Genomic DNA, 121346 nt, shown 5'->3' with positions numbered 1-121346 from the left:
GATATTTTGGTATGACTTTGTTCTCCCTCCTGACCTTGCAGAGTACTTATTAGCTACATGACTGGTTTGTTTATGTGAACAGAGAGTGTAATAGAAAAGATCTGTTCATTGGTTAGATCTTGATAGGTTGCTTATTCCTAAGAAGAAGACTTCTCTTTTTCTCCAATGGTGGAATAAATTAAGATAAAGTGGAGACTGCCCACAGAAAGCAGGGGACATGGACATTTTTACTGATGTGTACCACCAGCATCATTTCACATACTGTTCTGGGCACATACATTTGTGTGAAGGAGAAACATTTTGGTACAGGGGAGGTTGTAGGGGAATGGGAATAAGTGAATTCGCCATCTTTTTCTGTCAATAGAGTCATCCCTTTTGCAAGGAAATGAAAATAGGCTTGATATGATCCAGTGCTCAACCTTATACACAAGATTTTGTTAAGGTTTTAGCATCAACCTCTACATTTTAGCATCAAATCTACCACTCACACAAAACACTGCACAAGAACTATTTATTTATTATTTATTTATTTTATTTATTCAATTTATATCCCGCCTATCTAGTCGTTTAAGACCACTCTATGACCATGTGGGCTCTTTCTTTTGAAGTGTTTATTTATTGCACATATGCACATCTATAATTACAATAAAGGAAGATGTAAACAAAAAGAAAGCTGGTATGGGCAATTCCTGCTTCAGAATTAATTTTAGAAATAATCCTAATCAGACTAGGATCCAGAGTATCAGAATAAACTCATCCCAGAGTCCATTCCATGGAATGGAATTGACCGGTCTCTGAACTCACACAAATCAACACTCACGGTTTCACACAAATCATTAATTACCCAGTTTTGTTTTGTTTCCTTTAATGTTGCTATATGAATTATGTAATCCCAAAACAGCATCCCAATTCCATTTTAGATCATTATTATCACTATCAATAATCAATTTCTTTTATGTACGTATTAGGTGCCATTAAGATGTTTCCAATTCATGGCAACTATACAAATTGATGGCTTTCCGAAGGCCCTGTTCAAGTCTTACGAACTGAAAGTTCATTCTTTCTTTACGGAGATAACCCACCTTATTTTTAGCTTTCTTCTTGTTCTACTGCCTCCATCTTTTCTAGGATCATTGCTTTCTTCAATGAGTTTTTTCTCTCTGTATGTCATGACCAAAGAAAATAGTTTCAGTTGTGTCATATTAGCTATTTCATCTCTGTGATACATGATACATGCTATGTTCTAACGAAAGAAATGTTTTGCTATCTATAGCTTTTCCAGATGTTTGAGGAGGGTTTATAACAGTAACAGAGATGCATCTGGTGTCTTCACTCACAAGGTTCCATCTGTAAGTCCTTGAACACCCTACACTGAATGAGATGTGAAAGTAGCTTCTACATGTATTTACACGAAGCCTTTGACACATCTGTAATACTGATTTGTCAGAATGCCCCATGACACAGATGCTGGTATCCACTTTCACTAGAAACTCCCCTCAGACCTTCCTCTCCATTATGGGAAGGTAGTGAACTGAGCTGATGGAGATGGGATGCATAGGGATGGTATTGACAAGATCAAGAAAGATAGTTTCATGGTTAACTGTTCTCACAATTTATGTTTCATTGAATGGGAAGTATAGAGATATTTTACAGGTTATGCTGCAATTAAGCAATTGAAATTAAAGTGCAATGTGAAACCATCCGGCACAAGTTTATGGTCATCATTCTAAAGCACAAGACCAAGAACAGAGAACATATGTCCACCCAGATGTTGATAAGCAATTAATAACTTCATTCTTCCCCACCAACTGTGATGGTTAAGGGACTACATTCAACAGTATCTAAAAGGCTGTGTAACCCTGCACTAGACTTCACCAGTTATTATACAACAAATGTACCTGATTTTAAATCACAAAAAGGACATAAGAGGGAAAAGTTTATCAGAAATTTTCAGAGAGGCAGCTGTGTTAGCCAGCTTGACAAGCAGAAAAAAATAAAATAAGATCAAAGCAAAACTATTGTGACATATTTGAGTCTAAAAAATTATTTTGTCCTGAACTTTTGAGGACACAATCCACTGTCTCTGAAAAAATGAATTGTATCTAAGGAAGCTCATACTAGAATAAACTTGTTAATCTGAAACGTGGCACAATTTTCTTGTTGGTGCTTTGTTTTTCCTCTTTTTTAAAATTAGGCTAATTCCAATGTCACAAAATACTTTGCAACTTTTTGAGTTACCCAGATCTCTTCAGCAAAGCAGATGGTAGACAAAGAAACAGAATAGAGAGAAAGAACAGAACAAGATGGTACTGAAGCCAAGGAGTCTAAATTCTGTCAAAATCTGAAAATGAAATATAAGAGGAGAGAGCAGATTTTCATTTAGGCTCTCATAAGTGCTAGGATGCTTTCAGGTTCCATCTTGGGTCGTCGTTAGGACTCCTGGGATGAAGATACAAACAATAGCAGATCTTACATTTTGCTGGTTTGAGAAGTCTCTATCCATCCCCAAGTAAAACACAATAATTTCCCCCAAGATACAGTATATACTCTCATCATGGTGCCATCTGTCTTTCCTGAGGAGATATAAGTCGCCTGTATTTTATCTTTCCTACTCAAGCAAAATATATGTACAAGGTTGTGGAAAACAGGGAACCAGGAATTTACCTTGTATCTCCAAGTAGAAGGATTTTTTTGGTCGCTGTCTTCATCTGCCTCTGAATACACACAATGGCATTAAATGGATTTCTTCTACTGATTGTATCCTTAGCTCCTTGTCACCTATCTTGGGACTAGGCCTGAAAATTACTACATTTTTCCCAAGGGTTGTAACCTCAAAAGAGATTCTTCTTCCTCTATTCTTAGTCATATACTGTTTTGTTTACCTTTTTTTGCAATTGCCTACTGAGCACAGCGGTTACAGCCCTGTGCTATTGAGGAAAAGGGGAACTTTAAGGTGGGCCATAGTGGCGTAACGGGATGTGGTGGTGCTGTGGGCTAAACCGCAGAAGCCTGTGCTGCAGGGTCAGAAGACCAGCAGTCGTAAGATCGAATCCATGCGATGGAGTGAGCTCCTGTCTCTTTGTCCCAGCTCCTCACCAACCTAGCAGTTTGAAAGCATGTAAATGCGAGTAGATAAATAAGTACCACCTTGGTGGGAAGGTAAAACAGTGCTCCCTAGTCATGCTGGCCACGTGACAATGGAAACTGTCTTCGGACAAGCGCTGGCTCTATGGCTTGAAAAATGCCATGAGCACCGCCCCCTAGAGTTGGACACGACTGGACTAAAAATGTCAAGGGGAACCTTTACCTTTACCTAGAAAAGAGAGCACTAATTCCAATCAACTTGCTCGTCATTTCACTCTAGCTGGTACCACAATAGCAGTTCATTCATTCATTCATTCATTCATTCATTCATTCATTCACTCACTCACTCATTTCCGTTATATAATGCTCCATTGGTAAAATTTAGGAACATTTAAAGCAATAGCTCTCAGGGGTTCCAGGTGGGGTTTTATTTTTCATCCCAGTTAGGAAATCCCTGGTATGATCTAGTGGTTTCCCATTGAAGTAAGAACCAAACCCTCTCCTTAGACTTTGAAATCAAGATGATGCAACATTCCTATCCATAAAATTAAGTACTGCACATTAGATTTATGTGACTGAGTTGTGGTTATCAAGCTTAAGCAGTTGTTTAAATGAAAACTCTGGATGATGTAGCTGATGAAGACTCACCCCATCTTCATGATATCTCCCCAGGTCTCTGTGATACCCACTGTGTTACCCTTCTCACAGTTGAGGGATTTTTTTTCAAAAAACCAATCTCACACACTGACAACACTGAAAGTCCTGTTGTGTAGTTGGAGAATTTCTTCACCTAACAAAGACAACATAATAACTGCTGTGGAAGTTACCTCCAAATGTTCTATGAGTTTAGCCTCTCCCATCTCCATTGAACTATTTTTTGTTTCTTTTCTTCAATAGAGTACAGTGGTGCCTCGCATTACGACGTTAATTCGTTCCAGCGAAATCACTGTAGAATGAAAACGTCGTAAAGCGATTTTAAAAAGCCCATAGAAATGCATTAAAACCAGGTTAATGTGTTCCTATGGGCTGGAAACTCACCATCCAGCAAAGATCCTCCATAGCACAGCCATTTTCGCTGCCTGTGCAGCGAGGAATCCGTCCCAGAAAACAGCGGGCGGCCATTTTGTTTACCCGGTGGCCATTTTGAAAACGCAGATCAGCTGTTAAAAAATCATTGCTTTGTGAGAATCGGTTCCCGAAGCAGGGAACCAATCATCACAAAGCGAAATTCCCCCATAGGGAACATCATTTTGCGATCGCTTTTACGATCGTGAAAACATTGATGTGAAGCGATTTCGTCGTTAAACGGAGCGCCCGTCTTGCGGGGCACCACTGTATATTTATCCATATCCACACTTTTAGGAACCAAATTCTTTTCAGATGAAAAACTATTCACTTTTTAAAAATACATGTAGTCTGCCTTTCTCCTCAAGAGGACCAAAAGTACCTTAAACAAAAAGATAGAATAAGAAGAAATAGAGGTAGAAAAATATTATTATTTCTATATGAAGCAGATTGAACAGAAATTGTATCTAATGGGTTCTCTACAAGTTTTTTTCCCTGTGAGGTAGATGAGTCCCCCAACTAGGATTAATGTGGTTTACCGTAAAGTGTGTTAAACACATCTCCCTCCACCCACTTTTTCTTTTTAAATTACTTTGTAAAAGAGAGGTGGAAAAGCTTTAGACAGACTTTGAGCTGAGTTAGGAAGCTCCTGGGGACCAAGCCTTCATGCCATGTCATCATATTTACATGGATTTGTTAAGCTACGTCAATGCTGGGCCACATCCAGGTTTCAAGAAACTGAGGCACACCTGCTGGTTAAATTCAGTATGTTACTGAAACAATAAAAGATTGGATTAAGAACATCCAGCTGGTTTGAAATCACTAAAGCTGATTGTTTAATATCTTTACTGCAATCTGCATCTTACATTCCTTTATCTACTGTGATCTTTGTTTCTCGTTTTTCTTATTGAACTCTATTGGGAAGGCTCAAATATATCCTTTGACTTTTCAAATGTTAACATCGTTATGAGCTGTGAGTATCTAAATTTCTGTTTCACTAATTGGATGTCTTTTATCCATGTGGTTGTAGTTGTATTTTTCTTTGTTTGGTTTGGTTTTGCTTTTTTGCAAGGTATGTTTTTTTCCCCACCTATTTGTATGCTTTAGTTATTTGGTCTGAACCTGGATATATGGTTAAATTGGCAAAGCTCACTAATTTCTGTAAAAGGAAAAAAGAGATCTATTTCTATTAAATGATATTCCATGGTGTAAAATATATGTCTGTTTTTCTTTCTCTATTTATATGCTACAGTTATTTGTCTGAACCAGGATATATTCAATTAGTAAAGTTCACACATTTCATTTATAAGGAAAGAATAAGATCAATTTCTATTAAATGATCTTTTGTTGTATTTTGGGTTCAGAGGCATAATTTGGGTGAATCTGGAATTTATTTATTTATATACTTTTAGTTATTTTGTAGTGAATGAGTTAGGTCTCCATTACTGGTAACTGCTATTTTTACTACGGTTCTGTCCTGCAGCTGTTTTAATTTTAATTTGTGGGCATCTATTTTGTATTTTATAAGATTCTTACTTTTGTTTGTTTGTTTTAAGCTCAATTGGTCTATTAGTACAATTCCTCAAAGTCTGAGAGTACAAAAGTTTCTTAGGGCAAAAATTACACAGGTACAATGGATATGGTTACAAAGAAACACAAGAGAGATTACATTACACCCAGGAAAAAAAGATATATTTGCTGTATTAGTGTAGCCAAATCTTTCTTCAAGGTGATCAGAATTTCATTTTAACCATAGGATAAACTAAATTATGCAGATAGACAGTGGTCTGCCTGAGGCAGCTCAATGATCTGCACTTAATTTCATTCATGAGAAAATATTTGATCCTGTTTTTTTTTTCCAAAGTTCCAAAGTCTACAGCTCAGCCATTCTCAGCCTTTTTTTTCCCCCCACAGCCCTAAGCACAATATGAAAGAAATGTAGGTTAAATCAGGATTATATAAATCACAAAATGAACATTATAAGGTAGAGTGTTAATAATTGTTTCCAGTCTGTGGCCCCTTTCTAAAGTGCCAGGGCACCCTAGGTGGCCAAATGGCCACCAGTGAGAATGACTGTTTTGGGAAAGTTGCACATAAGAAAAGATCAACAATTCTACTGACTCAAATAAATAAATAAATAAATACGGTAAATAAAAATCTTATTCTGCCCTTCAGCAAGATCTTCAACGTCAAGTGTCTGAATGTGCTGACCACAAATCATATTCCATGCACATCACATCCTCCTGCATGTGGTAGTGTTGTGTTCTCTCTCTTTTTTTTTTCCTTTTTTTGCTAAGTGTTCCACTCATTCTCTAAATTGTAATGTACAGTAATTGTTGTTTCTTCTTAGCCTTGCAGGCCTTTGGATCAGGCACGGAGCTGGAAAACCAGACTAGCGTCCAGGACTTCATCCTCTTGGGTTTCCCCACAGTCAAGGAACTTCAGATATTGCTCTTTGTAATATTTCTTATTATCTATGTGATAACCCTCCTAGAACACATTGTGATCATCACCCTGATCAGGACAAACAGCCAACTCCAAAAACCCATGTACTTTTTCCTCAGTCACTTGTCTTTTCTGGAGACCTGGTACATTTCTGTAACTGTTCCCAAGCTCCTGGTTAACTTTCTAGCAAAGAACAAGAGCATTTCCTATGAAGGCTGCATGGCCCAGCTCTTCTTCTTTATATCTCTAGTTTGTGCAGAGTGTGTCCTTTTGTCTGTCATGGCTTATGATCGTTGTGTTGCCATTTGCAACCCACTGCGCTACTCAGTTGTAATGAGTTCCCAGTTTTGTTTACAGCTAGCTGTGGCATCTTGGTTTATTGGTTTCCTAATTTCTATGATCAAGGTCTTTTTTATCTCCCGATTGAGCTTCTGTGGACCAAACATCATCAACCATTTCTTCTGTGATATCTCACCATTGCTCAATCTCTCTTGCACAGACCGAACAGTGGCGGAGATGGTAGACTTTGTATTTGCTCTGATAATCCTTATAATTCCACTGTCTCTCACTATTGGCTTCTATGTATGCATAATAGGAACTATTTTACGCATTCCCACAGCCCAGGGAAAAAGAAAAGCCTTTTCCACTTGTGCCTCACATCTTACTGTGGTTGTTATCTTCTATTCAGCAACCCTTTTCATGTATGCTCGGCCAAGGAGCATCCATTCTTTTGATCTCAATAAGCTTGTGTCAGTAGCCTACACTATTGTAACCCCCACATTGAATCCCTGCATTTATTGTCTAAGGAATCGAGAAGTCCAGGAAGCCCTAAGGAAAATTCTGGGCAGAAATGATACCATAGTCATGCCTAGTGACCATTAGAGTCCTACAACAAAAATCCTGACATTCACCTAAACAAGACTATGAAACAGCCCATAAAATCTTTGATTGCCTGTTTTTTTTGGGGGGGGTCCTAATGTTTAATTCTTTTCAACCATTTGTGCTTTTTCAAAGTCTCATTCCTAGATCATGCCATTTCAATGTTTGTAACTTTGGACCAGATCCAAAGGCTTGCTGAAAATACAAGCAGAGAGCAATAGACGTTGATACATTTAGAAGTTCATCACATTAAAGGTGAACTGTGACTGCATATGTGTGCATATATGTTGATATTTTGAAAAAAAACACAGCTGTGAAAAAAGTTAAAATGTTCATATCATTTGAGGTTATATCTGATGTTTATTTATTTATTTGTTTGTTTGTTTATTTGATTTGTACCCCGCCCATCTGGTCTGTAAGACAACTCTAGGTGGTTTAAAGTTCTTAATAGACTTTGAAGTTAAGTAGAAAGATCAAATAATAATGAAATAAAATGTGCCTCCTTGGATACAGGACAAATTTTCTGTGACTGGAGAAATTCAAGCAATATAGCACATATATTAATGCACTTTATTTCCTATCACATGGACTAAAGAAGATCCAGCAACTGGCTAAGATAACACTATTGAAGTAGCCTGTTTCTGGTCAAAATGGTCTAATTAATTAACATTCTAATTTGTTTTTAATTTTACCTATATTTCATATATATATCCTTTATTTTAAGTTATGCAACACTCTGATATGACTTAAGAAGGAAGAAAGAAGAGATCTGAAATTCTGTCAAATCCTTAATGAAAACAAAATAATTGCGTACTCCATAAGGAAAAATGAAACACAGAGTTGTGTAACAGAGTTATTGAGATCTCTAAAATAATACAATGGGACAAAGGTGATGTGGGCTTTTGAATTCTCTAGTATCTTTCATCAGATATAATGACAGAAAATGTATCAGAAGAGGAATACACAGAGGGTTCAAAAGTACCAGAATGGCATATTATATTGCCCAAGGACTTAGATTCTGACTAGTATTTTCTGAAGCCATGGGCTCCTGGCTTGACTTACAGCTGAGGTCAATATTCTTAACATTTAGCCATCAGTTATGGAATTCTAGCCATGCAATTAAAGTTAAAATAGAGAGGGACCGAGGCAGTTTCCATAAGATGCAGAATGAAATTTGTAACATAAACGTAAAATTAGTTTTGAGAATGCACATTACCCCCTTACCCCGGAATAAAAATGCAAGACAGTCATTATGGAATAAACATGGCTCACACTTTATTAAATATTCATTAATGCCCTCAATAAAAGGGGGATTCTGCAGTAGTGCCTAACCAATATAATGGGCAAGTCCTGAGCCCCAAGTTCTCGCAGTTGTGAAGACCGCAAGAACCTGGAGGCCTAAATTTCACCAGCCCCAAACCTCCAGCCCCCTACTCATTGTTGACTGTTGGTCCAGGAACGGCCCCAGTAGATCTCCCCGCCCCAAGCACTACAATTGCACGATCCGCAACGCTGGGAGATCAGATGAGCTATACGTTACCTGTGGTTGCTAGGGGACTCAATGAAACCTGTTCTATCCATGCTACCCGCCACAGCATAGAGACTAGCAAAGCTAAGTCCCATGCCCACCATCCAGCTTCTCCAGCTCCGAAAGCAGCCCCCCCCCCAGGTATACCAGAAATATCTGCAAGCCCATGTCTGAGACGTGCACTCCATCTTGCCGAAAAAGCTCAGGCCTATTAGCACGGATCTCCCAGTGACCAATCACTGATCCAAAGCCATTGTATACCGCTCTGCACACTTCCCTGTTAACATTCCTCCATGCAGTGTTAACTTGCTGCACCTGGCGTTCATCCTACACTAGCCGAGGGATGACTGTAAACCAAATAAGACTCAGAGTGGGATACGTCACCCTCAGCCATCTGAGGTCACGAATGACAGAGCCTCGCCACCATGCCTGGCCAGATCATTACCTCTGAAATGTATGAGCAATACATCAGGGGGTTGTGCGCCCAATGCAGACGCTCTGCAAAATTGGTGCCACAGCATCCTGCTGATCCCTTTCCATATGATTTGGGCTTTAGCTCCAAGTCCCAAGTTGCTCCCCCACACAGATTTAGCTGCATAATTTCCAGCCCAGAAAACATAGCTCTAGCCAAGTATCATGACCTGCTGACATCTCCCCAACAATACTGGACCTGCAAAGACACAAAGACCAGGCGCCTGGTCTTCTTCTTGTGACTGTGGACATGGATTTGACCTGTGAAAGCTTTCATTAAATGTAACATTTAGTCTTTAAGATGCCATAACTTTTTAATTATTTTTTTTTCTTTTTGTTTTTCCTGAAGTGATCCTTCCATTTATTGGGGAGTTGCTCCAAGCCAAGAGTCCTAGGCCTACAGCTGGACCAAAAAAAAAGTCCAACTTGGTCACAGAGCTGGGTTGAGCTGGAGTGCAATGTCTCACACATCATGTGACCAGTGTAAAACACTATAGATCACACCGGGCCATTGCACATGTGGCCCAAAATGTGACCTATTTCCCCCATGTGATCATACACACAGTAGGGTTTTATTTTCATTAATAATGCGGTCTAGACATTTAGGCCATCTAGTGGCATGAATGAGCACCATGTGTCATGACTGAAACTCAGGTAAAACCCATCCCACTGAGCAGTACGGCAGCTATATTTAACTCTTTCTCTCTCTCATAATTGTCTTGTTCCACCTTCCATTTTCCAACGCTCACTTGTATCCTCAGTCCTCCTCCATGACATAAGCAGTAGGAGAAATTCTCGTTTTCTTGTCATTGTTAGGTCCAACTATTTATTTATTTATTTATTTATTTATTTATTTATTTATTTATTTATTTATTTATTTATTTATTTATTTATTTATTTATTTATTTATTTATTAGATTTCTACCCCACCCACCCCTAGACAGCGTATACTCAGGGCGGCTACTGGGTTGATTCTTCTTCTAGGGTCCCACCTGACACCTTCTGAAACCATTTGGATCCAACTCTAAGGCTTCTTACTGTTGAAGTGATCCTCACTCTTCAGGAGCTAGGCATATGCCACCTAGTGTCCCAAAATGACACTGTTTGTTAGTGATTGATTTTCACTAATCAAAATGTATGAAGTTGGTTTTAAATAAAATAACCCCAAGACACCATTTCAAGTATCTAATATTCATGGTCTTGCAGCTATGGTGGATATTTTCTTTGCTCCCCCAGGCCCCGAAATGAAGACGCAAGACAACAATTCTTTGGATTTAAATATGGGCCACACTTTATTAAACCAAATTAAATGCCACCAAATAAACCAATTCCAAAATTGAGGGGGCCTGCGGTAGTGTGGGGAAATAACGCCAAATAATTCCATATCAGTCAATGGGCGAGTCCCAGGCCCCAGGTTCCAACTGTCGAACGACCGGAGGAACCTGGAAGGCCTCAATTAAACACCCTGGATCTTTAGCCATCGTATTTGATGACCTTTGGTCCGCAAGTGGTCCAGCGCATCAGCCGCCTTCGGCCCTGTAATCGCACGATCCGCAGAACCGTCAGAACTGACGTGCTGTTGGCTTTATGCTAATTACAAAAGGGGCAAACCGTGACAACCAGTTATTCCCGCACTACCCGCCAGTGTGACCGATTATAAAAAACCACCATCAAATGCCAACAAACACTTTTCCAGTGTGGGATAGGCGAAAAATCCCCCCATCCAATAGCAATTAGGATAGAGGTCAAAAATTCCTATCCGGCCCCACAACAGGCGACCCCAAAAGACACACTAGAAAGAGGGTGGGCGGGTGAGTGCCAAAATTGAAAGAGGACCTGTGCTTCCTTAAATAGCACCAGTTCGCGCCCAAAAGGTCATGTGGCCCGGGTTGCTTACCTCTCCCGGGGCCGGGGAAGCAAAAAACACTGCGCATATCGATGGCTCGTTGGCGCCTCTCCTGTGCATGCACACTTCTATTTCATTATTACAGATGTGTTTAAATAAATTACATACATGCTACTTTTGAGAACAGATATCCCCACAATATTAACTTCTAAAACGTTTTATCTAGTTCCTAGTTTTATTAAGTGGGCATGGCCCTAAGATCTGTAAGTGGATGCAAGCTTTAGGAAATTGTGTGTAGCTCTAGAGCAATGGTTCTCAAACTTGGGTCTCCAGATGGACTTGGATGTCATAGAAATCTTGGCCAGCACAGTGAGTGGTGAGGACTTCTGGGAACTGCAGTCCAAGAACATCTGGGGACCTCAGTTTGAGAACCATTACTCTAGTATGTGTACAAACACAATTATATGAAGCATTCCAATAATAAAGCATAATTCTGAATATGATCTTGCCAGTTGAGTTTGCAAGGACATTTTGCCAGCAAATCCCTGAATACTTGAAGCAAACTTCTGGCCCCCTTGATAATTTTCTGAGTAGGACTCCTTCATCTCTTATACAGATTGTACAATTCAGGCAGATGCACTGTTCTTCCTTCCCACTCTGGTATATGAAGACAAGGCTTAGACAAGGGCTTATCATTCTAGCTCCTCATTGAAATACATTCCTTAGTGGAACAATTTTCTATTAGATACAAGTCTTACTTCAGTAATTCCTGATATATTCCTGATTCCATAAAAGCTGATTTAATTTCAACATTTTTAGACACCTCACAGGCATTTGATTTGTTAAAAAGTTAACCCAGTATTGTCTGGCAGATCATATAAAATGTTTGTTGGAAGTTGGCCTGAAACCCAGGTAAGAGATGCAATAGATTCTGTGTATTCATTTGCTTTTCTGAAATGTGTTTGCAAAGTTTAGAAATGTAATGTATATGTTTATTTTTATGGTAGATATTAAAGACATGACCAAATGAGACATTTGCAGACAACTCTGTTTGAGATTGCTAACAATAAGGTAAGAGTTATTGGTTGTAGAGTGAAGCTTTTACACAGTTTCTTCCAAATACCAAGTACTATTACATGTCATCCAACACAGAGGCTTTCAAAAATCAGTGAAATGCAATTTTATATGTATAGCTTGCATAATGTAATTGTAAACCTCCCAGACAGTGATTCAAGTGCTATAGAGTAGGATAAAAACAGCACACTATTTGCAGTTTATATACCTGTGCTCCAAATTAGACCTTAATGAGTTTAATGGGACTTATTTCCAGAGAAGTGTGCATAAAAGCTGCAATGTGTAATACTGTTATTTGGGAGAAATGTGACCTGATCTTTCAGTTACAGTCTCCAGGTAAAGAGCTATGCTTGATCAGATCTTCTCAAATCAAGTGCAATGTCTTGCCTTATTGTAGGGCACTGCAGAAGTCCTGGTCTACAGTTTAGAAAAATTACCTAGCCTGTCTCCTTGTTTTCTGCTATGAGGTTAACTGACAATGTTGTTAGAAAATATGGCAAGTTATGGGAGCACAGATGTTGGTATGCAGTCTGGCTGAGGATAGAGCAAATGGAGCCTCAGTAAATGGTTATTGTTCAGATGATTTTTTTTTTTTTGCTCTTTCTTCCATGGTTTAATTTTTGCATGTTTAAATTTAGTTTCCCCAATATTGACAGTTTGATCCTATATTTCTGAAAATTATTATTTGACCTGCCAGAGATGTGACAGTGTAGGGATGGATATTTAAATTGTAAGGCATGTGAACTGAGATGAAGTATGGTGTAGTTTCTTCAAATTTAGGTAACTGAGTGTTTTTTCATAAAATGAACCCAGGTATAGTTGGAAGCTAGTAACTCTCATATGGATGATTTTTCTGTTCACAAAATTTAATACAAAATATTTAATAGAGATAACTCATTTCATCTGTAGAAGTGATCTGCATGCCAGTATTAAAATAAAGGAAACACAAGGTGGCCAACATAGGAACACCAACTTGCAATGAAGCCATTAGATTATAATTTATCTAAAGAGAATTTAGAAATTTTGAAGATACGCCTTAAGGTAAATTGTTCTGGCAGGATATGGGGATTATTGCCAAAACCAACTCCTCACAATGACATCCTCTTAATTTCAGATAGGTCATCATCATCAAAGAAATGTTCGAGATCTTATTAACCATTCTCTATACAAGGACTTTTCAAAGTCTTTGGAGAGCAGATGCAAATGTTTATGTTTGCAGACAACCAGAAGAACAATGAATCATTTTTGTGTGTGTATTATGCTGTTCTTTGTCCAAGACTTTGTTATCTTTATTTAATCAAACTTCAAACATGTTTTATGGTACAATAGAGACCAAATTCGAATATCCTGTCACCTAAACATGGAATGAAAGAGAAGTCAGAAATTGCTTAAGCATCCCTTTAGTTGGAGGAAGATGCTTTTCAGTCTGTGTCTCTTCTCCCACTGGTTACAAAACTGGTCACCATCTCGTCATGCAATAGTGACGCTGCTAGAGCTGGTGAGATGCTTACATGTTTTTCCTTCTGCTTCATGTTTAGGCAATAGAGTACTGGAGCAGAGAATAACTTTATGTAAATTGGTCTGATATTTAGTAATTTTTCTCTTCATTCTTGTTCTATGTAATTTTGGTATATGCTTCTTTATTTAAAAATCAGGTTGTGATTTTGGAGTGAAGAGGGCAGGAAAAGACCAATTACATTGACTGACAAAATGCATTTTCACCAAATAAGCCCAGTGGTTGATAACATATACACTTTATAGTTTGCAATCCCAAGATCCCGGGTTCAGTCCCCATCATATTAAGGTAGGGTTGGGAAAATCTTAGCCACTGTAAGTCAGTACTGACAATACAAGGTTAGCTGGACAAAGCACCAGACATAGTAAATTTTCTGTGCTTCCTAGATCATAATCAAGAAAGAGATGAGTGAAACACTTTATACTAGGTGTAGTTTTTGAAGAAGTAGCTGTTTATGTCTGTGAAAGTGTAAAGACAAAAACAACAATGAAGCAAAAGAGAAGGAGGGAGGGAGGGAGAAAAAGGCATGAGGCATCTTGAAGACTAACTACTTTATTTTAATGTAAACTTTCGTGGATCAAATCCACTTACTCAGAGTGAGATTGTATGTGTTGACATATACTCACACATGGGCCCATGACCAGATGGGGATACAGATAATGAACAAAGTGACCATGGCTCATTAGTAAAATAACAGGCGATCAGACTGAAAATAATGTCAATGTCAATCTCTTTTGCATCTCTCTTGGCTTTTTTTGTCTGCTACACACTGGTTTTCTGTTTCTTCCAGACAGAATCCATGAAATTGAAGGCAGCTAAAAATGCAGTGGCCAATATCCAGTTGAATTTTTATGTAAGCATAATGTAATTTGTTTAACTTTTATTTGTAAATGGCCATACATTAAAAAATCAGGGTAGGTGTTTGCTCTGTAGGTGTAGGTGTTTGCTCTGATACACCAAGTTGCATGACTTGGCAGGTAATAGCGAATGCCTGTACTAACTTCTTAACTTGGGACAGCTCACCAACAAGAGTTATGCTAATTGCATTATGCCAGAGGGTGAAATCCATAGATTGGGACAGTGGTTTTCTTTTTTTTAGAATAAAAGCATAAATGTGCTGGGTAACCCAAATCTTGAAAGACTGACTTTAAATAAAGCTAAAAATCTTGAGACTGGAACACAGACATTTTGATTGAATGAAATAAGCATAATACTTCAGCTCTCTGAACTTCAAAGGCAGAAGATGCTAGAACTTGCACTTTGCATATTGCAAGATATCAATGTTCTATGTCAGTGTTCTGATCTTTTCCACTTAAAAATCACTTTTTTCTCATATGGCCTTTTGACACTAATGTATTTGCTTCATAGCCACCCAATTCGTATTCTCATGCCTCTTTCCCCCATTGTTATAGATCTATGGACCACAGAAACAGGACTAGCATCCGGGAATTTATCTTACTTGGATTTCCAACCTCCAAGGAACTGCAAGTGCTTTTGTTCGTGATATTCCTTGTGGCCTACATCTTGACCCTTCTAGAGAACATGGTCATCATCATTGTGATCAGAACCAATCCTCAGCTTAACAAACCCATGTATTTCTTCCTCAGCAACCTCTCCTTCCTGGAGATGTGGTACATTTGTGTTATTGTTCCAAGGCTACTTATCAACTTCCTAGTGAAAGACAAGACTATCTCATTTGAAGGGTGTATGACTCAGCTCTACTTTTTCAGCTCCCTCATATGTACAGAATGTGTCCTTCTGGCAGTTATGGCGTATGATCGATATGTGGCCATCTGCAACCCACTGCGCTATCCCACCATCATGACCCAACATCTCTGCATGCAGTTAGCAGTGGGTTCATGGGTAACTGGTTTCATTGCTTCAATGCTAAAGGTTGCCTTTATTTCCCAACTGCCCTTCTGTGGACCTAACACCATCAACCACTATTTCTGTGACATTTCACCCTTGCTAAATAGGGCATGTGAGGATATGACTGTAGCTGAAATAGTAGATTTTGTCTTGGCCTTGCTAATTCTGTTGGTTCCTCTCTTAATTATCACAGTTTCCTATATCTGTATTATTGGCACCATTTTGCATATTCCTACTTCCCAGGGCCAGAAGAAGGCTTTTTCCACTTGTAGTGCTCACCTCACTGTAGTTTCCATTTTCTTCTCAGCCACTCTTTTCATGTATGCACGACCAAAGAGGATCCACCCTTTTGAGCTTAACAAACTGGTTTCTGTTATCTACACCATTGTCACTCCAGTGCTGAACCCTTTTATCTACTGTCTGCGAAACCAAGAAGTCAAAGCAGCACTAAAGAAAGCTTTATGTAACAGTAGTTCCTACCCCATAAACTCAAAGCAGCTTAATCATGTTGAACAGGTCAGGTAATTTCTCCTGAAAAATTCCCTTGGAATTTTCCATCTTCCCCTTTACGTTGCTGAAAAGCAGGTTTCTGTGCATATTGTGAGCATTTCCAGGGTCAATTTCAACTACATGAGGCATCAACTTTGCATTTAGAAGCTAAATGTAAGAGAGGGTTGTTTTCTTCAGGCCCTATTTGGCACATCCCTAGATTTCTCCTGCCCCAATATCAGAAATGTCTAAGTTCTGTGGAAATCAATGGGACTTTAACTGAAGACCTGGGCCAAAAATTATTTGTGCAATCTATCATCCTAATATGTGGTACATAAAATTGGGTCACTATGTTCAGGAAGTTTGAGTGAGGTGGGAAAATTAATTTCGAAGATCCAAGTGGAGGAGCAGGAAATGCTTTGCTTACCAAAAAACCACTGTAGCATTCACCCTTATTATGTTAAGTAGTTATGAATATTCATGTTGCAGGCTAATGTTGCTAGGAGGCGGAGCCGAGAGAAATGTAATAAAGAGGCGGAGTCAGAGAGTGGAGTCAGCCAGTCAGAGTCAGTGAGACTCAGAGTGAGAGAGTGGAGAAGGAGATAGTGTGTGGTATTTGGGAGATCTGAGGTGTTATTAGAGTGAAAAGTGAATAAGATTAAGAGTGGTCTTAATCGACTAGATAGGCGGGATACAAATTAAATAAATAAATAAATAAACAAACAAACTGTAATAACAAATAGAAGGTTGAGATTGAGGATAATAGAAGTTACCTATGATTAATATTCAGAGATATGTAATCAATAAAATTGTTCTATTTAAAAGACAGTGAAGTTTGGACCTGCATCGTTATCCTTCCATAATTAATGTTGATTTAGTGATCAACTGGTGGCAGCGGGGTAAAAAGGAGTATTGGTTTGCCTTCGTGTGCTCTGTGTTTGGAGGGTCAGGCAAGGGGCACGAGGGCGAACACCACAACCACTGTTGTTCCTTCCTTCCTTCCTTCCTTCCTTCCTTCCTTCCTTCCTTCCTTCCTTCCTTCCTTCCTTCCTTCCTTCCTTCCTTCCTTCCTTCCTTCCTTCCTTCCTTCCTTCCTTCCTTCCTTCCTTCCTTCCTTCCTTCCAATGATTTCACCCAGAATGACCAAAGAATGATGAAAATGACAGAAATGACATTTCAAAGAAATGACATTTCAAAGGTAATTCTACAGAAAACATAGAGTTCTGTGGTATCTGATACACTAAATACACCTAATTCACACCTCCTGAATGAAGGTGCAAATCATAATACAATTATGCTTCAGTTTTCATACTTCTCTAAACTGGCATGACAGTCTCAGTGTTTATTGTCTTCATGAACTAACTAGAAATTCAAATCTTTTTTTAAAAAAATTCTGATTTATGAAAGTGGGATGTTGTGTTTCTGCACTCATTATTCAAAACACCAGGAAATTGCTCCATATTGTTGCACAAAATTGTGCCCACTTTGCCAGCAGGAAAAAGGATGGCAAACTTTACATAGTAAAGGGTGTCCTGAATGTTGACAACACCAAGAGCAGCAGTCAAGGTGGTCAACGGTGGCTCATATCCTTGAGCCCTCAGATGGTTTTGGATGACAGCTCTCAGAAATCCTGGCCAGCACAGCTGGTGGTGAAGGCTTCTGGGGAGTTTTAGTCCAAAAAACATCTGGGAACCCAAGGTTGAGAACCACTGGTCTACAAAATACCCTCTGGTGCTCACTACCATTTAGAAAAAGAAACAAATAAGGGGAAAATGCCAGAACCTGACTCCTCTTTTAAAATCAGTTAACCACTTCTCATCCAAACACAAAGCAATTTTCAGGAATGTTTTTCAACAAGTTCAACACGTTTTCAAAGTTGTAATTTTTTTGTTGTTTGGGCTGCCCTTGTGTTTATCGTTGCCTTGTAGAATGTTGATTTGCTCTGCTGCACAATACAATTCTCTACCTGGGAAATTCTGAAAAGGGTAGCCATTAAGTCAGAATTGACTCAAAGACACATGATGATCATTATAGATATGGAGGGATGGAAAAAGTAAGAGAGAGAGAGATTGTTCTTAAGATATAACTTGCACTTCAAACAAGCCTGTTCTTGATGCTAGAAAGATGCTATTCACCACTTAAAACATATATTTAGTAGAGTGACTACCCAAAAAGAGTATAAAAATCTTACACATGCATGTATACAAGAATGTAGAAATGTTATACATACATACAAGTGTGTGTGTGTGTGTGCGCGCGCACATACCCCTAATCTGGATTTATAGACATGGCATCTTAGGGCCTTGTGTTGTGAACCTAGATATTGTCTATCCTCTTTAGAATACAGTGGTGCCTCGATTTATGATTGCCCCGTTTAACGACAAAACCGCATTACGATGAACTTTTTGCGATCGCAAAACGTTGTTTCCTATGGAGGAATTTCGCTTTGCGATGATTGGTTCCCTGCTTCGGTAACCGATTCTTCACAAAACGACAATTTTCCAACAGCTGATTGGCGGTTTCAAAATGACCACTAGGTAAACAAAATAGCCCCCCACTGTTTTCTGGGATGGATTCCTTGCTGCACAGGCACCGAAAACGGCTGCCCTATGGAAGATCTTCGCTGGACAGTGAGTTCACAGCCCATTGGAATGCATTAAATGGGTTTTAATGCGTTTTGATGGGTTTTTTCTTTTCACATTACGACGTTTTTGTTCTACAGTGATTTTGCTGGAACGAATTAATGTCGTAATGTGAGGCACCACTGTATTTTGTCCTTTGAGTTCTATAACTGCCACCTTGAAAACAGAACTGTTTTTATCCAGAGCAATTGAATGAGGGGAAATTTTTTTTGCATAACTTTTTATTTTGTTAGTTTGGTTAGTCACTCTATTCTGTGTGAGTGAGTGAGTGAGAATATAAATATATACATTGCCCAGGGAGTCAGGTACATACATTTTCAATGGGACACTTCACTCCACTGTTTCCTTTCTGGTGCTATCCTGATACCTAGAGCCACATATTTTCCATAAGGTTTCTACTTTAAAAAGGGATGCACAATATATTTAATTAAAGCCCATTTTTAACAAAACCTTACAATGCATTTCTTTTTCCTTGCAAAATCAATAAACGTCTTGTTTTCTATGACAGCATCCAAGTTTTTTTTTATTACTATAATTACTGGTTCTTAGTGCCCGACAGGTGGCAGCAAATGAAAGAGAATAAATATAGGAAATTTGTTTCCTTATTAAATGGTATAGTAAAGGCTTTTTGGGGGAAAGAAATATGAAAGCTACATGAATTGCAAATATAATCAACATAAAAGTCTTAGAAGTTCTATGCTGAATAGGACAGGAGCACACCTTCTCAGCTACATTTTGATTGTAAGACAAGGGAATCATTAATTTTTGTTAGGCTAAGAAGGTGCAATTCAGCTATTTACGTGGAGGATTGGTCTAACAGTGATTTCAAACACTGTATAAGAGCATAGGCAACTGTCCCACCAGTTCATACAATTGGTTTACCACAGTATCTTCTACACCAATTATTACATACATATACTTCAATTTAGATTTTAATGTTATTTATATTAATTTGTAATCATTGGTTGAATTATATGTTCACACTGTTTATACTGTTTATGTTGTACATCACCCAAAGTGACCATTGGTCAGATGGGCGGTTTAGAAATTTAATAAATAGATAGAGAAATAAATAAATAAAAATACTTCAGGCATTTAGAATCCGGTGTCTTGAGTCATAAGCTTTCTTTTTGCATAAGCCATGATCGCCTCAGAGAAGGGCCTGAACAAACTTCCCACAGGGCTAGTGGGGAGCCTTTCACAAGCAAAGGGTCTTAATGGAAATGGCAAAAAAACCCACTGCATTTGCAAGGCCCATTTTGTCATCTGCCCAGCTGCTATTGCCATGTTACTTGGTGTCGCGTTCTCCCAGTGTCCCCTGTGTGTGTTCCCTCAAACACAGGTCCACCTTCGGACACAATGTACTATTTTCTCCCTTTTTCACTCTGCCACCAGTGGATACCAAATAAGGTTCTTAGACCCAGGTTGCCAAATATAACAGGTTCATTTATTATTTGATTGGTAAATCACAGGAGTAAAGTCATAGATGTTCTTTTATTGTTCAGTCATTAAACTTGGATAGGATTACACGTTTGCTTGTTTGTATTCATTCACATTAACCACTGTTACAATATCTTATGATTATCTATTGTCTATTACTTTTATCTCTTATCTATTTTCTAACACACACCAACTTTCCAATCTCTGTCTTAACCCTTCAGAGCCTCTTTCTCTCTAACTCTCCTCAGTCTCCAACTGTACTCCTGACTCCGCCCTCCTGTCCTGCCATAGGCTCCTGCTCTAGAGCTCCTTATGACGGACAGGCGCCCACCACGGATGGGCATTCCACCACACTTGGGTAGTTGGGTTTACCCAACTTTAGGACCCTCCAATCAATTTACTCAGAAGGAGTTCTTCATCCCTGCCTTGGCCCTATGATACTAAAAGGGTTCGGCCTGGATATCACAAAGACCATCAGGGAATCTGATGATCCTGGCCTGGCAATTCTAAATATGTCACTATGGCCCAATAGCTCTAGGAATCTGGGTAAAACCCATGTAATCAATTAAAATGCACATACTACTAAAGCCAGTGTACTCTGTCCAGTCACAGAACAAAGAAAGAACCACTTTTGGTGCCTGAAAAGCTGCTGCAGCTGCTGCCATTTCCACATAAGTTATGTTTCCTATGACACTTCGGGAGTAGTTGGATATCTTTAGAAATGGCCACACAGCACACTAACTTTAATTGTGCAAACACACTCTTTGGCTACAAGCTATAGACTTGGAGAGGTGCAGTGCCTTGCAGATAACTGCGGGAGTGAGCCTGTCTTGGACTTTGCAAACTGGGACTTGGCAATAGAGACTCAGATCATGCCTCGAAAGCCCAATGACTGATGGGGGTGGATAACCCAAGCTGATATTGTATTATAAATGTTCTGTTTGTAAATGAGATTAAAAATTGAATATCCATGGACAGAGACGTGAAGAATGATACCAGGACTTTTATTATATACTGAAATGGACTTTGATTCACAGTTTAATTATTTATGTAAACATTTCCTGATTGCAAATTCTGTAAGATTGTTCATGTTAATGAAAAACTAATAATAAAGTCTAAATGATAAGGTAAAGTATATTACTGAATATTAGTAAAATGTTTAGAGCAGGGGTGTCCAACCTTTCACCTTCCCTGGGCCACATTAGAAGATGAAAATTTGGTTTGGGCCGCACATAAATTTGGTTTGGGCTGCATGGGGGGGCAGCCCTAGCCGTCCTCCGCAGCCCCGCTCCAAGTACGCTTACCGACAGCTGCGAGCTCACACAACAGAGGCTGCCAGCTTCGACTCGGGCAGCATTATGGGGCTAGGAGGGGGTCCACCTTTTGATGCGGATGGCGCAATGCAGTCACACAGCCCCCCTCTCCCCTCCCCTCCCCTCCCGCTCCTTCCTTCCTTCCCTCCCCCCCCCCATTTCGTTTTAGGGAAAAGGAATAAAAAGGATTGATCCAGCTACACCTACCCACCCACCGTGCCTGAGATGCAAGCCTCCCAAGTCCTAAACTAAACTTTTGAAAACTGATTGAATAAGGTAGTCATACCAGCTAAACATGCACACACATACAAGTCACACCAACAAATCCCCCCACCCACTGTGCCTCAGATGAAAGCCTCCACTTGCCTGAAGATGACACAAGCCTCCAGAAGAAAAAAGTTTGAAAAAAGCCCAAGTAGCCTAAGTTACCTTTGGGCAGCACTATTGGCTGCCGGACATGCCAATCCATGATCTCTGTCCTGATTCGTCAAAGCTTCTAATTGGCAATAGCAAGCTCAGAGAGACCCCAAAAAAGTAACGAATATATACAAATATTAACTGATCAATGGATCGATGAATAAAACTGAGGAAGTATTCATCCAGCCATATTAGTCTAGATTTACATTTTATGAAAACGGATCAACGAATATTTGACAAATCAGCTATATTCATTAAAAAAATCCGTTTTTATATTGTCCCCATCTCTAGTTGCTACCCAAGCAGCAAATCCCCCCTCTCCACATCACTGAAATAGTCCAATGGAAAGGCAAGAGCCAATACAACTGGTTCCAGCAATGTCGCAGGAGTTGCCAGAACGACGCAAGCTGCCTCCAGGACTCCTCTGGATTTTGCCTCGAGGTTAACTCCTGAAGCCTTTTCCATCAGTGGATATAGCCACAAGTCAGTGAAGGTTTGAAATCTGAGTTTTCCTTCTTCTAGATGGGCTGCCTTCCAAGGTTGATGAGCCCACCTACCCGAGCTGCTCCCTAATAGTGTGAAGATTAGAAACACAGGCCTCCAGGTGCCGGATCTTGCTTTCCAAGAAACCACCAATTTACACCAACTTACACTTAGAGCATTTGTACCCAGGCACCTCATTTGACGATGACGACGACGACGACGACTACTACTACTACTACTACTACTAGTAGTAGTAGTAGTAGTAGTAGTAAGCAACTGGCCTATCAGCTGGCTGGAGGGCCTCTGTGCATGTCCCTGCCTCCCAGCTGAGACGTGGGGACATGCGCAGAGGCTGCCCGGCCAAGTGACAATAATGATCCAGTAACTCTGGACATTTAAATCTAGACATGCATTGCAGAGCTGTGGGACCCAGCTGCATCTCATGATAGTGGCAGCGGCAGCAGAGGAGGAAGAGGCAGTGGAAGGAAAAGGTAGGGAAGGATCTCCAATGCAGATTATATCAAACACTATCAACCAGAAACCGAGCCTTTTCAGTAGTGGCCGCTTCAATTTGGAACTCTCTTCCTATGAAGGTATGGCTGGCCCCTACCCTCCTGAGCTTTTTAATATTTTTAGATCATGGATAAGTGAATCAGTGGATACTGATCCTATGGATAAGGAGGTCCTACTGTATTACATTTCTTCTCATCCTACACTCATGGACAAGACAGTAAAGAATCCTGTTTCATAGTTCAGTGTGCACAATGGGAATGGTGTCATCGTCAGTAATAAATGGTTGTTGATTAAAGGCTTCCTTCGGTGATTTTGGAGTGCATGCAATTTTATTGCGTGATGAACAAGCTGCATGCACCTTGAAATCACCAAAGCAAGCCATTTAATCAACTGCCATGTGCCATTGATGATGATGTTATTCCAGTTTTCTTAGATTTAACTTCTGGAGATCCAGACTACGTTGATGACTCTATGTTAAATATTTGCATAAAGCAGCATATACAAAGGTATGCCAAATATCTATGGTTGGGGCAATAGAATTAAGTACAATGTTTTCTCAGTAAAGGTGACAGGAAACTGGGAGTAGGCCAGCACATTTTACAATGTGGTTCAGCATGCAGATGAAGTCAGTAGAAATTTTGCTGGTGAATGGAAGCAATTCCCTTGGTGTTAACTACCTGGTGTTTCTCATTAAAGTATCACTGATTTTCCCCAGATCTCACTCATCTCATTCATAATTTCTAGTCTTCTTTTTCAAACACAGCTCAGTAACCAACATCCTGGCCCTCCCTTTCCAAGCCAAGCCTCTCCAGGGAACTTTATACAATTAGAAATTATCCTGGCTAACAAGCACTTCACATATAGTCATTAGGAGCACAGCTAATTAAAAAAGTTTCACCTGAAGCAATTACAGAGATGAACATTAGCAGTTTTCTCCCCCAGGGAAAGGAGAGTTGAATCAGTTTCTCTGCGGGCTGCAAGGAACACTAAAGCCTTAATTATAACTCAACAAGGCTCCGAAGTTTAGTTGATGAGGGAACAAAGGCAACGGTACCAATTTTTGCGGCTGAACTCCTGATAATGGTCCCTAAAGAGCAGTTAGCAAACCTTGAGTGACAGCTGAACGGGAGAAGGTGAAAAGGACAGTTTACGCCAAAGGATTTTTTAAATGTACAAAACAAAAGGCCACAGCCTACAGCTTTTGCTCACTTAGTTATTGAGCCTGGAAATATTTCTAAATTATAACAGCACAATATTGTAAAATATTGAGAATTAGTTTCTTGGACAATTGCCTGTGGGCTAGACATACATTTTGCCAGATGCCTTCATTGGTGATCAGGCTTTATAATAAAGTATATACAAATATAAGGGTTTCACAGCTGTAGCACATACGTAGATATGTCCACAGGGTCATAAGTATGTTATATACAAAGCAAAATCAAGAGAAAGATGTAACATGGAAGTCTATGCAACATTCTTCAGACATTATAGAACTAAATAAATAACCAGGTTTAATCAGATTTTCCCCCTTTTCTTTTCTCTTCTCCCTCCCACATGAAATGCAACAACAAGAACAAAAGCTTCAAATAAAATACACAGACGATGACTCAGATTCAGCACAATGCCAATGGAGCAAAAAGCTCCAGTAGGATTTTTGCTGTAGTGGCATCCATTGTACAAGCAGTAGCAAAATCAATGACATTAACATGCCATCCCTTGTCCTGTTTGTTGTGCCATGGAAAGGTGCACAGGATTCTGTCATTGTGCTAAGCCATATGGAGACAGCAGGTCAAATCCAGTTGCATAGTGTAGTAAGTCACAACTGGCCCACTGAATCAGTGGGGATTTCATGAGTCAACTCCTTTGTAAGTTCTATTGATTAATGAGCCTACCTTAGCTGTGGCCTACTATGCTAAGCAACTAGATTTCAGACATTGTGTTACACTTCTGTCTGCAACAACAGTTCCAAAGAGTGATATTGGAGAATTTCTGTGATGCCAATCTCCTTTATGTTCATTCCATGTTAGAAAATAACCTGTTCCCCCCAAAATAAGACCTAACCTGAAAATAAGCCCTAATGTGAGTTTTTTCAGGATTCTAGTAATTTATTTATTTATTTTATTTATACCCTGCCTATCTGGTCCTACCTATGCAACATCTGTGGGCCTGATCCTCCAAACTGTGCTGAACCACCAAACCACAGTATGAGCCCATCTCTATTCAACACTTATCAATGAAAACTGATATCTTTCTAATAACTCATGTTATTAGATTTGTTTTTCTTTTGTTTTTGGCTAATGTTTCTCTTAATGTTAGTAAACGTTCCTAAGTGTTTTCACTCTCCTGAAGGAACAAAAGAAAACAAAACAAAACGTCATAGCAATCGACAAATTTTCACTGTGATGTCATTCATTCATTCATTCATTCATTCATTCATTCATTCATTCAGTTAATTTATATGCCACCCACACTACCCAAAGGTCTCTGGGCGGCTTACAACATTTAAAATACAATAAAAAGGCAAAATAATTAAAATGCAATTAAGAATATATACTTTAAAAATTGCCATTGGACCCCCAGCTGATATTATTTCAATTAAAAGCCTTCTGGAACAGGAAGGTTTTGACCTGGCTCTGAAATGTCATCAGCATCAGCACCAGACGAATCTCAGCCGGGAGGGCATTCCATAGTCTGGGGGCAGCTGCCGAAAAGGCCCTTTCTCTACAAGCCATCCCTCTTACCTCCTTGAGGGACGTCGCTTTCAAAAGGGCCCCCTGGCTAGATCTTAATTGCCAGGTATCCAGGGCCCAAGCCATTTAGGGCTTTATATGTCAAAACAAGCACTTTGAATTGGGCCCTGGTAGCAACTGGTAGCCAATGTAACTTAAACAGAATTGGCTTGATATGTTCCCTAGTGGCCCCACCACTCACCAGCCATGCAGCTCGATTCTGGACCAGCTGCAGTCGCCAGACCATCTTCAAAGGCAGCCCAACGTAGAGCACATTGCAGTAATCAATACGAGATGTTACCAGTGCATGTGTAACTGTCATGAGACTCCGTTCGTCCAGGTAGGGCCGTAGCTGGTATAATTTCTGCAGCTGAAGGAAGGCGCCTCTGGCCACCGAGTCCATCTGGGCTTCCAGTGTTAGACTGGGGTCCAGGAGCACCCCAAAGCTGCGGACCCTGTCCCTTAGGGGGAGTGTAACCCCACTCAGGGCAGGGAAATGGCCCTCCAGCCTGTCCGACGAAGCACCCACTAACAGCACTTCCATCTTGTCTGGATTGAGTTTCAATTTATTAACCCTCATCCAGTCCATTATCAGATCCAGACACAAATTCTGTAAGAAACTGCCTCACCTGGATTGGTGGGAAATGAGAGGTAGAGCTGAGTATCGTTAGCATATTGCTGATTCCTCAGCCCAAACCTCCTGATGGCCTCTCCCAGCAGTTTCATGTAGATGTTAAACAGCATGGGGGACAGTATCGAGCCCTGAGGAACCCCATCACATAAATGCCATGGGGCAGAGCAACTGTCCCCCAGCACCGCCCTCTGGACGCGGTCAGCCAGGAAAGAGCGGAACCACCATAAAGCGGTGCCACCAACTCCCAACCCAGCCAGCCTATCCAGAAGAACATCATGGTTGATGGTGTTGAAAGCCACAGAGAGGTCACACTCTCCCTGCCTCTCTCCCTGCGAAGGTTATTGTTGAAGAAGACTTGATTTAAAAATATTCATCATACCCTTATTAGTGAGACCAGAATGATGGCTGGCACCAAATAGTGTCCAGGAAAGTAAATCATGCTCTGAATCAATCTTACATTCCAAATGGCAAATTGCCCATCACCAGCTTTAGATGGATTATTTGCACATTTGCCGAGAATCATACTGGCAGTGTGTCTGGGCAGTGTGTCTGTGCGCTCAGGTTCAGCAAAGGGTAAGATCGTCATCGTCATCAGGTCCTCTGCAGAGCACAGGGGGCAGCAAGTGTTCTCTACTGAACTCAGTCATTCACAATATTTTCAGCATCATACCAAGGAATAGGAATGGTTTTGAGATCCTCCTTGAGTGTTTTAAGGGAAGTGGTGGCACTGCGAAGGGATGTGGTGGTGCTGCGGGTTAAACCGCAGAAGCCTCTGTGCTGTAAAGGTCTGTAGATCTTCAGCTGTAAGATCGAATCCACGTGACGGAGTGAGCGCCCGTCACTTGTCCCAGCTCCCACCAACCTAGCACTTCAAAAGCATAAATAGGGACCACCTCGGTGGGAGGGTAACAGTGTTCCATGTCTAAGTCGCACTGGCCATGTGACCACGGAAGATTGTCTTCGGACAAATGCTGGCTCTATGGCTTGGAAACCGGGATGAGCACCACCCCCTAGAGTTGAACATGACTGGACAAAATTTGTCAAGGGGAACCTTTACCTTTTACCTTGAGTGTTTTATGCCGGGTTTTTCAAGGGTGGCCTCGGTTTCTCTTTCCTCCAGGAGGTATCCACTGTAGTGCAGTTTTCAGGTGACAACCTTCAGACATGTGTACGACATGGCCGGCAAATTGCACCTGATGGTCATTCTCAGTTGTTGACAGATGGTAGAGGTATTTGGTATAAATTATGGAAAACTAGTTGGCTTGAGAGCTCAATAAGTTAGGAATTTGGCTGCAGAGCCAGAAGTTGGGAGGTGGAGCTCCAGGCTCCTCTTTTCATGCTTAGACTGTGTTACCACAAAATAGCTGCTCAACAAGGGAGAGTAGGCATATTTCCGAAATAATTCTTTTAAAAATTGATTAATGTATCGTAGGATTATAATTCCTGCATCATCACACTGTTGGCTGTCCCGAGTAGATGCTGTCTAGGGGGGCGGGGCAAAAATCTAATAAATAAATAAATAAATAAATAAATAAATAAATAAATAAATAAATAAATAAATAAATAAATAAATAAATGAATGAATAAATGAATGAATGAATGAATGAATGAATGAATGAATGAATAAATAAATAAAAAAATAAATAAATAAATAAATAAATAAATAAACAAGCAAGCAAGCAAGCAAGCAAGCAAGCTAGGAATATCGGAGTTACATGCCAGCATCTGAAGAGCTGCACACCGTTATCAATAGTTAAACAAAGCTCTGACCCCTGTTAACCCTTGTGTCTCTCTCCCCTCCCCCGGCTGGGCTCACAAATGGGACCCAAAAGTATGGAAGAGAATTGATGTGAGAGTATTTTCCTCTAAGACAGATTCTGAACAATATTGGAAAGCAAAATATCCAACATTGGGCAATACCACAGTGGCCTATTGAGTCCTGACTCCTGTACAGTTCTTATATTATTCACATGCCCTATTGTTGCCTTCCATAAGCTCACTCACTTTTGCAGAACAGTCCAGTGCATGTTTACTCAAAAGTCCTTCTGGGTTTGATTTCAAGGTACACGTTTACCGTATTGCAGAATTAGCATTTTCAAATTTCTGTTATTGAATAAGAATAGAATTCCACACACACCCCATCTTCTTAGGCCATTCCAGCTAAAGTAAAACATCAACGGCTAAGAACACTATTAGTGCAAGTGTGGCAGAGATCAATGCATTTTTGTAGACTTACTCCTGAATAGTTCTTAGTAATTTGGCTTGTGATATCTATCATTTTCTCCAAAAGTATCCATTTGTGTACTCCCTCTTCAGAACAGAGCAGCCAAAATTGTTTTTCTTTTTAAAAAATAAGTTAACTTTGTGCTAAGCAACTGTGGTCCTAATCAGACCCATAATTGAAAAAAAAGTAAAGGCCTCAGTTCTGTATATACCTAGCTTTAGCAAAATCTTACTGAATTTGGTGGAACATAATGTTTTTAGACAGCTGGCATCAGATTGTAAAAGCAGTGTATACTTCAAAACTATTTTTCCCTCAGAAATAATAAAAATTTAAAGTCTAAGGAAAAGGTTGTCCATGAAGAAGGCATGATGTTTTGATTTCATCAACTAAATTCCTAAAAATAACCTAAAGATAAAACTTCCTTCTGAAATTCTAACATTTGTTGATAGTTTTCTACTGAGACATCCTATTAGCTATGATGTGTGCAATCCATGATATCATAACATCTGGGGACTTGTTCCTTGCTTGTTTGCAGGATAAATGATGAACCAGGTGAGTTACCAACCATCAGCTATTTCACACATAATAGTAAAGAAGTCTGAGATGTCTTAACAAGAACCAATAAAAAGGAACATTTTAGATCTCAAGAGTCAGGAAGCATAACGGACCTGCTTTTCAACTCCAGAAGGTACAAACCATTATCCCATGCATTTAAACATGCGCTTCTGCTTAGAGATGTGTATGTCTTCCCATTTTGGCTCCTATTTTCCATATTGTACCATGTTCTACCTTGTTTCTGCATCTATTTATCATTTTATTGGGGGGGACTCAAGTGTATTTGAAATATAATTTTACCTAAGAGATGCAAAATATTTGCATGTAGTTTCTAGAATGTTTGTATACATTTTTCAGTAATGGACACATTTTTTCCTGTATCCCTTCGTTTAATATACACGTCCTTGTATCCATTCATTTTCAACAGAACTTTACTGCATGGAGAAATTCCAAGAAGACTGAAAGGCACAAAGCAGATGCATTCTTACTCACATATTGGTGCAGAACATTTGAGTTAGGTAAATACTTTTTAACAAAATGAGGACTGGATGAAATTTTCTCCATTCTCTGCTTCTGCTACAGAAAATGTGGGAAACGAATTCACCGCTTGGAAGTTATTTATTTCAAGGGGTACTAACAAAGCAATTATAGGTATAAATCACAGTCAGAATCTTCATTAACAGTGGCATTGTATAGTTAATACAAATGGCAGAGAATGTCCATAGCAACTTTCCAATCAAAAAGCTTTAAAAGTTATTGTTTTATTTGGATTTTGTGTATGTCCAATAGATATTAATTATGGTAGTGTTTGGTTTTCTTCCTCTGTTCCAGTCCACTTCTTGGTCCTATTCGGGACCAATGAATATCTTGGTCCCAAAAAACCATTTTCACTCAACAGTTTAAATATTGGTAGACAGTATGATCTTCACAGGCTATATGTAGAAAAAAGAGGTTTGTACCTGGATCATTTTGATTAGCCTGAAGCAGCATTCCATATTGGGAAGATTCTCATTCCATTATCTTTGCATGTGTGTTCGTGGATAGCTGAACAAATGGGCCAAATGTCCATTCTTTGTCTCCTGAAACGGTTACTTTGTGCTGTCAGAGCTGATGCTGATGATGACATGTGAAATGAATATCGCACAGAAAAGGAAAACTGTTGCAATGAAAGAAGGAAGCAAAGGAATTTTGTTTGCAGAAGCATATATCTAACTATATAAATCAACAGAATGAAGAAATATTCATAAACAGAGATGGGGGTATTCATATTCATCTACGAATACACATATATCCGCATAGGTGGTGTTAACGAGGGTTTGGCCCATGGCTCCATACAGTCCACTCACCAATCCATCATGGACATGGATGACACAATTCTACCAATGGCTCCACAGTGGGCGATCCGCTTGCCACTCCTGCCAGTAGGCGGGAGGACTAGCCTTGCTGCTAGGTCGAAGAGTGGCGAGTGGATCGTGTGCTGTGGAACCATTGATAGAATTGAGCTGTCCATGTCTGCATTGGATCAGTGAATGGACCGTCCGACCCCATGGGGCTGGACCCTCATTAACACCACCTGTGCGGGGATATTCGCATTCGTAGACGAATATGAACACCCCTATCTCTATTCATGAATAAGCCACAACAATCCCTCAAAAGCTTCTTGGTGACATTGGACTAGAACTAAAATCCCTCAGCCAGCATTGTCTTGCTGTCTAGTAGTAATAATCACCATGGGGAAAAAAATGCACTTTTCTGGTTTTACAGTGCAGTTTAAATGTAGCAGTATTATACGAAGTATAACTAAGTAAAAATACAGATAAACATTAAAGACATAGATATTGGATGCCACCTTCTATTCTTCAACTAAGGTAGGTAAATAAATAAACAAATAAATAAACAAATAAATAAATAAATAAATAAATAAATAAATATTTCCTATTTTTTTTCTTCTTATATGAAATAAATCTTTCAAGCTCAAAAAAATTCCCTAAAACAAGTAACCAGAGAATTAAATTGCCATTGTTCTTGCCATGTGCCCTCAAGTCTCCTGCAACTCATGGTGACTCAAGGAATGAGTGATCTCCAAAATGGCTTGTCCTCAGCTGCCCTGCTCAGCTCGTGCGGTTTCAAACTCATGGTGTCTTTAGGGAATCAGTCCATCTCATATTTCGTTTTCCTCTTTTCCCGCAGCCTTTCACCTTTCTTAACATTGTATTCTTGAAGGCTTTCAGCCTTCAACCTCAACAACCGTTTTTCAACATTGTTGTCTTTTCCAGAGAATCTTGCCCAAAGTAGGATCAGTCTCAATTTCAACATTTTTGCCTCCAGAGACAGTTCAGACTTAATTAGCATCCACGATTTTTCATCTGTGAATAAAACCATTCTTGTGAGTTATATTCATTTATACATTCAACTTAGAGATAAGTATTGGTGGAAATGGTGGACTTTGCAGCTGTAAAAAGTTGCACAAGCAGTTCCTAAATTAGAGGGACCACATGAGCCCATCAAAAGTTTCCTTGGATGATGTTGTGCAATGAATGCCAGTGCAGTGCTCTGCTGTACTATGCTCCATTGTCCGGTATATTCATCTCCTCTTCCATGTGTACATATGTACACTGAGCAGTTGTGAAGAGGATACTAACCTAGTATTTTTGTTTTTGTTTTTCCAAGCCATGGCTAGGGTAGCCAGCTTTTTATATGTCCATCACTGCAGTGCCTTTAACACTATCCCTATACAGGACATGTAATAATGGACTCAAACTACAGAAAGCTGAATATCACGAAAAACGTCTTAACTGTTAGAGCAGTACAAAAAATGGAATTAATTACCTCGGGATGTGGTGAGTGCTCCAGTGTTGGATGCACTGAAGAGACAATGAACAACCATCTGTCAGATCTGCTTTGATTCGGCTTTCTGCACTGAGCAGGGGGTTGGAATAGACGGCCTTATAGGCTCCTTCCAATGTAATCATTCTACAATTCTATGATTCTGTGTGATAATATTGGCAGGTAGTGGTGTTTATGCTGCTGCCATGAAGAGGACCAACTATTGATCTGTGTATCAAAACTCTGTTAAAGTCACCACTTCTTACCCCAAGCAGTTAGCTGTGGAATGGGAAGACTTTATGAGTATTTTTATGAATTCAATTAGATTCTAACTGTATTTATTTCTATGACGTTAATTCACAATTTCATAATGTTAACACCTATCCAGAATGTATTAAATTTGCTGCCTGTTTTCTGCTACCATAGGTTATTGATTATCTGTGATAATGGAGGCATGAGAAAGAGGTAACAAGTGAATGGAAGAACAAGCAAGAGAAAATCAAGCTCACGTCACTCAGTTTATCCTCCTTGGATTCCGAGATCTGAAGGATCTGCAGATCCTTCTTTTTCTTGTGTTCCTTGCTATCTACATTGCAACAATGGCAGGGAATCTCCTTATTGTTCTACTCGTGACGACTGACCAGCAGCTTCACATCCCCATGTACTTCTTCCTTGGCAACCTGTCCTGCCTGGAGATCTGCTATAGCTCAACTCTCATCCCCATCTTGTTGACGACTCTCTTGACAGATGGAACAGTAGTTTCATTCCACAGCTGCTTCTTGCAGTTATTTTTCTTTGGTTACTGTTTGGGTGCTGAATGTTACTTGCTGTCTGTGATGTCATTTGACAGGTATTTAGCAATATGTAAGCCATTGCACTACACAGTGATGATGAACCCAAGAAAATGTATCCAGCTAGCAGCTGTCTCCTGGACAAATGGCCTCACGGGCATTTCCGTTATAATGGCTGGAATGCTGCAGTTAACATACTGCGGCCCTAATGAAATTGATCATTACTTTTGTGATTCAGTTCCACTTAGAAAGCTTTCCTGTAGTGACACAGATGTGGTCGAACAAGTTAATTTAGTCTTGTTATTTATTTACACTCTGCCTCCTTTTCTAGTAACTCTAGCATCTTATATATACATTATAAGGACTGTTTTAAAAATCCCGTCCAAAACTGGGAGACAAAAGGTCTTCTCCACTTGTTCTTCTCATCTCACTGTTGTTTCAATTTATTATGGATCTGTGACGATTGTATATCTCCTGCCACCATCCTCTTCAATGAACAAAGCCTTTTCTCTCCTGTACACAATATTTCCACCTCTAGTGAATCCCATTGTATACAGTCTAAGAAACAAGGACATCAAGAGGGCCTTGAGGAAGATGAAAAATAGAGTAGAAACTTTCAGAATATTTCAAATTATGTTGGCAGATCTGGCTATCTTTAATGATAAGTAGAAGAGATGGAGTTTGGCAATGAGGGACCTAGGATGTACCCCCTCACCATGAATGAATTACTAGAATTTTTCAAAGCAGAGTCTCAGATTAAGATTTTTACTCTTGAGAAGTAAGAGTACTTCTGCAGGCCAACAAAAGTGCTCTTTCAATGGGTTGGCATTTCCATTATTGAAGGCAAGGATTCCAATATTTTACACAGTCTTCTGAATTCATACATACAGGCATTTGTTTTGTTGCAAATACAGTAACAGTTGATGTGGGATCAGTGTGCATGCACTGTAATAATGGGCTGCTGTGAATCTTCACATAAATAGTTCTTCAACTGCAATCTTGTGAACAAGGATCTTTCTTTACAATCACCAAAGTCCTGTTTATTAGGCTTGCTGGAATAACACAATTAATGTAACTTTTAAGCAGTGAATTGCCTCACATTAAGAAGTGCAGGCATTTCCTGTCACACACCAGATACGTGTCTCAGTGTATTATAGGAAACGCTTAATTTCTGAACATGCAGCAAATGGCCATTGAAAGTCACACAGATGGCAGGCAGAACTATTAGGATTTGAGCCAATGGGACTTGCTTCTCATAAAATATATGAAAGATTCCTCTGTTAATGTTTAGTCCATTTTGCATAGAATTGTGGTTGGTGAGATAGTGGTTATGTTCTATTATGACTAGAGATGGGGGGTATTCATATTCGTCTACAAATACAGATATCCCCACACAGGTGGCGTTAACGAGGGTCCAGTCCCAAGGGGTCAAATGGTCCACTCACCGCTCTGCCATGGACATGGACGGCACGATTCCACCAATGGTTCTGCAGCACACGATCCACTCACAACTATTCGACCTTGCAGCAAGGCTTGTCCTCCCACAATTAATTTTGAGTTGTCCAATTACATATAATTTCTGGTATTCATGTGCCTATGAAAAGCACTGCTATGTAAATGTGAAAACTGAATAAAATCTTAATGTGAGTAAAAAAAATTTATGTATAATACTATAAATATGATATATATGTATACATGTATATATTGTTGTTTAGTCATTAAGTCGTGTCTGACTCTTTTGTGACCCCCTGGACCAGAGCACGCCAGGCCCTCCTATCTTCCACTGCTTCCCGTAGTTGTATCAGTTTCATGTTGGTAGCTTCAATGACACTGTCCAACCATCTCGTCCTCTGTCATCCCCTTCTCCTCTTGCCTTCACACTTTCCTAACATCAGGGTCTTTTCCAGGGAGTCTTCTCATAAGATGGCCACAGTACTGGAGCCTCAGCTTCAGGATCTGTCCTTCCAGTGTGCACTCAGGGTTGATTTCCTTCAAAATGGATAAGTTGTATATATATGTGTGGATGTATACACATACATACATACATACATACATACATACATACATACATACATACATACATACATACATACATACATACATACATACATACATACATACATACATATACATATACATATACATATACATATACATATACATATACATATACATATACATATACATATACATATACAAATGCATATATGTACATACATACATACATACTTTATAATTTTCCAAAGGTGGAGAAAAGGGTAAAGAACACAAACAGTTCAGACAGTTATTTATATGTGAAGGGGGCAAGGTCACAGATGCTTCTGTCAGCATACCATCATGCTCTAATCAAGGATATGAGACCTTCACCCCAACTGCTGCCTGGACTACTATATCCACCTAGCTAACTGCAGAGAGTTTACAGAGTGCTGCTATCCTAGCCTTTTCCAGGAAACCAGGACTCAGTCATGGTCATCATGTTTCTCCTGGAAGTTGAGGGACAATCCCTAGGGAAGCAAAAGGAATTTATCTACTACTGGCGGATGATGGATATATAAGATGTCTTGCCACATGGGGAGGCAGAACCCCACCTGGAGGCAAAGAAGGAGGAGGTAGGCGGTCAGACAGAAAAGGTGCATGAACTCCAAGGGAGAGAAACAGTCACTTCAGAACCAATGGAGGAAACCCAAAGGTAGGGAACAGACACCCTGGCACAGGAGGGAAAATTTATGGGAATGAAAAGACATGAAGGGGAAGAAGGACCTTCAGGAGATGAAGACCCTAGAAGAGTGATGGGCATCTTTTGGGCCAAAGAGTCCTCTGGTATTGGCAATGCTTACAGTCAAAAAGGTTTAAGTCCACATAGCTTTGAATGGGGCATAAACAGTCTTTCCAGATAGTTTGAGAATACTTTAAGAACTTCACTGTGCAACTTCAATAACTCAGCTTAATTGCTGGAAACAGAAGGGAAACATTAAAAAAAGAACAGGGATCAGGATGTCATGTTCCTTAGAAATCCCCAGCCTTGTATATGGCCTTGTTCCTTAGAGGCATGTATACGCCATCAAAATTAGGCAATTCATCCTATCGATAAGGGGGGGCCTTGCATGACTTGAGAACAACAGGAGAAAGATGGAAGGAATATAATTTCTTTCCAGGAGGATTCACCTTCTTGGTGTTGCACTTCACCAGAACATAGGGTAGATAAAGACAAAAGCCCGCACTTCTATTTTAATAATTATTATTATCAGCTGTCAAGTTGATTCTAAGTTACGGTGACCCTTTCCAGGGTTTCCTAGGAATAAAGTACTCAGAAGTGACGTCCTTCCCTTCTTCTGAGGGTTCCCTCAGACTGTACAGCTTGCCCTGCTTCTCCTAGGAGTCAAAATTAGAACTGAACTCCCAGTCTAGCTTACTGAGCTATTCAGCCAGCTCTATCTTTAAATACCCCCTTTTTATTATTATTTTCATGTTATGTGGATCAAGAGCTACCTGGCTATGTAAGTTTGCTTTTCTTACAAGACTCTGATTTGTTTTCTTGAGAAATTTCACCTGAAGGCATCTCTATATTTGTGATCCTTTGCTTTCCTTATGCTGGTAAGTGAAACTTTTCACATATTCAACAGCAAAAGAACCCAAGCTCTTTATTCTACGGGGAGTCCTACTGACTTCATTTAAAATAGTACTTACATTTTATAGCATTTTGTTTGTAAACAATAGGTTTTCCATTCAACAGTGATTTTCCCTGCAACTATATGTTTTATATTTCGTTGAGGGTGGTTTTTTCTTATATATTTTCATACTTCATATATTTATATATTTGACATGGTTCTCATTTATATTTGTTGTCATTTATCTCATAATTTTAAAAAGTATGAGACAATAAGCCTGCCAGAGAGTTGCACTTTTAAGTCCCAGTGACATCAATGAAACAGCTAAATAGATACTTAAATCTCTCATTCACAGTAAGCTAGCATTTGCAGACATTACCGTCGTAGCATCGTGGCTGATTTAAAAAGGTCTATGCAGCTCTGTGGCTGAGAAGATAGGATATAACTGGAACTGAAGCATGAATCTGAGAGAAGTATATGATTGATGAAATGAAAATGCGATAAGTACACATTCAAAATGCTTATAAATAAGTACAATAAAAGTGCATTATGTTGAACATGCTTTCTTAATGATAAATTGGGATGAGTTAAAAACTGCTTTTGAAAGTTGTGGAGCATGTCACATGCAGTTATATTCGGATATCTTGATAAGTTCAGGTGGGCTTCACTGAGGAAGATGGATCATAGGATTGCAGCTGTCTTGAGGAAGAAATCCTGTGTAGACTAATTAGTCATTAATCCTATTTTTCAGTTACTGCTTGAAAGTGAAGAGGGTTGTAAGTTTGAGGAGCAATAGCAGCCAAAGTTCTCCTCCTCGCCGATATCAGTCAGACCTTCACAATTGACAAAGATCTGAACAGGAGCTAGTGTGCTTGATTGAATGTATTTGCAGTACTCCTGCAATCTGGAGCCATGTCTTAATGTCTTATCTGGAGCCATGTCTTATCATGTCTTATCACACTTTACATCATGTGGTATGTGCAAAGTTCTAAGTGATATACTGAAGGGGAGAATGTTTGGAGATGGACTTGCATATTTTCCTACCATGCTTACATTCTTTCCCATATTCAAATTATAATGCCTAGATAGGGCTAAGCCTTTGTATAAATCAGTGCTTAAGCTTGTTGTACTTTCACTAGAGATAGGATATTTGTATCTGTATTCCTGGAGATATGAATATAATGTGGAGAGAAAATTATAATGTGGAGAGAAATTAAGATCCAGTTCCTTGCCAGTTAAAACTTAATTCTCAAATTAACATGCCAATCTATACAAGTTAAATATGGTGGAGTATGGACTTCTGGTGCAAACATCAGCTTTCAGAATTAAGGAAATATGTATCAGGTGCATATTTTGCTTTTCTTGGGTTTTTAAAAACTCAGTTTATAGAGATGGATTTGCATAGAATAGAAAGATTGAACTGCACAAAGCAATCATTTTAAAATAATACCATCTAGACAAAGTTGAACTTTTTAGAATTCCCACTTCATCCTGACAGGACAGTGTGAAATCAACATTTTTGAAATGGTGCTTTGATCTGTTCCTTTAATTGCACATTTCTAAACTATAAAGTGTAAATGGATCTTATATGCTCCCAAGTAGTGTCCAAAAATCTGAACAGAAGGTCAGCTATAAAAAACTACTATTCCTGGAGTAAAGATCCAAATAAATGAAAAGGTCAAAAATCTTTTAGTTTACATTGGTGATTGATGGCTGGCTCTTTCTTCTTGACTTTTCTCCAGGTTCAAGTTTAGACAAATTCTAAATTTAAACAGCATCATGCTGATGTGGAAAGGTTCAGGAGATGTCCAAGACAAAAGCAGAGTTTGCCCTAATTGGTCCAAATTTGAACTGGAAATCTCCTGAAGATATATTAGCAATTTCAGTTTACAGAAAAAGAAATGCGTCTAAAGACTGACCTATTTCTGACAAATTCTTTATATAGAAAGAAAAATTAAGAAGTTGGGAGCAGGAAGAGAATGAAGAGGTGAATGTTTTATGACTAGTAAGCAGCTATTCATAATAAGTCACTTTGTGACAGCTGTCCCATGCCATTGCTTTGGAGAAAGAATGTCAAGATAATACATCAAAGGACTAATCCTGCATTCAGTGGTCTTTACAAGCTTTTTCATGTATAATCCAATCAAGAAATAAAACAAATTGTGAATAGCAGAAGCCCCCTAAATCTTTAAGTTGCTGTGTTTTTCACAGGCATATCATTTCCTTGGAAGGAAACATAGGATTTCTACTTTTGATTTCCACCCAGATGGAACTAGGACTGGCCACAATCAGGAACTTCAGTTTCAATTACAGAAAGCCTAGGAAACAGTTATCTCCTTAGAACATTTTTTTTCCTATTGAAACTGATTGGATTTGTCATGATTAACATCATATTGTGATTGTAGCTGGACCTAACTATGACTGTTTTATCCTGGATCAAGAATTTGGTTGGTTGCAGGAAAGAAAAATATGGAATTTCTTGCTACTTCATTGATTGGAGTGATTTTGTTCCATGAATCAGCACGAATTAAATTTCCTCTTATAGTGTCTTCTTTCTTTTCCTTTCCTCTCAGATGGAACAAAGATTTTCAACAAAGCCAGTGAATGTTACTGGAAGGACTGAATTTATTCTCTTGGGTTTAGCTGACCATCCAGACCTGCAAGTTCTGTTGTTCACTGTTTTTCTATCACTTTACATAATTACGCTGGTGGGAAACACGCTCATTTTCATCACAATCATGACAGATCCTTTACTTTGCACACCAATGTATTTCTTTCTCAAAGTTTTGTCTTTCCTGGATATTTGCTACTCTTCTGTCACCCTTCCTAAAATGCTAACAAATTCCTTATCAGAGGACAAGAGAATTTCCTACATTGGCTGTGCTACACAAATGTTCTTCTTGCTATTTTTAGGGGCTTCAGAATGCTTCCTCCTAGTGGCCATGGCTTATGACCGTTATGTGGCCAGATGCAAACCCCTGAGGTACAGGTCCATCATGAATGATACTGTTTGTCTTTCATTGACAGTCCTCTCATGGTTGATTGGCAACTCTGTGTCTTTGGTTCAGACAGCCTGGGTGTTCACCCTGCCATTCTGCGAGTCAAATGAGATTGATTATTTTTTCTGTGATATCCCACCACTAATTAAACTTTCATGCACTGAGACTTCTTCATATGAGAGGCAGCTCCTTACAGCTACCATCATGGTTATTTGCATCCCATTTTCTTTCATCTTTGGGTCATACTTCCTAATCATTTTCAACATCCTAAAAATGAAATCATCGGAGGGACGTCGGAAAGCCTTCTCCACCTGTTCTTCTCACCTCATGGTGGTTACTTTATTCTTTGGGAGTGGTACCTTGATTTATCTAAGGCCAAAATCTATTCAAGGGCAGGATAGTAACAAACTTTTAGCTTTAATATATACTGCCATCACACCTATGCTGAATCCTATTATCTACAGTCTAAGGAACAAGGAAATCAATGGAGCAATTAAGAGGATGGCTAGAGAGGCCATGAACAGAATATTTTTTCGGTAGAGATAATTTAAACGAATCAGACATTATTGATCCTAATGTTTGGGGACCAGACTGCAATAGTTTCAGTGTCTAATGCAGTGTGCAAAATGATTTCCATAGTTTGTGTATGATGGGATTGTATATGAATATTATGTTGGGAAAGCAATATCCTTAAACTGAACATAGTCATGCAGATATTTTAATATACCCAGAAACTGGGGACACATTAAAAATTGTTATCTCTTGATTTTTCAATAATGACAAATCACATAGGGAGGCATATGACTTTACAAAATGCTCTTGGACCTAACTAAACAGTAAGGAGTTTATACCAGAGGAAAGAAAACTGCAGCCAGCAGATAATACAACTCTCCCGAAATGTCCCTGAATCTTTCACCTCCAAATTTCTGTTCAGGAAAGGGAACCCTCACTGTCTCTCTTCCATTATCACCATCTCTAGCTGGACTGCACTTCCAACTCACACCCAGAGTGCCTAGGAGTACCTGAAAGTGTGATAGGAAATGTTTTCCTCCCTCACCTAACACAAGGCAGGGAATAAGAGATTGAACTTAGTTACCAGCCAAATTTCTGTGTGGAAAATTTTCTCTTGCTCTTAGTATGCTTCTCCCTTTCCTATGTCTTGGACCTGACTATGTCAAGGTGACCGAAAAGTCAGACAAAGCAATACCTGAATCACAGGACTGTCTTCTGCACAATAATATCAAATATTAGCTAGATTTCTATAATTCTTCTTTTTATTTATTTAAAAGATGTCCATATCACCTTTTAGACTTTTGCTTAGAGCTTCCTGAATGGTTGACAAAAATAAGGTGGAATCAGTGCAATTAATACACTGCCAAGAGTGGTAAATTATTGACTTACAGGGTTATAGGTTACCACCACTGCAAGGATTCTGAAACACACAGTTTGACTCTCGGTCTGCAGTTTCTGTCCTTCTCGCTGCAGTAAAGAGTTTCTGGAGATGACTGTAGTACATAGGCTGATAAGGGGGTAGAGAAGAATACAGAAACCTAAGCCTATTATGTTATGAAGCTCAACTCACAGACTTTCTAGGGAGGGTGGAGATTGGATGAGCAATTGAAATGTACGACAGTTACACCTGAAGGGAAGGAGGACTTACCTGTGTTTGAAAACAGAGGAACGGGAAAGTTCTTTGTTTTACTACACAAATGCAGGTGTCCTCACAATTTGAGTACTATTTATTTATTTATATCCTGCCTATCTGGTAACATGACCACTCTAGGCGGCTTCTGCAGGATTGAGATGTTATTAATATTTCACCACATTTTCCCATTTCCTGTCTTGGTATTTTGGATAGAAGTCACAGGTCACACAGGCCAATTCAGTTGTCTGAATTGGGCTTCTCTGAACGTTCTGTTTCTGTCTCCAATATGCATTGTCACTAACCATGGTGGAAAAGAAATACACTTTAATCAAGATTTTCCATTAATTCATCCAAATGTTATTTTGAGAGACTATTAGCAAAAGTCTGTATGTATCTTTTGGTTTACCATTATTGGGAAGAACGCAAAGTATTTTTCATTTTTCCCCAAACAGGAACCTATCAATTTCCCCCCTTTTAAATATATGAATTTATTTACAAATATGACTAAATGTATATATTTGGGGCTGGGGATAATGGCACAGACATGTCTTAGCCACTGTAGACACTTATTAAAAAGATACATAAGAAAAACGCATGGACTAAATCTATTATGAAATATCTATCTCAAAACAGCCACTTATTTCTAAGTTGCGAGGGAAACAAAGAGACCCTGCAACTTGGACAGGATGAGGATGTTGGTGGAAACTGCTGGATAGCTTAGTGATTTCGGCCTCTAGCTGATTACTCAATGTGTCTCTCTGACAGGGGCTAAATTTTATGATCCATAGAGTCCCTTCCAGCTCTACAGTTCTAAGATAATTATGATATGCTTCCTCCAAGCTCTGGATCTTAGATGTCCATGCTATGGTGAGTCTGCATACAGTTCCTAACAGTAGGCTTGAGTTATCCATTTGTAAGACAAAGTTGATCTTAAACATTAGTATACAACTCAAGAATTCTTTTGTATGTGAAATATTAACATTGTGTTTAATATAATCTGATGTGGTAAGAATTGTAAAGAGGGGAAACTGTGGCGTTCACCCTTATTATGTTAAATAAGTCATGCATTATTCATGTTTTATGGTTTTATGCTGATGTGGTTGAGAGGTGGGGCCACTGGAGATGTTAAAAGGCGGAGATAGAGAGGAGGAGTTTAGTTTACAGTCGGAGTCAGAGTTAGAGAGAGAGAGAGAGAGAGAGTGTTGGGAGATCTGAGGTGTGATTAGTCTGAGTAGTGAATAGTAACCTGTAAGATAATATAGATTTATTGATGCTTGATGAACCTGAAGAAGATACTTATGAATTATTAAAGAAACATCTGTAATCAATAAACCTATTTTATAAGATAGTGATGCATGGACCTTTGTCTTTCCTATGAAAAGTACGTCAATAAAGAAATCAACTGGTAGCAGCGTGTTTATTTTTCTGGTTCACCTTCGTGAGCTCTCTGTTTTGGGGAGACAAACAGGGGCCACAAAGGGGCAAACGTCACAAAAACATTAAAGAATTCAGCAAATATTTAATGTCAAAAGAACAAGTCCCACTTGTTAACATCAGATATGTAATTCCCATTCATTCAATGAGTCTGTTCCAGTTAGGAAATGATTTTAAAAATGAATATATAAATTTCAATGAAAAAAGTAACGCATCAAGTGTGCATTCACCTCTATGAGAAAACACATTTCATTCACCTATCTGTTTCTTCAAGGCTCTCTGTATTTCTTTGTTTCTTATACTATAGATTGCAGGGTTCAACATGGGTGTGATTGTTGTATATATCAGTGCAAGGATTTTGCTCGAATCCTTTGAGAAGATGGATTGGGGCTTTATGTAAATCAAGGTGCTGATCCCATAATACAATATCACCACCATGATATGTGAAGAGCAGGTGGAGAAGGTTTTCCACTTCCCTTCACCTGAAGTCACTGCTAAAATAGAACAGATTATTAAGCTATAGGAGACAAGGATAAGGATAAATGGAGTGAGTATAACCAGAACACTGGCTGTCAACAACTGAATCTCAAACATGGATGTATCAATGCATGAAAGCTTAAGCAGGGGTGGGATGTCACAAAAGAAATAATCAATCATATTGGAACTGCAAAAGGGCAAGGTGAACACCCAGATGGTCTGCACTGAAGAAACAAGACTTCCACTTAGCACTGAAAGTAAAGATAACGATAGGCAAACTCTTGGATTCATGTGGACCATGTAAACTAGAGGGTGGCATATGGCCATATAGCGATCATATGCCATGACTGCCAAGAGAACACATTCAGCAGCCCCTAAAGAAAGCAAGAAATACATCTGGGCAGCACAGCCAAGATAGGAAATGCTCTTGTCCTCTGTCAACAAGTTCAGTAAAATCTTGGGGATGGTAACTGAAGAATAGCAGATATCCAGAAATGATAGGATCCTAAGGAAGAAATACATAGGGGTATGAAGAGTTGGGTTTGCCACTGTAACAACAATGATGAGATAATTCCCAATTAGGGTGAATATATAAATTAAAAGGAAGGCACAGGAAATCAACATTTGCAATTCGAATCTGACAGGCAGCTGTAAGAAGACAAAAGTAGTCACTGTGGAGATGTTCTTCCTCAAATGTTCTTCCATGCTGGGTTTTTTTTTTCTCACCACCTTGGAAAAATCTTGTAGGCATGCAGAAATATGATCCTCTGAAAAGGAAAACAATATTTTTTGTCTCTGTTCTAAAAACAAATACAAATACAAAACCATATGTGGGATGCATATTTACTATTGAAAAGTTTGTTTAAGCCCTTTTACAACTTGATCCTGGTGGTTTCTCTTTTAGTGTCACATCTATGCATACTTTCTTCTCAGTGATCAGCAACATTAACACAACTTCCACCTCTTTAGTCCCTTGTCTCTTTCTTCTTTAAGTTATCTGTGTACTTCTCTAACCTTTTCCATTCTAATTCTCTACTCATAGTCAGCTTTCTTTATGATCCAGCTCTCACTTCCATACATCATTACTGGAAAAACCATAGCTTTGACTATGTGGACCTTTGTCGGCAAGGTGATGTCTCTGCTTTTTAAGATGCTGTCTAGGTTTGTCATTACTTTCCTCCCAAGAAGCAGGGGTCTTTTAATTTTGTGGCTGCTGTCACCATCTGCAGTGATCATGGAGCCCAAGAAAGTAAAATACGTCACTGCCTCCATATCTTCCCCTTCTATTTGCCAGGAGGTGATGGGGCCAGTGGCCATGATCTCAATTTCTTTTTAATGTTGATCTTCAGACCATTTTTTGCACTCTCCTCTTTCACCCTCATTAAGAGGTTCTTTAATTCCTCCTCACTTTCTGCCATCAGAGTGGTATTATCAGCATAGCTGAGGTTGATATTTCTTCCAGCAATCTTAATTCTGGCTTGGGCTTTCACGGGATGTATTCTGCGTATATGTTAAATAAGCAGGGAGACAATATACAGCCTTGTCATACTCCTTTCCCAATTTTGAACCAATCAGTTGTTCCCTATCCAGTTCTAACTGTTGCTTCCTGTCCCACATATAGGTTTCTCAGGAGACAGATAAAGTGGTCAGGCACCCCCATTTCTTTAAGTACTTGCCATAGTTTGTTGTAGTCCACACAGTCAAAGGCTTTTGCATAGTCAATGAAGCAGAAGTAGATGTTTTTCTGGAGCTCTCTGGCTTTCTCCATAATCCAGCACATGTTTGCACATTAGTGCCAGGTAAATTTTCCCCGAATGTAAATTTCAACCTACATTTCCCAGGCTCAGGCAATAAATTCTAAACACAGTACAAACTGACAATGATCATGATTCCTGTTCACATCCTTGCTGTGCACATAGCCAATAAAGGTGTCACAAGGAAAAATCTTGGTACAGATCTCAAGTTTCTACTTTGCATGTTTAAGTCTATGGGTTTGCCACTGTGTCAGGAGAAAATAACTGCATCTATTTATGTTCTTACCTCTAATTTCTTCATGCAGAATTTCTCATAAGATATGGAGGCAACTGTTTTTTCTGCTTAATTTTTATAGCCTTGCTTGAACCCTTGAGACAAACTTGAACATGCTACAATTTGAAGGAACAAAAAATTCCTTTGGGGCGTTTTTTTTTTTTTTTTAAGCATCTGAAGTAATTTTCAGTTGGCATTCATTTCAGTATTGCCTTTCTTTTACATTTTAAGGCTTCAAGACTCTCTTTCTGTGTGTGCATTTTCCGCTCCACCATGGTGCACTCCGGTCGTGGCGGGGACGCTTTGCCCTCCCGCCCGGAAAGTGGTGTCACACAGATGACGCCACTTTCTGAAGGGAGGGGAAACGGAGCTTTTTAAAAGGCTCCATTTCTCCGATGCAGTCTCTTTGCCAGTTGTGCCAGCAATCCCTCCCTCCCACCTTTAGATTAAGAGTGAGATTAACTGGTTGCTTCTGGAGCCGGATGGGAATTTTGGGACCACATCCTAATTGACCTAAGGTTATGGGTGCATTTTCACCCATCCCATTCTTAACTATAGGGTGTGGTATTATAAATGTGCATGTAAATATTGTTTAGTTAATGTCGTTACGGGTCACAGCCTCGGGTCGTGCAATGGAAATAGTAGGGGTGAGTTCATGTTGGCATGGGGTGCCAAAAATTAGGACATCTCGCTGGCAGGTTGAGCCTATCAGGTGAGAGGTGTCTTATATGGAAGGACCTCCCTGCCAACAGCCCATTTAGGGTCACAAGGCTCGATGGGAGCAGCTGGTTGGGGGGTACCATTTTTACAGAGCAACAGGAGGCGTGCTGTTCAATGGACAGCACGATTCAGTAATAGGAGGTCGCCCTGCTCTAGAAAGCATCTGGAGATCTAGGATTATCCAGACATAAAAGAAAATCGCACTACGGTAGCCCCCATTGTATTTTGGGGGATACAATTTAAATACTTAATAAAGCCAAAGTTTTAATCCAACATACTGTGTCTTGCCTCGTTATTTCTGGACTGGGGGGGGGAAATGTATGTCTCTATGTGTCTGATATACAGGTGTGTGGATATGCTCGTATATATATTGTGTGCATGAGGATATGACCTCCTAACCTATGATGTGGAAGTACCTGTAGTACCACTAGTCTCTCTTACCCCAGGAACAGGTATATTTCAAACATTTTGCAGTTAATCAGGATGATGTAAAGCAGAGCAAAATGTGGTCAACATTCTAATTTTCTGCCTCACTACATATTTTCCCATTTACTTACTAAATGAAATAATATGTACAGTGGACCCTCGACTTACAGACGGCTCGACTTACAGACTTTTCGAGTTACAGACTTCTCTGGCCGCAAAATTTAGGTTCGACATGCAGCCAGAGAATTGACCTACAGACCAGAAAAAAACCAAAATGGAACAAAAAATGGAACAAAACCAGCTGGTTACGGATTAATCGGTTTTCAATGCATTGTAGGTCAATGGACTTTTCGACCTGCAGCCATCATTCCAATACCGATTAATTTCGTAAGTAGAGGGTCCACTGTACATTAAAACTATGCAAATGTATACCTAATGCAACTCATGAGTTAATATTTGGCTTGGTTAATATTTCTGTGTCTCTAACCCACTGGCGTGCTCTGGTCCATGGGGTCACGAAGAGTCGGACACGACTAAACGACTAAATGAACGAACGAGCCCACTTCAGTTCAGCAATAAGTCAAGTTATGAGAACTGCAATAGAATTATTTACTTGTGTTTTGTTGTCTTTTTTTCAATTTATCACAACTTTATTATACACAAATACCAGTCACAACACCCCTGAAATAAAAATTTTAAAATAAAACCAGCATTTCTCCAATACTATTATGTTTACCAAATATGATGTATAAAATTCAAATAAGTGTCTGCTGTTTACAGAAATAAAATGTAATTCAAGTTTTAATCTCATCTCTGAATTAAATAAACATGATAATAGTATATGTAATACCCTCAGTACCAGACAGACATAATAATGTGTCAAAAATAATACTATAAAATCTTCTTCGTAGCAGTACATTGAATTGTGATAATGTTACTCCGTGCTTAATTTTGCCTCTTTAATCTCACAGTGAACTATTTAGATAAAGATGCCATGACGTTAATTGTATTGTCTTTCAGTGTTGTAAGCGGTCTTGGGTTCTTTTCAAGGAGAAAGATGGTGTAAAAACAAACAAACAAACAAATAAATAAATAATGTTTGAAGGGCAATGAAAGGTCACAGAAACAGCCAAAAGACAGATTTCTTTAAATAGTTAAAAAAACCAAAAACAACCAGATTTGCTTTAAAGACAGAACTGTAGTGACAGTTCTCCAAAAGGGGGCATTTCTCCAGAGAATTAGCATATAATTTTATAAGTCATATTCTAAGTATTTCTGCATTAAAGATGCACAGAACAGTCCTAAGTCCTTTTAGTATAGATTCGCTCAGGATTTTTAAGATCAGTCTCCTGACACAACTCTTCAAAGGGGAAGTGAGGTCTCGTTCTTGGGCCATCTGAACTTTTCACCCTGTCAGTCACAACTTTCAGGATGAGAACTTTTTAAGTCATTCATGGTCAAATAGCCATTTATGCTTACAAAGGGATTATGTGTCTGATGGTTGCCTGTGCCTGATTTGACTTGATTTGACTTGATTGAAATCCACTTTTCTATCCTTCTGGCTATCTGTGGTATCTATGAGGCTCTCCTCCAACACCACATTTCAAATGAGTTGATTTTTTTCCCTGTCTTTTTCCATTAATTTTCTTTAACACAGTGTGGATAATTTTGACCTTGGTTTCCAGTGAGTCTTTGATGATTCTCAATTCTCCCTTTATTTTTATTTATATATATATATTTCAAAAGGCAAGTGAACACTCCACATGTTCATAGATCTTTTGATCTGATATAGCTTTTATTTCTCAGTTTGTCTACTCCAAGGAAAAAGTCTGAAAACTGGAATATAGCTTTCCAGCCTGCACTCTACCGAGTGGGCATGACAACAGTAGTTTACTTAAAAGGTTAAACAGTGCATATGTTTCTCCATTTTATGTGTTGCACTCACTCTGATGTTTGGTTCACCGTATCATTAAGTCCAAAACAGCCCTTCTCAGCCATGACAGTTCCTTTGGGTTTGGATGAAAAGTAGTTAACCAATTTGAAAAAAGAAGTCAGCTTCTGGGATTTTCCCTTGCTTGGTGTCAATTGCTGAATGGTAATGAGCACAAGAGGGTACCCTGTAGCCCATCTTGACTGCTGCCATGGATGTTATCAACATTCAGGCTGCTCTTTGCTATGTAAAGCCTGGCATTGTTTTGCTTGCTCACAATGCAGGCACAACATCAGACCTTTTCATGGCATTTAGAACTGAGGATAAAGATACACAATATATTTTAAGAACTGAATACAAAGTAATTGCCTCTGTCTGAATAGCTGGGTGGAAGTTTCTAACTGCATGTTACCAGGGGTGGAACATTAAGTTACATAATTTTTCTACACATTCCACAAGATACTGGTTCATCTTTGAAGGGATCAGTTTTAATCCACAAAAACTCATGTTGATTGCTTGAGAAGCCCTCAAACATTCCATTAAAACAGTAACAATAAAATTATATGCAGTACTCAATAATCATCCCTTGGATTAACGACAGTGGCACTACATAAAGCTTATTGAGGAACATTTCATTTTTAATAAAAAAGAAAATGTAGTTCAAAGCAATACAAGCTACTACTGCATGACCTCTTTAAGAAGCCAGTGATTAATTAATATGTTGCTTGTTTGGGAATATACAACCTACTAGTTTTCTGGCCATGTTTATGATTATCTTATCTTCAATATAACTGAGAATTAAACTAGCCTCGCATAATTCTACTTGCTTTACTAAAGGCTTTTTTCAAAGACTCTCTCACCTCTTTGTTTCTCAAGCTGTATATGATGGGATTGGCTAGTGGTGTCAGGACCGTGTAAAACACAGAGAATATTTTGTTTAGTTTTCTCAAGGTGTCAGTTTTGGGTAAAACGTACACCATAATTAGGGTCCCATAAAAAATGGTCACTACAGTAAGATGAGAGGAGCAGGTGGAAAATGCTTTTTGCCTGCCTTTGTTGGATGGGATCCTCAAGATGGCAGAGACAATAAATATGTAAGATGTCAGGGTGAATAGAAGTGGAGGGAAAGTATCTATAAAAGCCATAATGAAGATCGTCAGTGAGACCCACCTGATGTCTGTACAGGAAAGATGAATCACAGGGTCCAGGTCACAGAAAAAGTGATCAATTTCATTGGGACCACAAAAGGTCAGTCCTGACAGTAATACTATGATCACAATAACAATGATAATGGGACATAACCAAGAGCTTGCTGCCAGCTGGATGGTAGTTTTGGCATTCATAACTTTTGCATAATGCAGTGGTTTGCATATAGCTAGGTATCGATCATAAGCCATCACAGCCAATAGATAACACTCTCCTGTTGCCAAGGAGCAAAAGCAATACAATTGCATGAGGCAGCTGTTGAACGACACTCTATTGTCTCTACTGAAGACACTGACCAGCATCCTAGGCAAAATAGTTGAGCTGTAGCAGATTTCCAGGCAGGATAAGTTCCCCAAGAAGAAGTACATAGGGCTCTGAAGATTTCTGTCCATTGCAATTAAGCAAACTATAGTAATGTTTCCCACCACAATCAAAATGTACACAAGAAGAAATAAAAGGAAGAGAGGAAGAATTTGCCACTCTTGAAGATTCCCCAATCCCAGAAGAATGAATTCTGTGATAGTTGTTTGGTTTTTCCATTTACTCTTCTCCATCCTGTCATTCTAGAAAGAAACATTACATGGTTAAATTCTGACAAACGAGCTGTAGCAATATAAAGCTGTGAAACATAGATTCAAGTAACAGCTCATAATCCACCTTAATGTTATTTTGCCTTATATAACTTAGGTATATATAGGTATGTTGTTTGAGGGTGGGAAGTTCTAAGGTATTCTATTCACTTGAATGACAGATAAGAAAGAAATCTTTGGATAGTGTGAACTGAGGAGGAGTGACTGGTGAGAGAGATCTATTACAAGGATATAATGCAAGGACATATTACATGGTCTGATAACTGTGTTAATTTAATACATCTCTCAGATGCCCTTGGTTTATTTACATTATTTTTTCTCTACAGAAAGGTATGGAGGATGTATTTACCCAACAACCTAGCACTTTAATCACCATAAAAACTGCTATAATGAATCTTCATACAATGACATATTGCCCATGTCAGCTGGAGGAGGCTTTAATCAGATTCCATTGCTTATCACGACTATGCTCATCTTATGTGATTTATTTTGTTTTGGAAATCTGTGAGGCACCAGAAATAACATGTAGTAACATGCAGAAGAAATGAGAATGGGTCTATGTTTTTTCTGTGTATGTGCACACATATATTTTTAAGTCTGTTTATGTTCATATGAGAGAGAGGTTTACCCCATTTTAGATGTAAACAATGAACCCAAGGGCAGGATTCATGTTCTGCTTTCTCACGGTCCAAAAGATGCGTCTTATGGCTTCCAGGAGAAGCACAGCCATGCAGAAGTCTTATTCACATGATGCCTTCAGCTCAGAGAATCATGTTAGCAGCCAGTCTGTATGATTAGAATGTTAAGGGCTCTTTCTTGCAGAGAGATGGAACACTTGATGTTCCTTTATTAAATGAAAGTCCAAGGTATAAATTGAGGTGCACATTTCAGTGTGATATTAAGTACTTAAACTTCTGTATGTGTGTCTGCATACACACATAGGTACACTCATATAAGCTGGAGGAATATCAAAACAAGAGAACATTTGGGTCTTCCCCAAGTGCTGACCCACTTACCACAAGGTCAAGCTGGTGACTGCAATATTGTTGACATCACTCCACATCTTATTTCTTCTTGAAAAACTCAAAACAGTCACTTCCAGATTCTTGGGACTCCAAACCACCTTTACTGGTTATCTCCATCAATTGTTGTAATGCAAATGATACAGCAAAGCTTCTTTCCTCCACATTGTATTGCACTTCACATGTTAGACTGAAGGGTGTAGTGAATGTAGATGAAGTTGTAGTGAGGATAAGACAAAAAGTAAGAGTGTCATAACATTGTTCCTATTTATGCTTTAAAATTGGGTTTATGTAGGTTTTATTTGGCTATTATGTGATGTCATTTTTCTCTTCCCAAAGAAGAGATGTGTCATCTATGCAAAACCCCAGAAGGCTAATTTAATGTTGCTAGTGCAATTCACCACAGGGAAAAGAATTATTGTCTGAAATAAAGCTTCTATATGTTGGGTCATTGTCATGCCTCAACCACTCATAACAGAAACTTAATGGCATGTGGGAAACTACAGGGATGCAATTTGGTCCAAAGTAAGGCCAACACATTCTGCCATACCTCTATCTAGCACTGAAAACTATAATTTACTCATTGTTCATTTGCAAGTTAGGCTCATGCTGGGAAACAGTTAATATCATGAGACAGTCAGTCACCCATGTCAGTGCTGCTGCTGTTGGTGATAACTCACAGGCTTTGAGGCTATGAAAGAAGCAAAGACACCTCTGTGAATTTAGGTTTTTGATTTGCACCTCTTAATAGCCTTCATTTATTTGTTAGTTTATCTAGAAAGGCCAACTGATAGATCAAGGAGGTGATATTAGGATGACTTACCAATTTCCATTCATAAGCAGTTTCTAATCTTGCTGCTGTGAACAAGAAAGCAGTTTGCATGATGCCCTTGCATGGTATCATTTCGAATGATAGTGATCAGAAGAGGGTACCCAGCACACCATTTTACTGCTGCCATTGGTGTTGTCAACATTCAGGCAACCCTTTGTTATATAAAGCTTGGCATCTTTTTTTCCTGCTGGCAATGTGGGCACAATATTGTGCAGATATACTAGGCCATTTCCTGGCTTTTTGAATTGTAGGTACAGAAGCACAAATTCTTACACTCATAAGCTAGAGTTGTTTTGAAATATTGAATACTGTGATGCTCTTGACCCTCTTAGGGACCGCAGGGCACTTGGTCAGAGAGTTCGTTGGTACTTATCTACCACCTTTACGGTGGATTGAGTCCCTAGACCCCAGCAGTGCATAGCATAAGCCCTTTAAACATGTCTGATCACAAAAGAACACTTTGCACTTACTTAAGAACTTAGTAAGTACAGGCACCTGGGCTTTGTGATTCCTTAGAATTCACAACAGCTCAGTGAGGTAGGACTCTTAAATGATAGCAATTCTGTGGCCCTCTTCACTACTGGAATTAGTCAGACCTTGCTGTTCAAGAGACCAATAAGGATTTTTAAAGATTAATTTTTATTAGAAAAGAGTTTCGAAAATCAGTTTAAATTGCAAAAGCAGTAGCATTTAAGAACATGTTCAAAGATTAATGCAGTTAAACAAAATAAATATTTCTCAGCTAAAATAATAAACTTCTAAAAGCTAACCTAGGGTAGGCTATAGAGGGCTACCCCCCTCTTTCTTTCTTCTTCACTCACATCCTCCCTCTCTCTCAAGCCACATGCTCATGCCATCATCAGAACAGAAATCTATCATCAGAAGTAACTGGAACACAAGTGAACAATAATGAACATGGAGCACATAACCCATCTTCCATATTCTGCTTTCCTAGCTCCTCCCTTCTTCATGGTCCATCTGGCTGTTAACCAATTAACTTTTTAGAGATTGTACCACCTGTCTCCACCCATTATTCCCGTGAGAGAGTCCATGTGTTGTTATATCTTCTCCAATTAGCTTGGAATGTTGAGTCTTCCAGGCCCCTTGGTTTGGCCTTCAAGATATCTTGTTCCAGTCTGTAACTGTCTGCAGAAAAAACATTCTCATGGTGCTAAGAAAACACATTCAAAAGTCCTTCAAATCATCTCTACACAGAACCATTCTGACTCCATTTTATATTTCTCTGACTACATATCCCATCATCATGACACACTTCTAACCACATATCCCATGATTATGACAAATACTACACCGTGTGTGATGTCACAGACACTGTTCCTGCTGCTAAGGAAGTATTTCCCACCACAATCACTTCTGCTGCCAGCATCTAGTGGGGCCGTCATAAAAATGTAGCAAAAAAGAATGGGTTGTGTACTCAGTGACTAACTGCATACTGGAATATGGTAGAACTTATCCAAACTCAGGAAGCTGGATAGAAAAATGTGTTAGGTATCTTGCTGCAGAGGTTGGGAGGTTTTTTCTTTCTTTTTTGAGCGACAAGACCCAGCCTGAGTAGCCTTCAGAAAGCTGAAGAATTCCTAAACATAAATCCACAATCCATCTGAATGATTGAATCAGGCATTGATCATTGGTGGTCAATGATCAGGAAGAAAGGTTCCTAATTCTGGTAGTCCACAATCAAGGTATCAAAATATTGCATTGTTCCAAAATTTTCTGCTTTAGCAATTCTACTATTTGTTTGTATGGTAATATTTTCCCAATGTCCAACTACATAGTATGCAAGTAGCTGTGGGTAAGAGTAAACAAAGGCAATGAGACATAGTGAATAAGAGTAAACAAAGGCAGTGAGTTATCCAATGGGAATTACTAATCAGTATGGGATTATGTTGGTCCATGGCCTCTGCGGATCAGCCCCTGGTAGTGCTTTTATATACTTCTAACTTTTAATCACTATTATACTCTACATAATTAATTTTTACTCAGGCAATTAAAATCTGAGAATGAAGTTGTATCAGTTTTCTCGATGGAGACAGACATTAGAAATAGAGAGCTCTAGATAATGAAACACAGGAAATTTGCATCAGAGCTGACTATAGAACAACTTTCCATTACTGCTTCAGGTAAGCTCTTAAACTTTCTCTCAGCTGCAAGTTTGGAAAATGGAGTTTCTGAAGCCAATTGGTGCAGGAAAACAAATATCATTTTCAACATGAACTACAAAGATAAAAACATGCAATTTATCGTATCTTTTAAAATTGTTATGTAAATGATAAAGAAAAAATGATATATTGCAGCTAATAATCATTTTCTTCATTACATTGAGCTAAGATCTAATATATTTGTGGCTCCTGAGTCTTAACGCATGAGCAAAGGTATATGTCCGGACTTTCTTTCAAAGCAGATCAAAGACAAGTGGCATTTATAATCATTTTAGAACAGTAGGGACGTGGTGGCGCTGCAGGCTAAACCGCAGAAACCTGTGCTGCAGGGTCAGAAGACCAAGCAGTCGTAAGATCAAATCCACGTGACAGAATGAGCTCCCATCGCTTGTCCCAGCTCCCGCCAACCTAGCGGTTCGAAAGCATGCAAATGCAAGTAGATAAATAGGGACCACCTCGGTGGGAAGGTAACAGCGTTCCGTGTCTAAGTCGCACTGGCCATGTGACCACGGAAGATTGTCTTCGGACAAAACGCTGGCTCTATGGCTTGGAAACGGGGATGAGCACCGCCCCCTAGAGTCGAACACGACTGGACAAAAATTGTCAAGGGGGACCTTTACCTTTACCTAGAACAGTAGAGCTGGAACGAACTCTGTGGCAAAATGACCTGCATCAAATCTGTTTCCATACCAGAGAGATATGCAAATATGTTATTATTGGACCAATATAACATTGAAAAGAGACGGGAAATCAATGAAAAAAGCAAGAAAGTGTCCAGAAAAGAGGCATCAGCAAAAGAATCTACAGTGAATGACTGTTTCGTCTTGGGGATCTCAGCAGGTTGCTTCCAACATCTTACAACTAATAAACCGAACTCTTAAGAGTATTGTGGAGTTAGAGTACATAACTGTAAAGGAGGGGTCAGCCATGTCATGTTGAACAATACAGATTTTTTTTAAGAACTAAGGTTTGAAATTATCACTGCAGCTGAGAACACTTTTTAAAAATATTTTTGTATTTAAAAAACATTGAGGAAAGCCATCCCTTCTCACTGCAGATGTAGCCAGTTCTATGCCTGGAGAGCAAATCAAGTTGCAGGCAGTTAAAATGTGTCTTTCCAAGAACAAAGTTGGTTAACTGGGAGCTAAGCGGTGTTCTGTCTACATTCACATACTGAATACATGGGAGCCCAACCTCTGTGAATTTAGGTTTTTGATTTGCACCTCTTAATATCCTTCATTTATTTGTTAGTTTGTCTAGAAAGGCCAACTGCTAGATCAAGGAGGTGATATCAGGATGACTTACCAATTTCCATTCAAAAGCAGTTTCTAACCTTGCTGTTGTGAACAAGAAAGCCGTTCTTTATTTTCGACAATGAATATAGATAGTCATAGCAAAGCCTTTTCCAAACTTTTTTTGTGTGCAATATCAAAGACAATTTCTATTACAGTGGTGCCTCACTAGACGATGATAATCCGTTCCACTGAAATCACTGTTTAGCGAAATCATTGTCTAGAGAAAAGCATTTCCCCATTGGAATGCATTGAAACCTGTTTAACGCGTTCCAATGGGGAAGAATCGTCGTCCAGCAAAGATCGGCCATAGGAAAGCCGCTGTGCGAACCACCAATCAGCTGTTTAAATCACTGTCTTGCGAAGCTTAGGTCCTGAAAACATCTGTTTGCAAGCATGGAGGGAGCTGTCAAAATCATCATCTAGCAAAAATCAGTTTGCGAAGCAGGGACCAAACATTGTCCAGCAAAATTCCCCTATAGGAATCACTGTTTTGCGAATTGCTATAGCGATAGCAAAAAGCCAATGTCTAGCAAAAAAATGTCATGCGGGGTAACTGTCTAGTGAGGCACCACTGTACTTCATTCCAAAAACTGGCTACTTTACAACATTGCATGCACATTTGTCATGTTGTTCCTCCCCCCCCCCTTTAGTCGCTCCAGCACTTCCTTGAAAGTCCCCATACATATTTGGCTCACTTCACAGGATATAGGTATCACTTAAGCACCACTTCAGGTAGGTTTTCTTTGAAGGACACTGCTCTAGTCATCCAAGCTGAGGAGAACCACTCTTAGTTGCAATCTGGGGTTGTAACCTCCATATGCAAATGAGTTTCCCAGGCCAATCTGATACCAATGGAGGAATTGTACATTGCCTTGATAATGTAAGACAGAATTTTGGATGGCTGATGACCATCCCTTGGCTGGCATGGAGGGATGTAATACATTTTTGCATGAAGTAGTGTTAGCAGGGTAGTCTGCAGAGCTGATTGCAGCAGCCTTGGATCGGTGATCAGAGGATCAATGACCAGAGGATCCACTTGGATAGGTCTGAGTTTTTTCGGAACAATGGTGTACATCTGTCTGAACGAGGTTTGGATGTCTCCCTTGAAGACATCAAGGGGGGCCTGCTGTTGGATCATGGAGAGCTCAATGGCGGGCATGGAACTTAGCTTGGCTAGTCCCGATGCATGGTGGGTAATGCGTATATAATAGGTTTGGTTGTTGAGTCCCATTGCAAAATCAGGTAAGCTATAGCCCATCTGACCTTCCCGTGCTGCGGATCGTGCAATTACAGTGCTTGGGGGGAAAGATGTGCTGCAGCCACACCTGGACCAACAGTCAACAAAGAGAAGGTGGCTTGAGGCCCAGGGATGGTCAAATTGAGGCCAGCCTGGTTCTTGCTGACTTTAAGACCACAAGAACTTCGGGCCAGGGACTCACCCATTTGTTGCTTAAGGGGTCCTTTGAGATCTCTGTGCTTAAACCTGATTCCGCACTGCGGCTGGACCCCTCTTTGCCAAAGGATGGCAATATGGATTATGTTTAATAAAGTGTGGCCCATGATTAACTCATAATTCTTTTCTTGGTATTCATTCCAGGGTTGGGAAGGCAATGAATTGATGAAAACAACCAATGATTTATTTACTGCTCATACTTCCACTGTTCAGTGGTGCCTCGCTTAACGGGTGCCTCTTTTAATGACGAATCCGCATAGCGACAAATTTTTTGCAATCGCAAAAGCGATCACATTGCGATGTTTTAAATGGTAAAAAATCACTTCACGATGATCGGTACGCTGTTTCGCATACCGATCATCACATAGCGATGATTTCCCAACAGCTGATTGGCGGTTCCAAAATGGCCACTGGGTAAAAAAAATGGTCGCCCGCTGTGTTTTTGCCCAGATTTCTCGCTTACCTGGCAGCGAAAATGGCCGCCGTATGGAGGATTAAATGTGAGTTTTTTGCCCACAGGTTTTAATGCATTCCTATGGGCTTTTTTATTTCACATAGCAATGAAATCGCTTTGCAGCGATTTTTGCTGCATGGATTATTGTCGCTATGCGGGGCACCACTGTACTTCTTTAAAATGATAACAGAATTCTTCTACCCAAAATTCTTCAGAAAGAGAAGACTTGCTCCTATTGTATCATTGATGCATTTGTTCATTGCTCCTAGATTAATTTGCAGATCCCCCCTTCTTCTCCACTAAATTAACAATTTTAAATAGATACCTTTCCATATGTTGTTTTCATTTTATTTGTATGAGCATATGGACCAAACTAAGGGTGCTATCAGATGGAGATATAGCTCTCATTTTGGACTGCTGGTGGCAAAGTCTGGTGCAAGTTATTCTCCAGTAGTCACACAACATGTAGGAGATGGTGAACCAGTGCAACCCTAATCTGTGTCCAGGCTGAACCTCTTTGGTCCTGCCACAGAAATACTCTCTCTTATTTTGGAGATAGGCTGTAGTGAATCCTGTATGGACAAAAGGGTCATTTTAAAGCAAATTGCTCCCAGGAAAGAAATGCTTTTTAGCACAATCAGCTTTATTGTGATATGATTGTGCCTTAACTGAAAGATGGAAATGGGGGGGGAGGAGTCTAGTGAAATGAAAAGGAACATAGGGCTGATTTTCAGAAAGTGACAAAAGAAAGGGAACACTATATTCTGTTCAAAATTTCTATCACTCTGTCATGTTTTTTCTCAGACAATTCCATCCCCCTCCATTCCACCCCACCCTTCACATTCTGTTTCCACCTTGAAAAGCCAGTACAGTGGTGCCCCGCATAATGAGTGATTTGTTTAACGACGAATCTGCACAGCAATGTGTTTTTTGCGATCGCATAACGATGTTTTATGATTGGTAAGCGTTTCGCTTACCGATTTTCGCATTGCAATGTTTTTTTAAACATCGGATCGGCGGTTCCAAAATAGCCACTGGGTTAAAAAATGGCCGCCCACTGTGTTTTTGCACCCTTTCCTCGCTTACCAGGCAGCGAAAATGGCAGCTGCATGGAGGATCTTCGCATAACGGTGAGTTTTTTTGCCCATAGGAACGCATTAAATGTGTTTTAATGCGTTCCTATGGGCTTTTCTGCCCGGCATAGCGACGAACCCATATAGTGACGATTTTTTGGAATGGATTATCGTTGCTATGCGGGGCACCACTGTATTCCATAGCTACCGAGCACACATTGTCTGCATTAGAGATGGGGTTATTTGTATTTGTATATGAATATGAATCCCCCCATACTGGTGGACATAACGAGGTTCCAGATGCCTGGGGCCAGACCATCTACTTACCTTCCGCTGTTGCTGCGGGTTCCATGCTCCCTTCCTATCACTCTGGAGCTCGCAGTTTGCAAGCCACTCTTTGACCTTGCAGCGAGGCTTGTCCTCCCACCTCCTGCCAGGAGTATCTCACAGACCACAAGCTCCGGAGAGATAGGAAGGGAGTGCGAAGCCCACAGCAACAATGTCCAGCTATGCAGGGTATTCATGTTCATATACAAATATGAATACCTCCATCTCTAGTCTGCATTTAATCCTCACCTGCTCTCAGTTCACCAATTCCATTAGGTCCTTTCAGTCCTTACTCCCACCCATAAAAATCCTTGCTGATATCTTGCAGGTACTTTCATGTTGTTCCTGGGCAATACCCTTTTAGCTCCATAAGGATCCCCAACTTAATAATGAGGTCACAATTAGCATATGGACTGGAAGAAACCCTCTCAGCTCTTATTTGTCTAAATGGTTTTGACCAAATTGTTATGACTTTCAGGTGTAGCATCCAGACTTCTGGTATTTCAGTCAAAAATGATTGACCTGCCATCCCTTCAGCTGCTTATATCTGGATGTGGGAAAATCATACACAATTCAATCAACCACTCTGGAACTGCTATAGTAAGTAAACTGAGATGTGGGCTCATCCAAATAAATTAAATGGCAGATTTGGTGATGGCATTCCACTGTGCAATTTAAGATATTTTTTTCACCTATTTTGTTTTCCAGGTGTTTTTGGCTACTTTGTTGCTCCTTATCAATAAAATGATAAAAGAGCATTACAAAATATCAATGAGGACAAAAACAAATTCTGCTTGACTCTTTCGAAGAATCAACGATCAATAATGGAGAATGTCGGATCCATCTGAAGGAGTCAAAGTAATTATAAGGAATGGGTTGGGCTCCCAAGAGGAATCTGGAATTCATAATATTTTGAGTCTATGTATCACTTTGTTTTATTTTCAATAGGCTCCAACTATGAGCAAGAACAATCAGACAATGGCCAATGAATTCATCCTTTTGTCCTTTTCCAACCTTAGCCAGCTCCAAATTCTTCTCTTTATTGGATTTCTTCTTTCCTATCTGACCGCTTTGCTGGGAAATTTCCTCATAATTTTCTTAACGAACATGGACAGCACCCTGCACAGTCCTATGTACTTTTTCCTCCAAACCCTATCCTTGGCAGAAGTTGGATTTATGTCAACTATCATCCCTAAGCTGCTTGTGAACCTTCTGTCCAAGAAAAAGACCATCTCCTTATTGGGATGCAGGGCACAGATACATTTTGTTTTTTTCTTTGGAAGCCTGGAATGTTTTATATTAATAGTCATGGCATATGATCGCTTTGTTGCCATATGCAACCCTCTCCACTATAAAGTCATAATGAACAAGAAGTTCTGCATGCTGCTGGTGGCAGCTGTATGGGCCGCAGGATTCCCTATTGCAACCATAGAGAGCACGTGGCTGCTCAGTTTTCCATTTTGTAAATCCAATGTAATTTCTCATTTCTTCTGCGATGTTCCACCAGTTCTCCAGTTGGCCTGTGCAGACACGTCCAGATTCGAGGTGTTTTCCCACATAAAAGATTTCATACTTTTCCTTTGCCCCTTCACACTTATCGTGATCTCCTATGTTCATATTATCAGCACCATCCTGAGAATGCCAACAGTCGAGGTGAGATGGAAAACTTTCTCCACCTGCTTTTCACATATTATTGTTGTCACTCTGTTTTACGGGTCAGCTGGTTTGTCTCACTTTCAGCCTAGAGCCTATCATTCAGGGAACAGACATTTGCTTTCCCTCTCTTATGTGGTCTTCACACCGATGTTAAACCCTTTCATTTATAGCCTACGGAACAAGGAAATGAGAGAAGCCTTAAGCAAGCTGAGCAGAAAAAAAATATGCTGCCACTCCTATGCCGTCTAAAATGGTGTGTGAATATCAGGAGAGCCATGCTGGGTCAGTTCAAGGGCATATCTATTTCAACATTCCTTTTCAAAAGTAAATATCAGCTTGCAAACTTTTTTAAGCAGTGGTATTTTTAAATAAAGAAGGGACGTGGCGGCTCTGTGGGCTAAACCGCAGAAGCCTGTGCTGCAGGGTCAGAAGACCAAGCAGTCGTAAGATCGAATCCATGTGACGGAGTGAGCTCCCGTTGCTTTGTCCCAGCTCCCGCCAACCTAGCGGTTCGAAAGCATGCAAATGCCAGTAGATAAATAGGGACCACCTCGGTGGGAAGGTAACAGCGTTCCCTGTCTAAGTTGCACTGGCCATGTGACCACGGAAGATTGTATTCAGACAAAACGCTGGCTCTATGGCTTGGAAACGGGGATCAGCACCGCCCCCTAGAGTCGAACACAACTGGACAAAAATTGTCAAGGGGAACCTTTACCTTTACCTTATTTTTAAATAAAGCACAGTAGCAACAATAGAGTAGACTGAAAGTCAGCATTACATAAGGTTGTTATATCTAGGGTGACCTTCAGAAATGCTTCTATCAATACTTACTAGGATGAGTGAAATGTCACTGGGAACATGTAAATATGAAAACTGGAGATGGGTACAAACCTCAGTTCAGAGGTTCATGCTGGTTTGCTGGCACAGCATCGCAGGTGCTGTGAGTTCCTTTCCCCCACCCACCTGGTTGACTCCCCCACTCATCAGCTGATGCATGTTGCTTTTCTCCTGCCCTTCAGGTGATTGTTGAGACTCAGCAAAAGCATGGACTTCCCTTCTTTGCCTCCCCCAGCAGCTGCCAACTCAAAGAGAGCAGTGCAGAAATCCCTGACCCTTTTCACGGTTTTCCAAACAGAGAATAGTCAGAAGTGCTTTACCATTCACTTATGCTGGAGCCATCCTGGGGATGTGCTGCTTGCCCAAGGCCACATAGGCTGGCTCTATTCACAGGACCTTAGCGGGGAATTGAACTCCCAACCTCTGGCTCCACAGTCAAATATCTAAATCACCAAGCTATCCAGCCAGCTACAATTGTGTCCTTTCAGGTAAAACATGCCCTCTTTTTTGGTGTTCCCTGTCTTCAATGTCCTCTTCTCTGGTGACACATGTTCTCCATTTTTGGCAATGGATCAGTGGCCACCTAGGCTTCAGATCTGCAGTAATTCAGCTCCACTCATTCTTTGCTTCTTTTAGGATTTTTCTGCTGTCTGATCTCAGCCAGCAAACAGTTTTACCAGCAAATGTAGTTGTACTGCCAGATCCAAAATCAGCCATTACAAGGACGGTTGGGCCAGGACAAGATGCTTCTTCTTAGTCTGAACTCCCTTTAGTGGGTGTATCTTTGAATTTAGATTGCACTGCTTCTCTGCTGACCTAGGTGATGAAGGAAATGATTTCCCCAGAGCACTGATTAGCAGAAGAATAGGTACGCTTCATGACCTCTCCTGATCAGGTCTCTGGAACCCCCCACAAAGGCACTGAATATATCTGTATAATGTATGCCATTTGGTGGGGCATGAAAACCTCCCAATCTCTTTATTACTGTGGTTCTTTGAATACTGCTTGTGTTTTCTCCTTATCATTTAGCAACAGACCTTTAAATAAATCAAAATATCCTTCATACCATTAACATTACTGCCTACCCAAACAGTAATAGATGTACAACATTTAACACTGAAAACTATCCATGTCTATTCAGCAGTAAGTGCTACTCAATAAAACCTCCTCCACCTAAATGTCAGGATGTTTAGCTTAATCTCTGTCACTTTCCTTCTCGTCTTCCAACCACAGTTCAAGTCACCTCCACAAAAATGATTAAGGAAGGAAGTTCTGTTCCCATCATCAAAGAAAGTCCATTTTTGAAAAGAGTTTTATTTAAACAGGGGTGGGGGGAGCAATAATGGATACGAGTGAAACACTGTAATGTTTTACATAACTGTACATTTTACAACATATTTACAGATGTAAATTATTTGCTATGGAATGCTTACTTGCTGTAACATGGTGCATGTGAAGCCCATATAAGAATGAATGCATCAGCCCTTCACTCCTAAGCAAACACAGGGCAAAGTGTGTTGCATATTATTCAGTTAGGCAGCTTGCCAGGTTGTGAGGAATTAACTTGAGCCAGCAACATTTTCCTTTGTATCTACAAGCCAAGTCAGACATGCTTTGATGAAATCAGATACCAGTCAAATTTGTTTATTTATTTATTTTATTTATTGAAATATTTTTACCCTGCCTTACTCCTTAAAAGGATCTAAGGTGGCTTCCATCATTGAAAGACAATATTATAAGCTAATAACAGTGATTATACAAATACTGAAAAGGATCAAACAAACAGCATACCAAAAAACATAAGCAACACCGAAACACATTCAAAACAGCATGGTAAAACAACCCATTTAAAACCCCCATTTAGGCAGCCACTTACTCAGGGAAAACGGTGCCTGAAGAGGAAGGTCTTCACCTACTTGCAGAAGGACAGTAAAGATGGGGAGCCTCTTGTGGGAGGGAGTTCCAAAGTCTGGGAGCAGCAACAGAAAAAGCCCTCTTCCTTGTCCCCAGCCAGCACACCTGTGAAGGTGGTGGAACAGAGAGAAAGGCCTCTCAAGAGCAGGCTCGAAAAGAGAGACACGGTCCTTGAGATAGCTTGGATCCAAGCCGTTTAGAGCAGTGGTCCCCAACCTTGGGCCTCCAGATGTTCTTGGACTACAACTCCCAGAAGCCTACACCAACCACCTCTTCTGGCCAGGATTTCTGGGAGTGGAAGTCCAAGAACATCTGGAGGCCCGAGGTTGGGGACCACTGGTTTAGAGTTTTATAGGTTAGAACCAGCACTTTGAATTCTGCCTAGAAGCAGTTCAGCAACCAGTGGAACTGCTGTAACAGGGAGGTTATGTGATTCCTCTACCCAGTCCCAGTTAGCAGTGTGTTTGGGACCCACTGAAATTTCCATAGACAGCTCCATGTGAAGCACATTACAGTAATTCCGTCAAGATGTAACTAAGACATGTGACACCAGGGCTAGATCAGATCTCTCAAGAAATGGGCACAGCTGGCGCTTTAGTTTTATCTGTGCAAAGGGACTCCTGGCTACTGCTGAAACCTGGGCATCCAAGCTCAGAGGCAAATCCAGGAGCACCCCAAAGCTGTAGACCTGTGTTTTTGAAAGGAGTGCAACCTCATCCAGCACAGGCTGCATCCCTATTCCTTGATTTGCCTTATGACTGACCAGGAGCTCCTCTGTCTTGTCTGGATTGAGTTTCAGTTTATTCACTCTCATCCATTCCATTCTGGACACCAGACACAGATCTAGAGCTGAAATAGGTTCCTCAGATTTAGATGGCCAGGAAAGTCACTTTTGAGTGTCACATCTATATGAATCTGGGCATCTTCTCATCCTTTCATATGTTTTTAATATTTAGGAACTGTAGTCTAGAAACTGCTCAATTTTCACTGACATTTATTACTAAAGTCTCCTTGATTTTCCTTTTTAATATTTTTTGGGTTTTGTTTTAATTTCTTTGAAAATCCATAGTAATCACAATGGTTGCCACAGTAGAAGGAGACATCTAGCTTGTCAAATGATATAATACTTATGGAAAGGAAAACTGAGAAAGGATGGTAAGAGATGTGTTAAATATTACAGTTAATTTTTAATTATATCATAGGAATCAGCAAGCATATCAATACGTTATGGAATGACAGGACAACAGTGTCAATTTCCTTGGAACAATTCCTTGAGCTCTCAGAAGGCGTTGTGAAGCATTTTTTGGATTGATTTCTTAAGGGCTACTTTGAACTCCCTATTTCTAAGAGTGTAGATCAATGGATTGATGAGCGGAGTTACAATGGTGTAGAAGACAGAAAATATTTTATTGAATTTTCTCAGTGTTTCAATCCTTGGCAATAAATAAACAACAGCAAGGGAACCATAGAACATACTAACCACTATGAGGTGAGATGAACATGTGGAAAAGGCTTTCTTCCTTCCCGTGGTAGAGGGGATTCTCAGCACAGCCAGGATGATAAAAACATAAGATATTGCAGTTAGTAGAAATGGGGGCAAGATTAGTGTGAATGCAATTGAGAAGAGAGCAAATTCCACCGCTTGTGTTTCTCCACAAGAAATGCTTAGGACGGGAGCAAGGTCACAGAAGAAGTGCTGTATCATATTGGAGCCACAGAAGGGTAATCTTGACATCAAATGGAGAACTATCAGCAGTACTGGAAAACCACTGAGCCAACACCCAGCTGCCCGTACGATGCAAACCCTGATATTCATAAGGGTGCCATAATGCAGTGGCTTGCATATCGCAAGGTACCGGTCATGAGACATCACGGCTAAGAGAGTGCATTCAGTAGCAGCCAGGGCAGCGAAGAAATAAAACTGCACAATACAACCCCAAAATGAAATAGCGCCATCCCCTGTTAGGAAGACAGTGATTAGCTTAGGCACAATGGTAGAGATGTAACAGATCTCTAAGCAAGCCAGATTTCCCAGGAAGAAGTACATAGGGGTGTGAAGATTGTTGTTTGTTATGATGAGTGCAATGATGAGAATGTTTCCCATTGTAGTAGAAAGGTAAATGGCTAGAAAGATGAAAGAGAACAGAATGTGGAACTCTTTGGTGTCTCCGAATCCTATAAGAATGAATTCTGTGGTGGTTGTTTGGTTCCTCCCTGCTGCCATGTCCAATTGTTTTGCCTGTGAACAAAAGCAAAGGATATATTATTTGGACACTCAAATCCACAGTGGTCCATTTTTTACATAGATACAGCTGGGGTAGTGCAAGACATTTTTCTCTAGAGAAGCAGAGACAATGGAACACAGGAAGATCAGGTCACTGCAAAGAAGACTTCGGATGCGAAGCTTTGGTCAATGATATCATGACCTTCAACATGCAAACTTTTTCAGATCAACAATGTTGCAGTCTTGTTGTACAAAATAACTGTGGGAAGAGAAGAATGTTAATTAGCAAAAGTCAAAACATGGAATGCAAATTAAAACCTTAAAACAGTCTGTGCTCTTTATGAGCTGGCACATGTGCTGTAACTTCCCTGCAAACTTAAGAAGTAACAGTTTACTTGAAATTCCTTCAGAGATTTTTTTTACTTTCAAAAATCAGAATCATACATTTGTTATGTAGTCTTTACTTTATTGGTTGATTGCTTAAAACCATAGGTCATCGCAATATATCAATGATAGCATCAAACATATGTGGCACTGTCATATCACAATTACACTTAAAAGGAAAGATTTAGGATTTTAAATGCTTGGCACGGATCTTCTTTGCTGCCAGAACAAATTTTGCTACTTGATGGGTAGCAAATACATCCCTTTCCACAAGCAGAATGCAGAGTTGAGTCATAAGAGAGCTGTCACACAAAGTTCTAAGTATGCCTGCAAGGAATTTGCTCCTGGGGTGATCATATAAACTTATAAAGGACATCTTAACAAATAATGAGAAACATCTTCAACTTCTCCTGATCCACATATACAAAGTCTTTGATCAAAAGGAACATTTCCATATCTTCTTACTAATATTGCAGTCTGCATACCCTGAAAGTGCAGAGCTGTAAACGCTTTTCTTAGAGGGGCTGAGGTTAAATTAGCAAAGTAGACCTCCAAAGAGAATGATGTTTGATACAAAGGGAACCAACAGTTATAGGACATTTCTGAGATGGCACAGAGATCCTGCCACTTAAAGACATTTTTTCTTTAACCAATTGCTTAGCTCTGTTTGAAACAAAGGTAGGAAGGGAGTCTGTGTCAATCCCATAGTTCTGCAAAATGGGTCTAACTAAATTCACCCGGGATTTTTGAGATGGATTCTGAAGCTGTTCTGTGTAGCACTTCCTAGGAAGGTGAGAATCATTCATACTGGCCAATTTCAGTCAATACATGGCCAGCACAATATGAGAGTGTATTTCAGTTGGAATCAATCCTACTTTGGCCCTTAGATATGCAGCGGGTATGTTGTGAGGGACAGTTAGAATCTTGTGGGGCACAGATCGAATAAAAGAATTTTGGATCACTTCTTCAGTGTGAGTATATATCCCCATATCTCTGCCCCATATGTTACTTGGGGTACTATTTTCTTGGCAAACACCTACATTTGTTATATAGTCATAAAACACTGAGCAGTGGCATTGAGAGAAATCCCCTTTCACTCTGTTTGCTACTCAAAGATCTGGTAGTTCTAAACAACTATATGGTGTCAGCATATCTGTCAAAGCTGTGAATTATTTTTTTAACATACTATTATATGTACCTACCACATGGAGCAAGCTTGGTCTTTAAGTGGAAAGGCAATTTTTTCATTAATGCAAAAAAATAAAAAAGCAAAACAAAGTAAAACATTTTTTTATTTTTTTAATAACTTGGGATAGGGCAGTGGTTCTTAACCTTTGTTACTCGGATGCTTTTGAACTGCAACTCCCAGAAACCCCAGCCAGCACAGTTGGTGGTGAAGGCTTCTGGGAGTTGCAGTCCACAACTCCTGAGTAACCCAAGGTTAAGAACCAGTGGGATAGGGTATGGGATACAAAAGGTAAGAGGGAAAAGGGATTGGGATTCTGGGGAAGGCGAGATACAAAAATATATTGACATTCGTTCTATTAAGATTATCATCCAACATTCCATTTCCGCTTTTCTACTCTTTTCTGCCTTCTAGCCTTAATCCACATTTTATTCTATCTTATTCAAACATTATCTGGTGATTCTAACCATTTGTAAAATACATCCCATCTTTCAGTTGCCTTTCGCACAGGACAGTCCTTCATTACTTCTGATAAGATATCCATTTCTGCCGTTTCTCTTATCTTTTCAATAAGGTCTTCTTGCTTCGGTGTCATCGGACTTTTCCAATTTTTAGCATACAAAATTTTAGCTGCAGTAGCTATATACGTAGCTATACCCTTCTTTGCTTTATCTATATTATCTGGTATCATAGGCAGTAAAAACAATTCTGGTGTTAATGGAACCTTACATACCAATATTTGTTGAAATACCAAATGGACTTCTTTCCAATATTTTTTCACTGCTCTGCAGGTCCACCACATATGGTAATAACTTCCCACATGTGCTTCACACTTCCAACAGGAATTTGATATATCTGAATACATTTTCGACAGTTTTTCTGGAGTCATGTGCCATCTATAAAACATCTTGTATATATTGAAATTAACCGATTTTGTAAGCTTTATATTCTTTTGCCATATTTGTAACCATTGATCAATATCAATATTATGACCTATGTTTTGTGCCCACTTAATCATATTCTCTTTAACCATTTCATCTTGCATTTTAGTTTCTAATAGGTAGTTATACATTTTCTTAATTATTTTTTTCTTTTGAACCTAGTAAGAGTTTATCGAATGTCGTTTATTCTAAATATAAACCTTCTGTTTTACCTTTTCTGAATCTAGATTCCAACTGTGCTCTGGACCACCAGTCTATGTGAATATTCTGTGTCTCTAACTCTTCTTTAGACCTTAGCACATAGTCCTTTTTTAGTAAATCTTGATATCTTAAAAGTTTTTCTTTCATCATAAGATTAGGGTATGTACTGTATAAGCCTCTATAGGTGATACCTAAGCTGGTGTTTTTTGGAAAGTTTGTTGTATAATCTTCTTCCACATGACCAGTAAAGCTTTTCTTATCATATGTGAATTAAAGTGTTTTTGCTCTTTCTCCTTTTTTATACCATAAAAAGGCATGCCAGACAAATTGCAAATCGTGTCCTTCCAAATTAAGTAGCCTGTCATTTTCCAAAGTTATCCACTCCCTTATTCAAACTAACGTGCAACTGCCTGCAAGGTAGTAGAACTATCGTGGCATAACTTTATGCCATGCCAGGAAAGGATGTAATTGCCTTATTTAAAATTAAATAAAATACTCTAAACAGCATGTTACACAAGGAAATGCTTGGTAGCCTGTGACATGGGAAGAAAGTATGCATCTCTCCACATTACACATCTAACAGAGAGCCCAGCTAACACTGCTTATGACAGGCTTTGCCAGTAAACCTCACACACTCTATATTTCTTCTATACGTAATACTAGTTAAGTAACAAGAGGTATTTGCTTCAATCACTTACCTATTAGGGTAGAGGTCTCTTCCCATGGAAGAAGAGAAACCTCTGTTCCCAACTGTAGAACTCTTGCAGCCTCCAATCTTCAATCTTCAAAGGTATCAGCTTCATAGCAATGAGTCATAGAAGGGAGCCTACATTTGTCCATAGATGTGGTTGAAGCATGTTCAGCATTTTAATAAGCAGTCATTTGTTCTGATGTGAATAAGCGCTATATTTGTATCTCTTCTTTTCCCCAATATGTATCTACCCTGGGGATTGATAGTTACTGATTATTCATTCTGTGACTTCTTAAATTGACCTCAGGACTTTTACTAATAGAGATTTGAAGCTACTGAGAGCAATATGTGTATTAAAACATAAGTCAAAAGAGTTCTATTGTAGAAAGCTTAAGGATTACAACAAGATTAGACATGCAGCATGATATATTTAAAGCTCTACGATTTTCTTGCCCTAATTATTTAGCAGAGTTGGTGCCATGACATTATTAATAAATAAAAATAAATAAATAAGCGGACTTGGTCCACAGATTAAGATCACTTGTTGGTCCTTTTCACCAGTGGTTCTTAACCTTGGTTACCCAGGTGTTTTTGGACTGCAACTCCCAGAAGCCTTCACCATCGGTTGTGTTGGCTGGGGTTTCTGGGAGTTGCAGTTCAAAAACACTTGAGTAACCCAAGGTTAAGAACCACTGCTTTTCACTAAGGTGGCAAATTCTAGGCTTCAGGCATTTTCCCACTTGGCTCCAAAGCTGTGGAATTCCCTCCCCCAGTACCTTTGTAATGGGCCAGAGTTGGAAAAATTTAGACAAGGTCTGAAAATCTATCAGCCCAACAGGTATTGGGTGCAGGGACCAGTTAGCAACCTGTGTGTTTTATTTCAATGTTGTAACTGTTATTGTTTTTTATTATGAGATGGTTAATTCTTGATCATTGCCTATTCTGAGGAGTTTTATGTTGATATACTAGCGTTCTTGTTAAATTTTGTGTTGCATGTTGTACATTATTGATTTTATTGGCATACACCCTGGTGCAGAGAGCAAAGTAAACAAACCAACAAACATTATGAAAAAGGGCATGACACAAGAACCTTGCAAGCCGCTGCAGGCCATTTATGATGCAAGAAACTCCTAAATAATGAAGAACAATGCTCAAGGTGAGGCCTAACCAGTGCTGAATAGAGGGGGACTAGCACCTCATGGGATTTGGAAACTAAACTTCTATTAATGCAGCCTAAAATAGCATTTGCGTTTTTTTGCAGTCGCATCACACTGTTGGCTCATATTTTGCTTGTGATCTACGACCATTCTAAGATACTTCTCCTTCGTAGTTTTCCTGAGCCAGGTATCCCCCATCTTGTAACTCTGCAGTTTTTCTGAGGTGCAATCTTACAAATTAATCTTAGAAATTTAGCTGAGTATTTTAAATTGAAAACAATGCATGGTTTCTGCAGCAGCAGAAGCTTCTTAGGACTGAAACATACATAGGAACAGCTGACAGAGTGATCAGAATGGGTACCACACCTCCAAAACTTCTGAGGAGGGGCATTCTCCCCACTTTAGGCTTCTAATGAGCTTGCTGTGCTGATACATTTTATAATGTTGGTCCTTCAGAGCCTTCATCAAGCACTACTGGCTTTTATATCTTTACATCAATGGCTGAATGGTGATTCAAATAATCAGAAAAACTGAGTTGGAAGGGGCCTATAAGGTCATGAAATCCAACCCCCTGCTCAGTGCAGGAATCAAAAATCAAAGCAATTCTGACAGAATAATGTATGACTAAAATACTTTATCAAAGTCCTACATTTCTCCAAGGTGTCCAATAATTGAATTATCACATGTAATCATCCAAGACTTTATCAAATACATAGGGGTCTTCTTAATGAAATCAGCTAATGTTGAGTCTCTCTCTGTTTTGGACCTAGGGGAAAGAGAGAAACACACATCCAAACAATAAAAAGATATGCTACTGTTCTGCTCACATGCACTCCCAGTATTATATTCGAAATTGCTGCAAGTGCCTAATGGCTATCTAGGCAATGACTGTTCTAGCTTTGAAAGGATTCCACTGCAAGTCCCATCAGATCAAGTGAAAAACCCCAACAGCTGAGAAGACCCTGTGATGTTTTTCTGCCCAAGATCTCAAGTAGAGTGAGTTGCCATAACTTCAAGTTGGGTTTGTTGGGTTTTCAAGAAGGGAAATATGGCTAGCATGGAAGTGACCAGATAATACTTTTGCATTCAAGGAGTCACCCTACTACAAAACCTGGCCAAGCCAGGTTTTCGCCAATTAGAGAGAAAGGGTTAAGGGGGAAAATAATATGTACAGTAAGTTGTGGGAAATAAGGAATTCATTTTGGATGATCTTGCCCCTTAAATGAATGCTAGCACTCCCTGCCTCCTCAAGGAGTTCATGGTAGTTGAAACACCTTCTGAAAGGGGATAAATCTGTTTTGGGACTAAGCAGTCTTCTTCTTAACTCTTCCCACCATTTTGAATGGTATGGAACTCCCCAATGTTGACTGGGTTTGTACAGAATAATATGAAACATTATGTAAGAAAGCTATTTCTTCTTTACCTATCACACCAAATGAAAACAGGCGCATCTTCTCCACAGACCACCTAAAAAGATTCTAATGTCGAACAAGGTTATTGTTGTTCACCCATGTCTGAGAAGTAAACAGCACCTATCCAGTGGTCAGTATCCTTAGAAGGAGGCTTAGGGGTTTTCAGTGGGAGTGGGGTGGGGGCTAAGGTAGGGAAAGGAACGGGGTGTGGGGGTTGGCTGTTGGGGTGGCTGGCTGCATGTGGGAGTGGCTGCCTATTGGCTTCTGATCATCTGATTGTTGGCTGGTATGCAGAATGGGCTTCTGTGCCATGTGGTAAACTCTCCTGGGGGGGGGGGGGCAATTTGTAGGTGAATAACTCTGAAAGGAAGTGAGCGACTCCAATGACTACTAAAAAGGACTACTAAAAAGGACACAGCCAGTCTTGTTGAAACACCCAATGAACCACAAAACTGGGATACTGAATGTACAGAATTAAGGTCCAATAAAGAGAATCTGATGTGTTTATCTGGCACCTCTGGAGCTTCCAGGTCATATGATACCTATAGGTTAAAAGCAAAGTTTGCTTGAATCAATAATGAAAACTCATCTGCTTTCATTGATAGAGTGCAGCTTTCAGTGTCCTAACCATTGTTCATGCTGACCAAATGTAGTGGGAAGTTCAATTAATTAATCCAATACATTTAATTAATTAATCCATTTTAAGCAAAATAACCTATATCCACAGTCTTATACTTGCCCGGAGCCCCAGGGCCATATTTTGTTGTAGATTTCACACTAAACTAGACCTAATAGAGAGGCACACTGCAACATTGCTCAATTATGAGTTGTAAGCAATGTGCCTGACTTTCATCCACGTACCATGCTGTCATTATAACAACGGACCAAAAAATAGCTTCTAAACAATTCTACTGCATGTTGACCTTCAAAAGTATTTTTACTCCAGTCAATACTCCACCATGTTGTAAAGCACAAGTAACATACTTTGTTGGTCAGTAGGTCTACTTGGGAGGGGGGCAGGTCTGGAACTTCATGGGAATGCTCACTGTCATCAGGAAATACAGGCAGTGTGTACTGAACCCTTTCTGTAATCCTAACCCTGCTAACCCTAACCTGGTGCTAATTTGGCTGCCAGTCCTTCGTTTTGTTTAGTCGTTAAGTCGTGTACGACTCTTCGTGACCCCATGGACCAGAGCACGCCAGGCCCTCCTATTTTCCACTGCCTCCCGGAGTTGGGCCAAATTCATGCTGGTAGCTTCAATGACACTGTCCAGCCATCTCGTCCTTTGTCGTCCCCTTCTCCTCCTGCCTTCACACTTTCCCAACATCAAGGTCTTTTCCAGGGAGTCTTCTCTTCTCATGAGATGGTCAAAGTACTGGAGCCTCAGCTTCAGGATCTGTCCTTCCAGTGAGCACTCAGGGTTGATTTCCTTCAAAATTGATAGGTTTGTTCTCCTTGCAGTCCAGGGGACTCTCAAGAGCCTCCTCCGGCACCACAATTCAAAAGCATCAATTCTTCGGCGGTCAGCCTTCTTTATGGTCTAGCTCTCGCTTCCATACATTGCTACAGGAAAAACCATAGCTTTGACTATGCGGACTTTCGTTGGCAAGGTGATGTCTCTGCTTTTTAGGATGCTGTCAAGGTTTGACATCACTTTCCTCCCAAGAAGCAAGCGTCTTTTAATTTCGTGGCTGCTGTCTCCATCCACAGTGATCATGGAGCCCAAGAAAGTAAAATTTGTCACTGCCTCCATGTATTCCCCTTCTATTTCCCAGGAGATGATGGGACCAGTGGCCATGATCTTAGTTTTTCTGATGTTGAGCTTCAGACCGTTCTTAATTCAGTCCTTAATATTATGCAATTCTCAGAAAATATCCATTAACTCCCTCAATTTGATTTTTAAAAATGTTGCAACCTAACAGATGCACTCTTTATATTTTTTTTTCCAGTGTATATCTCTCATGTTCCCTCTTAAATTTGGGGATAGAGAGGAACACAACTGTGATTCACCAGGATTTATTTCCTTTTTGTTTCTGTGAGATACTGATTGTATCATTAACTTCATAATAATTCCCTGCTAAAGACTTTCAGGTAAGCTTCAAGTTTTGTTTTGCACTGGAAAACATACACACATTATTCAGTATGGCTCCCTTTGTGGCTTCCCTTGCTTATTGTAGAATAATGTACTTGGAACGGGGCAGTTCACATTTGTTTCCTTAGAAGCAAAATGTCTCCAAAAATCTGTTAATTTGTCTTTCTAATATTGCTCATTCATCTTCAGTTACATGTTTTGCCTTCTTCTCATGCTTCTCTTTTTTTTTAATTAAAAAAAATTATATTGCTGCTCTGACAGGGTGTTCGGACTCTGACACTGCAGATTGCCACTTTGATACTTTCTTGGGTATCCTTAACCATATCCCCTAACAGAACCTCAAACACAGTCTAACAGGTTCCATTATGTCATGCAGGACACTGAGTTGAAAAGCCATCTATTCTCCCTTGGAGTCAGTGAACGGTGGTTGAACCAGAACATGCTGTATCTGCTATACCTCATGTAAAATTATATAATGGTGATGGATTTGAAAACTCCTTTCTTGTGCGATGCATTGCTTAATTGGAGGAGGATGCAAACCCTTGACCTTTTTTACAGTAGCCTCTGGGAGTGGCACCGATGGCTAGCAGGTAGAAGGCTTGAACATGCAGTGAAGCTGGAAATTGGGAAGATACTACTGATTTTTGCCCTGTGGTGAAGGGTATGTAGCCATCACACAAAATAATTCCATTGCAGTGAAACTGGTAAAATGCGAACCTCAGATAAGGGCGCTACAATCTTTACAGGCAAACTGAAGAGATAATCAGATACTATGAGTATTGAGGAAAATGGTGGCATTTGAGGTGGGCGGATTGACCCTGGTCTGAGAAAAGGGGTGACTCACTGATTACTTTTGCCTGTGGTTCCACCAATTTAAGCATAAGGAGACCTTCTCCTATGACCACATCCAGGCAGTGAAACTCCAGATGAGTGAACTGAGTTGTCCCCAAGTTAAACCCTATCAAAAGCAGGGTTAAAAAGAGAGACATGGTCCTTGAGATAGCTTGGATCCAAGCCGTTTAGAATTTTATAGGTTAGAATCAGCACTTTGAATTCTGCCTAGAAACAGTTCAGCAACCAGTGGAGCTGCTGTAACAGGGAGGTTATGTGATCCCTCTACCCAGTCCCAGTTAGCAGTGTGTTTGGGACCCACTGAAATTTCCATAGAAAGCTCCATGTGAAGCACATTACAGTAATTCCGTCAAGATGTAACTAAGACATGTGACACCAGGGCTAGATCAGACCTCTCAAGAAATGGGCACAGCTGCTGCACTAGTTTTCACTGTGCACAGGTACTCCGGGCTACTGCTGAAATCTGGGCATCCAAGCTCAGAGGCAAATCCAGGAGCTCTCCAAACCTGTATACTTTTTTTAAAAGGAGTGCAACCTCATCCAGCACAGGCTGCATCCCTATTCCTTGATTTGCCTTTTGACTGACCAGGAGCACCTCTGTCTTATCTGGATTGAGTTTCAGTTTATTCACTCTCATCCATTCCATTCTGGACACCAGACACAGATCTAGAGCTGATATAGCTTCCTTGGATACATTTATTTAATTTATATGCCGCTCACACTACCTAAAGGTCTCTGGGCGGCTTACAATTTAGATGGCCAGGAGAGTCACTGTTGCATGTCACAACTATAACAGTCACAACCCAATCCTACACAAGTTATGAATCTGGGCATCTTCTCATCCTTTCATATGTTTTTAATATTTAGGAACTACAGTCCAGAAATTGTTCAATTTTCACTGACATTTATTACTAAAGTCTCCTTGTCTTTCCTTTTTAAATTTTTTTGTTTTTGTTTTAATTTCTTTGAAAATCACAACGGTTACCACAGCAGAAGGAGACATCTAGCTAGTCAAATGAAAAGGCTTATGAAAAGGATAAAATGAGAAAAGATGGTGAGAGATATGTTAAATATTACAGTTAATTTTTAATTATATCATAGGAATCAGCAAGCATATCAATACGTTATGGAATGACAGGACAACAGTGTCAGTTTCCTTGGAACAATTCCTTGAGCTCTCAGACGGTGTTGTGAATCATTTTTTGGATTAATTTCTTAAGGGCTTCTTTGAACTCCCTGTTCCTCAGTGTATAGATCAGTGGATTGATGAGCGGAGTTATAACAGTATAGAAGACTGAAAATATTTTATGGAATTTTCTCAGTGTTTCAATCCTTGGCAATAAATAAACAACAGCAAGGGAACCATAGAACATACTAACCACTATGAGGTGAGATGAACATGTGGAAAAGGCTTTCTTCCTTCCAGTGGTGGAGGGGATTCTCAGCACAGCCAGGATGATAAAAACATAAGATATTGCAGTTAGTAGAAATGGGGGCAAGATTAATGTGAATGCAATAGAGAAGAGAGCGAATTCCACCGTTTGTGTTTCTCCACAAGAAATACTTAGGACGGGAGCAAGGTCACAGAAGAAGTGCTGTATCCGATTGGAGCCACAGAAGGGTAATCTTGACATCAAATGGAGAACTATCAGCAGTACTGGAAAACCACTGAGCCAACACCCAGCTGCCCGTACGATGCAAACCCTGATATTCATAAGGGTGCCATAATGCAGTGGCTTGCATATTGCAAGGTACCGGTCATGAGACATCACGGCTAAGAGAGTGCATTCAGTAGCAGCCAGGGCAGCGAAGAAATAAAACTGCACAATACAACCCCAAAATGAAATAGCGCCATCCCCTGTTAGGAAGACGGTGATTAGCTTAGGCACAATGGTAGAGATGTAACAGATCTCTAAGCAAGCCAGATTTCCCAGGAAGAAGTACATAGGGGTGTGAAGATTGTTGTTTGTTATGATGAGTGCAATGATGAGAATGTTTCCCATTGTAGTAGAAAGGTAAATGGCTAGAAAGATGAAAGAGAATAGAATGTGGAACTCTTTGGTGTCTCCGAATCCTATAAGAATGAATTCTGTGGTAGTTGTTTGGTTCCTCCCTGCTGCCATGTCCAATTGTTTTGCCTGTGAACAAAAGCAAAGGATATATTATTTGGACACTCAAATCCACAGTGGTCCATTTTTTACATAGATACAGCTGGGGTATTGCAAGATATTTTTCTCTAGAGAAGCAGAGACAATGGAATACAGGATGATCAGAAGACTTAGGATGCAAAACTTTGGTCAGTAATGTCATGACCTTCAACATGCAAAGTTTTTCAGATCAACAATGCTGCAGTTTTGTTCTACAAAATAACTGTGGGAAGACAAGAACGTTAACTATAGAGGAGAAATAAGCCACAGTAAATTCACTGAAAATTGGAAGCCATTATTAAAATATGCCGACAAAATAGACTTTGAGACATGTGGTTTGAAAAAAAATTAGATTGTTGGTTGATATTTCTTTAAAAGGTGAATGGGTATAAACGTGATTTGGAGAATTTTGGGGGGGATAACTGTGTATGTTTTATTTGTAATATGGTGGATTGTCTTTTCATTCTTTAGAAATATATATATATATATATAAGACAAGAATGTTAACTAGCAAAAGTAAAAACATGGAGTGCAAATTGAAACAGTCTGTACCCTTTATGAGCTGGCACATGTGCTGTAACTTTCTTGCAAACGTGGGAAGGAACAGTTTAATTGAAATTCCTCCAGAGATTTTTTTTTTCCTTTCCAACATCAGAATTATACATTTGTTATGTAGTCATAAAACACTGAGCAGTGGCATTTTGAGAAATCCCCTTTCACTCTGGTTGCTACTCAAAGGTTTGGTAGTTCTAAACAACTATATGGTGTCAGCATATCTGTCAAAGCTGTGAATGATTTTTTTTACATATTATTATATGTACCTATCACATGGAGCAAGCTTGGTCTTTAAATGGAAAGGCAAGTTTTTCATTAACGCAAAAAATTAAAAAGCAAAACAAAGTAAAACATTTTAAATTCCAGCTGGCTTTCCATTGTCATCTCTCTGGAGGCAACTGCCTTGCAAGTTAGTAGAACTATCATGGCGTCACTCTATGGCATGCCAGGAAAGCATGTAATAGCCTCATTTTAAAATTATATTAAATACTCTAAACAGCATTTTACACAAGAAAATGCTTGGCAGTCTGTGGCATGGGAAAAAAGTATGCATCTCTCCATATTACACATCTAAGAAGCAACAGTACAGGCATGCGTGCGCGTGCGCACACACAGAGAGAGAGAGAGAGAGAGAGAGAGAGAGAGAGAGAGAGAGACCAGCTAACATTAGTTCTGACAAGCTTTGCCAGTAAATCTCACACAATATATTTCTCCTATATGTAATACTAGTTAAGTAACAAGAGGTATTTACTTCAATCACTTACCTATTAGGGTAGAGGTCTCTTCTCCCATGGAAGAAGAGAAACCTCTGTTCCCAACTGTAGAACTCTTGCAGCTTCCAATCTTCAAAGGTATCAGCTCCGTAGCAACGGGTCATAGAAGGGAGCCTACATTTGTCCATAGATGTGGTTGAAGCATGTTCAGCATTTCAATAAGCAGTCATTTGTTCTGATGTGAATAAGCGCTATATTTGTATCTCTTCTTTTCCCCAATATATATCTACCCTGGGGATTGATAAGTTTCTGATTATTCATTCTGTGACTTCTTAAATTGCCCTCAGGACATTTACTAACAGAAGTAATTTGAAGCTACTGAGAACAATATGTGTATTTAAAAAATAAGTCAAAATCAAATTATTTATGCATGGACTTGCTTACTCATAAACTTGTGATGTCCAGTCTATTCAGTCATGGACGTTAGTCCACAATATTAGCTCTCCAAAACCTTCCTGTTCCTAATGGAACTTGCAGCATAGGGGAGGTTAAATGTGTCCATTCATTTGTTACTGGGCTAAAACTCCCATCATCTCTCACAGCTAGCTATGCTGGCTAGGGCCATTGCAATGCAAACCATCAGCATCTGGAAGACTACATGTTTCTCACTCCTACCATAGTGCCATTTGATTTGTTGTAGAGAATAAAACCAAATCTCAGCCTTCATTTCAGATCCAGTTCCTAAACAGGGCAACTTTCTGAAATGCAAAGGCCCAGTGAGCTGACCTCCATGACACCACAGAAACAAAAGTCATGTGTCTGAATCAGTGTATTTTAACCTCTCACTGAAATAAATTTGCTTATGCTGTCTTTCTTTGCTTCTATTTTTATTTTAGTAACTGCTGAAACAGACTAACATACAGTGATGCCTCACAAGACGAATGCCTCACGCAACGAAAAACATGCAAGACAAAAGCATTTTGCGAGTTTTTCAGTGACTCGCAAGATGTGTCGTCTTGCAAAAATGTTCATCTTGAGAGGCACGGTTTCCCATAGGAATGCATTGAGATTTAATTAATGTGTTCCTATGGGCGAAAAAAGTCACTTACCAGGTAGCCCCATAGACCAAGGAGCATCTGTAACAATGGCCTAGAACGCCGCACCCCTCCGCCCGCCGCATTCATCCACTTCCGCCTCTTAGGCATGTGCTGGGCTTCTCCCCCGGATGTTTAAGTCTCTCTGTTCTATTGGATCCTGGTGTGTGAGCACAGTGCCGAACAGCTGAGAGGTGGCAACCCTCTCAGAGTTTATTATTAATAAAATGCCCCCCTCTGCCCGCCACTCAGCTGGTTGCTGCCTCTCAGCTGTTCGGCGCTCTGCTCTCACACACCCCTGTGTGTGTAGCCTGCATAATTAACTTGTAAACCACCCAGAGAGTGCTTGAAGCACTATGGGGCAGTATATAAGCAGCACACTTTGCTTTGCTTACGAAGAAGCAGCACCAGGATCCAATAGAACAGCCCTCTGCCCGCCTCTCAGCTGTTCTATTGGATCCTGGTGCTCACACACACCCCTTAGGAGCACCAGGATCCAATAGAACAGCTGAGAGGTGGGCAGAGGGGCTGTTCTATTGGATCTTGGTGCCGTTTCCTCCTAAGGGGTGTGTGTATAATGACCAGTGTCTCTCAAGTCTCATTTGAATGACACATAAAGGCTCTAAGAACTCTGGGGCCAGGATACATTCTTATAGGACTCTTTATCTACACAAAATGTAATATTTATGAGTAGGTCATTAAAAGACCCATACTGGGAAACTGGGACTCTAGCTCCCTGTCTTCTTCTGTCATTGCATAGTCTTCTGCAATGATTGTAGGTGGTAACTTGTGTGGGTGATCATGGAACAAAGGAAGGCTAATTGCCTTAGAGGGAACAAAGGAGTCGACAGCAGATGTCTGAGCCAGCGGAGCCTACAGGCAATGCCCTGAGAGCTCTTTTATTTACTTAGCATGATTACATAGTATGTTGTTAGAATTCAGATAAGATAATAGTTTCCTAATCGTAACTAGGGTTGGCTGAAATAACCCTTTGGTCTTATGCTCTACTTCTAAGCGAAAGGGCAGAATAAGGAGTTACCCCACCTGCTGGCAGCTGTCACTTCCTGCCAGGAGTGTATGCACATCACTGGAACAGAATGCAGCTACAACCTTTACACAGAGGTTTCCCACAAACTTGCATAAACATGAGTTACTTTACAAGTCAAGAAACCAACATCCATCAGAAGAAGAGAAGTTCCTCATTATATTAGGGATTGAATGTAGATAGACGAAATGTACCTGTGAAAGACTTACATAGATGGATTAATCTTAGATAGAAGTGGATATGGAACAAGATATGATCTCATGTTCCACCAGGCCTTCATCTCTTCCATCATTCATATATTATGATGGTGAAAAATAGACAGACCAACATGTCTCTTATGTTTTTCTGCGGATATATTTGTCCTACTGGGTTGTAGCTATATTCTACTGCCCTCTAGTTCTATTACGTTTCCATGTTCATGGTTATGGGAGGTGGCTACTTCTGTCTTCCAAGTATTTAGTTATGCTCAATGTTCAAGTGGATATTTTATGTCATTCTGTTTCAGCATGTAGCAACTTTAAAACTTTTATGGGTCTTTAAGGATATAGCAGACAAAAATTCCCAGTTCTTAGAGAGACACCTCAGTGGGGGAGGGGAAGTATTGTTGTCTGCATGGGGAGGTTGACTGGTTATCTCCTAATACAGCAATAGTGTCAGTATCTAACAAGAACAACAGCAGTAATAATGAGATAGTATTTTCAAGCAATCAAAGTGCTTGTCATACATCATATAATTGGAATACGTATACAGTGGTGCCTTGCATTACGATGTTAATTCGTTCCAGCGAAATCGCTGTAGAATGAAAACGTCGTAATGCGAAAATAAAAACCCCATTGAAACGCATTGAAACCCCTTCAATGCGTTCCAATGGGCTGGGAACTCACCATCCAGCGAAAATCCTCCATAGGGCGGCCATTTTCGGTGCCTGTGCAATGAGGAATCCGTCCCAGAAAACAGCGGGGAGCCATTTTGTTTACCTGGTGGCCATTTTGAAACTGCCGATCAGCTGTTCTAAAATCGTCAGTTTGCGAAGAATCAGTTCCCGAAGCAGGGAACCGATCATCACAAAGTGAAAAATCTCCATTCAGACCATCATTTTGCGATTGCAATTGTGATTGCAAAAAAATCGTCGTAATGCGGTTTCGTCGTAATGTGGGGCAATCGTAAAGTGAGACACCACTGTATAGTATACTATATAAATCAGTATTACTTGACTCTAAAAACATTACTGAATTTGAGGCAGAGACAAGGTTTGAACCAAGTCATTCTCTTAGCCATTATGCTACAGCACACACAAGCCAAAGTGCATGTTCCATAGCTGCCACTTCACTTCACTGCTGCCTATATTGGGATATTCATCCACCCATAAAATAGTTGAAGGTCCAAACTGTATGTCATATTACATATGCTGCAAACAAATGAATCTCTCTTTGCTTTATGCTCACAAAGAGCATGCAGGGCCCCAAGCAAAATGCACTCTGGGAAAATCCACCCTTGCTTTCCTGAAAAGAGTATTCGTATGCATTCCTTATGTGTGTTTTTACAGCAGTTGACTGGAAAGGAGGTGACAGGATACTGAAATGCAGAAACTATCAAAAATCTTTTGTTACAAGGGATTTCAAGGCAAAGGTATCCTTTGACTGATTAATTGAAGATATGCAGCGCATATTGACACAGATATAGACATTCTGTTAAATCTTAGAAACTGTAAAGATTATTTCAGTGATGACATTCTAGGTGTGGCTGTCTGTATCAACCTATTGAAAACTCCACATTTACAAACAAAAGACAACATGACAGAAAACACCTGAACATTCAGTTTCAATACATTTTCCACATGAATATTTTTTTCAGAGCATCCTTAATATCTTTGTTTCTCAGGGTATAGATCAAAGGATTTAACATGGGAGTAACAATGCTGTAGAGAACGGAAATCAGTCTGTCTTTCTCCAGTGAGTAGGTTGATATTGGCCGGACATAAGTGAAGATGGAACTCCCATAATACAAGAGGACAATAGTCAAGTGTGAGCTGCAGGTGGTGAACACTTTTATTCTCCCTTCAGTGGAACGTATCTTCAGTACAGTGGAGATGATGTACGCATAAGAGAGTACTATGCAAATGAAGGGAGCCCATCCTATGAAAACTCCCACAACCAGCAGAATTATCTCATTGAGGGAGGTATCTCCACATGAAAGCTTTAGGAGGGGAGGGATATCACAAAAGAAGTAGTTAAGCTGATTGACTCCACAGAATGGCAACCGGAAAGTAAAGTAGGTGTGCAGAGCTGAATTGAGAAAACCACTTGCCCAGCTGACACCAGCCAACTGGAGACAAAAAGTTTTCCTCATGATGACTGTGTAATTCAAAGGATGGCATATAGCCACAAAACGGTCATAAGCCATTGCAGCCAGAAGAATGCACTCAGTGCCCACAAATGAGATGAAGAAATAGAGCTGAATTACACAGCCAGCATATGTGATGCATTTCCTCTCTGACAGGAGGTGTACGAGCATCTGAGGGACATTGGTGGTCGTATAGCAAATGTCTAGAAAAGACAGGTTCCCCAGAAAAAAGTACATAGGGGTGTGAAGCTGAGGATCCAGAGAGGCAATGGTGAGGATAAAAATGTTACCCACCAGTGTACAGATGTAGGTGACAAGAAAAACTAAGAAGAGGAACAGCTGCAATTCTTTGAGACTTGAAAAGCCCATGAGAAGAAATTCAGTCAGAACTGTTTCATTACTTATCATTCTAGACCTTGTCACTTGCTCTGTCAAGAAAAGGAAGGGAGGGAAAAAAAATTAAACAATGCATTGTCACAAGTAAAAGGAACACCCATTGGTTGATCAGAAAATCTTCTCTAGCATACATTCTTAACATCAAACAAAACAAACATTTCTTCCAAAATGTCTTAAATATCAATTGGGCTGCCCCACATATTTCTTTGCCTGAAGTGGAAGAGCAGGTGGTACCTCATGCACACCCAAATCCAAGTGTCTAGTGCCCACAGCCAACTAAATTATTTTTGCCCTGCAAAATGTCTCAAATGTCTCTTCCAGTCTCTTGGAATAATAATCCATTAATAGCAGATTAAATCATGAACTATTTGCTGCTCTTTCATAACTTACCCAAAGTCTGCTGTTTGAAGTGGTGCAGTGGTTCAATCAAAGTTCTTCTCTGTGGTCAGTGGTCAATCCCAGCAGATTCTGGTGGCCAGTTCAAGGTTCACTCAGTCTTCCATCCTTCCAAAGTCAGTAAAAGGAGTAGCCAGCTTGCTGGGGGGAGGGGCAGCAGTAATGTGTAGCCTGTATAATTAAATTGTAAACTACCCAGAAAGTTTTTCAGCACAATGAGTTGGTATATAAGCAACACACTTTTTAAAAAAGTTAACAGGGTACCCTGCCCAAGTGGTAAAGCTGGCCATTGATACACAACAAAGAAACTGCACATCAGATGTGTCCTATCTGTGGCTCACTACTCCTCATTAGCCATGTACTGTTGACTACCAGGTCCTTCTTTACCCAACCCCGCTGTATGTGCCATAAAGCTCTAAAGCTCTGTTCAGACCCTGTGATAGATGTGTTAGTGGGAAGGAGTGGAAAGAGAGAAGAGTTGTATGTACACAATATTTGCAGTGCAAAATCCAGAATATTAGAAGGGCACATTTCCCACAGGTATGGGGGGGAAGCTTTGCATGTTTATTTATATGACAGTACGTTGTATGCTAGTGATGGGGAAATTGTAGCCTTTGCAATCTTGTATTCTAGCTTCCATCCACCCCCACTGAATGGCCAATGAGGAGGAATTCAAGGATTGGTAATCTGCAAACTTTTGGATGGCCACCGTTTCCATGCTCTTCTATAATCTGCACACAGACTGACATTAGGCCCTTCACTGCTCTTGGACATTCCCATTCAACATGAGAAGAAATGAAAATGTATCTGACTACAGTGGTGTCTCGCTAGACAACGATAATCCGTTCCACTGAAATCGCTGTTTAGCGAAATCATTGTCTAGCGAAAAGCATTTCCCCATTGGAATGCTTTGAAACCTGTTTAATGCATTCCAGTGGGGAAGAATCGTTGTTGTCTAGCGAACATCGGCCATAGGAAAGCAGCTTTGCAAACCACCAATCAGCTGTTTAAATCGCTGTCTTGCGAAGCTTAGGTCTTGAAAACACCTGTTTTGCGAGCATGGAGGGAGCTGTCAAAATTGTCGTCTAGCGAAAATCAGTTTGTGAAGCAGGGACCAAACATTGTCCAGTGAAATTCCCCCATAGCAATCACTGTTTTGCGAATCGCTATAGCGATCGCAAAAAGTCAATGTCTAGCAAAAAAAAAAGGTCATGCGGGGTAACTGTCTAGCGAGACACCACTGTAGTTCTCACACCCCATATCTCCTCAGAAAAATGTAATGAGGCAATATCTGTCTTGAATCAACTGATACTGCTATCAGTTTAATAGATTTGATTTATAGCTCAATTTTCTTAAGCTGTCTGGATAGCTCAGTAGTTTAGGTAGGGAAAGAGATTGGGAATTCAACTCCCCACTGTGTGTCCTGTGAGGACAGCCAGCTTGTGTGGCCTTGGGCAACCTGTACAGCCCCAGGCTGTCCCCAGAAAAAGGGAATGGTAAGCCACTTCTGAGTTCTGTGTATGTAGAAAACCTTGAACAGGGTCTCCATAAGCCAGAATTGAGTTGGCACCACAAAGTTATTATTTATTTCTCTCCAAATGGAGGATCAAGACAACTCAGAAGAAGAATTATTCTCCAAAACACAGATAAATACACAGAAGGTATGTGGGAACTTCAGTCAAACAACATCCGGAGGATCTCGGGCTCTGCAAGCCTGCTTTAGGCATTTATGCTGTTCTTTGGAAAATTGGATAAACAACAAAACCATCAGAGATATTTCTGGAGAAGTACAGAATGGTGGTGCTTACACTGGTCAGCCACAGTGTAAGCAACACCCTTTCCAAATCTTTCATAATTTGGAGGGGAAACAAAACAACACAAAACTGAGGAAATTTTTAGCCTAGAAATGAACCTTCCTTGCCTTTCCTACTGGAAATTAAATAATCAAAGTCTGTCCTGTAGGTAGAGCAACTTTAATTTTAGATCTATAGGAGAAGAAGGGATGGAGGAAAGAGAGAAGAAAAAGAAGGGAAAATTAGAGAAAAACAGTTTCCCTTCACTGTCATTTCAAAAAGGAATCAAAGAGGACCATGTCCACCATCCTTTTAAACTCCCTGACTCACTTCATTTCCTGTTGGTGTCTTAGGAAGTATGACTGTTTCCTGACAGTTAAGAAAAAGAAGAGGGAAAATAAAAATAAATAAAAATAAACAGGGCATCTTCTGTCTCGTTTCACCACTCAGGGTTTGGGCAACCCAAGAATGGGACTTTCAAAGAGAACTGGAAACTCAGAAATACTGTTATAGATCCAAAAATTATTGGTTCAGGGTATTATCAAAAGGGCACAGGATGAATTGACTCAGATAAGTGTGCTCCTAACTTGGGGGGGGGGGGAATGCACATCCTTAATATAGATCTTTTACTGAATAAATAGAGCTCTCCACCTCTACATATGTTCAGCATAACATCTAAAACTTAAATAATTTCTATATCACAATATTGTTATATATTTTTCTTTACAGTTATTGGTTCATCATTTTTCAGAAGGGAAAGTTTATCGAGACTAGATCTTTGTTGGAAAGACAAGTAACTTAAAGTGTTTTAGAAATACCTGGTCCACGTCTTTGTAATCTGGAAAACAGACTATTGCAATGCTCTCTACATGGGACTGCCCTTGAAGCCGGTTTGGAAGCTGCAGCAGGTGAAGAACACAGCTGCCAGGCTAGTCTCTGGTATATCGCAATATGATCATATATCATCTGGCCTGGCCCCATCTGCACTGGTTGCCTGTATGGTTCTGGGCCAAGTTCAAAGTGCTTATGCTGATATTTAGACCCCTTTTTTCTTTTATTTACCTTTCTCCTAAGAGGAAGAGCCTCGTGGTGCAGTGGTTAAAATGCCGTACTGCAGCCAAAACTGTGCTCATGACCTGGGGTTTAATCTGGCTCAAGGTTGACTCAGCCTTCTATCCTTCCGAGGTCGGTAAAATGAGTATCCAGCTTGCTGGGTGAAGCGGGGGCAATGTGTAGCCTGCATAATGAACTTGTAAACCACCCAGAGAGTGCTTGAAGCACTATGGGGTGGCATATAAGCAGCACACTTTTAATAGTTTAGGACCTTGCTACCTGTCTGAGCACCTCTCCCCCAAAACATATACCCATCACATCCGCACCTCTCATAACAGGATGCTTCTGGTCACCAGGCCAAAGGAGGCCTGGAAATTTAATATTGCAGCAATGGCAGCAGCTCAGGTTCATAGATTACCTAGCCCACATTCAACACTTTTTACAGTATATTTGTATAAATGAACCCTGGGAACAAACGACTCCCATAAAGGTCATGTGCCTTTAAAATTAGTTTGTCAATCAATATCCAGGTTGTGATACAGCCACTATATGAACTACAGGCAAATGTGGGCTTTCAGTCAGACAAACCAAATTGTACTATTTTCTCAAAGAAATACATAGTGATGTATCATTGCTTTCACACACATATTCTAAAATATGTTATCACCCACCACAATTCAGTTTGTTAGAGTTACATGAATGCTCAAGAAGCAAGCACAAAGCACACTGGGTTACACCTTCTAGTGGAACTTGTAAGACAAACCCATAACTAAGGTAGGCTATAACAGTCATCTCAATTCAACAGACTCCAGACTTTAAATGAACACTGATTTCCAATAGCATTGCTTATCAGAAAATGAATTCATTGATTGTTACACAGTGTTCACCGTAATCATATAGAGTTAAAGTTAACATTAAATAAAATAATACATTTTACCTTGAAAATGTAATTCAGCTGAATGGCAAATGACACTGGTACTGCACACCCTCTCCAGTTGCTCATGGACAATCACAGATAATGAAACGTACTGAATATAAATGCAAGTGTTTTAGATGCCACATGAGACTTATGTCTCAGGATGATTCTGCTGTAATTTTGCTGGGGACTCTATTATGGAGTTAAGGACATGTCAAGATTTGAGCATGAAGGCTCTGTTTGTAAAGACAATGGATCAAACTGGGAATTATAATTTAAGAATAATGAAGAGTGGGGTAGAAGTGTTTCCAGTAAATAATGACAAGATTTGTTTACACCGAAGATTGTGCATGTGACATAAACAAAACCAAGTCCAGGGTCTCAAAAGATCAGATTGTTAACTACACAGATAAAGAGATAAATGATCCAATAAGACAAGCAATTAGTATTAATGCATAAACTTTTGATACTTATTGAGTGTACGCTGATGAAAACTGCAAAGGCTAACTTTTAATTATCTCCAAGAAGTCACTCCAGGATAAAATTCCTTTGGAGATGTAGCTTGGTGGATTCTCCTTTCTAATTGCTGGAGGGTTTTTGTTGTTATTGTTTTAGCCAATCAATAATATAACAGTTGGGCTCAGACAAATTTGTATATTTCAGCCTGAAACCTACATAAACTTTCTGGGAGTAAACTTCTTGAAACCTTAATTCTGAATATAAACACATAGACTATCACTTATAAAAGGTAAAGGTAAAGGTTCCCCTTGACAATTTTTGTCCAGTCGTGTTCGACTCTAGGGGGCGGTGCTCATCCCCGTTTCCAAGCCATAGAGCCAGCGTTTGTCCGAAGACAATCTTCCGGAGTCACATGGCCAGTGCGACTTAGACACGGAACGCTGTTACCTTCCCACCGAGGTGGTCCCTATTTATCTACTTGCATTTGCATGCTTTTGAACCACTAGGTTGGCGGGAGCTGGGACAAGCGACAGGTGCTCACTCCGTCACATGGATTTGATCTTACGACTGCTGGTCTTCTGACCCTGCAGCACAGGCTTCTGCGGTTTAGCCCGCAGTGCCACCACGTCACTTATAGTCTCAGTTAAATCAAAGTAACTTTGTCACAAATCATGCAGACATGAAACTTCTATCTTCCCTTCCTTCTCCTCTTCCTCTGCCTTTTTCTTTTTTCTTTTTTTTAATTTTTTTTATTTTATGACACATATAGATATACAAAACCAACAAAAACACACACAAAACAAGCAAAAAAACATATAGAAAAACATATCTCAGCTCTCCTACGACTCAGGGTGGCCTCTTCTGGCCCTCCCCCACCCCCAATTTCTTGGGGGGTGTCTGGATTCATGGCATGCAACAGGTTTCTGGAGAGTCCAATTTTCCTGCTGCTTTGCTGTTTCTAGCTCCGCCCCTCCTCCTCTTCCTCTGCCTTTTTCTTATCTAAGCAAACATAAAGATGCAAGTGTCAATCAACCAAAGGTTTATAGTCCTTACCTTAAAATAGATAACAGCCCAAAAATTAAGTATGGATTTTTAACATATCTAAGATCACTTTTATTTTCCCCTCTTAAAATCCACTTACTAATACCTACATAGAATATTTACATTCTATCCAAAACCCAAATTGAACATTATTGTAAGTTACCGAGACACACTGAAGACAAATACACTCTGTCCCCTGTCCAGCTCCCTGATTTTGGTGGTTTCAGGACTGTCTCTTTGCCTCAGCCTGCTCAACAAGTGCCTCTTCAAATTGGGAGAGGCCATGCTGCACCGCCTGCCTCCAGGCTGAATGCTCAAATGTCAAGGTTTGTTATATGTTGAGGTCCATTCCTAAGGCCTTCAGATCCCGCTTGTAGATATCCTTGTATCACAGCTGTGGTCTCCCCCCAGGGCAATTTCCCTGCACTAATTCTCCATATAGGAGATCTTTTGGAATCCGACCATCAGCCATTCTCACGACATGCCCAAGCCAACGTAGATGACGTATTTATAAAAAAAAATACTGGTTAATCATAAATATGCTACAAGACCTATGGTTTCCAAATCTGATTTGTTTGGTTATGTCAAAATCCTACAAGGTAGGCTTCAGTAGTATGTGGACCGAGAACACCCAGAAGTACAAGCTGGCTTTTGAAGGGGTAGAGGAACTAGAGTCCAAATTGCTAACATGCACTGGAATATGGAAAAAGCCAGAGAGTTCCAGGAAAACATCTACTTCTGCTTCATTGACTACGCAAAAGCCTTTGACTGTGTGGACCACAACAAACAAACTATGGCAAGTCCTTAAAGAAATGGGAGTGCCTGACCACCTTATCTATCTCCTGAGAAATCTATATGTGGAACAGGAAGCAGAATACATCATGCGAAAGGCAGGACTGTATGAATCCCAAACTGAAATTAAGATTGCCAGAAGAAATACCAACAACCTCCGATATGCAGTTCATAACACTCCGATGGCAGAAATTGAGGGGGAATAAAAAAGAACCTATTTATGGGGGTGAAAGAGGAGAGTGCAAAAAATGGTCTGAAGCTCAACATCAAAAAAATCTAAGATCATGGCCAATGGTCCCATCACCTCCTGGCAAATAGAAGGGGAAGATATGGAGGCAGTGACAGAGTTTACTTTCCTGGGCTCCATGATCACTACAGATGGTGACAGCAGCCACAAAATTAAAAGACCCCTGCTTCTTGGGAGGAAAGTGATGACAAACCTAGACAGCATCTTAAAACACAGAGACATCACCTTGCCGACAAAGGCCCACATAGTCAAAGCTATGTTTTTTCCAGTAGCGATGTATGGAAGTGAGAGCTGGACCATAAAGAAGGCTGACCGCCGAAAAATTGATGCTTTTGAATTGTTGTGCTCGAGGAGGCTCTTGAGAGGCTCCTGAACTGCAAGGAGAACAAACCTATCTATTCTGAAGGAAATCAACCCTGAGTGCTCACTGGAAGGACAGATCCTGAAGCTGAGGCTCCAATACTTTGGCCATCTCATGAGAAGAGAAGACTCCCTGGAAAAGACCCTGATGTTAGGAAAGTGTGAAGGCAAGAGGCGAAGGGGAAGACAGACAACAAGATGGTTGGACAGTGTTATCAAAGCTACCAACATGAATTTGACCAAACTCCAGGAGGCAGTGAAACATAGGAGGGCCTGGTGTGCTCTGGTCCATGGGGTCACAAAGAGTCGGACACAACTTAACGACTAAACAACAACAAAAGCTTTCCACAGTGACCCCAGCTGACCAAATTCCCTCTCCCTATTTCTTTCCTCTCCTCTTCTTCCCTCCCCTCTTTTCCTCCACCTAGTGCACAGGCAAAGACTGGGTAGTCAGTAGGGTTAGTGCAGGCAGCTCAACACCCCAAATAACTGGTGGGACAATGTGTTATGGGTGCCCTCCCATTCCTTGTACTCCACTTCCAAACCCTAATAAAATTGAGTTGAAGTAGCTCAGGGAGTTTGGTCTTTACTGAGACCATTACAGAGGAAGGCCTGCTCACCACCTCCATGTTGGGCAGTGGTGGTGGCAGCCATGCTGTCCTCATAGCCCAAGATGAAGGAAGGAAAAGGAGATCGAAAAGAGAAATAAAGAATGGGTGTCACAAAAGAATGGAAGAAAGACTGAAACCCCATTCAAGCATTTGGAAAAGCATGAGTGGGGAAGTAGACTAGCCCCACCCCATCTGTCCTAATTGCCATGCTAAATCTGAAGTGGAAAATCATCCCATGGGGCTCAGAATTAGAACATACAACCACACCCAAATTAGGGGTCTTTATAGCATTGAGATGCTTCATATGCAGAGAATGCTCTCCTCTTCAGATTTTGCTCACTATGTTCAAGAGACAAAGGGAAGGAAGCATCACCTACTCTGCCTGCTTGTGGGTTTGAATTAGCCATCTCTGCATGCTCCTGGATGTCCCCACATGGGGATGTGGTGTTAAAGTGTTCTACAGGTCCAGTCGTAACAGGAGGAGTCAACGTTTCCTTTTAACATAATCTATATTAACTGAACCAATTGTGCAATTTCACACTATTCCAAAGCCAAATCAGCCCAATTCTGGTTCAGAAAGAAGATGGCCTGCACATCAGCTTCAAGTTGCTGAACATGATTCAATTGCGTTTGCTCCTCCACTGCTGAAGCTGTGTTGTAGTAGGCATTGCTAGGGTAGGACTGGCAGGAAATTGATGGTGGAACACAAGGCTTTCACTAGCCCAGCTGAAATGCAAGGCTTTTCAGAACCTCTTTAGCTGATTCAGGTTAGGAACGCTCATAGAATCATAGAAATCAAAGGATATCTGCCAGGTGGTTGCCTAAGTGTCTCTTGCACGCCTCCAATGTTGGACACTCACCACCTATTAAGGTAACTGGTTCCACTGTCATCCTGCTCTAACAGTTTGGAGGTTTTTCCCTGATATTCAACTGAAATCTGGCTTCCTGATATTCAACTGAAATCTGGCTTCTGTGTCCTGTACTCTGGGATGATCGAGAACAGATCCTGCCCCTCCTCCGTATCACAGCCTTTCGTATATGAAAAGTGTAATCATATCCCCTCTGTCTTCTTTTCTCAAAGCTCAACATGACCAATTATTTCGGTGTATCCTCATAGGGCTTGGGTTCCAGCCACTCGATGCTCCTTGTTGCCCTCCTCTGAACCTGTTCCAATTATGCAGGAAATCTGTAGCGTGCATAATTAACTTGTAAACCACCCAGAGAGTGCTTGGAGTGCTATGGGGCGCCATATAAGCAGCAGCACGCTTTCTTGTCAGAATCCTTTTTGAACTGAACACAATGCTCAAGGTGAGGCCTAACCAGTGCTTAACAGAAGGGAACTAGCACCTTACAGGATTTGGAAACTATACATCTGTTAATGCCGCCTAAAATAGCATTTCCTTTTTTGTAGCCACATCACACTGTCAGCTCATATTCAGCTTGTGATTCAAGACAATTCCAAGATCCTTCTTGCTTGTAGTATTGTTGAGCCAGATATCCCCCATCTTGTAACTGTGCATTCGGTTTGTATTTCTCAGATGCAGTTCTTTGCACTTATCTGTGCTGAATTTCATTCTGTTGTTTTCAGCCCAGTGTTCTGGCCTACCAAGATCATTTTGATTTTTGTTTCTGTAGTCCAGGTTATTAGCTAATCTATCACTTCCATCTGAGACTCTCTTTTGTTGTCTTCCTATCTCCTTTTTCTCCTGTCAAACTGTTCATTACCTCCGGTCCTCCTTTCTGCCTTCTCCTTTGACTGTTTTACCTTTGTGACCCGCCTCCCCTCCCAAATCCTTCTAACCCTTGTGCTTCATCCTGATCCCAATTCCTTTTTGGAGGTTTCCAACCGTTTGGACATTCAGAGTGAACCCCTCCAATCATCATGTTCTCATGTGTTTGAAAAATGAATCCCTAAACAAAGAAATAATTAATTTTGCTTTATTTGTGATGACACTGTGTTTTATAGATTCTCAGTTATTCAAATGCTCTGTATCCATATTGCATTCCTTGCCTAAATTTTAAATACGGACTGTCTTTATTTCACCAATGCCATTTATTCTGAATAGACACTATGCTACTGATAAACAAGCGAAGTCAATGGGGTTGGTTTTTTTTGCATAGAACTCATCCCCACACAATTTCCAAATGGAGGCAGAAAAATAAAGTTGGTAAGATGAATGTTTGTTTGACCAGTTATTTATGGTACAGAATAGCTGTGTTTTAAGAGAGTTTGACAGAAAGATATACTATTATGGAAGATCTTTTGTTTTCATGTCTCTTCATAGCAAATTATCTTGAGTAAATATATTTGTACAGAATACTCTGCTTTGGGGGGGGTTATCTTAAATATATATATTTGTACAGTCATACTCTGCTTTAGAGGAAGATTTGTAATTTGAGATGCCTTGCCCATGATGAACGTTCTAGCTAGTTGTTTTCCCTTGTGAGGAATTTTGATGGGTTTTAAAAGGAATTTATTAACAATATGTCTTCCCAGTACTCTAGACCACTGGTTCTTAACCTTGGGTTACTCAGGAGTTTTGGACTGCAACTCCCAGAAGCCTTCACCACCAACTGTGCTGACTGGGGTTTCTGGCAGTTGCAGTTCAAAAGCATCTGAGTAACAAAGGTTAAGAACCACTGCTCTAGACTTCACAGCTAGTACAGATGCCATAGAAACATGGACTGAACCAAAATGTGATTTGTAGATTTTAAAATATAAACGGTATAGCCAGATGGATTAGACCAGGGATGTATCTAGCCCAGAAACACCCTAAGGATGTAATCTGACCTTGATATAAGATCATGTTGAATCGTGCCAGAAGGCATTATTTCACTGAGTTTGATCTTTAAAGTGATCCTTTAAAGCAACCCTTCTGTCCATATGCAATTTGATCCAGATTGCTCCAGACATGCTCCGGAAAAAGAGCAGCTTTGCTACTGGGCATAAAAGGTCCAGATTGAGCACTGTTCAAAGTCAGGCTAGTTCGCAATCATGTGTACATCATTTGGTCATCAGAAAACAGATTGAATACACTGTTTTCCAAAACACTAACTAAATCAATGTCTGATTGCACCCTAAGTGTTTATGGAAAGCCCACCTGCAGAACATGATATAGCCCTATTTGTGTTTGCTAGTATTCATATATATAAGAGTCTATATATGTATAGAATCTCTAGGCAGTATATATCTGAATACTAGTTATATACATAAAGAGGGCATGCAACTACACCCCTGCCCTGGTCTATGCTCAAATGAAAGGACATAGATAGGTGCTTAGCTCACCTTTTGCACTTTAGAGACATTTGCATCCAATCCTTCTCTGGGTCTGTGGTGATATTTGTAAGTTTCTGCTTTCTGGACAAAAAAATGTTCCTGGGAAAGGAAAATGCAAATAGCAAGGCCAAAGCATAGACTGAGAGGTGCAAAAATCTTTTGGCCATTGAGTACTGCAGAGTTGGGAGCTCTGTTCCATTTTCTTTTTCCTCCCTCTTTGTCTCAGAAAGCCACATTGAATACAGGAAGGGAATGAGTCTAAGACTCTATTTAAGTATGCATTTCTTTATTACATTTCTATACTACTCGAATTAATGCTTTGCACTGCTCAGGGCAGTTAACAAAAAGCATATCCAAATTCACCCTCCCTTATTCCCAGCGTCTCATAATGGAAGAATCAGACAAACTAAAAATTGAATAGTAAGAAACCTAAGAGGGACGTGGTGGTGCTCTGGGCTAAACTGCAGAAGCCTGTGGTGCAGAGTCAGAAGACCAAGCAGTCGTAAGATCGAATCCACGTGACGGAGTGAGCACCCGTCGCTTGTCTCAGCTCCCGCCAACCTAGCGGTTCGAAAGCATGCAAATGCGAGCAGATAAATAGGGACCACCTCGGTGGGAAGGTAACAGCGTTCCGTGTCTAAGTCGCACTGCCCATGTGACCACGGAAGATTGTCTTTGGACAAAAACGCTGGCTCTATGGCTTGGAAACAGGGATGAGCACCGCCCCCTAGAGTCAAACACTACTGGACAAAAATTGTCAAGGGGAACCTTTACCTTTCAGAAACCTAAGAGAAACCTAAAACAACTAATGATCATAAAGCCAGTCCCACTGTCACTTTAGGGGAGGATGCCTCTGAATACTTCAACAAATGGCTTGATCCAGGCTTTCCCCCCCGCATATTTGTCTGAAGACTGCATGTTTAACCATCCTGACTGATAGCCTCCCCAGAATAGTATTCTAGCAAAAGAGTCAGTGAAATTTGTGTGACATATTTTTTCAGAAGGGAGATAGTGGGAGTTCAAGAAGAAAAGAAGAACATTCCATTAGTTATGCGTGTTTCACTCATGGATTGTAGGATCCCCCTCGTTATCTAGCTAATCTTCAGAAATAATGGTGTCTGCTTTGTTGAAGGGTCTGGTTCAGTAAACTCCAAAACATTTGCTCTTAAATCAAGATTTCATAAATTCTGGAGTGTAAATTGGCTTCACGCGATGTGAACGTATGTAACTAATGTAGGCTTCTTTAAAAATATTATTATTCAGAACAAACTGACACAAGAAACCTGACATTTTATGAGCTGTTATCATTACCTCTGTTTCTGCATGTGTCTGTCATATTGTGTATTTGTTTGTTGTGATTCTTGCTAAATTCATTTTTTCCCCAAAACTATCCCCCTCCAGATGAAAGGCTGCTGTGAAAAGCACAATGGAAAACCAGACAACTATGGAAGAATTTTTCCTGGTGGGATTTACTGATAATGCTACAGTCCAGATTCTCCTGTTCTTAATTTTCTTACCTATCTACCTCATTACCCTGGTAGGGAATATTTTAATTATGCTGACAATAAGGGCTGATGCTCAGCTACACAATCCAATGTATTTTTTCCTCGCTAACTTATCTTTCCTTGACATCTGCTATTCATCTGTAACAGTTCCAAAGATGCTTGACAACCTCCTAGCCTCAAAAAAGACAATCTCTCTTAATGGCTGCATTGCACAGATCTTCTTCTTTATTTTCATGGTTGGAACAGAGATCTTCTTACTCTCTGCAATGGCATATGACCGCTATGCGGCCATATGTAACCCACTGAGATATAACACCATTATTAGCCACCGAATGTGCCTCCAGATGGTGCTGGGTGCATGGGTATCAGGATTCATGGATTCCCTTGTTAACACTCTTTTTCTGACTGGCTTACACTTCTGTGGTCCCAACAACATCAACCATTTCAGCTGTGAGCTACCTTTGCTACTGCAGCTCTCTTGCACTAATACATTTGCCAACGAGATGGTGATTCTCACCTTCAGCATGACATTAGGGTTTGTCTCCCTCCTTCTCATTATAGCTTCCTATGTTCGGATCATTAGCACCATTCTCAAGATACGTTCTGCAGAAGGAAGGCAGAAGGCATTCTCAACTTGTGCTTCTCATCTCATTGTGGTTCTTCTCTTCTGTGGAACAGCTTTCATTAGGTACATGCGACCTGCATCAGGGTATTCAGACACACTAGACAAGCTTGTGTCAATTCAATACAGCATCCTAACCCCCATGTTGAACCCCATTATATACAGCCTAAAAAACAAAGAAGTGAAGGCTGCTTTGAAGAAGCTGTTTCAAACATGACACTAAGGAGGCCTTGGTTTTGAGACTCTCTTGATGGAAAAGAGACATAAAAAGGCAGACCAGATGTAACTAAAATCTATAGCTGTCTGTGCATGATCAGGGAACAAAGGAAGGCTAATTGCCTTAGAACAAAGGAGTCAACAAGCACGGATGTCCGAACCAGCGGAGCCTAAAGGCAACGCCCTGAGAGCTCTTACATAGTATGTTGTTAGAATTCAGATGGGATACTAGTTACCTAATTGCAGCTAGGATTGGCTGAAATAACCCTTTGATCTTATGCTCTACCTCTAAGCGAAAGGCCAGAATAAGGGGTTACCCTGCCTGCTGGCAGCTGCCACCTCCTGCCAGAAGTGTGTACACGTCACTGGAACAGAATGCAGCTACAACCTTTAAGCAGAAGTTTCCCACAGCTGTCATCGTTGTGTTAGTGTATATATTTCTCTTCCACATCTACTGAAACTAACTTACATAGCTCAAAATGGCATAGTTGGTTGTCATCTTCTTGAGTTTATCCTCATAGCAATCCTGTAGGTCAGGCTGAGAAAATGGCTGCAAAGGTACATGACTTTGCCAGTGTTCGACTGTTAGCCAAAAGGAAATTATAGAATTGATTGCTGAATAGCAATTTTTTCAACACGTAGTTTCTTTTTATTTATTTTTTATGTTAAAATAAAACCTTCCATGTCAATCTTTGGTGCACTATTCTAATTTGATATAGATTACAATGGTGTGAAAGAATTTTATCAGATTATATGTTTGTAATGCAATATCTATATTAGAACCACAAAGCTGGAAGGGACCCTATGGATTATTGAGTCCAGGTCTTTTCAATGAAGCCCTGTGGGTAATCAACCTTCTAACCTCTGGCTCTGCAGCCATAGACATGAATCGCTAAACTATGCAGCAGCTATTATTTTATTCTTATTGTTTCCATGTTCATTCAATAAAGTTTTTTTTTCTAAAAAGGAAAATTAATTATGTGGATTCCACTGAATAACCTGATCTTCTCTAGTTGGGACTAGCATTTTATGCTGGCCACAACAGAGGCTGCAATCCTGCGCTCCTTTACATGAAACTGTATCCCACTACTGATGTCTGAGTCAAGAATACAATTGACTTCTGAGTAGATGTCAATACACCTATATTGTAAAACTCTATTTTATTATCTAATCTCCTAGTTTGCATGCAAGACACCGTTGCATGGGTTTATATTGGATTTATTGCACCCTTGTATGTTGCCTTTAAGAGGTTTTGGCTGGAAGGGACCTTTCTGGACTGAGATGAATGTTTATTCAGGGCCACAGAGTGCTTTTTGTTAATAATCATGTCATACAATAACTTTTTCTTCCATATGTAACCCTCTGTGGCACACAGTTATAATGAATAGGAAGTTCAGCTTCTTTGAGTTGATGGGAGAGGTAGGTAATTTATTCATCTTTATTTATCTAATTTATCCATGTAGTTGCCTCGACATAAATGAAATAAATGTAAATATTATCACTGAAAAAAGGATACTGTCATGTTATGACTGAGTTTGCCATCAAATTCCATAGTCTATTAGTGAAGAGGATGTTGTAGACAATGAAAAGATGGTGCTTAATCTTACATTTCTGGGTGGTGACTCCTTATCTTGGACATGAGTCTCTCATGGATGGATGGATGGATGGATGGATGGATGGATGGATGGATGGATGGATGGATGGATGGATGGATGGATGGATGGATGGATGGATGGAAAACTAAATCTAAGGCTAATTTTATGTGACTAGGTGCATTCAAATCAATCGGATTTGGTTGTCTACAAGTAAATTAAGTTTTGTGGTTTTCAATGAATCTATGCCAAGGTGAACATTAGATTTGTCCCTTTAATTTGATTCAAGACAGCCTACCTTCCTAACTGACATAGCACAGACAGAATGTGGTATCTGCCAAAACTTATTTTTGGATTTGCACAAGGACCACATTTAATTTTTCTTGTACTTAGTCTGGGGACTTGGATATCTAGATTTGTTTATGAATGGTGGACTGCATGCAGCAAAGAACAGAGGGTGTCACTTAATGCTGTATATATTTCTATTATTCTTTTTACATATGTCTTTATTTTACAAGATAAAGCTACTAAGATTGTAATTTAAAGAGGAGAGGAGGCCAGTATGATTGCAGACAAGAGAGAAGCTTCTGATCCTACATAACCTTCCACCAAATTAATTCCCTCCCCTTCCCTGTTTGCTTTTATTCCATTAGGAGGAAAGACATGTAAGAACAACTTACTGGAGATGATTTTTTTCAGTGGAACATAGCACAAAAGAAATATAAAACTCTCCACTGCTACAAAGTGCAGTTGCAAATGTCAAAACAAAGAGTCCCTGGAACATAGAATATTAAACACATAGTTCTGCCTTATGGTTGGTGAAGAGATAAAGACAGTGAGGTTGAAAAAAATGAGGCTTCAGAAGCATTCTTAGATTGAATCTACAGTGGGATGGAAAGGTAGCATGAGCACCTCCACCCCATTTAAGTGTCAAGATGGTTGCAAAACTTTGTCGGACATGGTCTCTGTGAATTCCAGACTAGTGAAACTGACTGAACCTGATTTTATTGTGTCTTGGCACAAAAAAGGACAAAAAAGCAACACCCTTCTTCCAACCCATCTGTCTTTATATTAAATTAAATTAAATAAATGTATTGGCATTGCAAGTATATACATAGTATACACATACAACCCAGAGACCAGACCCACATGCACAGACATAAAAAAAATCCCCAAACACTCCCCATCCACTAAAAATCCCCTACTAAGAACACAAACATCTGCACCGCAGGCTAAGTAACGCTGTCCAACTATTCACTGCTGGTGGTCTTTAAGTTCATTATTAAGTGCAATAATTGGTGCACAGCTAATTATTGCACTTAAGTGCACAGCATCTTCTGTGCCTTCTTCACAGAGGACTGAGTTCTTGGCAGTAACCTCCAGTCGATACTGTCTCTTCCAAATCCCTAGTTGACTTCACTGCAGCCGTTATGCATAGAGTCTGTTGCTGGTATTGCTTAAGTGCTTTTCCCAGCCAGCCAGTGCCTCATAAAGATGGCCTGGACCGATGGGTCCTCTGTCATGTTGCTTATACTCATTTTGTTTCTTGTGCTACTAGCACCTTCTTTGGGATGGAGTGGAGGCTGGTTGCCCCACCAGCCACTGAGTCACTGTGCAGTGGGGTGTAGAAGTGGATGAGAAGGTATCAGTTCAAAAACACCCCAGCCACAACCCTTTCTGTGGGGTATTGGATCTGCATGAAGAAGGCAGTTCAGGGGTTGTTGATGAAGGCATAGGCCACTACCCTTCAAGTGCACAGAATCAACTCCAGCTTCTTGGTGGTGTGTTGGCCCAGGTCCATTCCTCCTCTGACTCAGTGGTCTTGGGATCATCAGCCTCGCTGGGCACCTTTAAGAACCTATTAAAGACTTGGATGTTTCGGCATGCCTTCTCTCCAGATTACTTTTGATTTTCTTCTCTCCTTTATTGTTTCCTTATTTTTAATTGTTGTTGTAATTATGCTGTTTTGTGTTATTGTATTTTATCTCTGTTGTTGGCCACCTAGAGTAGTCCACCACGACTAGATAGGTGGGATATAAATTAATTAATCAATTAATTAATCAATTAATTAATCAATTAATTAATCAATTAATTAATCAATTATTATTATTATTATTATTATTATTATTATTATTATTATTATTATTATTATTATTATTATTATTATTATTATTATTATTATTATTATTATTAATAATAATAATAATAATAATAATAATAATAATAATAATAATAATAATAATAATAATAATAATAATAATAATAATAATAATAATAATAATAATAATAATAATAATAATAATTGGCCTCAGTGTCCTCCTCCTCAGTATCTGGTCCTACTCTCCTAATTTCCTTGGCTTCCCCCCACCTCCATCTCTTCTTCCTTTCTTCCCTGTCCCACCTTCTCACACAGGTTGACCCCCCTCTTGTCCCAGAATGGCCAAACTGTTTCTGTGCTTGACTGAGGGTTCTATTTCAGCTTCTAATGACAGGCTACTTGTAACATCCACCTCATCCCCGTTTCCAAGCCATAGAGCCAGCGTTTATCCGAAGACAATCTTTCGTGGTCACATGGCCAGTATGACTTAGACATGGAACGCTGTTACCTTCCCACCAAGGTGGTCTCGATTTATCTACTCACATTTGCATGCTTTTGAACCTCTAGGTTGGCGGGAGCTGGGACAAGTGACGGGCGCTCACTCGGTCACGTTGATTCTATCTTACCGCTGAAGGTCTACAGACCTTACAGCACAGAGGCTTCTGTGGTTTAACCTGCAGCGCCACCACGTCCATTAAAATACTAGATACATTAAATAAGACAGAATAGTATCAGAGACCCCCATTTTAAATAGTTTTGTGTTTGTGTGTGTTTGTTTTGTTTTACATTTCACAAGGAAGTGTGGAGTGATCATCTTATATGCATTCCCACCACCACTGTGATTTTTTTAAAATCATTTCGTAGTTGTCAAATTGCAGTCTTTAAATTATTTGTCAGCTTGGGAGCCCAGTTAGTTTCTCTGGAATTCCCCCAGAGTCCAGGTTCTGGAAGGCAGGAACAAGGAGATAGCTTAGGTCTAGGATGCATCAATTTTAGAGAAGGCTTCTCTGCTCATCTCACCCAGTCCCTTCCCTCACTTGCCTCTCCAGAGCTGCAGTGGCATCCAGGCTAGCTTAATCTTGTCCAAGTGCATAGTTGATATCTCCTATGTCTGGCTCATGTTCAAGCCAGTAAACATGGCACAGGTACACAGCTTCTGACATCCTCCCACATGCCTCTTTCTTACAAGACAGACAGTGGCCCTTTAACTTCTGCTCTTTAATTCCCCTATACCAGGGGTCTCAAACATGCAGCCCGGGGGCCATTTGCAGCCCGCCAGATGATAGTTTGCGGCCCCCGCCTTGCCTGCCCCCCCCCCCGAAGTGCCCATGTGTTCTCTGCTGTCAAGAGAAAAAAAAGCCTCACCTCGCTCGCCGGATCTCTCCCAAGACAGCGCCTCTTGCACCCTCCATCCGGAACTGCAGCCTACCAGCCAGCCCACCTATCTGCCGGCTAAGGAAACTCCTGGGCGGCTTCCTCGGGCTCTTGCTCCACTTGGCGGAAAATCTGATGTGGCCCAGCCTCACCCAGACTCTGCCTCCAGCTGCCCCCAGGTAAATTGAGTTTGAGACCCCTGCCCTAGACCATGCCCCCTCCAGCTGCCTCTCATCAGGGGCCTGTATCTCCTTCAGCTGCATTAGCCTAATCCTGGAAAAACCTATCCACTGCTGGCCTGATCCTGAGGCAACCTACCTCCATTCAGGCTGCCTGCTACCTGTGTGCTAAGGTCAGACAGCTAGCTGGGGGTGCATGTATGTACCCCTCACACAGAGTTTTAGGAAGGAAATGATATTCACAAACAACTGACAAAACTGTATGCTGTAAAAGCAGAAATAGTGAGCACACAACACTAAAGACATTGAGCTGGGCAGTAAACCTTTTCCTTAACTACTTGAAATAATCAAGCAATAAAGTTTATGTGTGAAACTGAATCATAGGCACTAACATTTTCATATAGAGTAAGTTCATTGTAATTCACAGAAGTCAACTATCTCTGGTAGAATGTAAACATTTTAATTTCCAACTGATGTTTCATAGTACTGAATCAAGCCAAAACATTATGGAGAACACATATATCTTTTCTATAATGGAGGCTTTTGCTTTTATCGGTTGAAAACATTACCTTTCAAAAATCTTCAAGCCCATCATTTTCAGTAAGTCTGTTCTTATTCAGCTGGTGTTGGTGACTTACAGAAGTCTGTGGATCAGATCCAGGACCTGGCTTCTAGCGAAGGAAAGGTTTTCCTTGTAGAATATATTTCCACCTCATTTTCATTATCTGTCATAGCTCACTACTCATCTTACATTCTAAGCACCTCAGTGTAGTAATTTCAGAATCTAAATGTCCAGTTTGGTGAGGAGGGGCATGGAAGTACATTTCTGCCAGCCTGAATGCATACATCCAATTCAGATTACGTCAATATTGACAATAATCCAATGTGGGTTGAATGTATACTAAATCACACATAGAACATTCCTATTCATAGGCTAGATTTCTCTTGGTCTACTCTAACAATGATTAAGCTTGGTTATAATTTACACTTGGAAGAGGTGTAGGTGTAAACTTTCTAAGAATATTTTAAGTACATGTGGGAGCAATATTTTTTTCAGCAGAAGTACTAAAATGAAATAGATATCAACAAAACAGACACATACAAACAACCTACAATATTTAAGTGTTTATCACATTTGTCTCTCTGAAAAGCCCAGAGCCACTTACATTTGATTTTCAGAGGAATTACTGATGCAGCTATTCTATCAAGTTAGATATTATATGTTAGCAATGTTATACCATATATGTCCAGATCATATTCCATCCCTCATGTTAGCACACTACTGTTTCTATCTTTTATAAATCCTTCTCCCCTCCAGTTTCTAATTAAAAGCCTAATATACCACTGCTGAAAAAATAGAACTGCAAAAATTAACCTTGCAAACTACATCAAGAGTCCTTAATTCACCTGGAATTATTCTGGAGAAGACTACAGTATTTTAAAAATAAATTTATATTTTTGATGGAATTATCTTTGAAACTGTCTTTCTGAGAGCTCCCTTTACTTCTTTGTTTCTCAGACTATAGATAATTGGATTAAATATTGGAGTTATAACTGAGTAGAAGAGAGAGAAAAATTTGTCCACATTCAGAGAATAGCTGGATTTGGGGCGGATGTATATAAAAATGGCTGTCCCATAGAATACGGACACAGCAGCAAGGTGTGAGGAACAGGTGGAGAACGCTTTCTGGCGGCTCTTGGTTGATTGCATCTTTAAGATGGTACTGATGATGTGGATATAAGACAGAAGGATCAGCATGAAGGGCATCAAGATTACAAAGGCAGCAGCTACAATAATCTGGATCTCATTCCAGTAGGTGTTTCCACACACCAGTTTCAGCACAGGCTGGATTTCACAAAAGAAATGGTTGATGACATTGGAGTCACAGAAGGGCAGTCTGAAGATGAAGGTGGTATGACCCAAAGCCACCAAGCAACCACAAACCCAAGACAAGGCAGCAAGCTGGATGCATGTTCTTTTCCTCATGACAATTGGGTATCGCAGTGGGTTGCATATAGCTATGTAGCGATCGTAAGCCATGACAGCCAGAAGACAACACTCAGTGGCACCAAAGAAGAGAAAGAAATACATTTGAGCAGCACATGCACGTAAGGAGATGGTTTTGTCCAAAGCAAGGATGTTCTCAAGAAGTTTTGGAATTGTGACTGAGGTGTAGCCAATCTCCAGGAAAGAAAGGTTCAGAAGGAAGAAGTACATAGGGATGTGGAGGGCATCATCCACATTAATGATGGCAATGATGGTGACATTGCCTAGTACAGTGGCAATGTAAATGCACAGAAACACAGCGAAGAGAAGGAGTGTGTAACTGGTCACATTTGAGAAGCCCAGTAGAATAAACCAATTCACTGTCGTCTCATTCCCCATTGTCTCTTGGGTATACTTTGCGTATATGATATAGCAAAGCTGTGGCTAGGAATAAATATGAAGAAAATATTTTCAAATTAATAACTACTATTTATCTGCTTTTGAAATCATCATCATCACCATCACCATTTAATACATACTCATCTTTCCTTCTGCTGTTTAAACAAGAGAATCTGAAAAGCTGGAAGCAGCCTGCTTTAATACTTGCTTTAACTGATGTTGATGCTAAGTCCTCTTGGTATCTTTCATTATCAAATGCTTTACTCCAAAGGGATGAAGTCTCTTCTCAATTACATCACTGACAAATTAGATACTTAATAAAAAGAGAGAGAGATGAGCCTGGTAACTGATTATTTCAGCTTAAGTTAATATGAGAGTACTCTTTGGGTCATTATGAGATTTATTGAGACTCAGTATGGCCACAACATGGTCCTAAATGTATATTGTTGCTTTACTGATATTAGATATGGCGTTCATGGTTTGTCAAGGTTGATAAACAATAAACCATGGATTTCCCCATGGTGAACCAATGAACCACAAATCAGTTTATTGGTTTGTCAAGACTTTTTTTATATCCTAAAAAAAAGCTGAGCCCCCTACTCCCACAGCCTGCCCCTCCACTCCCTTGCCACTGCCCCCATCACCTCCTTACCTTGTCCTGCTGCCTCCCCCATCACCGCTGCTGTCTCCACCACTGTCTCCACACTGCTACCTCTGCTAGAATGGAAGCTAGGCTGCTGGAATGGTGGTTTCCATTCTGGCAGCCTAGCTTTCATTCCTTTGCAAACAGTAGCAGGGGAACTTCCCTGCAGGTAGATGGCCAGGCTTGCCCTATCTATGCTCCCAATGATCAGCTGTTCAGCAGGCACATAGGGCAAGCTTTCGTGGCTGCCCAAAGGGACCCCCCCCCAATCTTTGCAAGGACAGGGGCGGGGGGGATTTCTCTTTGGGCAGCCAGGCAGGCTTCACCTGTCTATGCACCCACCAATCAGCTGCTTGGCAGGCACATAGAGCAAGCCTGGCTGGCTGTCCAAAGTTAAGCCTCCCACTGTCTGCACAAACAGCAGCCAGGTTTCCCTTCCAGAAGCCTAGCCTTCCCTCTCTGTTTATTCCCTTGAGGAGCAGCAGATCTACGGGGGCATAGGCAGAGAGGGAATTCCTTACAAATTAACAAATATGAAATGGTTATATTTCTCCATTCATATTTGTTGGGGTCTCTGGAACTGATGAATTTGAAATGATGAATATCTGACAAATCAGCGATATTCAATGAATACTGTGATTCATTTTTATATTTGTCTCCATGTCTAACTGATATCAATATTTTAAAATTCTCCAAAGCCTAAATTTGTTGTTGTTATGCGCTGTTATGTTGGAACTGACTTATCATGACCCTAATAGGGCTTTCAAGGTACATGACATGTTTAAGAAGAGGTTTTATCAGTTCCACATCCTCAGTGAGTTTTCATGGATGAGCAGGGACTTGAACCCAGGTCTCTTGAGTCCTAATCAGTTGTTCTATTCACTACACCTCATTGACTAAAGTCTGAATTGGAACATGTAAATATAATGGTTAGATTTTTTTTGGGGGGGGGGAATATCCACTAAAGGAACTGAGTGAGTATCAGAGTGACCTTTCTTGCCCACTGCAGCCACTTGTACACTCCTAAAACTTGATCCACAGTCCTGGGAAAACATTGCCCTGAGCTTTTTTTGGAGTGCTACCATGGTATACAGGGAAAGGAAAGAGGGAGAGTTCCTTTTTATTTTGCCCACCCAATGTTGGACAGAATGTCCTTACCCCCTATAATTATGCAAGCATATGCAAGAGGCAATGGTGCCCCTCAGTTGCAGTCTTCCTTATCCATTACTATAATGTAACATGACCAATAATAACAACATTGGTTGTTGTGGGTTTTTCAGGCTCTTCAGCCAGGTTCTGAAGGTTGTTGTTCCTAACTTTTCACCAGTCTCTGTGGCCGGCATCTTCAGAGGACAGCACTCTGTGCTCTGGTGTAGTTGGCTTGGAAGTGGAGTATTTATGGCTGTGAGATGGGCTTTTGTCTTTTTCTGTAGATGGGTGATTAGTGTGTCTTGCTGTGGGTGTATTGTTGTGATAAGAAATTGATAGACTATATTTCATTACTTTACAAAAATCCCTGAACAACAAAACTGAGCAGGATATATTGTAGAATTTTTAAAAGGGGATGGTATATGGAGGTGGGCTTTGTAAAGGTGCACATCCCTAGCTCTGAAACTAAGGGAAACACTTCATGGCTAGAGTAGGACAGAAGACACTTTGAAGTTTCAGTAAACTTTTAATATTTTCCTTGAGGAGTGAAATGACACGCAGCTGTCATTTTGAAATGGTGGCTTCAGACCAGAAGTGGAAAGGCCACCATTTTACTGGCAACAGCACTACCTCATGAAAAGCAGTTACAGTGGTACCTCGACTTATGAACTTAATCCATATTGGAACGGCATTCGTACGTCAAAAAGTTCATAAGTCGAGGCAAGATTTCCCATAGGAATGGATTGAAAACCATTTAATCAGTTCAGGCTGTTTTTCATTCATATGTTGAGGCGCTGTTCGTATGTAGAGGCATTAGTTCCCATAGGAACTAATGCAAAGCCGGTTAATCCGTACTCTACCACTAGGGGGAGAATTTTTTAATTTTTTCTTCTTCTTTTGACCTAAGATGAACTTAGGTCAAAAAAGGGGCAGGAAAGTTTTTTTTTCCGTTCGTAAGTCAAGGCTCAATTTGCAAGTTGAATTTTGCGACCGGAGCCATTCATAACTTGAAACGTTCGCAAGTGGAGACGTTCGTAAGTCGAGGTATCACTGTATCTAGTTTTTCATAATCTTCTACATTAAGGACAATACACTGTTTACTTTTCCTTTCAGAGAAAAATGTTTTTAGTTTTCTCATCCACTACATTTCCTGTCCTTCTCTATTTTGTTTGTTTACTCACTTATTTCTTGGTTTTTGCTTTACGCAGGGCAAACAAAACTGCACATGAAGTTACTACAGAATTCCCAGAAGAGTTTTTTAATTACCTTTTGGCTTCTTTCCCAAATTCTTCTCCCCATTATTCTGAATCTAAAGAACAGTGGAGGTTGAGTAATAAGAAACTGTGGTTACTGAGGACTTCTTCATTTGGTTGACTGAAGTTAAAAAGGCGAGAGATCATAGAATCATAGAATAATTGAGTAGGAAAGGACCTATAAGGCCATCAAGTCCAACCTCTTGCTCAACACAGGAATCCAAATCAAAGCAAGAATTTTTTTTCCTGAATATCTGCAGAGGAAGTAGCTGCTTGTATGGGTAAAAGTTTAATTCATTTCTTTATTTACAAAATCAGCATATTGCCACCTGGACAAGACAACTCTCAGTTTACCCACCATCATAATTATAAAATACATCCTTGTTATGTATATATGCATGTGCATCTTTTACTACAATAAACAAACCTGTGATATGACCATTAATTCAATTGTGAACTGTATCAATTAAGGTATGTACACTGATCGTTTCAGAGAGAAATGGGCACTCAGTGTGATTCACTACAATATCATTCTACTAATGGCATTTACTGCAACTGTTCTTAAACAAATGGCCTCTGGTATTCATATTTGGTTTCAACAAAATAATGTATACTTTGGGAGCAAAAATACAACTCAGTAATCCCGCACTGGAGGCCAGGATACAGAAGATCTCCACAGCTACGACATATTTGCCTTTGCTGCTCAGGTAAGTTGGAATGAAGGTTACCCAGACACTGCAAAACACCAACATGCTGAAGGTGATAAATTTAGTCTCATTGAACGTGCTGGGCAATTTCCTGGCTAGGTAGGCCACGGTGAAGCTAACAAGTGCCTGAACACCCATGTAGGCCAGGACAGTGTAAAACATAGTTTCTGAGCCTTTGTTGCATTGTACCACAATCTGCCCAGTCTGTGAGACCATGTCAAGATCTGGGAATGGGGGAGAAGTGCCTAGCCATATGGCACAGATGACAACTTGGACAATAGTACAAAGAAGGACAAGGTAGCTGGGCAGTCTTCTGCCCACCCATTTCTTCCACTTGTTTCCAGGATTTGTGGCTTTGAATGCCAAGATCACAGTGATTGTTTTGGCTAGCACACTAGAAAGTGCCAGAGAAAAGACATTCCCAAAAGCAGTTTGCCTGAGTAGGCAATTTATCTTGCTGGGTCGTCCAAAGAACAGTAAGGAACAAAGGAAGCAGAGCAAGAGTGAAATTAGCAGAAGATAGGTAAGGTCCCTATTGTTGGCTTTGACAATCGGCGTGTTCTGATGCTTAATAAATATTCCAAGCACTGAGGCTGTCAGCAGGGTACAAAATAGCGTAGCAGAAATCAGACTGATCCCTAAGGGGTCATCATGAGCAAGAAAAGCTATAGCTTTAGGGATACATCTATTTTGATGCTTGTTTGGATGCTCAATTTCAGGGCACCTATAGCAATTATGTGCATCTGAAAGAAGCAGAGAAAAATTATTTAGAAAGTTCAAATTGATGGTGATAAACACTGAATCGCTACCTGGGAATTAACCTAAATAGTGGTCCTTCAGTACTTGATGTGTGATTGGTCAGCTATGTTTGATTTTACATTCAATCAAGTAATCATGTTCCCCCTGAAATATATTAGCATGAAAGAGCTAGGATGATGTATTTAAAATATGCATGTATTTTTACATTTGGGGATGCATTTTTAATTATCCCAGCTGATGATAAAGGTACTATATAATACTGATGAATGTCTTCAAAATACAAAACTTGCATGAATATGAGTGGTCATTAAAAAAAAACAACACCCAAAATATATATTGCATTGCAGGAAAATACACCATTGCAGTTAAACAAATCTTATTATTTCATTTTTGCTCACTTGCTTGTTTGTTCTGGGAGAATTCAGAAGCAGAGGTTTCTTCCTCAAAAATACTGAAAAACATTATTGGAGTCACCTACCTGTTTGGTTTGAAATAATCCCTTCTGGACACAAGATACAATCATAACAACAAGATGCATATCCTTCAAGAACCCTCATGTGGTATCCTGGATGGCATTTCTCAGAGCACATTGACTGTGGCAATGTCTAACCATAAATAAAAGAGAATTCCATTCAATTCAACCAAATGAACACGAAGTCTTGTATTTTATTTTATTTTATTTACTGTATTTTATTTTCAACCTCTGTTTTATCAAGGAATGGAGGAAAGTCTTCAATGTTGTAGGGCATTCTTTTCATGTTTGCTAGAATCTTATGGTCTACCAACTGAATACGTAGTATTCAAGAACCCTGAACACAAGTCCTTGATTTGAATATCAGAAATGAACAGGAATTTTCATACCTGAAGATTTTTATAGGAAAAAAGAAAAAGAAAAATTTGAACTCATCCACATTTTTCATTTCAGCAGTATAATTCAAGCTGGTTGAGAGAGATTTTTTGCTGCTCTTATTAATTAAAAATCCTTGTCAATCAGCTGCAGCTAGAAATCAGCCAGAAATCTATGTATGTAGATCCAGATTTAACTTCTACTCATCTCAGTTGTAAAAAAGGTAAATTAGTGTACATTAAAAGAACATAAAATAATTAAATGCAAAATCATTTTTGTTAGTGGGGTATAGCAAAATTACATTTTAAAGGCAATGTAACAAGCAGAAACAAAGTTATCTTATAGGTAATTTGTGATGGTGTCTAGTTACTTTTGGCAGTTAACAATAGCTACCTGACTGGGCACTGTGGAAAACAGTTAAAATGTTTTTTAAAATATTATACCCCAATGTGCTTTTAATTGTGTATTGATTTAATTGTGTCACTGTGTTGGGAGAAAAAAGGGCATATAAAAATAAATTAAAAATAAATAATTCCAATAGATCAATAAAAATGAGGATGCAATGTGTGAGGCCAGCATGTGTAATTTCTGAATTACTTCTCAGCATCCTTAAGATATAACTGTTCTATTTTTAATCATAAACTTTGGAGAGCAAATTACACCAGTTCAAAAGCATGCAAATATGAGTAGATAAATAGGTATCACCATGGTGGGAAGGTAACGGCATTCCGTGTCTAGTCATGCTGGCCACATGACCATGGAAATTGTCTTCAAACAAAACGCTGGCTCTACAGCTTGGAAACGGAGATGAGCACTGTGCCCTAGAGTCGGACACGACTGTACTAAATGCCAAGGGCAACCTTTACGTATACCTTATACTGCTCAAGTATATCTCTAGGTCCTGGAACTTCAGAGATGGCTATTATCTTGGTTCGAATCATGTTTGTTGTGGACCTCGGTAAAAGCTTTCTTAGCAATTGCTTTCAGCCTCTATCATTCCCTGCCAGCCTTTTTATTGCAATAGGTCTTTGGGCTGTAAGCTGGTTTGTTGTAGGAGGTTCAATTATTGGTTATGTAATTTAAACAATGGGCAATCTTACATTAAGTAAACAAAAAATTAACTCTGCTTTTAATATGCTTTGCTTATAGATTTGCATATATTTGTGTTTTGTTTTGAAGAAAGCTGAGGCATAAATTTCATGAATAAATAGACTCATGCACATCCAGGCTTGTACCCACAGACATATTATCGGCCTTATCAGGAACACTATTGAAGCTCAGGTGCAGCTGTTGAAATGGAAACATCACCAAAGACTGTGGTTTACAATCCCAGGAAATGTGTTGTTTGTTGCTTTAACCACTGGCATTGCATCATTGCTCAAGATCCTAAAATCTGCAGTACCTACCTGGTTGAAGATGCTAGGCCATGTAATGGCATCTTTATTTACAATAAACCTTTGATCAGAGAAAGCCTGGGAAGCCAGTGTTCCAATTCTCACTTGGATAAAGGATTTATTTGGGAATGTGACCCAGTTAACAATGTCATATCCCGTGGATAATTCCATGTTTTCGTTGAAAAACACCTCATCTCCAGCACTGTTGTTAAAATGGATTTTTCTCAAAAATGAGTGAAGCTAGAAGGCAAAAGGGAACCTCATCTTTGCATTAAGGGATAAAGGTTTTTAAAGAACAAAGGTTCTATGTGCTTTTCACATTGATTAAAAATACATTCTTAGAAGGACTATTATTGTGTTTCTTTAGATTCAACCCATAGCAGTTACAGGTATCATAATTTTCCAGTGTTAAATTCTGAAAATCTAGGATAAGTCCAATGTTATTTCTAACCCATTTAATTCAATGGGAAGTATATTAGACATAATTACATAATAATGGCCAAAGTCCTGTTCTGAACTTTAACCTGTTGAATGAAAATGACATAATCATAGCATCAAATGGTCACTAATTAGCATTCACTTGCTTAGATTCTTGGTTGTGTATCAAGCCACTAGACTGACGTTCAATGAGGAAGTCAAACAGAGGCTAATTAATTAGCAGCAACTAGCTGCTCTGAGTTGCACCATTTCAAGTCTGCTGATATTAACCACAGAGCAGGATTTTGACTGTTCTTCAACTTTTATACAAGTCTACAATAGGAGTTTGGCCAATATGACTAACCATAAAGCTGTCTACTGATAATGTACTGGTATTATATTATTACCTCCCACGGCTGCATTATCTCATGTTCCAGTCCAGATGTTCCTGAACACCTCACATGTTCTGATAAATAAATGGTATGCAAAGCATATGCCAAGACATAAACTGCATTGTAGATATTATAGCTCTCGCCCGACATAGTCATTTCAAATATTGTCTGAGGAAGGCCTTCCAGCTTTTCCTTCTCTGTACAGATGTTCAGTTTTTCTGTGCTCTTGTAGGAATTAGAGACTACACAACCAAATGCGTCCTGCCAGAACTGTTGGATAAAACTGCTGTCAGAGTGCTTATAGGGGTTAAAGTTCTGGAGAAAGCTCTGGAATCCTGGAGGATCATTTTTGTGGATGGTGAAAGACAAGGAACCATGGAAATATTTGACATCCCAGGCACTGAGAAAAACCTGTGAAGTGAAGTCCCACTGTGCTGTTGTGATCCAAATCTTCTGTATCAAGCTCCTGGTTAATTTTTCACTGTGATGGAGCAATAGTTCTAAACCAAGCATATAAGATGTGTCCCCATACCCAACAACCACATTGGCTTTTGTACAAAGAAGACTGTTCAAAGTTTGTACATTATTGAATATATAGTATGGGGATCCGTTACTGGCTACAGCCATAGAGAAAGGTGGAGCCTTTTCTAAAAAGGCTACACAGATACTGTATTTACTAAGAATTGATTTCACAGCTTGTGCAAACTCTTCCCCGTGGTTATCATTTGAAACAATGAGACCAACCCACGTCCATCCAAAATATAGTAGCAGCTGCACTATCCCATCATACTGGACAGCTTCATTTTGGACCATTTGATAGGAAAATGGGAACTGAATCATATCACTCATTATTGCGTGGATCGAACCATAAGTGAGCTGGAAAAGAATAACATGAAGATTTTTTTTCCAAACATGAGAAAAACAAAACAAATCACCATTTTTAAAAAAATAATAATTGCTTTCAATTCTATCATGAAGGCACTAGGAATGTAATTTGTTGCTTGTCTCATCCTCACATGTGAGGCCAAGAAACCATGATGCTATTCTTATCTCCTACCATAGACCAGACAGCAAAAAATCTGCAGCAACAAAAATCTTTGGTATAAACAACACTTTAATGAAAATAATTCAAGTTGTGTCAGATGAGGAAGGCTGCTGCATTATTGCAAGATATTTTAAGGCTCAGAGGCACTGGAAGACATATTTTTAAACATCTACCTAGCTGTTTAGCACTTGCTGAAGGGATGTGCTTTTCTCCTCAAAGGGAAATACAGTTCTACACAAATATGATTACTGAAAATTAAAGGGTAGGGAATGTCACTTGTCTTTTGTTGTTCAAATTGAGCTGAGATGTCTAATATGAGGTAGCCTAAGCTGAAGACAATGAAGAATTACAGAGAATATTTATTACATCCCAAGCAGAGACACTACTGGCTTGTCTCATTTGAAAGCATTGATGATGGAGCTCACAGTCATTATAGGCATGTCAGGTGTTTAAATGGGCTTATCCAAATACGAATACAGCTTTAGACAGTCATATGGTAACAAGGAATCATTATATTCATGAAGGCTTTCACGGCCGGGATCTAATGGTTGTTCTGGCTTTTTCGGGCTCTTTGGCCATGTTCTGAAGGTTGTTCTTCCTGATGTTTCGCCAGTCTCTGTGGCCGGCATCTTCAGAGGACAGCAACCTGAGCACAGGTTGCTGTCCTCTGAAGATGCCGCCACAGAGACTGGCGAAACGTCAGGAAGAACAACCTTCAGAACATGGCCAAAGAGCCCGAAAAACCCAGAACAACCAAGGAATCATTAGTTTCTTTGTGGAGGAAGATAAGCTCTACCGTGTCTTACTATTTTTCTTGTGTAAATAGCAACATGTCTGGAGAAGAAAAGTATCGTACACTTGTTTGCAGCCTATAAACACGAGATAGAACCCAGATTTTCTAGATTTCCTGCTCATGTTCAGAGCCTACACGTCTCTACTTCAGATCCTTCATCGTCTGAGTGAGCAAAGTGATGAAGGAGAGGAGCAAAGATAGCTTCACCTCGTGAACTATGTTGATGATTCCAGATTCCAGAATGATTGAACAGGAGTGCTGGAAAAATGACATTAAAACCTAGAAATGTCCAGCCTCCACCAAATGAACTGAACTGTCATTTTGCTACCTGACAATCTATACCTCCACTGTGCCCTGGACCACCCAAAGCAGCCCTCTTGCACACCAGAAAAAGTACAATACTGAAAAATTAATAAGTAAGAATTTGAGAACTCTTTATGACACCATTGTGCCTAGTGATGCAGCCTGCCCTACCAAAAGCACTTATACTGCCTTTGATTTACTTGTTTTTGTAGGCATTTGGCTGTTGCTTGGTATTTGAGTAGCAATTTTTTGTGTGATGAATTCCTACACAGCATTCTTTTACTCTGCCCATGGATTCTTACCTGGGGGATCTTGTAGAGACCTAAAATACTGGCCATCTGCATGGACGTTCTAGAATTTAGTCCTCCGACAACAACAGACATTTTGTATCGCCTTCCACATCGGTAATTTGGGAAGTTTTCTTTTTTAATAGACAACAAAGAAAGAGTGACATCGTAGTTGAATTTGTCACTGAAGACATTGTCATAGATGTGGAAGCCCAGGGTGATATTACTTAAAATATATGGATTGTTATTGATTTCTTCTGTGGCAAAAATAAGAGCCAAGGCATGCTGGTAGTTCTTTCTCACCAACCTACAGTGGAAGCAATATAGTTTCACTCTTAACCTTGGAACATTGATAATATAAAATTGGAAGCACTGCACTCATAATTCCTGTAAAACACCTAAAATTGCCCTTAAAAGGAAATAGAAATTTGCTAATGATACTTCAAATACAGTATTATGTAATCTGATCTGTATCAATGCTCTTCTCCACTAAACAGATGTTTTACTCTTAATGAGGATTATGTTCATTCCAGTGGTACCCCTATAATAGCAACACTAGCATGTCCATGTTCACCTCTAAGTGGTCTTCAGAATGTCTGGCTTCCAATTCAGCTTAATAATAACTCAGTAGACAGTCACCATTCCCATGGTTAGGAGTTTTATTGCAGGCTTTCATGTGGCCCAGATTTTGTTCTTATCTTATACATAAGGAATAAAGAAAATATAAAGCAGGCTGTCAAGAAAAGCATGAGAAACTCATCTGCCTTGCTGTTTTAACATGGAAGCAAAGGCCAGGTTTCATTTAGAACTGAGATGCGGCAGTAGGTGGTGACAAGAGAAAAGAAATGCAGCAGGGAAAATTGGGGATCCAGATATATTTGATAATATTTGTAGAAATAAATCGCATTCTAATATATCAGAGTAGAGTGAAAGCAAGGGCTTAGCTTGTTTTTTATGAAATGCATAAAACGAAAAAACAACTCATGCTGTAGTGATCTCTCTTTCTTTCTAACTCTTCAGCACTAGTTCTTTAACGAACTGGCCCCAAGCCTTCACCCACCGTTTGTCCAGACGGGATGAAGACTGCAGGCTGTGAAGACTAGTTAGGTAGTACATCAGCTTTGGATTTTTACCAGAGCTTTGAAGGAGCTATCTAAGGTGCTGAACTCTATCCCCCAAACAGGTTGCACGTGTTCGATAGCTCCTGCTAAAGTTAGAATGAGATCCAGAGTGGATTATCACCCTTTTGAAATCAATCTCACCAAACTCCAGCAGCTGGACTCCTGTGTGCTCCTGTTTGGGAGCAATTTCTGTTAAACCTGTTGCTGCCTTTTCCGCTTGGTAAACACACAAAGGGTAGTTCTGTTAGTATCTTCTATACAAATGTATTTGACAATCATATAGTATCAAGCAAGTTCACAATCTGAATGGATGCACTTAATGCAAGCTACATCTTCACTTACTCAAACTGCAGACCACTCCCGGGTACTGTTTTGAAGAATTCGTTTGGAAGCCCGACAGCACGTAAAGATAAAACGGCACTGACAATATGATTACCTGGCTTAAAATAGCCATCATTGTATCTTTGTGTTGCTGATTTGCAGCTGACCCTTGAGAGCATGTATGTTGTCTGAAAGAAGGACAGAAGCAAGATGAGGAAGAAAAGCATCTTATATCTTCAAATCTGTTGGAAAGGAAATTCATATCCACCAAAATGTTTCACATAATATACTTAGACAGGGTGAACGCTACAGTAGATACACCTATTTCCAGAATGAATTCAATCAACCACATGATGATGGAGCTATGGTTGGCTTGGGCTAGTTTGCAGTGAGTGGCAGAAAAACTATTTATATTACAATTGACACAGCAAGCTTTGATCTGAATTTGTGACTGATTTCTTTTTCTTTTCTTTGGTCATGTGAGACGTCTGTGTAGAAGAGTGTCAATTACAGTATTCTGGGTAATAACAGGGAAGATAATTACCTCTCCAAAGTGTTTGGTTTTCTCTCTGTAGTCGACCATCTGATTTTAAAAAATATATCTATCTAGAACCTTTGTAGAGGAAAAGTTTCTGCTTAATTTGATAGCCCCTTTGGTTGTAAAAGTGAAGAAAAGTTTCAGCATGTTCAGAGCTTGCGTGGAAGAGTTTGGAAAAGTTACATTTCTGGACCACATGTCCCCTGTCCAAGGATCAATAGTTTTCAGATCTCTGCACATTGGCTGAATAAACTTTTCAGCCAACTGGAATAGTGTCATTGACTTGTTTAATAATTATTATTATAGCTTACAACTTACGGCAAGCCATTCCAGGTATTTATACATATAGAGTATTAAGACCAACATGAATTTGAGCTACCAACATGAATTAGCCGCCTAGAGTGGTCTTAACCGACCAGATAGGCGGGATATAAATAAATAAATAAATAAATAAATAAATAAATAAATAAATAAATAAATAAATAAATAAATAAATATAAATATAAATATAAATATAAATATAAATATAAATATAAATATTATTATTATCATTATCATTATTATCATTATTATTATTATTAATAATAATAATAATAATAATAATAATAATAATAATAATAATAATAATAATAATAATAATAATAATAATAATAATAATAATAATAATAATGATGATGATGATGATGATGATGATGATGATGATGATGATGATGATAAGAAAGTGTGACGGCAAGAGGAGAAGGGGACGACAGAGGATGAGATGGCTGGACAGTGTCATCAAAGCTACCAACATGAATTTGACCAAACTCCGGGAGGCCGTGGAAGACAGGAAGGCCTGGCGTGCTCTGATCCATGGGGTCACGAAGAGTCAGACACGACTAAACAACTAAACAACAACAACAATTAAGAAAGGTTTTACTACTCCTCCCTTCAAGAGGTTTTCTGGGACTGTGCAGCTTACCTAAGACCGAAAAGGCTGACTTGTCTCCTAGGAGACACAGTGAAGAACTGAAATCAATCTCTGGTTCTGAATCCTGATGCCTAACTCACTGAGCTATTCAGCTAACTTTTTTTGTTAACTGCTAAAATTAGTGTTATATTTGGGACAGAGCCACAATCCAAAAGAACTTTGATTACATAGTCACCATATTCTTGTGGCAAAGGAAAGAGAACCTGAAGACCACAGAGAAAAGTTGGATTTTGTTCCTTTAGGTTCCCACTTACTTTGTCACCCATAATACTCTCCCATCACTTTCTTAAGCTATAGCCTTAACAACCCACACTGTATCTAGGAAAACACGCAAAAGCCTCTGTTTTAGAATTGTTTACAATAACGTGATTCAAATAGCCAGCTCCCCATGTTCACAATTTTTGACTGGCTCTAACACTTTCAAAATTGACTGCTTGTGGTTTTTGTTATTTTAAAAATATGTTTTATAATGTTTCCATTTTAATAACATGTTTATTTAATTCTTCTGTAATATTTGTATAGCTTCTTGTTTTCGGTTTTAAAATATTTTTTTCTTTAATTCATACTTGAAAAACGGCCCTGACAATTGGGTGTATTTGGGTGAGAAGTGGCTTTCTGATGAAAAATGGAGTCAGCTTTTGGGATTATCCTTTGCATGGTGTCATTTTATGAATGATAGTGAGCAGATGATGATATCCAGTAGACCATCTTGACTGCTGCTACTGGTGTTGTGAACATTCAAGCTGCCCTTTGCTGAAGCTGACAATAGCGTGAACACTCATATAGGCCAGAATAGCACAGAAAATGTAATTCGTACCTTGGCTTATGAAATCAACATATTACCACCTGCAAAAGATATCTCTTCATTTACGCAGAATCATGATTATAAAATATATCCTTGCATGAGTATGTACAGTGGTGCCTCACTAGATGATTACCTCGCAAAACGGTTAATTCACAAGACCATGGGTTTTTGCGATCACTATAGCGCTTCACAAAACGGTTTTCCCTATGGGCGATTTTCGCTAGACAATGTCTCGGTCCGTGCTTCGCAAGATGGTTTTTTTTTAGGGATGGTTTTTCTCAAGACAACAATTTTGACAGCTGGGTCTGCGCTTCACAAAACGGTTTTCCTATGGCCGATTTTCGCAAGACGACGATTTCCCCCCCTTGGAACGCATTAAATAGATTTCAATGCATTCCAGTGGGGAACCGCATTTCACAAGACGATGTTTTCACAAGACAGCGATTTTCGCGGAACGAATTAACATCATCTTGCGAGGCACCACTGTATCACCACATTAAATATTTTAGTGCTTTGATAACAGATGTAAATGGTAATATTTAAGGTGTGTTACACTGGTGGTTTTAGAGATAAATGGGCACTGAGTGTGATTTGCTCCATTGTTGTTGCTGCTAAAGATACACTACATTCAGTGAGATTCCGGAAAGGGGGCAAAATTCCATTAGCAGGTTGCAAATGAAGGGGTTCTTGATTGTGTTTCATTGGCCTACCTCATTTAATTTTGGCATGGAGGAAGAAGATTAAAATGGTGAGAAAGCTACATCTGGTTATTACCTTTTCCTTTATAGAAAAGGGTGGAAATAGAGCTGTGGAGATTGTCATTTTCCATCCCAGGAAGAAAGAAGGAAGCAGGCAAATCTATATTACCTCAGTGGCTGCTGTATTACAATGGCCAAAAGAACAGGTGAGAAAAATTTGTCAGTGTCATTGACACATGCATCTTAATTTTTAAAATCTCAAATTTGTAATATACCAGATATGGTATTTATGAAAATTCTTCAGGAAAGAACTTGAAAAGCAATCCAGGACATATACTCTTCCTGCTGTATAGATCATGTACCTGCAGTGAAGTCTGGAATTCTCACCCACTCTTTCTGAATTCTTTTTAAAATTCATTTTACTTATATCAGTAAACAAACAAACAAACAAACACCTTTTAACTTGCGAAATTCCATAGGTAGAGCTGTTTCCAACACAAGGAAGACCTATTATGCTTGTATAGAATAATGCAGTAAATTGGAATCTTAGCTCATGGAACAGGGATCAGTTTACCACTTAATTGCCATAACTGTCAATCCATTGATACCCACTTCTGACCAAAACAAAGGCAACAGATCAGAAAATACAAGTCTAATTGCCATATATTTGCACTTAATTTTATATTTACCAAACTGATGTTACTTTGCACTTTGTTCTAATTATTTTGCACTTTTAAGTTAATCAGTACAAAATGAACCAGTATAATACTTAAATGGATCTTCACACATAGAATCATGGACCAATAGCAGCAGAAAACATAAATGCTGAGCTATGACAGATGTGTGGTTACAATATGGTCTCTGAGAACCACTGGCTTTAACATAGTTTCTGTTGCAGAATTAAAATAAAAAAATATTGAGAGGATAAGGAAAATCTAATAGGGAAAACAAAAACATCAAGCAAGCAAGCCAAAACAGCCAAACAACAACTGAGTATGCTCAGTAGCCATAGAGTTTTGATCTCTGTTATGTAGTGTGTGATAACAGAAATCTATTAGGGAAAGAAAGAGTAGATTGAGATCTGCTGAGTAGCTCAGTGGTTTAGATTGGGAGTTTGATTCCCGACTCTGTCTCTTCATCAGGCTAGACTCGATGATCCATAGGGTCCCTTCCAGGTCTGCAGTACTAAGGTTATTATAAAATTGGATTTCTCAACCTTAGATTTACAGTATGTTCAATCTCTGAATGTGTGACCTCCAAAATCCCCTATCCCCAACAATCCCACTTAGTTCCTGAATCATGATAAATAAACAATAAGCCTCAACATGATCCTGATGTAAATAGCAAACATATGTACTATAATGTGTGTCATACAAATGTGGAAATTGGTTTCCCAGAGGTATGCAAGATTTAAGGTTTCAACTCAAGGAAGGACCATTTACTAGCTACAATCAGAAAATAAGCATGACTAATGTAACATTGTTGGAGAGACACAGCCTTTGTACTTAACAGAGTAAAATACTTTACTTGAAGATCAATTAAGTGAATTCTGTGTCCATTAGGAATGATACAGATGAAACTGGCTGTCCAAACAGCCCAACATGTAATTGCGTATAAAACAAAAGATCTCAATAATCTGAGATATGTTCAAATTTATTTTACCACACCTTTTTCAACCCTCCACACATAAATCCACATTTACAGTTTCTGCAAAGCCATTTTTTTCCACAATGTTCTCAGGGCTCCCTGGATTTCTTTGTTCCGTAGACTATAGATAACTGGATTTAACAAAGGGGTGATAACCGTGTAAGAAAATGATAGAACCTTGTCAACTGGTGGAGAGTAGCTGGATTTGGGTTTCAAATACATGGAACTAGCTGTGCCATAGAAGAGAACAACAACTATTAGATGTGAGGAGCATGTGGAGAAGGCTTTATATCTTCTATCCAAGGTTGGCATTTTTGTGATAGTGAAGATAATGCCAATGTAAGATAAGATGATCAGTAGGAATGGTAGCATGATAGCCATCAGGGCCACTCCAATTACTTGGACTTCATTTAAGAACGTGTTTCCACAAACCAATTCCAAAAGGGGCTGTATCTCACAGAAGAAATGATTGACTGTCATGCCACAAAATGGCATACGGAATGTGACAGTGGTGTGGACCAGCCCAACAATAGTCCCACATGTGTATGAGCCAGTCACCATCGTCCAACAAACATTCCTGCTCATGATGATCGTGTAGCGCAGCGGGTGACATATTGCAACATACCTGTCAAAGGCCATGGCAGCTAGAAAAAAACATTCAGCAACTCCAAAAAACAGGAAAAGAAACATTTGTATGGCACATCCCTGGAAAGAAATAATGGTAGTCTTCATTAACAAAATCTCCAACAGCTTGGGTATGATGATTGACATATAGCAAGCCTCTAAGCAGGCTAGGTGCATCAGGAAGAAATACATTGGGGTGCTCAGGACAGGGTCAGATTTTACTATCAGAATAATCATCATGTTTGTCATTAAGGTGGCCATATAGAGACAGAGCAACACGACAAAGATCACAAGACGAAACTGTTGAGTCTCTGCAAATCCTACCAGTACAAATCCAGAGAAAACGGTGGCATTTCCTTGCCTACTCATGTTGCCAGTAACATATTTCACATCCTTAGTCGATCTAGTCTTCTCCTTCATCCATGCTTACTCTTTACTTTTGCTTTGTGTTACTGAAACCATTATAAATTAGTGTTATTTTTTTTGCAGATCACTCTTGCAAAGCAAAATGATATTCTTGATGATGTTGCAAAAACCATTTGCATTTTCTCATGTGTATTCCACAGCAGTTATAGTTATATTCTTGATAACCTCAATTCAAGCCTTTGCTCTGTAAGGCAATCAAAATAACATTATGCACAGAAAGAGATACCATATGATGACTGCTTTAAAAAAATCTGTGAAGGTGAAACCAAGAACAAATGTCTGGGCACTCGAATGCATACAAAATCTTCAAGCTGTGAGGGTAGAGAGTGGATTGTTCATCACCTAGCTATTAGACTGATCTGGAACTAGGCCATTGAGTCAAAAATTGTGCACTATTGGATTCCATGGGCTTGTTCAGGGACAGATCCTTTTCCAAATTCCTCACTTATTGGGTGTTCAAATTGCATGTATTTAACCTTTGATTGTTAGGGAATCCTTTTTAAAATATTGGCTTATATCATCAGCAAGAAATGAAGGGAAGGAGAGGCAAAAGAATGGAAATATGGAGGGATGGATAGAGGGGCATCCACCTCCCAACTCCTTCTGCCAGAATAACGCTTGTTAGGATCAGATAAAACACTTTTCTTATTACCTTAATCGAGTTGACAATCCAAGCAGCGAGGATAAGACTGACCCAAAGCACAGCCTGAAAACATTTTTCAAGTGCAGAATTTCATGATCTGCTCAACATGTAATTTGCAGGTGATTTTAGAGGTCTCTACTGCAAAATCACACATTCCCGTGTATTGATGGCAATGAAGCACTCGCACATGTACTGTTATTCTGCTCCTTGAACAGTGATTTATGGAAAATGTTCACCACTACATTACTGATTTCTATCTGAGACTTCTCCTGTA

The 121346-nt window shown here is 39.8% G+C and overlaps 14 protein-coding genes across 14 annotated transcripts; 6 read left to right on the top strand and 8 right to left on the bottom strand.

Moving 5' to 3' along the window:
• The first annotated feature begins 939 nt into the window (after positions 1-939).
• LOC140708084 (olfactory receptor 6B1-like) lies at positions 940-8159 on the top strand. The gene has a single exon (XM_078378050.1). It carries the CDS (start codon positions 6472-6474, stop codon positions 7474-7476), a length of 1005 nt encoding a protein of 334 aa, XP_078234176.1. The 5' UTR covers positions 940-6471; the 3' UTR covers positions 7477-8159.
• Positions 8160-9882: 1723 nt separating this feature from the next.
• On the top strand, positions 9883-16994 carry LOC110091062 (olfactory receptor 6B1-like). Its single transcript, XM_078378051.1, has one exon. The coding sequence runs from the start codon at positions 15325-15327 to the stop codon at positions 16300-16302; it is 978 nt and encodes a 325-aa protein (XP_078234177.1). The 5' UTR covers positions 9883-15324; the 3' UTR covers positions 16303-16994.
• A 13910-nt stretch (positions 16995-30904) lies between these two features.
• On the top strand, positions 30905-34490 carry LOC110071643 (olfactory receptor 10A7-like). Its single transcript, XM_078377849.1, has one exon. It carries the CDS (start codon positions 32519-32521, stop codon positions 33500-33502), a length of 984 nt encoding a protein of 327 aa, XP_078233975.1. The 5' UTR covers positions 30905-32518; the 3' UTR covers positions 33503-34490.
• Positions 34491-35535: 1045 nt separating this feature from the next.
• Positions 35536-41403, top strand: LOC110091064 (olfactory receptor 10A7-like). Its single transcript, XM_078378049.1, has one exon. It carries the CDS (start codon positions 39015-39017, stop codon positions 39978-39980), a length of 966 nt encoding a protein of 321 aa, XP_078234175.1. The 5' UTR covers positions 35536-39014; the 3' UTR covers positions 39981-41403.
• Positions 41404-41515: 112 nt separating this feature from the next.
• LOC110091065 (olfactory receptor 10A2-like) lies at positions 41516-43824 on the bottom strand. The gene has a single exon (XM_020815040.3). The coding sequence runs from the start codon at positions 43822-43824 to the stop codon at positions 42769-42771; it is 1056 nt and encodes a 351-aa protein (XP_020670699.2). The 3' UTR covers positions 41516-42768.
• A 2852-nt stretch (positions 43825-46676) lies between these two features.
• On the bottom strand, positions 46677-49860 carry LOC110091066 (olfactory receptor 8U9-like). The gene has a single exon (XM_020815041.3). It carries the CDS (start codon positions 49858-49860, stop codon positions 48904-48906), a length of 957 nt encoding a protein of 318 aa, XP_020670700.3. The 3' UTR covers positions 46677-48903.
• Positions 49861-58884: 9024 nt separating this feature from the next.
• Positions 58885-61787, top strand: LOC110091067 (olfactory receptor 10A2-like). The gene has a single exon (XM_078377149.1). The coding sequence runs from the start codon at positions 59490-59492 to the stop codon at positions 60435-60437; it is 948 nt and encodes a 315-aa protein (XP_078233275.1). The 5' UTR covers positions 58885-59489; the 3' UTR covers positions 60438-61787.
• Positions 61788-64001: 2214 nt separating this feature from the next.
• LOC110091068 (olfactory receptor 6B1-like) lies at positions 64002-65170 on the bottom strand. The gene has a single exon (XM_020815043.3). The coding sequence runs from the start codon at positions 65161-65163 to the stop codon at positions 64219-64221; it is 945 nt and encodes a 314-aa protein (XP_020670702.3). The 5' UTR covers positions 65164-65170; the 3' UTR covers positions 64002-64218.
• Positions 65171-66474: 1304 nt separating this feature from the next.
• LOC110091070 (olfactory receptor 6B1-like) lies at positions 66475-78272 on the bottom strand. Its single transcript, XM_078377148.1, has one exon. It carries the CDS (start codon positions 76201-76203, stop codon positions 75259-75261), a length of 945 nt encoding a protein of 314 aa, XP_078233274.1. The 5' UTR covers positions 76204-78272; the 3' UTR covers positions 66475-75258.
• A 1534-nt stretch (positions 78273-79806) lies between these two features.
• On the bottom strand, positions 79807-88193 carry LOC110091075 (olfactory receptor 5V1-like). Its single transcript, XM_078378047.1, has one exon. The coding sequence runs from the start codon at positions 82383-82385 to the stop codon at positions 81456-81458; it is 930 nt and encodes a 309-aa protein (XP_078234173.1). The 5' UTR covers positions 82386-88193; the 3' UTR covers positions 79807-81455.
• Positions 88194-89815: 1622 nt separating this feature from the next.
• LOC110091048 (olfactory receptor 5V1-like) lies at positions 89816-98416 on the top strand. The gene has a single exon (XM_078378048.1). It carries the CDS (start codon positions 94745-94747, stop codon positions 95660-95662), a length of 918 nt encoding a protein of 305 aa, XP_078234174.1. The 5' UTR covers positions 89816-94744; the 3' UTR covers positions 95663-98416.
• Positions 98417-100806: 2390 nt separating this feature from the next.
• Positions 100807-103958, bottom strand: LOC110091049 (olfactory receptor 10C1-like). Its single transcript, XM_078378814.1, has one exon. The coding sequence runs from the start codon at positions 103288-103290 to the stop codon at positions 102355-102357; it is 936 nt and encodes a 311-aa protein (XP_078234940.1). The 5' UTR covers positions 103291-103958; the 3' UTR covers positions 100807-102354.
• Positions 103959-105492: 1534 nt separating this feature from the next.
• LOC110091071 (vomeronasal type-2 receptor 26-like) lies at positions 105493-116495 on the bottom strand. The gene is made up of 7 exons (XM_078378744.1): positions 116484-116495; positions 114743-114909; positions 113295-113586; positions 110867-111727; positions 110055-110282; positions 109884-109935; positions 105493-107785 (listed from the first exon to the last, which is right to left on the bottom strand). Exons 1-7 carry the CDS (start codon positions 116493-116495, stop codon positions 106872-106874), a joined length of 2526 nt encoding a protein of 841 aa, XP_078234870.1. The 3' UTR covers positions 105493-106871.
• Positions 116496-118686: 2191 nt separating this feature from the next.
• On the bottom strand, positions 118687-120828 carry LOC110091072 (olfactory receptor 10C1-like). The gene has a single exon (XM_020815046.3). The coding sequence runs from the start codon at positions 120421-120423 to the stop codon at positions 119431-119433; it is 993 nt and encodes a 330-aa protein (XP_020670705.3). The 5' UTR covers positions 120424-120828; the 3' UTR covers positions 118687-119430.
• Between the last annotated feature and the right edge of the window lie 518 nt (positions 120829-121346).

This window comes from Pogona vitticeps, chromosome 6 (assembly GCF_051106095.1).
Source record: "Pogona vitticeps strain Pit_001003342236 chromosome 6, PviZW2.1, whole genome shotgun sequence".
Taxonomy (NCBI): Eukaryota; Metazoa; Chordata; class Lepidosauria; order Squamata; family Agamidae; genus Pogona; species Pogona vitticeps.
Note: the sequence above shows the minus strand (reverse complement) of the source record. Positions and strands in the feature narration are given on the sequence as shown.

Bases quoted from the DNA above. Each gene is read 5' to 3' on its own strand.
- LOC140708084 (XM_078378050.1), top strand. From the start codon at position 6,472: ATGTACAGTAATTGTTGTTTCTTCTTAGCCTTGCAGGCCTTTGGATCA.
- LOC110091062 (XM_078378051.1), top strand. From the start codon at position 15,325: ATGGACCACAGAAACAGGACTAGCATCCGGGAATTTATCTTACTTGGA.
- LOC110071643 (XM_078377849.1), top strand. From the start codon at position 32,519: ATGGAAGAACAAGCAAGAGAAAATCAAGCTCACGTCACTCAGTTTATC.
- LOC110091064 (XM_078378049.1), top strand. From the start codon at position 39,015: ATGGAACAAAGATTTTCAACAAAGCCAGTGAATGTTACTGGAAGGACT.
- LOC110091065 (XM_020815040.3), bottom strand. From the start codon at position 43,824: ATGGTTTTGTATTTGTATTTGTTTTTAGAACAGAGACAAAAAATATTG.
- LOC110091066 (XM_020815041.3), bottom strand. From the start codon at position 49,860: ATGGAGAAGAGTAAATGGAAAAACCAAACAACTATCACAGAATTCATT.
- LOC110091067 (XM_078377149.1), top strand. From the start codon at position 59,490: ATGAGCAAGAACAATCAGACAATGGCCAATGAATTCATCCTTTTGTCC.
- LOC110091068 (XM_020815043.3), bottom strand. From the start codon at position 65,163: ATGGCAGCAGGGAGGAACCAAACAACCACCACAGAATTCATTCTTATA.
- LOC110091070 (XM_078377148.1), bottom strand. From the start codon at position 76,203: ATGGCAGCAGGGAGGAACCAAACAACTACCACAGAATTCATTCTTATA.
- LOC110091075 (XM_078378047.1), bottom strand. From the start codon at position 82,385: ATGATAAGTAATGAAACAGTTCTGACTGAATTTCTTCTCATGGGCTTT.
- LOC110091048 (XM_078378048.1), top strand. From the start codon at position 94,745: ATGGAAAACCAGACAACTATGGAAGAATTTTTCCTGGTGGGATTTACT.
- LOC110091049 (XM_078378814.1), bottom strand. From the start codon at position 103,290: ATGGGGAATGAGACGACAGTGAATTGGTTTATTCTACTGGGCTTCTCA.
- LOC110091071 (XM_078378744.1), bottom strand. The intron at 113,587-114,742 runs GTAAGTGAAGAT...CTTCCACTGTAG, and splicing joins GGGAGTGGTCTGCAGTTTGA to GTTGGTGAGAAAGAACTACC. The intron at 107,786-109,883 runs GTACAAGCCTGG...TGCTTCTTTCAG, and splicing joins GGCCGATAATATGTCTGTGG to ATGCACATAATTGCTATAGG.
- LOC110091072 (XM_020815046.3), bottom strand. From the start codon at position 120,423: ATGAAGGAGAAGACTAGATCGACTAAGGATGTGAAATATGTTACTGGC.